At 41.7% G+C, this 130,106-nt stretch overlaps 4 protein-coding genes across 7 annotated transcripts; 2 read left to right on the top strand and 2 right to left on the bottom strand.

Moving 5' to 3' along the window:
- Nucleotides 1-12,316: 12,316 nt before the first annotated feature.
- Nucleotides 12,317-18,862, top strand: LOC139391763 (thioredoxin-interacting protein-like). Its single transcript, XM_071139297.1, has 6 exons — nucleotides 12,317-12,860; nucleotides 13,431-13,506; nucleotides 13,612-13,759; nucleotides 16,652-17,011; nucleotides 17,304-17,606; nucleotides 17,723-18,862. Exons 1-6 carry the CDS (start codon nucleotides 12,608-12,610, stop codon nucleotides 17,768-17,770), a joined length of 1,188 nt encoding a protein of 395 aa, XP_070995398.1. The 5' UTR covers nucleotides 12,317-12,607; the 3' UTR covers nucleotides 17,771-18,862.
- A 34,321-nt stretch (nucleotides 18,863-53,183) lies between these two features.
- On the bottom strand, nucleotides 53,184-64,140 carry LOC139391858 (DNA-directed RNA polymerase III subunit RPC7-like). 2 transcript variants are annotated; one of them, XM_071139456.1, is made up of 8 exons: nucleotides 64,048-64,140; nucleotides 63,123-63,265; nucleotides 62,629-62,758; nucleotides 61,915-61,983; nucleotides 61,475-61,531; nucleotides 57,994-58,064; nucleotides 57,731-57,850; nucleotides 53,184-56,868 (listed from the first exon to the last, which is right to left on the bottom strand). In XM_071139456.1, the coding sequence occupies exons 2-8, from the start codon at nucleotides 63,240-63,242 to the stop codon at nucleotides 56,782-56,784; spliced, it is 654 nt and encodes a 217-aa protein (XP_070995557.1). In that variant the 5' UTR covers nucleotides 63,243-63,265; nucleotides 64,048-64,140; the 3' UTR covers nucleotides 53,184-56,781. The 2 variants fall into 2 exon arrangements, with proteins under 2 accessions (XP_070995557.1, XP_070995558.1); XM_071139457.1 differs by lacking the exon at nucleotides 64,048-64,140 and adding an exon at nucleotides 63,443-63,539 and having other exon boundaries at nucleotides 56,105-56,868.
- Nucleotides 64,141-67,970: 3,830 nt separating this feature from the next.
- Nucleotides 67,971-113,013, bottom strand: LOC139391857 (transcriptional repressor p66-beta-like). Of its 3 annotated transcripts, XM_071139454.1 has the most exons (12): nucleotides 112,913-112,976; nucleotides 79,751-79,767; nucleotides 77,175-77,571; nucleotides 76,772-76,901; nucleotides 76,458-76,589; nucleotides 75,686-75,814; nucleotides 74,811-74,978; nucleotides 74,150-74,531; nucleotides 73,425-73,627; nucleotides 72,931-73,041; nucleotides 72,368-72,608; nucleotides 67,971-69,515 (listed from the first exon to the last, which is right to left on the bottom strand). In XM_071139454.1, exons 3-12 carry the CDS (start codon nucleotides 77,561-77,563, stop codon nucleotides 69,379-69,381), a joined length of 2,022 nt encoding a protein of 673 aa, XP_070995555.1. In that variant the 5' UTR covers nucleotides 77,564-77,571; nucleotides 79,751-79,767; nucleotides 112,913-112,976; the 3' UTR covers nucleotides 67,971-69,378. The 3 variants fall into 3 exon arrangements, with proteins under 3 accessions (XP_070995555.1, XP_070995554.1, XP_070995556.1); XM_071139453.1 differs by lacking the exon at nucleotides 79,751-79,767 and having other exon boundaries at nucleotides 112,913-113,007; XM_071139455.1 differs by lacking the exon at nucleotides 79,751-79,767 and having other exon boundaries at nucleotides 68,585-69,515; nucleotides 72,392-72,608; nucleotides 112,913-113,013.
- Nucleotides 95,945-99,290, top strand: LOC139391924 (piggyBac transposable element-derived protein 4-like). Its single transcript, XM_071139534.1, has 2 exons — nucleotides 95,945-96,078; nucleotides 97,646-99,290. Exons 1-2 carry the CDS (start codon nucleotides 95,945-95,947, stop codon nucleotides 99,288-99,290), a joined length of 1,779 nt encoding a protein of 592 aa, XP_070995635.1.
- Nucleotides 113,014-130,106: the final 17,093 nt, after the last annotated feature.

The following is a 130,106-nucleotide window of genomic DNA, read 5'->3' as shown; positions in this document are numbered from 1 at the left end:
TATGTTGGAGACGGTTTATAGTAGAGAAATTAACATTACATTCTCTGGGTAAACTCTGTTGAACATTTCTGCAGTCAGCATGACAATTGCACACTCCCTCAAAACTTAAGACATCTGTGGCATTGTATTGTATGACAAAACTGAACATTTTAGAGTGGCCTTTTATTGTCCCCAGAACAAGGTGCACCTGTGTAATGAGCATGCTGTTTAATCAGCTTCTTAATATGCCACACCTATCAAGTGGATTAATTATTGTGACAAAGGAGAAATGCTCACTAAAAGGGATGTAAACAAATGTGTGCACAATTTGAGAGAAATACAGTGCCTTGCGAAAGTATTCGGCCCCCTTGAACTTTGCGACCTTTTGCCACATTTCAGGCTTCAAACATAAAGATATAAAACTGTATTTTTTTGTGAAGAATCAACAACAAGTGGGACACAATCATGAAGTGGAACGACATTTATTGGATATTTCAAACTTTTTTAACAAATCAAAAACTGAAAAATTGGGCGTGCAAAATTATTCAGCCCCCTTAAGTTAATACTTTGTAGCGCCACCTTTTGCTGCGATTACAGCTGTAAGTCGCTTGGGGTATGTCTCTATCAGTTTTGCACATCGAGAGACTGAAATTTTTTCCCATTCCTCCTTGCAAAACAGCTCGCGCTCAGTGAGGTTGGATGGAGAGCATTTGTGAACAGCAGTTTTCAGTTCTTTCCACAGATTCTCGATTGGATTCAGGTCTGGACTTTGACTTGGCCATTCTAACACCTGGATATGTTTATTTTTGAACCATTCCATTGTAGATTTTGCTTTATGTTTTGGATCATTGTCTTGTTGGAAGACAAATCTCCGTCCCAGTCTCAGGTCTTTTGCAGACTCCATCAGGTTTTCTTCCAGAATGGTCCTGTATTTGGCTCCATCCATCTTCCCATCAATTTTAACCATCTTCCCTGTCCCTGCTGAAGAAAAGCAGGCCCAAACCATGATGCTGCCACCACCATGTTTGACAGTGGGGATGGTGTGTTCAGCTGTGTTGCTTTTACGCCAAACATAACGTTTTGCATTGTTGCCAAAAAGTTCCATTTTGGTTTCATCTGACCAGAGCACCTTCTTCCACATGTTTGGTGTGTCTCCCAGGTGGCTTGTGGCAAACTTTAAACGACACTTTTTATGGCTTTCTTCTTGCCACTCTTCCATAAAGGCCAGATTTGTGCAATATACGACTGATTGTTGTCCTATGGACAGAGTCTCCCACCTCAGCTGTAGATCTCTGCAGTTCATCCAGAGTGATCATGAGCCTCTTGGCTGCATCTCTGATCAGTCTTCTCCTTGTATGAGCTGAAAGTTTAGAGGGACGGCCAGGTCTTGGTAGATTTGCAGTGGTCTGATACTCCTTCCATTTCAATATTATCGCTTGCACAGTGCTCCTTGTGATGTTTAAAGCTTGGGAAATCTTTGTGTATCCAAATCCGGCTTTAATCTTCTTCACAACAGTATCTCGGACCTGCCTGGTGTGTTCCTTGTTCTTCATGATGCTCTCTGCGCTTTTAACGGACCTCTGAGACTATCACAGTGCAGGTGCATTTATACGGAGACTTGATTACACACAGGTGGATTGTATTTATCATCATTAGTCATTTAGGTCAACATTGGATCATTCAGAGATCCTCACTGAACTTCTGGAGAGAGTTTGCTGCACTGAAAGTAAAGGGGCTGAATAATTTTGCACGCCCAATTTTTCAGTTTTTGATTTGATAAAAAAGTTTGAAATATCCAATAAATGTCGTTCCACTTCATGATTGTGTCCCACTTGTTGTTGATTCTTCACAAAAAATACAGTTTTATATCTTTATGTTTGAAGCCTGTGTGGCAAAAGGTCGCAAAGTTCAAGGGGGCCGAATACTTTCGCAAGGCACTGTAAGCTTTTTGTGCATATGGAACATTTCTGGGATCTTTCTCATGAAACATGGGACCAACACTATACATTTACATTTTTGTTCAGTATACTTTTAAGAAATCAAGATTGTGAAATCCCAAGGTACAGGACGACACTGAGTGTACAAAACATTAGGAACACCTTCCTAATATTGAATCAGAAGAGCCTCAAGTCGTCAGGGAATGGACTCTACAAAGTATCGAAAGGCATGTGGCCCATGTTGACTCCAATGCTTCCCACAGTTGTGTCAAGTTGGCTGGATGCCCTTTGGGTGGTGGACCTTTCTTGATACACACGGAAACTGTTGAACGCGGAAAAACCCAGCAGCGTTGCATTTCTTGAATTGTTTGTCATGCCCACTCACCCTTTGAAGCGTTCTAATGTTCCTAATGTTTTGTACACTCAGTGTATGTGTAGAATGGAAAATTAAATGCATAGTTTTTTTTAGTAGTGAATATATGTTGGAAAAATTTAAAAGCCTAATCTTAGACTTAAACTGAGCATCATGAAGGTTTCAGACTCACACTTGTCATATTACACACCACTGAATCCACTGTTAAATTGTACAATATTTCTCATGATGAAGGGTTTAACACAAGGCTGAGTTTATAATGAATTCTATACTACTTCTTTCTATGAGGATCATCGAAAACAAAGGTGTGTGTGTGTGTTATTTTTGCGCAATAAGGAAATAATGCTATGCATAGCTATTACAGATATGGAAGTAATTCAAGAGAAGTACTGTATATCTCACTGACTTTTGTGAAGAATGAGATGAGACAGACCTATGTGGAAGCCTGCGAGAAACACATTTCACAGTAATAAACATCCAAATCTCCATCCACCATCTTTTTTTACTGAGTCTGTTTGTATGTAACCCATAATATTAGATCTCACCAACCCAACATATACATAAGATGAATTGGCTACATTTACACAGGCAGCCTAATTCTGAGCCTTTTTTTCACTAATTGGTATTTTGAGTGAATAAGCAAGCTGAGTTCGGTCCTCGGAAACAAGACACGCTGCTTCTTAACACACTGCTCGCTTAACCCAGAAGTCAGCCTTACCAATGTGTCGGAAAAAAACAGGTCATGGCTAGATGGCATCCAGCTTTGGTCAAATTAACGTCAGATTTGACTGTTTGTAGCAAGTTAGAAGAACTTATGCAACAGGTTAGGATAATTAAAGTAGAAGGTTAGGAGAATTAGGTTAAGGTTAGGAATAGGGTTAAGGTTCGCTAAAATGCCAACTTTTGAATGCCAGCTGGAATCCTTCAGCACATTGGTAAGGCTGACTTCCGGGGTTAAGCGAGCAGTGTGTTAAGAAGCAGCACGGCTTGGCAGGTCATGTTTCAGAGGATGCGTGTCTCAACCTTCGCCTCGTTGCAGGGATGAGATAAGGTTGTAACTACCATTTGGATATCATGAAAATGGGGGCAAAAAACTAAGATGCATTGTGATCTGAATGTGATCAGATCCTCTTGCCCATCTTCGGAGGTAGTCAGGCACGCATTGTGTCTGGATATCTTACAAGTGTAGACGGCTCTGGACAGTGAATCCATTTAAATTATTATTCTGCCCTCTAAAATAATTTACAACTGGCACCACTGACTTATGGCATCAGCAGGCTGTGCGTCTTGCAGGAGGGCCGGGAAATCTGGTCACAATGCACACACAGTGGATGGATAAAATACATTTTAACACCATGTGTAGACAAGTCTGAAAATGTGGGCACAAAAAGAATGAGGACAAGATCAGGACACGGGATTCATGTTATAACCAGGGGTGTATTCATTACGCAGACTCTGTTGCAAAACATTTCGTCTGTTGCAACTGAAACCATTTACTCCAAACAGAAAACATTTTGAGACGAAAACGTGAATTTCTATTGAAAAAAATCAGGTAGGTCCCCGAGCTGACAAGGTAAACATCTGTCGTTCTGCCCCTGAACAACGCAATTAACCCACTGTTCCTAGGCCGCCATTGTAAATAAGAATCTTAACTGACTTGCCTAGTAAAATAAAAAAGTCAGCGGTGTAAAATAGAAATAACACTTGTTATAATTCACAGTTGAATTACCTCCAAAAACAATGCAACTATCATTGATGTTGATGCTATCCATCTGGTCAGTCAGTCTGGCTGAAATCGCTCACTAAAAATCTATTTTAATGCAGCTTTATATTCACATTTGGGAAAATGCAAGGTATGGTTGGAAATGTTTTGTTTTGGTCTCTAGCGTTCTTCCTTATCCCAGGGAACAACCGTGGCCGTGGATAAAAAAAGACGCGGCAGGCGTTTACATGGAAAATAACTATAGCAGCACACGTTGACCTCTAGATGGAGCAATGTGATCACAGTTTTAGTGGTGACAGGTGAAACATGAACTTTCTCTGCACTTCTGATTCACGCTCCAGACATTCAAATTCAAACACCAGTCAAATGTGGGTGAAGCAGATTATTTGATGAAATTTGACCAATTTCGACCGTTGACTACCCAGCTAGCACACTACCCAGATAGTCTCACCACGTCTTGCCAGTTAGCAAACATTCTCCATACATTTTCCCGATGTATCATGTGTACAACATCGGCGAGATGTATGTGTGCTATCTGGGTATAATATATGTCATGACATCCAATCGTAACAATCTAATGTCTCAGGAAAAAAGGGTAACACTTGAAGTCTTGATAACTTTGCAGCATTTAAATAAAGTCACAGAAAAAAGTAAGGAATGTAGGTAAACGCCCAGGTATACGTTTTATAACTTAATAATCTATAACTATTTGGAACTCTGTAACGTGGCTCATATTCAGTCATAGGTCAAACTTACAGTATGAGTATTACCTATGAAGCCAGCGTTTAAACATTGACATTGCTTGAGTCAGTTGTTTTCCTGCTTCCAAGAAAGCACCTGGCATACTCATAAACATCCGCCGCAAAAGCAACAGCAGTCGACCTCTCTTCAAACTTTATTCATACATGTTGTAATTGGCACAAAGCCAGCTGTCGTTGTGTAATGGATATTACAAGCAATTTCAGAAATGAGCTATGTGTGTGACCCATTATTCTGAGATTGTTTACCAAATTTGTCTTCAACCCCAAATTAGTTTGTCTCATGTTTGGTGTTTTACGGAATATTTTATTCATGCTATGGTTTCTCACTAGAGGGCGCTTTTCTCATTGCAAAACAGCAATATCACCCACGCGAAGCTACAGAGTAACAGTTTTGATTAGAATTCCATTACACTTCCGTTTCCATATCCTGGTGCATGTCTCATACTGTATGAATTGATGAAGGACTAGGGTATATTAGTAACACTTTTCTTAAAGCCGAATGGTATAATGCTTTATTAAATCAAATTGTATTTGTCACATGAGCCGAATCCAACAGGTGTAGTAGACCTTACAGTGAAATACTTACTTACAAGCCCTTAACCATCAATGCAGTTTTAAGAAAAATAAGGGCTAAGTAAAAAAATAGATAAGAACATTTTTAAATAACAAATAGTTAAAGACCAGCAGTAAAATAACAGAGTCAATGTAGCGGCAGGGTGGCCTAGAGGTTAGAGCGTTGGACTAGCAACTGGAAGATTGCAAGTTCAAAAACCCGAGCTGACAAAGTACAAATATGTCGTTCTGTCCCTGAACAGGTAGTTAACCCACTGTTCCTAGGCTGTCATTGAAAATAAGAATTTGGGGCCTCCCGGGTGGGGCAGATGTATTTTCCTTTCCATGGTAGCAAGATCTTATCTATTTTTGCTAACTTTCTATAAAAATGTATTGGAGTGAGATTATTTCTTTCTTTTGGGATTTGTATTCTGAGTATGTCCACATCCCCGTCAGACCATTTTATTGGTAAACTACACGGTAATGTACAATTAGCATTTTTTTTACGTAATATAAGGTTAGCAAAAGTATCTAGATCCTCTATGAGGCTGTGGAGGGATTCTAATTGTGGTTTTAAAAGAAAACATGATTCATCAGCGTACAATGACACCTTTGTTCTTTCTAATCCCTTAATATTATTGTTGGATCTAATCTTAACAGCTAACATTTCGATGGCAATAATAAATAGATATGCCGATAGTGGACAACCTTGTTTTACTCCTCGAGACAGTTTAAAACGTTCTAAGATGTGGCCAATATTTACTATTTTACACCTGGTATAATACATAACTTTAACCTATTTTATAAGAGATTCCCCAAAATTGAAATATTCTAGGCATTTTTATATAAACTCCAAATGTACTTTATCAAAAGCCTTTTCAAAATCAGCTATGAAAACCAGGCCTGATGTTCCCGATATTTCATAGTATTCTATTGTTTCCAGTACTTGTCTTTTATTATCTCCAATGTATCGTCCATGTAAAAAAAAACTGTCTGATTAGGATGAATAATATCTGACAATACTTTTTAAATTCTATGCGCCAAGCATTTTGCTAGGATTTTTGCATCACAACACTGAAGTGTAAGAGGCCTCCATTTTTTTAAATGGACTGGATCTTTATATATACCACTTGGGTCCTGTTTCAGTAATAATGATATCAGAACTTCTTGTTGCGTGTCCGATAATCTACCATTTATATAGAAGTGCTTAAAACATGCTAATAATGGTCCTCTGAGTATATCAAAAAAAAGTTTGGTATACTTCCACTGGTATGCCATCCAGCCCTAGAGTGTTCCCCAACCTTAAAGGCTTTAATTGCATCAAGAAGTTCCTCCTCTGTAATATGGCCTTCACATGAGTCTTTCTGTTCAGATGTTAATTTTACATTGTTACTAGGACAAAAATCCATACAATTAGCTTTGGTTAGTGGAGATGGAGGAGACTGAAACGAAAATATCATTCGGTGAATCATGCGTGACTCCATCATTTGTAACAAGTTTCAATACATTCTTTTTGGTAGCATTTTTATATTGAAGATTGAAAAAGAAGTTGGTGTATTTTTCCCCAAATTCCATCCAGTTTGCTTTATTTCTTTAATATATTACACTGGATCTTTCTTGATTAAGTTCATCCATTTCTTTTTGATTTTCCTATAACTTATTCTCTGCCTCTATGGTACACTTTTTATTGCTATCTGACTGCACTGTTAGCCCTTCAATTTCCTTTGTTAATATGGACTCTTTTGATCTAAATTGCGTTTGTTTTATAGATGAGTACTGAATTGCATGGCCTCTAAAGGCACATTTAAAAGTGTCCCATACAATAAGGGGATCTGCAGTACCTATGTTATGTCTGAAAAAGTCTGTTATAAATTCTTCTGTCCTAGTTATAAACAATTTATCATCTAGTAGGCTTTGATTAAATTTCCAATATCCTTGCCCACGTGGACATTCTGTAAGAGTAATATATATGCCAATTATGTGATGATCCGACCACATTCTGTCCCCTATCAACACTTTTTTGGTGCCAGAGAGAATGACATAAGAAAGTAATCAAGACGACTAGCTTGATTAAGCTTCCGCCATGTATATCTCACTAGGTCAGGGTATTTAAGCCTCCATATATCCACTAATTCCAATATATCCATGACATTTATGATTTCCTTAAGTGCCTGAGGGTGATAGTTTGTAGTGCGATTTCCTTTGCGGTCCATAGAGGTATTTAAGACCGTATTAAAATCTCCCTCCATAATAATAGAGTCTAGTGTTGCTTATAGAGTTGATCAATTCTTATATATATTTTCAAAGAAGCTTGGATCATCATTATTGGACCGTATAGGTTAATAAGCCATATCTGTTTATTGTCCAATAACATATTTAAAATAATCCATCTACCTTGATGATCTGTTTGGACAATTTGCACAATTGGATCAAAATGACTGTTAATTAATTACAATTTCTTTGAATTTCTTTGCCCATGGGAGAAATATATTTCGTCCCCCCATTCCTTTTTCCACAAAACTTCATCTAAAATTGTTGAATGAGTTTCCTGTAAACAATATAAATTATATCCCTTCTCTTTTAGCCAGGTAAATGATAATATTTTGTTATTATCTGATAAGCCATTACAATCATTTCCATAATGAGACACAACTTTCAATTATATTTATCAAAATATATGTTTGTAAACATACCATTCAAAAGTAACATAATTATTGACTGTCTATATAGCTGTACCATGATATTTGCATTGCTACTAAGTAAACCTCCAATTGGTCCCCACTATTCCACCCACTAAAAGCCCTGCTCATCCCGAGTTGGGTTGTTATCCCAATGCCCGGCAGAACACCCCCAACCCCCCGGATCCCATAGCCCTGAAGAGACTGGGATCCATCCTTCGAAAAGATATATATATATATAATAAAATCCTGTTTATCTTATTTTCCATAATTAGCTATTAATATTTGTAATAATGTAGGCAATTTATGCAAAGCATTTTACCTCTCACCAGTCTCGCCATTACCAAAATGACATTATTGCAAGCCATTATTATATTAGCAAACAATTATTGTGCATCATCCTGTATTGTTCCTAACATCTTTTACTCCCTCGCAACAGTTGTGGCATACACACATACACCCACACACTCATACACACTCAACCCCTTTCCCTCACACAACCATAGGCTCACATTTTCAACAGTTGCACCATCCCAGAGCCCAACTCAAGAAAGGTCTTGATTTACGAATGCATATACAGTTGCAGCTGTATGAGAAGGCCTGCAAGACTGCAAAAAAATGGACAGAAATGGGGAGATTTTATTAACCATTATCACGTCCTTGATGTACCCCTTTCCCCTGAAACACCCACAACACGGTCCCCCGTATTGACCATATTCCCAAGCATCTCCATGCAGTCAGACTATTGATTTTGTGCCACCAGGGCCACAATAATATACCCCCTCATGATAGTTTGTTGGTGATGTGGACACCAAGGAACTTGAAACTCTCAACCTGCTCCACTACAGTCCCGTCATTAAGAATGGGGGCGTGCTCGTTCCGCCCACAATCATCTCCTTTGTCTTTATCACGTTGAGGGAGAGGTTGTTATATATAACTTTTTATAAGCATGTATGAGCCTTCATGATGTGTTATTATAAGGGTTATATAATATGTCTCTCTATGTATAATTTTTTGAACTGACTCAAAATGGCTGATATTTAGTTAGGATCATTACTTATGGGATAATGATAAGACATGATAAGACATAGGATCTACATGCTACTGTATATACAGTATATATTATATATGTAGTATATATTTTGTATTTTTATTTTAATGCAACCACCAATCACAGGAGGATTCAAGAGCCTGCTCGCAATGAGAGTAGACTGCTTTCTGCTGCCACTCTGCTAATCATCATATGGAGGGTGGAGAGAAGGTAGGAGACCCACATGGGTGACTGGCATAATAAATAAATGTGACTGGTCAATTGTGTGAGTCAGGGGCTGGGCCCAAGAGGCAAAAGAATAAACAAATAAATAAAAAATGAGGTTATTTTGTTTTATTGTGATATTTTTTTTATCCAACCACAGGAGCCTGCTCTCAATGTTCAAAATACACCAGAGAGCATAATTTAGCTACAGGGGATCAATAGTTCCTTAAATAATAATAATGTGGATTAAGTTTATCACAAGCACATACAGGCATCTGACAAAAATAAAGGAAACTCCAACACGAAGAGTCTTAAAAGGGTGTTGGGCCACCACGAGCTGCCAGAACAGCCTCAATGCGCCTTGGCAATAAATTCTACAAGTGGACCTTAACCATGCCAGGAAAATGTATCCTTTATTTTGGCAGTTACCAGAATGCCTACCTTTGGGAAGGCCACAGTTTGGGCAGCGTGCACCAAATATGCAGTGGTGTAAAGTACTTAAGTAAAAATACTTTAAAGTACTACTTAAGTTGTTTTTTGGGGTATCTGTACTTTACTATTTATATTTTGACAGCTTTTACTTCACTACATTGTTAAATAAAATGATGTACTTTTTACTCCATACATTTTCCCTGACACCCAAAAGTACTCGTTGTAGCAATATTGATGTATTATTGAAACACTCGTTACATTTTGAATGCTTAGCAGGACTGAATGATGTCTGACTGTTTGAGTGTGCCCCTGGCTATCCGTAAACAATTGTGCAGTCTGGTTTGCTTAATAAAAGGAATTTTAAATAATTTATACTTTTACTTTTGATGCTTAAGTACATTTTTTGCAATTACATTTACTTTTGATACTTAAAAATATTTAAACCCAAATACTTTTACTATAGTAGAATTTTACTGGGTGACTTTCACTTTTAATTGAGTCATTTTCTATTAAGGTATCTTTACAAGTATAACCTTGGGTACTTTTCCCACCACTGCAAATATGCCTTGTGGTCATAGACATATACCCCATAGAAGGGATTTGTAACCTCTTACTCTGGCAATTCGATTGTTAAACTCATGGGCCTAGCAATGTATGCCAGTCCTGATTTGAATGGGAACAGCCATGTATGGATTATATTTAGGGCTGGTTTCAGAAACCGAAGGAAAAATTTAGTTTGGAAAGAAAATGCATACAGCTGAAAAGAGAAAACTTATCTGTCTGTAGAACAATTAGAAACAATTTTTTTGCTAACAGCATCTTGAGATAGGTAACAACAGTACGCTACTGCCACTACGAGCGCATTGGCTACCAACGGTCCATGAGTAGCCTAGCTATGGCTAACACCTTCATCATTAGGTGAGTCAGTGTGCCACTCAATTGTATTTAGTAGCCTACTGTAGCCTATGATATACACTGAGTATACAAAACATTAAGAACATATGTTCTTTCCATGACATAAGACTGAACAGGTGAAAGCCATAGACCCTTTTCCAGATGCACGCGACTCTAGGAGGCGGTAAGAAAGCCATCGCCAACTGCCCTCCTTTCAACATAGCATAGATGTACGTTTTTATTACTTCTAAATAAAATGACTGTTGGGTTATCATACGCTTATAATTATGTTTTGATTATTGCTTGAACAGTCGCTAAGATTATATTTGCTTGTGATCTTTGCATAAATAACTATTTTGGATGCAGCAGTTGTTAGCTAAAATGCTAACGTCATTGATATAGGATAGGCTGTCACGTTAACTAATTTAATACCAAAAGCTAGCCAAAAAGCCATTTTACTGGTTGAAGTTTAAGTGTTTTTTTTTAAAGAATAATGCAGTTGATTTGCGATGATGACACAAAAAGTATATTAAGAACGAATTTCATCCCAGTTTTACAGTTAAATTATAATCCAAAAGTAGTGTGAAATGCACTCATATGCAACATGTAAATAGAGGCACCCGCTATCAATTTGCATACCGGCTTTTGTTAAGAACTGCAAAGGCGCAGTGTTTTCCACGCTAAAGTTTCCTGTGTGTATCATGAATGATCCACCACCCAAAGAACATCTAGCAAATTTTATACATGTGTGGGAAGCATTGGAATCAACATGGGCAGAAATCTCGGTGGAGTGCTTCGATATCTTTTAGAGTCCATGCCCTGACGAATTCAATACCAATTGATCTCAGTTTGTCAGTCAAGAGTTGCCACTCATTTATGTAATTTGTCTGTTATTAAAAAATATTCAGCTATTCTCTTCTGTCATGTAAATTACGTAGAATTGCATGAAAAAAAACAAAGCCATGGGGCCAATGATTTCTTAATTACAAGGTCTACAGCCAATGCTGGGAACTTTAGAGTCCATATGTTAGTTATCAATATGTCGTTTTGGATGTTGATTTGATAATAGCAGTAGATGTACACTGAACATCACCCTTCATAAATCTCGTTAAAATGCAGATCTGGCTACTTTTTCTAAATTGGTTTCATGGAATAACAAACCTGAGGAAAATGTATGTAGTTCATTTCGATAATTTTTGGGGATGGTTGTAAGTTTTATGTTGTGTGCAGTGACATGTCTGACTGTGAACCTAATCACGGTGTGCTTCCTTGAAAGCCTACTGAAGGCATGGCCAAGCCTATGTAGAAATATGACCAAAAGGTTTTACAAAAATATTCCAAAGCAAGCTTGTCCTCAAACAACTCTGTCAAATTGTTTCCCCAACAGACTGACACTAGTTAGGGCCATAACACTCATTTATCCACTACCAGGATGGAAAATGTAAATCGATGGGGCTGTAAAATACTAAATCACGTTATAGATTTTAGGGCAAATTCATTATCTTCTTCCTGTCCCGGGCTTGTGAAGTTAATTTCTTTCTCCAGACAAGTGTCTAGTCTAGCCACTCCTCCGCATCCGTTACAACTGCTGAGCACTCGCGCTCTCTTCTCAGCCACGAGGTGTCCACGCGCAGTTCCCGGGTGGTGATTGGTTAAAGACAACACAAGCATATTTTTCAACCAATGACAGTGATGTGCATGCGCTGAGCCATGTTGTGCATTCTGCTTCCACATGCTCAGCTGAGGCGATCGACAAACCTGGTGAATCACTGGCTGGTCTCCACATATAAAAGCTGCGCCTTCTTGGTTTATAGCTCACACTGTTAACATGAGAGAAGGTAACATATGAGTTTAGTCGTACGCTATAAAGCAAGCATTTTGCGCTGCATCCCAATCGTAGACCTATGAACCTCGCCCAATCATATTGACAGTCTAATTGAACAACAAAACTTCGAATTGGAATAGCTCTGAACTTCTTGCAGTTCAAATCTTCTTCGACTTGGATATCGATTAAATAGCGAACATGGTTGTTATGTCAAAGAGAGTGAAGACCTTCGAGGTTATTTTCAGCGATCCTAGCAAGACTTTTTACTGCAGTGGAGACAAAGTAGCCGGGAAGATCCTGGTGGAAGTAGCTGAGGTGACGAGAGTCTCGGCTATGAAAGTGCTCGTTGGATGCGCAAAAGTGGAATATGCCAAAGGAAAGCAGAAATGCCGAGAGGAGAATGAGTACTTGAGATACGAAGAGGTTGTTCAACTTGATGACCAGCCAGCTGGTAAGATCCTCATATACATTTTCCAAGCAATCAACATGATAACTTGTTTTTAAGTGTAGCCATGTGGCTGCCCGTTTAGCTGGTGCTGCTGTCGATGATGATTAACTTGTTAGCTAAGGTTAGTGACTCTCAAATCATTTTCGTGATTATGACATGCATTTCAAATGTCACTGTAAGGGTTGAATTACATATTAATGTGAAATAACGTTATTAGATTAGTTTACCGAGCTGTTATTTAGACTGAAAGTGTCCCCTACTTATGAGGAGTCATTGATTTAGAGTTGAATTTCATGGAATGAACAATGCAAAAGATTTTGGCAGCATTAACTGAGCAGTGCATGGTCAGTCGATACAGGGAATCCCCTTATGAGGTGTCAAGCATTTAGTATCTATGTTTCACTGTACTTGGCAGAGTGGCATGGTGTCCTTGGCAAACCCCCCAACACAAGGCTTGGCAGGAAGTTAACATAGCTGATAGTCTAAAGTAAAAAATAAACCAACCTTTTGCCTGATTAGTGGAATTGGCAAGATAAATCACCTTTATTAAATGGCTTTCTTTTTCATTTTCAGATCATGATGGATCAGTTATCCTTAGACCTGGCAACAAGTATGAGTACATGTTTGGATTTGAGCTCCCCCAGCAAGGGTATGTCTCTGCATTGGCCTGTATTCTTTTATTGTCAATACAACAAATGCTCCTCTCTGGGTCTGTGGCTATGTCTTATCTTTTTACCTTTTTGTTTCCCCAAAGGCAGATTGTGTCTTCCTACAAGGGCAAGTTTGGCTATGTCCAATACTATGTCAAGGCCTTTATGGAGAGACCTGCTCAGCCTGCCCTGGAGTGCAAGAAACACTTTGAGGTGGAGGAGCCCCTGGATGTGAACACACCAGATCTGTTGGTGAGTTCATCTCTCACTTACCGCAGCCTGAACTGCAAAAGTATAACTAGCTGAGTTGCACGCTAACTTGCCACTTGGAAGTCTGAAAAGAAACTCCTCTTTTAATAGTATTTCTGATACACAACATATGACATTTTGAAAGCATTAACCTGTCTAGGTTAACCCCCCCCCCCCCAACATTCAGCTGAAAAGGCAGCGCGGGATATTCAAAAATATTTGTAGAAATATTTAACTTTCACACATTAACAAGTCCAATACAGCAAATGAAAGATAATCATCTTGTTAATCTAACCATCGTGTCCGATTTTTAAAAATGTTTCACAGCGAAAACACAACATATATTTATGTTAGATCACCACCAAATCCAAAAAAAACACATTTTTTCCAGCCAAAGATAATCACAAAACCAGAAATATAGATAAAATGAATCACTAACCTTTGATCATCTTCATCAGATGACACTCATAGGACATCATGTTACACAATACATTCCTGTTTTGTTCGATAATGTGCATATTTATATCCACAAATCTCGGTTTACATTGGCGCCATGTTCAGAAATGCCTCCAAAATATCCGGAGTAATTACAGAGCCACGTCATATAACAGAAATACTCATCATAAACTTTGATGAAAGATACATGTTTTACATATGATTAAAGATACACTTGTTCTTAATGCAAACGCTGCGTCAGATTTTTTAAAACTTTATGGAAAAAGCATACCATGCAATAATCTGAGACGGCGCTCAGAGGTACACAATATTTCTCTGCCATGTTGGAGTCAACAGAAATACGAAATTACATCATAAATATTCCCTTACCTTTGATCTTTCATCAGAATGCAGTGCCAGGAATCCTAGTTGTTTTGTTCGATAATGTCCATTACTAGTGTCCAATTAGCTACTGTTGCTAGCATGTTTAGTTCACATGTCCAAAAGCTGGCACCAGTCCAGGCGAACTTGGGACGAAAACTTCAAAGTTATATTCCAGGTCGAATAAACTGGTCAAATTAAGTAGAGAATCAATCTTCAGGATGTTGTTATCATATATATCCAATAACGTTCCAACCGGAGCATTCGTTTTTGTTTACAGAGTAATGGAACGCATGGCTATATCATGAGAAATGCGCCTAACCAGGACCTGGCATTCTGCCAGACCACTGACTCAAATAGCTGCCATCCGGTCCCACATCACACTAGAGGCTTCAGTCAACAGTCAGTAGAACGTGGAAGGCGTAGGAAGTGCGAACATATCTATATCTTACTGGGATGTGAATAGGCGATGAGTTGAAAATCAACCAGCCCCAGAATTTCCACTTCCTGTTTGGAAGTTTGCCTGCCATATGAGTTCTGTTATACTCAGACATAATTCAAACAGTTTTAGAAACTTCAGTGTTTTCTATCCAATAGTAATAATAATATGTATATATTAGCATCTGGGACAGGGTAGGAGGCAGTTCACTATGGGCACGCAATTCAACCAAAGTGGAAATGCTGCCCCCTATCCCTAAAAAGTTAACCTGTTGCGACGACCAAACCCGGATCCGGGATTCTATTTATAGACCTAAGCTCATTACCATAACGCAACGTTAACTATTCATGAAAATCGCAAATGAAATGAAATAAATATGCTAGCTCTCAAGCTTAGCCTTTTGTTAACAACACTGTCATCTCAGATTTTCAAAATATGCTTTTCAACCATAGGAAAACAATCATTTGTGTAACAGTAGCTAGCTAGCGTAGCATTTAGCGTTAGCATTAGCGTTAGCATTAGCGTTAGCATTTAGCAGGCAACTATCACAAAAACAAGTAAAGCCTTCAAATAAAATAACTTACCTTTGAAGAACTTCTGATGTTTTCAATGAGGAGACTCTCAGTTAGATAGCAGATGCTCCGTTTTTCCAAAAAGATTCTTTGTGTATTAGAAATAGCTCCGTTTTGTACATCACATTTGGCTACCAAAAAAAAAAAAAAAAAAAAAAAAAAGAAAATTCAGCCCTCAAAACGCGAACTTTTTTCCAAATTAACTCCATAATATCGACTGAAACATGGCAAACGTGGTTTAGAATCAATCCTCAAGGTGTTTTTCCACATATCTCTTCAATGATATATCCTTCGTGGAAGCCTGGTTTCTCCTTGCTCTCAAATGGAAAAATAATTGCACCTGGCTTTACGCTCCAATTTCGACGCAGGGACAGCAGGCGGACACTTGGAAAATGTAGTCTCTTATGGTCAATCTTCCAATGATATGCCTACAAATACGTCACAATGCTGCTAACACTTTGGGGGAAGGACAGAAAGTGTAGGCTCATTCCTTGCGCAATCACAGCCATATAAGGAGACAATGGAAAACAGAGCTTCAGAAATTCTGCTCATTTCCTGGTTGATGCATCATCTTGGTTTCGCCTGTAGAATGAGTTCTGGGGCACTTACAGACAATATCTTTGCAGATTCTGAAACTTCAGAGTGTTTTCTTTCAAAAACTGTCAAGAATATGCATAGTCGAGCATCTTTTCGTGACAAAATATCGCGCTTAAAACGGGAACGTTTTTTATCCAAAAATGAAATAGCGCCCCTAGAGATCAAAGAGGTTAAGAGTGAGCAGTCTGTATCGCAGACTTTTCCCTTGCACTATAATTTCAAATGTGGGATTAGTCGGGTCCTGATGTAAAGCTTCAGGTCGGCAGCTCTGTCATATGCTGCGCATCTGCCTTGTAAAGCCTTAAAGCATGGACAGATTTGTCCCTAGAATTCTTCAAATTATTAAGTTAACTTGGCATTTATGTTGACATGAAGGAAGAGCGATACTGAATTGGAGCTCTAAAAAACATGGTTAAACATCTGTTCAAGTGAGCCCCTGTGAAACCACTATTTTTCTTGCCCTCTCTACAGTCTCCTACAGGTGGCATGAAGGAGAAGAAGGTCACCTGCATGTTCATTCCTGACGGCCAGGTGTCCCTGAATGCCAAGATTGACCGCAAGGGGTTCTGTGAGGGTGAAGACATCTGCATCTGCGCCAAGTTTGAGAACACCTGCTCACGGATTGTGGTCCCCAAGGCGGCCATCATCTCCAAGCACACCTACCAGGCCAATGGCAGGACCAAGGTCTTCCGCCAGAAGCTCTCCTCTGTGCGCGGCAACCACATCATCTCCGGCATGTGCGACGCCTGGCAGGGAAAGACCATCCGGGTGCCCAAGATCAAGCCCTCTATGCTGGGCTGCAACATCATCCGTGTAGAGTACGCCCTCATGGTGAGCATCTTGATCCCCTCCAACTAGCAAAATAGCAGAGTGCTAATGGCTTTGGTGTTAAGCAGCCGTTTCGAGTAGCAAAGAACTTCCATTGGGGAAATTAAGTGTATTGATCAACCTTCAAACTAACGCATCATAGACATGCTTGTAATACTATGGTCATTACTGTAAATCCGCCAGATCCCTTCAGTTGGATAAGGGGATTAGCCAAGTGACCGCACTAGTTTAGACATGCAGCCTTTTGAAATGGCCACTCGGCAAGTCTGGTTTCTAATGTTATCCCGACCTCCAGATCTACATGCACATCCCAGGCAGCGAAAAGCTGATCCTGGAGCTGCCGCTGGTCATTGGCACAGCCGGCCTGGGAAGCCGCACCAACAGCATGAGCAGCACAGATGGCTCGGTCAGCAACGCCTCAGCCAGCTGGGTGTCCCTTCGCATGCCTTCTGCTCCCCCCAGCTACTGTGACGTCACACGTGACTGCCGCCTGGACCAGCCCCTCACGCCCCTTCTGAATGACTACGATGGTGACGACAGCCCCATCTTCATGCACGCCTCTGCGTTCCAGTTCCCAAACCTGCCTGCCTACTCTGAGGTGAGTGTCTCGAAAATAAATGCAGAGTGATTAAGTGATATCTCCATGATGGCACTAGTTGAAGGGTGATTGAATTGATGAGCAGGTGGTCTAACAAAGCGTTTCGTATGTTTCAGGTTGATGAGGAGTTCAGTGGCAACGCTCACATGCTGCAGGTCTGCTGAACTACCTTGTAGCTTCCAGAACTCTGGTCCACTGCACAAGGGCCACTTTCGGCACTTAGCTCACTTGAGTAGAAGAGCCAAACTACTTATGGAGAAGTGTTGGACGGACTTTTGAGAAGTGATGTGGCGGATATCGGAGCTGGCCCTGCATCGAGAAAGGAAGAGGATGTGAAAAGCAAGAAGCTGAAGAGTTCTTGTGCCTGCGCTGTCGACAATCTTTGCTGCGCCATCTAAGCTGATCTGGTTCTGTTGCTGTTCCGGTTTCTGGACGTGCCACTGCAGACCTTGTGGTTTGCGATGTCTTGTCCATTAGTTTCCCACCGGGGCCAAGCACACGTTGACAAGTCCCCAACTGATTATGAATAAGCTCTTTGCTTGTTGGGTGTCCGTCCTTCATAGTGTGTAGTCAATTCTTATAATTCCTGTATTTCATGAAAATTGGGATTTCATCTGAGCAACCATATTTTGTTTATTTCTAAAATGAAAGTAAGCAATTTTATTATGGAGTTTGTTTGACAGACTGATGTTAAGAGGATATTTGTTGCTTTTGATAATTACGACATGTTGAGAGATATATATTCTCCCAAGACAATCGTGCCGAGTCCATATATTTTTCTGTACCAGTGTTTTTGAAAATGTTAATTCTATGGTATTGCACTTTCTTATGGATGCATATTGCTCTGTAACTGCCTACAGGAGATCTCCTGATTTAGATTTGTTTCTGTTGAGAGAAAAAAATGTTATGTTTCTGAGTGTCCAAAACAAAATTCAATATATTATGGCAAGGGCTCAAATTGTTTCTTATTCCAAATGAGGGCTGAATCACTAAGCCAAACAGGTGTATTTAGGCTTAACTCCTCGCACATGCTATCAGACGTTGATATGTGAATATTATTGTCAACATATTTGGTTTCTCCTAGACAGTGTTGCACTGTGGGATGCCTAAGCAGGCCCTCAACTGAATGACTAAGACTGATCTGTGAGAACACATATGCAATGCATCTTTTATATTTTGTGCAGATCATAAATTCAAAGTTTTTGTTTTTGTGAGACCCTATGGGTTAGTATCTATTAATAAAAAGTTTGAATTAATTTGTCTTGTGGTACAAATCTAATGTGCATGACGACAACCTACAATCATTACGGTTTAGCCAAGTGTTAATGGTACCAGGCCACAATTGCTTATAGAGCGAGATGATCCCTTCGCTGAAAGGAAATTTTAATTAAAAGCCTAGGGTGGGATTCAATCTGTATTGCAGAAAAATCCTCGTTTATAGCTCAATTTTAATGGCAATGTTCCAGCATTCGCGGTAAACTCATGTCGGCGCAATGGGATTTTGTTTTTATGCAGATCTGCGATATGTATTGAGTTCTGCGCCTAGTATTTACACAATGGTTCTGAAACCTTCGGTTTCACCAAATTCCATTTTATAACCAGTCATACTATTTTTATTGAACTTGTGTAACTACAGCTTCACGACTATTGGAGGTAGCACCTTTTCAGAACTAAAATCGGGCACAATTTTTCAAGAGACCCACAATAACGAGAGCAAATATACTTGAACCGGGATTCAATCCGATTGCGCTTTGCAATGCATGTTTTAAAGGCAACGTTACCCCATTCACAGTAAATGCTGCATGTGGCGCCTCAATCGGAAATGGCCAAAAAATGACACATTGTGCAAATCCACAATTGATTTCAATCCCTGTCCTTGCCCATAACTTCCCCTACCAACTGAACAAGGATAAACACAATTCTTAGGAAACATTCCCTTCATTTACCTAGCTAGAAAAGATACTTGAAAGGCATTTCAAATGAGAGTGGAGCAAATGCAGGCTTAGTTTAGTTGTGCTATGCATGGTGTATACACTATTGGGTTTGTGACCTCTTATCGTCTTTGGGAAGCTTGTACTTTTATCCTTTCAAGTTACCTCCATGTCTAGTGATCCCAATTATGTTTTGTAAATAGAGGGAGATTAAAAGAACACCTGTTCCCAGGTTTTTACCACTTCACCTCACTTATAATACTGAACTCAGCAAAAAAAGAAATGTCCTCTCACTGTCAACTGCATTTATTTTCAGCAAACTTAACGTGTAAATATTTGTATGAACATAAGATTCAACAACAGACATAAACTGAACAAGTTCCGCAGACATGTGACTAACAGAAATTGAAAAATGTGTCCCTGAACAAAGGGGGGGTCAAAATCAAAAGTAACAGTCAGTATCTGGTGTGGCCACCAGTTGCATTAAGTACTGCAGTGCATCTCCTCCTCATGGACCGCCAGATTTGCCAGTTCTTGCTGTGAGATTGTTACCCCGCTCTTTTACCAAGGCACCTGCAAGTTCCCGGACATTTCCGGGGGGAATGTCCCTAGCCCTCACCCTCCGATCCAATAGGTCCCAGACGTGCTCAATGGGATTGAGATCTGGGCTCTTCGCTGGCCATGGCAGAACACTGACATTCCTGTCTTGCAGGAAATAACGCACAGAACGAGCAGTATGGCTGGTGGCATTGTCATGCTGGAGAGTCATCTCAGGATGAGCCTGCAGGAAGGGTACCACATGAGGGAGGAGGATGTCTTCTCTGTAACCATGACGGACCCTCCACCTCCAAATCGACCCCGCTCCAGAGTACGGGCCTCGGTGTAACACTCATTCCTTCTACAATAAACACGAATCTGACCATCACCCGTGGTGAGACAAAACCGCAACTCTTCAGAGGAGAGCACTTTTTGCCAGTCCTGTCTGGTCCAGCTACCGTGGGTTTGTGCCCATAGGCGACGTTGTTGCCAGTGATGTCTGGTGAGGACCTTACAACAGGCCTACAAGCCCTCAGTCCAGCCTCTCTCATACTATTGCGGGCAGTCTGAGCACTGATGGAACTCAGGCTGTTGTTGTTGCCATCATGTACCTGTCCCGCAGGTGTGATGTTCGGATGTACAGATCCTGTGCAGGTGTTGTTACATGTGGTCTGCCACTGCGCAGGACGATCAGCTGTCCGTCCTGTCTCCCTGTCTTAGGTGTCTCACAGTACGGACATTGCAATTTATTGCCCTGGCCACATCTTGAGTCCTCATGTCTCCTTGCAGCATGCCTGTAGCACGTTCACACAGATGAACAGGGACCCTGGGCCTCTTTCTTTTGGTGTTTTTCAGGGTCAGTAGAAAGGTCTCTTTAGTGTCCTAAGTTTTCATAACTGTGACCTTAATTGCCTACCGTCTGTAAGCTGTTAGTGTCTTAACGGCCATTCCACAGGTGCATGTTCATTCATTGTTTATGGTTTATTGAACAAGCATGGGAAACAGTGTTTAAACCCTTTACAATGAAGATCTGTGAAGTTATTTGGATTTCTACAAATTATCTTTGAAAGACAGGGTCCTGAAAAAGGGGCATTTATTTTTTTGCTAAGTTTATGTCCCAAATTAGATGGTTTTCTCCTTTACGTCTGTCTAGCGTGGGAATCCAAAGTCGTGTCATTTTGCTTATATTACCTGAATGCGATGGTTATACTACAAGCCTGTGGCCAGAATATTTTGGTAATTTGGCCTTTTAACGCTTGATTGACGGAGACAGGCAGATATGGAGTTTGGAGAGGACTCCTTTATTGTTTGTGCCCTTGTCTAGTCAGTGATGGATTCAGTCATGAACAGGGGTAATTTTTCCTAAGCATATTCTCTTTTCTTTCGGTGCTGACGTGCTTGAGTGCTCCTGTGGGTAGAGCGATAAGGGCCGTCGCTAATCTTCTGTCCAGCAGCTCCACCTCCTCTCTTCTCTGACTTAACCTCTGAAGCCTATGCTTCAATTTCACTTTCTGTCTGAACATATAGGGTTGATCCTAAGTTGAGATCCGCAAGGCCTGACTCTTCAGACGTCATAGGGTCACCGGTCACATGACCTGGGGAAACCTTAACAAATTTGTTTCCTGGGCCCACCCCTCGTATCCATTCAGGATCCCCTTACGTTTGTGGACACATGGCCTCACACAGCTCTGTGAGGTCACACCGACTAGCTACGTTAGTAGTAGAAGTGCCCATCCTTATGTCATGCCATGCTTTTCCGTTGCCATTTTGCCAACATCTGCACTAATGTACATGGGCAAACTGTTTGGTTTGGCCATATGTCATGGGTGGGTTGTTGCATGTACAGGTGTACACAACTTCCCTGTGGTCAAAGGATCAGGGTGGCATAGGACAGATTTGAAAAAATAACTGTAATGTCCACCTTCTTCTGGAAACATTCCCAAAGTTAATGGTTGACCAAAGGAGTAGCAGATGGTGAACTGAAATGGTTGAAACCCACCCACGCATATTGGTTAATGGCTGTTTCCCTTGAGATTGTTCCACTCCATTGAGTCACCATTACTTGCCCATTCTGAACTTAATGAGTGGGAATGGCTAATGCGTTGGCTGTGGAAGAAATATCAACAGCAGATAACAGAGCTACCCAAATACTATAGGAAATGTTATAAATAATATATTATTCACTGTAGTATTATACATATATATATATATATATATATATATATATATATATATATATATATATATATATTATACACTAGTGTTTTTGCGGACTAATATTGTAGTATTTACAGTTAAAGCTGCAATATGTAACTTTTTGGGCGACCTGACCAAATTCACATAGAAATATGAGTTACAGATCTGTCATTATAATTGCAAGCAAGTTTAAGAAGTGGTGGATCTGTTCTGTGTGTTTTTGTGAACTGTAGTGTTTTTGCGGACATTACTGTAGTACTTACTACAGAGCTTTTGGGGGATAATACTGTAGTATTTACTATCATATTCTACAGTATAGTACAACATTATATAGTAAGTACTACACATGATCGAGGGACACTACAGTGTGTAGTATAGTGTTCTACAGTATACTACAGTTTACTGTAGAATTCTATATTAAACTATAGTATTTTTTAATGTGGGGATGATGTGCAGAGGGCATGGCTCCCTAAAGATGAGATGTGGTGAGGGGCTGCATAGATAACTCTGTCAGCTGACCAGAATGGACACAGATAACAAACATTAAAAGACGTAACATCAGCATTTCATTTAAATTACCTGGCAACAGCTCTCGTGGACATTCTTGCAGTCAGCATGCCAATTGCAAGCTCTCTCAAAACTTGAGACATCTGTGGAATTGTGTTGTGACAAAAAACTGCACGTTTTAGAGTATCCTTTTATTGTCCCAACAATGATAATGATGTTTAATCATCTTCTTGATATGCCACACCTCTCAGGTGGATGGGTTATCTTGGCAAAGGAGAAATGCTCACTAACAGGGATGTAATCAAATTTGTGCACAAAATGTGAGAGAAATACGCTTTTTGTCCATATGTAACATTTCTGGGATCTTTTATTTCAGCTCATGAAACATGGGACAAACACTTTACATGTTGCATTTACAGTATATATTTTTTCCAGTGTAGATTACTCGATTATATTCTCAAAATGAAAACGGTTGTGTATAACACCAATGCTGTATGCTCAAACAGGTTATAGCACACAGCTGTTAATAATATGTACTGTACAAGGGATACTGGTACAGAGTCAATGTGCAGGGGCACCAGTTAGTCAAGGTAATATGTACATGTAGGTAGAGTTATAAAAGTGACTATGCATAGATCATAACAGAGAGTAGCAGCAGCGTAAAAGAGGAGGGGGGGTGCAATGTTAATAGTCTGGGTAGCCATTTGATTAGATGTACAGGAGTCTTATGGCTTGGGGTAGAAGCTTTTTAGAAGCCTCTTGGACCTAGACTTGGTGCTCCGGTACTGCTTGCCATGCAGTAGCAGAGAGAACAGTCTATGACTAGGGTGGCTGGAGTCTTTGGACATTTTTAGGGCCATCTTCTGACACCGCCTGGTATAGAGGTCTTGGATGGTAGGAAGCTTGGCCCCAGTGATGTACTGGGCCGTACACACTACCCTCTGTAATGCCTTGCAGTTGGAGACCGTGCAGTTGCCATAACAGGCAGTGATGCAACCCGTCAGGATGCTCTCGATGGTGCAGCTGTAGAACCTTTTGAGGATCTGAGGACCCATGGCAAATCTTTTCAGTCTCCTGAGGGGGAATAGGTTTTGTCGTGCCCTCTTCATGACTGTCTTGGTGTGCTTGTTAGTTTGTTGGTGATATGGACGCCAAGGAACTTGAAGCTCTCAACCTGCTCCACTACAGCTCTGTCGATGAGAATGGGGGCATGCTCGGCCCTCCTTTTCCTGTAGTCCACAATCATCTCCTTTGTCTTGATCACGTTGAGGGAGAGGTTGTTGTCCTTGCACCACACGGTCAGTCTCTTACCTCCTCCCTATAGTCTGTCTCGTCGTTGTCGGTGGTCAGGCCTACCACTGTTGTGTCATCGGCAAACTTAATGATGGTGTTGGATTCGTGCCTGGCCGTGCAGTCATGAGTGAACAGGGATTACAGGAGGGGACTGAGCACGCACCCCTGAGGCGCTCCCGTGTTGAGGATCAGCGTGGCGGATGTGTTGTTACCTACCCTTACCACCTTGGGGTGGCCCATCAACAAGTCCATGATCCAGTTGCAGAGGGAGGTGTTTAGTCTCATGGTCCTTAGCTTAGTGATGCGCTTTGAGGGCACTATGGTGTTGAACGCTGAGCTGTAGTCAATGAATAGCATTCTAACATATGTGTTCCTTTTGTCCAGGTGTGAAAGGGCAGTGTGGAGTGCAATAGAGATTGCATCATCTGTTGATCTGTTGGGGCGGTATGCAAATTAGAGTGGGTCTAGTGTTTCTGGGATGATGGTGTTGATGTGAGCCATGGCCAGCCTTTCAAAGCACTTCATGGCTACAGACGTGAGCGCTACGGGTCGGTAGTCATTTAGGCAGGTTACCTCAGTGTTCTTGGACACAGGGACTATGGTGGTCTGCTTGAAACATGTTGGTTATACAGTCTTGGTCAGGGAGAGGTTGAGAATATCAGTGAAGCCACTTGGTCAGCACATGCTCACAGTACACAGAGCGTGATCACACAGTTGTCCGGAACAGCTGGTGCTCTCATGCATGTTTCAGTGTTATTTGCCTCAAAGCGAGCATAGAAGTAGTTTAGCTCGTCTGGTAGCTCTCGGCTGTGCTTCCCTTTGTAGTCTGTAATGATTTGCAAGCCCTGTCACATCCGACGAGCATTAGAGCCAGTGTAGTATGATTCGATCTTAGTCCGGAATTGACGCTTTGCCTGTTTGGTGGTTCATCGGAGGGCATAGCATGATTTCTTATAAGCTTCCGGGTTAGAGTCCAGCTCCTTGAAAGCGGCATCTCTAGCCTTTCGGTCAGTGCGGATGTTGCCTGTAATCCATGGCTTCTGGTTGGGGTATGTATGTACTGTGTCACTGTGGGGACGACGTCATTGATGCACTTATTGATAAAGCCAATGACTGATGTGGTGTTCTCCTCAATGACATCAGAGGAATCCCAGAACATATTCCAGTCTGTGCTAGCAAAACAGTCCTGTAGCTTAGCATCTGCTTCATCTGAACACTTTTTTTTATTGATCTAGTCACTGGTGCTTCCTAATTTAATTTTTACTTGTAAGCAGGAATCAGGAGGATAGAATTATGATCAGATTTTCCAAATGGAGGGCGAGTGAGAGATTTGTAAGCGTCTCTGTGTTTGGAGTAAAGGTGGTCCAGAGATTTTTTTCCTCTGGTTGCATATTTAACATGCTGATAGACATTTGGTAAAAGGGATTTAAGTTTCCCTGCATTTAAGTCCCCGTCTAATAGGAGCGCTGCCTCTGGGTGAGCGTTTTCTTGTTTGCTTATGGCAGAATGCAGCTCATTCAATGCTGTCTTAGTGCCAGCCTCTGACTGTTGTGGTATGTAAACAGCTACGAAAAATCCAGATGAAAACTCTCTAGGTAGATAGTGTGGTCAGCTTATCATTAAATACTCTACCTCAGGTGAGCAATAGCTCGAGACTTCCTTAGATATCGTGCACCAACTGTTATTTACAAAAATACACAATCCGTCGCCCCTTGTCTTACCAGACGCCGCTGTTCTATCCTGCCAGTGCAGCTTATAACCAGTCAGCTGAATGTTAATTGTGTCGTCATTCAGCCACGACTCCGTGAAGCATAAAATATTACAGTTTTGAATGTCCCGTTGTAGTTTAATCTTCTGTGTAGGTCATCTATTTTATTGTTCAAAGATTGCACGTTTGCTAGCAAACTTCAAGGGAAGCCAGTCTGGATTTTGCTTCACACCAATCACATCACATCTATAAGCCAAACGTCATTGACAGAAAAAAACAATTGCAACTCAATATAAAGAAGGTGTTCCTAATGTTTTGTATACTCAGTGTATATGTAAGCAATTAAATAAGAACACACAAAATAGACTTCAGAGTCCCTGGACTTAATGCAATGAATCCCTTTGAAAATGGCGTACTGTATGTGGCATCGATATGAGTCAGAAACAGTTAATCTAGAGTCAAAATTGACTATAAAGTGTAAATATTATAATTTTGGTCATAAAGTCAATATTGTCTAAAACAGAGTTTTGAACATCCGTGCGTCACAATGGGTAAATGAAGGTTGGATTTTGATTTCACGATGTCTATTTTCCCACTAACATGGGGTGAACAGCTGTGGTGATTGCTCTCTATCCAATAGCATAGATGGGTTGGTTGTCTAGCAACAAAACCGACGCGTGCACAACTATGGGGCAAAACATACGGGGTTGGCTTAGATTGTTGACAACATCTAAACTATATTTCGTCTCCAAAGTTTATTGAAAACATAAATACACTTGCACAATGAGCACTTGCTGTCTCTCAAATACATCGTTACAGTTGTTGGTTAGCTAGCTAGCGAATTTCAGCCATCTTAGCGTTTACATGAAATCAGTAAAAATACCTCAAAACAAGACATGCTATCAAGAACAAGATGAAACGAGCCAATTAAGATTCCCCACATGGCAGTTTCTTGTCATTGTTGCTAGCTATCTGGCCATCCAAAATCAAAACAACACATGGACTTCTGTCCAATTGAAGCGTGCACATTGTTTTCGTGACGTTGTCAGCAACCCATCTATAGACATTGAGACAGACCTGCCCAGTAGTTCCGATTTTGTTTACATAAGACCACACATCACAATGCTTGCGAAACACTGCACCAAACATGATAGTTAGATGTAAAATTGCGCAACTAAAATATTTTTTGTAGTTTGGGTACAACAGAAAGCAATTTAAACACAGCCTGATTCTGAGTATTTTATAATTGCAGTGTAGAAGAGAGATTGGTCTGTAACTCAACTATTCAACTACTACCCCCCCACAACCCACCCCCAGAGCCAGCGTTATGAAAAACAACTACCATCTTTTGACAGCTATATACTGTATATCTCTGTAGCTGACTGACCATTTCAACTTTATTTAACCAGGTAGGCTAGTTGAGAACAAGTTCTCATTTGCAACTGCAACCTGGCCAAGATAAAGCGTAGCAATTCGACACATACAACATCACAGAGTTACACATGGAATAAACAAAACATACAGTCAATAATACAGTAGAACAAAAGAAAACTAAAAGTCTATATACAGTGAGTGCAAATGAGGTAAGTTAAGGAAATAAATAGGCCATGGTGGCGAAGCAATTACAACACAGCAACTAAACACCGGAATGGCAGATCGGCAGAAGATGAATGTGCAGGTAGAGACACTGGGGTGCAAAGGAACAAATACCAGTATGGGGATGAGGTAGGTAGATAGCCTATCTGTAAACAGCCCATCTAAGTACAGGTGCAGTGATCTGTAAAATGCTCTGACAGCTGGTGCTTAAAGCTAGTGAGGGAGATGTTAGTCTCCAGCTTCAGAGATTTTTGCAATTTGTCAGCTCATGGTCAACAGAGAACTGGAAGGAAAGACGACCAAAGGAGGAATTGGCTTTGGGGGTGACCAGTGAGATATACCTGATGGAGCATGTGCTACGAGTGGGTGCTGCTATGGTGACCAGTGGGCTGAGATAAGGCGGGGCTTTACCTAGCAGAGACTTGTAGATAACTTGTAGCCAGTGGGTTTGGCGACGAGTATGAAGCGAGGGCCAACCAACGAGAGCGTACAGGTCGCAATGGTGGGTAGCGTATGGGGCTTTGGTGACAAAACGGATGGCACTGTGATAGATTGCATCCAGTTTGTTGAGTAGAGTGTTGGAGGCTATTTTATAGATGACATCACCGAAGTTGAGGATCGGTAGGATGGTCAGTTTTACGAGGGTATGTTTGGCAGCATGAGTGAAGGATGCTTTGGTGCGATATAGGAAGCCGATTCTAGATTGAATTGGCTGACCAGTGATCCAGTGTTATGTAATGGGGGATACCACCCACATGTACAGTGCATTCGGAAAGTATTCAGGCCCCTTGACTTTTTCCACATTTTGTTACGTTACAGCCTTATTCTAAAATGTATTCAATTGTTTGTTTCCCTCATCAACCTTCAATCTACACACAATACCCCATAAATACAAAGACAAAACAGGTTTTAGAAACGTTTGCAAATTTATTCAAAATAAAACCTGAAATATCACATTTACATATGTATTCAGACCCTTTACTCAGTACTTTGTTGAAGCACCTTTGTCAGATATATGGGTATGACACTACAAGCTTGGCACACCTGTATTTAGGGAATTTCTCCCATTTTTCTCTGCAGATCCTCTCAGGCTCTGTCAGGTTGGATGGGGAGGGTCGCTGCATGGCTATTTTCAGGTCTCTCCAGAGATGTTCGATAGGGTTCAAGTCCGGGCTCTGGCTGGGCCACTCAAGGACATTCAGAGATTCCTGCGTTGTCTTGGCTGTGTGCTTAGGGTCGTTGTCCTGTTGAAAGGTGAAATTTCACCCCAGTCTGAGGTCCTGAGCGTTCTGGTGCAGGTTTTCATCTCTGTACCTTGCTCTGTTCATCTTTCCCTCGATCTTGACTAGTCTTCTTGTCCCTGCTGTTGAAAAACATCCCCACAGCATGATGCCTCCACCACGTTTCACTGTAGGGATGGTGCCAGGTTTCCTCCAGACGTGACGTTTGGCATTCAGACCAAAGAGTTCATTCTTGGTTTCATCAGACCAGAGAATCTTGTTTCTCATGGCCTGAGAGTCTTCAGGTGCCTTTTGGCAAACTCCAAGCGGGCTGTCATGTGGCTCTTATTGAGGAGTGGCTTCCATCTGGCCACTCTACCATAAAGGCCCGTGTAACGAGTGCGCTGAGAGTCGGGAAGCAAATACAGGGAGTGAGTGTTTTAATAAATAAACAAAACAATAAACACGAAACACAAACAACACACCAACATGAAACATAGTCAATAACACCTGAGGAAAGAACCAAGGGGAGTGACAGATATAGGGAAATTAATCAAGGAGGTGATGGAGTCCAGGTGAGTGTCATGAGGCGCTGGTGTACTTGACGATGGTGACAGGTGTGCGGGATAATCAGCAGCCTGATGACCTAGAGGCCGGAGAGGCAGTATACGTGACCGCCTGATTGGTGGAGTGCTGTAGAGATGATTGTCCTTCTGAAAGGTTCCCCCATCTCCACAAAGGAACTCTAGAGCTCTGTCAGAGTGACCATCATGTTCTTGGTCACCTCCCTGACCAAGGCCCTTCTCCCCCGATTGCTCAGTTTAGCCGGGTGGCCAGTTCTAGGAAGAGTCTTGGTGGTTCCGAACTTCTTCCATTTAAGAATGATGGAGGCCACTGTGTTCTTGGTGACCTTCAATGCTGCAGACTTTTTTTGGTACCCTTCCGCAGATCTGTGCCTGAACACAATCTTCTCTCAAAGCGCTATGGACAATTCCTTCGACCTCATGGCTTGGTTATTGCTCTGTCATGCACTATCAACTGTTGGAAGTTATATAGACAGATGTGTGCCTTGAATTTACCACAGGTGGACTCCAATAAATTTGTAGAAACATCTCAAGGATGATCAATGAAAACAGGATGCTCCTAAGGTCAATTTTGAGTCTTATAGCAAAGGGTCTGAATACTTATGTAAATAGGGTATCTTTTTTTATTTGTATAAAAATTGGCTAAAATTTCGACATACCTGTTTTCGCTTTGTCATTATGAGGTATTGTATGTAGATTGCCGAGGGTTTTTATTATTTAATCAATTTTAGAATAAGGCTGTAACGTAACAAAATGTGGAAAAAGTCAAGGGGTCTGAATGCTTTCCAAAGGCACTGTATTTCAGACATGTATGCAAATGATCAAGGCCCCCTAAAAACAATTGAACACTAGAGCCAGTTCTTAAAAACACTACTGGAAGTCTCGCTATGTTCCATTGGCATATGACAGAAACTATTTCTCAGCCGAGTGTGGAAAGATATCTCCGGTGTTACATTGTGGTCATCTTTCACATAGTCATACCAGGTTATGAAGAGGACAACTCGATGTCCAAAATCGACATGCTATTGCTATGTTTCACCATTTCTCTCATTAGAAAACTGTAATTGCATATACATACATAGCGTGTGCTGTAAACAGTGTTACTCAATTGGAAATATAGGGCACTGGGAGTAACCAGTACTTTGCAAAGTACAAAGGCAGAAACCTTATCTGTGTGGACTGCTTATCTGCTAATATAAACAGTTTAGTTTGTGAGCAGCTCTTTACTTTCTTCCACTCAGATTTCTGTGCACAAGTTCTGAGGTCATTTAAGGTTGGTGAAATATATAGAAGAGGCTTTTCATTCTAAACTCAAACTTTTTCCATGGCATTGCATTTGTGCACTCAGATAGACAAGCAGGTTATAAATAAAGAGTGTGAGAGCGTTGTAATCCTCGATCCCTCGCTCCCTTTGTCCATTGCATGACCTAGCCAGGGCATACCTCTAATCTTAGGCCCTAAACCTAGCGGAGACAGGAAACGGTTAGCATTAGCGTAATCTCGGTTAACCCAGAACTAAAACCTCATGTAATTTGGTCAGATGCTCTGGGGAGAGACATGTTAGAAAATGTGATAACAGGATTTGCGAAGTCTCCAGCCTTGTAAATGGAAACTCTCTGCCAAAGCCCCCTCCCTTCCTTTCACCTGTGTTTATCACCCATGCAGTGTCAACCTGAAAGTGTGCGAGCATGTTTTCGACACTGCTATTTCGAATCTTAGCCATGTCCATTCCATCCCTTTGTTTAAAGTCACTCCAACAGATGTGTTTTAAAAGGTTGACTGGCAAAAGAGACCTTGTACTGTGGCATGCTTGCCAACTGGCTATGGTAAAAGTTGAATATATCAAGCGTGGCAAGGTTTGTGCAGTTTGCTGTCGGAGGTAGCCTCTTCACTCGGGAGACTCATCGCTGAAAGCTTCATGACTTACCCCGCAGGCCCTGCACACCACAAGGCACCATTATCATTTGAAGTGGTAAGGTTCAAACGGCTGGTATTGAAAATAAATGTGATTGGAATTGAAAGGAATAATGGTGACAATATATGTTCATAGAAATGCATACTCCACACACTATATGACGCAAAAAAATATGCAATTTGTTCTTTATTAATTAATTTTCTTACAAAATGCAATTACACAGTGGACATGAAAATTCTGAAATCAAATGCACTGTATACTATGATAACAATCATGTCAGCAATGTAAAAACACATTGGTTAATGCATTGGCCATTTACATTTAACTGTTGGCTCCTCTGTCCACCAACATAGCCCAGCAGTCCCATTGGTCCGTGTCCTAGTGAGCCCCTACAGACACCCCATTAGCAACCCAACACTGTTGTTTACTCCACCTGCAACTATTCTTAGAATAGAGCAAGACTCCCCTTTGGACTTGACTCCACTACCTCTCACCTCCTTACCCTCACCCCTTGGCCAATCAAACCCCTAGCTGTCAAAATAGCAGTCCAGGTAACTACAGACTGGGGAAACCAGACACGAGGGAGCGTCAAGTGAGGCCAGGTTAAACCCTGCCCACCTCTTTTCCATCACCCCTTCCCCATTATGTGTGAGCATTTACTATCCTCTCATCACCAACTTATGACAATTGGCTTTGTTTTAATGATAGTACCAACATTGTCAACATGTCCCCACCTCACCAGGCTCACCATGACTTGCCTAGTTAAATAAAGGTTAAATATTATATACATATTTTTTAAATCCATGGACCTATGATCCAGGTTCATGCTATTTCCATGGATTAAAAAAAATATATATATAATATTTAACCTTTATTTAACTAGGCAAGTCATGGATACTTTGTTGTGTTTGTGAGAGAAGGTAGTGTCGATGTAATTTGGAAATGTGACAGTTAAATGTTCTGTTAGACGTCATTGACCCCACCAATCTTTTGGTACAACCCACCTGAGGTAAATAAAGGATAAATAAAAAAGCTTAGGATTGCTCTATTTACATCTAAGCTGTTTTTGCACTGACCCCAAACTATGCCCTACATCCCATAAACCCTTTGTAACCGAGAACTCTATTTTGAAGGTTTTTCTTGAGATCCTTTGGATCTTTGTGGAACTATTAGTTGAATTATTTTATTTTTATTGAACCTTTATTTAACTAGGCAACTCCGTTAAAGAACAAATTCTTATTTGCAATGACGACCTACCAAAAGGCAAAATGCCTCCTGCAGCGGCTGGGATAAAAAATAAAAAAATAGAACTATTACTATAGCATTATAGACTATGGAAATAACTAAATTCATATTAAAGTGGCAATCTGCAGATGCTACATACATTTCTGGACCTATACATTTATGATATATAGCCAATGATTCTTGAAGAATATAACAGAACTCAGAATATAAGCTTGTTTGACTCCAATGTTTTGTAAACATAGCAAATGTAAACAAACCCTGTATAGCCTCAGAAAATTGTTAAAACTATATATTTTTTAATCATGGATGGTCAGTCCTTGCATCCACAGCGCAGTCTATGAATTTGAGAGTAGTTACATTTTCTCCAGCCCCATCCCTCAGCTTTTGATCAAAACAGAGGCGTGGTGTCCACTTTGTTAATGTTTCAACTGCGGATTGGCCCTTAAATGCTACAAAAACAAACAACTTTGAATCAAGCAGTATTATAATCTCTGCATTCTGAAGAGGCATAACTTTAGCATCACAAATGGAACTAAATGCACTGTGGAGCAGCATGAGCTGGGAGTACAGTATGTGTACAGTGTGAGTGGGAAAATTGGCCTGATGAGCCTTTTACGTTACATTACGCCATGTGGAGCAAAGGTGAGAGGATAAACCTGTTCTCCAGTTTCCATCACCTGCTGGGGAGCCAGCGACATCAACATTTCTCTTAAATATGTTTTTATCCAGGCACTCTGGGAGACATGCAACGTGGTGTAAATGTGTTTGTTTTGGAATGTTCAATGCCAAGCGAAGCCAAGAGGTGGAACAAACAAGGTCATGTCCTGCGACAAGAGGATGTAATATGAGACCTGTTCTGGGATCTTTCTGAGAGAATTATATCAAAACAAGGCTTACTGAGTAGCCCGATCTAGACTCATCTCATTACCATCTTCCCTTTCACCCAGTTGGCAAGATAAGGATCCTCAAGAACAAAATGGATTATATTTCTGAGACAGTTGTGAAAATGATTCTGTCCGTAATCAATGAAAAATATGTGTATTGAGATATACGCAGAAACTGCGTGGTTATATATGTATGAAAATCCACTTCAGTTTATAGGTCCAGTAAAGAAGCCTATCTCAGGATCTTAGAAGAAACACGGTTCTTTTTTCCCTAAAGCTCAGTCGTTATAGAGTAATAAGTATAACATACATTTGACAGTCAATCCTCTGTCTATGAGCAAACCAAATTCATCAAATAAAGCAGTTCTGTGAGTGGTGTGCTTTTGGGTCGTCAAAAGAAATAAAGGACCCCTGAGTGTATAAAACATTAGGAACACCTTCCTAATATCGAGTTACACCCCCCTTTGCCCTCAGAACAGCCTCAGTTCATCGCCCAGGTTGACTCCAATGCTTCCAACAGTTGAGTCAAGTTAGCTGGATGTCATTTGAGAGGTGGACCATTCTTGTTACACGGGAAACTGTTGAGTGTGAAAAACCCACCGTTGCAGTTCTTCACACACTCAAACCGGTGCGCCTGGCACCTACTACCATACCTCGCTCAAATTCACTTAAATCTTTTGTCTTGCCCATTCACCCTCTGAATGGCACACATACACAATCAATGTCTCAATTGTCTCAAGGCTTAAATATCCTTATTTATTAACGTGTCTCCTCAATAAGGGATCATAGATATCGCCTGGATTCCCCTGGTTAGTTTATGTCATGGAAAGAACAGGTGTTCCTAATGTTTTATACACTGTGCCTTTCAGGAAACTCATCTGAGAATTGTGTCACAGAGAAGACACTCCACTCCATTGAACCCCAGGGCAATACGTGTAAAGCTAGCTAGTGCTTCCCGCACCACCAGACAATATTAATGATATAATTTAATATATATAATATAGATAATTCTATTTTAAATGTGCATCTGTTAATGCAAGCATTGCAAATTATTGCTGAGCCATCCATTCCATACTTAAAGGTGCTGGAATGTCTTTACAGGGACAGGGCAAGTGTGCACACTGTCAGATAGCAGCCTGTTGATTAAGCCATTGAAATCCTTAGATTAGTGGGGGCTAATTTTATACAGTGCTCATTAGTGCTCTGAGTCCCTGGCATACTGTAGGATAAAGTATTTTTACACCTGCAATCACTGTCACAGTGCCAAGTTCACGAGCAGTCAAATGGGATTAAAAACAGAGGGTCAATTCACATCTTGGAATACAATTCAGAGTTCTAGATTTGACTTTTAGAAAGATATATGACAACTCTACAAACAACATCACTATCCTTATAAAAATGTTTACGATGTTAGAAAGCCTATTTACAGTTGAAGTTGGAAGTTTATATACACTTAGGTTTGGGTCATTAAAACTCATTTTTCAACCACTCAATACATTTCTTGTTGACAAACTATAGTTTTGGCAAGTCGGTTAGGACATCTACTTTGAGCATGAGACAAGTAATTTTTCCAACAATTGTTTACAGACAGATTATTTAACTTATAATTCACTGTCACAATTCCAGTGAGTCAGATGTTTACATGCACTAAGGTGACTGTGCCTTTAAACAGCTTGGAAAATGGCTTTAGAAGCTTCTGATAGGCTAATTGACATCATTTGAGTCATTTGGATGTGTACCTTTGGATGTATTTGAAGGCCTACCTTCAAACTCAGTGCATATTTGCTTGACATCATGGGAAAATCAAAAGAAATCAGCCGAGCAATTTCCAAATGCCTAAAGGTACCACGTTCATCTGTACAAACAATAGTACGCAAGTATAAACACCATGGGACCATGCAGCTGTCATACCGCTCAGGATGGAGACGTGTTCTGTCTCCTAGAGACGAACATACTTTGGTGCGCAAAGTGCAAATCAATCCCAGAACAACAGCAAAGGACCTTGTGAAGATGCTGGAGGAAACAGGTACAAAAGTATCTATATCCACAGTAAAATGAGTCCTATATCAACATAACCTGAAAGGCCGTTCAGCAAGGAAGAAGCCGCTGCTCCAAAACCGCCATAAAAAAGCCAGACTACGGTTTGCAACTGCACATGGGGACAAAGATCATACTTTTTGGAGAAATGTCCTCTGGTCTGATGAAACAAAAATAGAACTGTTTGGCTATAATGACCATCGTTATGTTTGGAGGAAAAAGGGGGAGGCTTGCAAGCCGAAGAACACCATCCCAACCGGAAGCACGGGGGTGGCAGAATTATGTTGTGGGGGTGCTTTGCTGCAGGAGGGACTGGTGCACTTTACAAAATAGATGGCATCATGAGGGAGGAATATTATGTGGATATATTGGATATATATATCTCATGACATCAGTTATGAGTTAAAGATTGGTCGCAAATGGGTTTCCAAATGGACAATGACCCCAAGCATACTTCCAAAGTTGTGGCAAAATGGCTTAAGGACAACAAAGTCAAGATATTGGAGTGGCCATCACAAAGCCCTGACCTCAATCCTATAGAAAATTTGTGGGCAGAACTGAAAAAGCATGTGTGAGCAAGCAGGCCTACAAACCTAGCTTAGTTACAACAGCTCTGTCAGGATGAATGGGCCAAAATTCACCCAACTTATTGTAGGAAGCTTGTGGAAAGCTACTCAAAATATTTGACCCAAGTTAAACAAGTTAAAAGCAATGCTACCAAATACTAACTGAGTGTATGTAAACTTATGACTCACTGGGAATGTGATACAAAAAATAAAAGCTGAAATAAATAATTCTCTCTACTATTATTCTGACATTTCACATTCTTAAAATAAAGTGGTGATCCTAACTGACCTAAGAGGGAATTTTTACTAGGGTTAAATGTCAGGAATTATGAAAAACTGAGTTTAAATGTATTTGGATAAGGTATATGTAAACTTCCGAATTCAACTGTATATGATTGCTGAGTCTTGTGAGGTAATTGGAGGAAAAACAGCATGGGAAGTTTGATCCTTATCTCAGGTAGCTAAAGGCATTGCAGATGCTCTTTATTAGAGCTCTGATTGGTTAAGGGGAGTTGTTCATCCAGTCTCCCATTGGCTGCCATGTCCCAGACACTTGCTTCGCTCCTGACAGTTTGGAGCATGTCTCGAGTTTCATAGATTTCTTTGGCCGCAGGCAAAAGAGATTGAGACACGAAGTAAACACACTAATGGTTTTACTGTATGAGCCTTGGTTGTCTTCGCAGATTGCAGAATCACCTTGAGGTGTGAATGGCCTTGACTACAGAGGTGTGCATGGCCTAGACTACAGAGGTGTACATGGCCTAGACTACAGAGGTGTGCATGGCCTAGACTACAGAGGTGTGCATGGCCTAGACTACAGAGGTGTGCATGGCCTAGACTACAGAGGTGTGCATGGCCTAGACTACAGAGGTGAACAGGATGGCATCTGGTATGGGTGTGGGCTTCGTAGAGAGAGTTCTCTTGGACACCAAAACAAAAAAAAACGCTTTAGGTCAGCTAACGGAGAACACTCAAGAAGCCACTACCTCTCAGTGACACATGTTGGAGTTTAACTGTTGTTTTGTCTGGTTGGCTTGGAGTTTTCACTCTTGGGGAATTTCAAAGAACTCTGTTTCTGTGACAGAGTAGTGGTGAAGGGGGATTTTGGTTCTCATTTTGCCTTTCCTTTCTGTTCCACTAATTACTTTCTTATTTTGCAATATAACTTGCCTCGGGCTCTAGTAGTCACCACCTCTCCCATTCATGTTTTTGGTGTGTCACAGCAAGTCAATCTCACAAAACATTATATCACTTTGTAAGAAAAACAGAATTCAAAACCTAGATAAGTCTTATAAGTCTTGAACTTGTATTTTTAAGAGAAAGGACAACGGAACAATTGAGGATGTTTATGACAAAGCTGAAGATGTTGCATTTTGTATGTGTTTGCTTAATGAAAATTCCTGAAGGGTGAAATCATTGTGATGATTATAAATCCAGCATAACCCAGAGCTCTGGGAAGTGCTGTGCAAGCAGAGTGCATGTGGCAGCCCATGTGAAACTGCTCTCAGCCAATTGCATTGCAAGTGATTTAGCTCTCTGGCCAATCAGAAACGAGTTGAGTCAGCATGTGAAATAGGAAGTCCTTAGTGATGGCAAATATCAGAAACCAATGTACTTTAGGAGAGACTCTTTCCCTCTGGCTGTTATCTTAGAACATCTGTACGTGGAATATACTAGTCACCTTACCATCCACCATCCAGGCATATCCAATAGGAGCACTCAATTGTTTAACAATGAACAATGGATGAATTGACAGACCTAACTTGTAACAAACACAAAGTCCTCACTACTGTGTTATGCACAATGCCCTTCAAGTTTTGGTTTGCTCTTCAGAGGGTAAAATGAATAATAGAAAGTGATGACCGAAAAGAGCTTCTGGACATCAGAACAGCTATCACTAACCTTGATTTGGATGAGAACTTCTACTTCAATGAGTCAGAGGCGAAGGACATATTGATTATCCCGAGCAGGGCCCATATCCAGGCTCTGAAGCTCGTTGGATGTGACAGGGCTTGCAAACTATCACAGATTACAAATGGAAACCTAGCCGCGAGCTGTCCAATGACGCAAGCCTACCAGATGAGCAAAATACCTTCAATGCTGGCTTCGAGGCCAGTAACACTTAACCATGCATGAGAGCACCAGCTTTTCCAGATGACTGTGTGATCACGCTCTCGGTAGCCAATGTGAGTAAGACCTTTAAACAGGTTAACATTCACAAGGCCACAGGGCTAGACAGATTACCAGGACGCGTACTCAGAGCATGCACTGACCAGCTGGCAAGTGTCTTCACTGACATTTCCAACCTCTCCCTGACTCTATTTTCAGCTGGAGTTAAGGCAGTGCTAGTGTCAAACGCGCATTCGTTTGGAATTTTCTCATGTACAAACTGGCACACTGGTATTTTCCAGCCCTAATGCCAGGTTCGGCAATTTACCTGTCTAACATCAGCTTGCTTGCACTCAGATGGGAGGGATGGAAATATTTGAGATGTGACCTTAAAAACATGATCCAAAATGCAAATTTCAGGCAGCACTGGTTGGGATATTTAAGTGATTTTAGTGGCAACACAGTTGGTTATGGCATGAATTTTGACAGCGTAAATGCAGCCTAACCAATCACTGCCCATATGCGCATGTAACAAGATGTGCTTTTGGTACTTGTATAGGCTACTTTGTATTTACAAACATAAAACTTTTGTTTTGTTTGATTCAAAACCAAGAATAGCCTCTCCTCCTCTCAATGAAGGCTGTTTTATTTTTGTCCTGCCCAATGTAATCAAGTAGGCTAGTCAAGTCCAACCACTTGGAAATAAATCTTAATCAACAAAGCTTTAATAAAAGATAACGTTTGAGAGGGGAAAAACAGTGAGAGGACAGTCCTTTTTTTTATCTATGTATTGTAGGCAGGCTGACATTATTTTAACCATGTTTAGACATGCGTAAAAACCCCTCCATGATGTAGGCTACATGTGTCCATGTCCATCATGAAACAAGAGATGAGGATCTCGGTAAATACTGCTGAACCTCGTATTTATAAGTTATTTTCCTGTAACAAAGGTTTGTTTTCCGTTTCATATTTGTTAAACCCAAGCCCTCTGTAGGTTACCATTCGCCTAAGCCTACTTTAACGAAGGCTGGTTCAACAGCAATGGATTGTCTTTTTTATCCTGCCGATTTTATGATATCATTACATTTTACATTTATTTATTGTTGTTGAAAAACCTCAAAAACACAACAGATTGCTGGTTTTTCGTAGAATTTGACTAAAACCCAGTGAAATGATTCACTGTCCTGATTCTTATGGGGAGAACGTCCATGGTGCGCATGCAATGCAACTTCTGGAGAACTGGGAATGCGATCTGTATGTTGGTTCCAGTATATACAGTGTCCTCCTGAGGATGGCACCCTAGGTAGATATGAACAAAAAAATGCTGTGAAAAAATGTCATTGTTGTTTATCAGCTTGATCTTACACTCAAAATATCATATGAATCTAACCTTCAATTTAGTTAAAATTGTTCAAAGAAGTTTTTGTTGTATACTGTAGTTTAATTTCTTTGCTCTCTGTATGTGTCCTAGTGTAAAGAGAACTCGCCCCGTAGCACTCACATCTGTAGCCATGAAATGCTTTGAAAGGCTGGTCATGGCTCACATCACACCATCATATCCCAGACACCCTGGTGGGCCGCCCCCAGGTGGTGAGGGTAGGCAACAACACATCCGCCACACTGACCCTCAAAACGGGGGCCCCTCAGGGGTGCATGTTTAGTCCCCTCCTGTACTCCCTGTTCACCCATGACTGCTTGGCCGTGCACGTCTTCAACACCATCATCACGTTTTCCGACAACACGACGGTGATAGGCCTGATCACCGATGACGATAAGACAGCCTACAGGCAGGAGGTCAGAGACCTGGCAATGTGGTGCCAGGACAACAACCTCTCCCTCAAAGTCAGCAAAGGAGCTGATCATAGACTACAGGAAATGGAGGGCATGGGCATCCCCCATTCACTTTGACAGGGCTGTAGTGAAGCTAGTCGAGAGCTTCAAGTTCCTCAGTGTCCCCATCACTAAGGACCTATCATAGTCCAAACACACCAACACAGTCGTGAAGAGGGCACGACAATGCCTATTTCCCCACAGGAAGCTGAAAAGATTTGGCATGGACCCTCAGATCCTCAAAAAGTTTTACAGCTGCACCATTGAGAGCATCTTGACTGGCTGCATCACCGCTTTGTATGGCAACTGCTTGGCATTCGACAACAAGGCGCTACAGAGGGTATTGCATACCGCCAAGTAGATCACTGGGGCCGAGCTCCCTGCCATTAAGGACCTGTATCCCAGGCGGTGTGAGAGGAAGGCCCTAAAAATTGTCAAAGACTAAATAAAAGACATAGAATGCCCACCCAAATCACACACTGACCAAACCAAAAAGAGACATCAAAAAGACTCTCTAATCTAAGGTCAGTGCGTGACAGTACCCCTATCTACGGTGGCGGCTCTGGTGCGGGGACGTAGCCTCTGGCTCACCCCGCATTGGTGGCGCCTCTGGCCACCGACCCCGGACTGGGGACCCTGGTTGCGGGCCCCGGACTGGGCACCCTGGTTGCGGGCCCCAGGCTCTCTAAGGTCAGGGCGTGACATCTTTGATAATCTTTTCATACTTTTTAACTCTGCATTGTTGGAAAGGGCTTGTAAGTAAGAATTTCACAGTTAAGTCTACACCGGTTGTATTCGGCGCAGGTGACAAATACAACTTTGTTTAGTTTTGATTATTTGTGTTCCCTATAGCTTTTCTGTAACAGAAGTGGTCAGTCATTTGACAAACTGTTGGAAAGGATAAAATGCATTCTTCATGTTACAGTGATATTGAAGGGAGACGATGGTTTAAATTGAACTACTTCACATAAACCTGACAGACACGAGGCTTTATAACTTGTTATGACATTCATGAGCCTTTATAATGTGTTATTATTTTAAGGATTCCTGTATTATACAGTATGTTATGTCTCTCTATGTAGCAAATTGTTGTTATTTAGTCAGGAAGTCATACGTGCTGATAACAAGTCTTACAGTGCATTATAAATGGATCATAATATGTTATACCTGTCGGTGTTAAGTATTGTGTTGTGACAGCTTGGCCAGCATTGTAAAGCTGAGAGAAGTACCCAATGTTCTCTTAGCCGTTCTCTCTGACCAAACAAGGTTACTCTGTCTTGCTGCAATGCTCTCCTTCCCTGCTCAGTGCTGCTCTGGTATGCCTTGACTACTATGGCATGTGCTTCAAGATTTCCTGACCCACGTACACTTACACTGGTCTCTTGCCAAGATATGTGCAGCCGGTCTTCTAGGAAAAAAGGAAATACACCCCATCCAGTTTCCACACTTGACCAGGCTAGTAAACTGCAGTGGTGTAAATTACTTCAGTAAAAATACACTAAAGTATTACTTAAGTATTTTTGGGGGGTGTCTGTACTTTTACTTTACACGTTATATTTTTGGCAACTTTTACTTCACTACATTCCGAAGGAAAATAAGGTACTTTTTACTCCATACATTTTCCCTGACACCCAAAAGTACTTGTTACATTTGGACAGGAAAATTGTCTAATTTACACACTTATCAAGGGAACATCACCGATCATCCCTACTGCATCTGATCTAGCAGACTCACTAAACACAAATGTGCTGTTTGTAAATTATGTCTGAGGTTAACCCTGGCTATCCATCGATTAAAAATGTTTTTAAAAATTGTGCCGTCTGGTTTGCTTAATACAAAGAATTTGAAATGATTTACACTTTTACTTTTGATACTTAAGTATTTTTAAGTCTTTTTAAAACCAAATACTTTTAGACTTTTACTCAAGTAGTGTTTTACTGGGTGATTTTAACTTGAGTCAATTTCAATTAAGGTATCTTTACTTTTACAAAAGTATGACAATTTAATACTTTTCCCACCAATGGTAAACAGTGGACGCTGAAGCTACTGTAGTAATAGTTAATTTTGCAGCTAACTTTCAGTCACTGACACACAGACACAAGAATTGTGCCCATTGTGTGGTTACTGTATGTTGGTCACTCTTGAATCAGAGTTTGGAGTCCTTGGTGTATGTGGTTCTCTTCAGTAATCATTCCATATTCTGAAACAAGCAAGTATGATACAGTTAATAGAATATTACATTTTGTGGGAAGATTTGCCAGGATGACACCCAGTTAACACAAATTACAATAATGATTCTCTGTAATTCTATTCACTTTCTGAATAGCTTTGGAAATAAGCCTCATGTCAACTTTTGTTCATCATCAAAAAGGAAAAACAAGATCATGTTACCATCCCATGGATTGGAAGATGTGTTCTAACTTTCCTTTCCGCAAATATGCACAACATTGCAACAGACTATCCTGCCCTTGTTCTAAATTTGAGTATTGTCTCATCACAGAAAACCCTCTGATGGTATGAAACCATTATACTCAACTCAGTATTCACACTCTCTGGTTTCTTTTTTTGGGCTTCTCATTGGCTCAGCCACTTGATCACTCACATTGTGATTGGTCATATCGGTTGTTCACGAGGGCTACCATTCAGTCAGCGCGTGTTCACCACACCCTACATCAGACACCCCTGCCCTCCCACTTGTGGATTTCCTGTTTCTGTTCTAGAGGCCTGAGTCAAGCAAGCCTGAGTCTCTTCTCTCGTCCTCCTCCTCCTCTCTGTTCTACTTTTACTACAGCTGGTTGAGAGAATCCAGGCCACCATGTGTTAGCTAGCTGCTATAGGAAACAAAAAGCATCTCTGATCAGTTATAGACCTGCTTTTACAACTATTAGGCTTAGGCACCACTAAAAGACTTCCGTAAAACCAGGGCACACAATATATTTTAATATAAAATGGTTTACAATAGATTAATGTAAAAGACTGATATATTTGTACAAATATTTAACATATTTATTGTAAAAAGAGGGGTTGAGCGTGTGTGAGTAAAAATGATGTGTAAGATAACAATGAAGCCTGGTCTGTGAAAGAAAGCCATAAGCCATCACACTGGCCGGGCAAACAATTTCTGTCTCTAAAATCTCTCATCAAACTTTGCAGTCTTCCTTTCTGTGCCTTTCTCTTTCATTTTCCCAAGGGAGAGCATGTCCGGATAAATGCAAAGGGTTACTTGGCGTGCTGGCTTTACATTACATCACAGTCCTTTTCGACAAGTTTGACTAAATACAGACCTGAGACTACCCCTCACACCTTTTTCACCTACAACAATTTGCCTGACAAATGAGTGAGGTAGTCCCACTGTATGTAGACTACATGACACACAAGATATTTGATGGATAGGTGAATGTTAACTTGACCAACATTTTGTCAATCCAGTTTCGTTAACTAAGTTGACACAGGCATTAGATAACTAGAGTCACAGAAGCGCCAGAAGCGCCTGTCTTTCTCTTATGCAAGCATGGATCCTTTCATTCCCAGTATAGCCCAGTCTGACTCTGAAATAGGAAACTGATTAGGTCATTGTGTAAATGCTTAGAAAGAAGAGCTGATCTGATAGCACTATAGGATCTCACGGCAGGGATGATCAAAGTCAAAGCAGATGTGTGTACAAACTACACTGATTAAATGGGGAATTACTAATTGAAATGTATACGGAATTGATGGTGATAAATGGGCTAAAACGTGAATATATCACAGGTTAAAAGTGGATTTAAACATGTGAAGGTTATATTGTTTTAGAAGAATCTAATAGCCTGTATCAAATAAACTCATCACATACTCTATGAGGTGAGATAATGTTTATGACCTTCAGAACATTTGCTATGGTACAACAGGCCCTCGCTTGAGGTGAACTCAGTCTTTTCCTCTCTGCTTATCCTCAACAAAAATGAGAACCCCCATTGGCCGACAGGCGCTATCACTCGCTCTTTGATTGGCTGAAGGGCATGTGCATGCGGCTGCCATGCGAGGAGTGCATGTAAGCATCCCCTGCTGGCAGTTCAGTTCAGGCTCTGGTCTTGAGACAGTACTTTTTTTTAGAAGAGAGGCTTTCTCAAGGGCCTCCCTCATACCACTAATGACTGACTAACTTTGTTTTAAGAGTGAGCTCCCGATTCCTACGTTGGAGCCCAACTTCAAATGGACTGGACCTGAAGAACAAGGTGTGCTAGAAATGTCTCTTCCCCCTCCACTCAATGTGCACTACTAAAAGGTTACTAAATATTTCTTCCCATTTCTTTCATTCTTATGAAACACTGGTTTATCTGGTTCCCATTGAATTTTGCTACAGTACATGTGAAACACTGGTTTATCTGGTTCCCAGTGAATTTTGCTACATCAATCCCTGTTCCCACACTCCTATGGCACTACACCCCTGGGCCCCACTCCAATCTCCCTATCTCCCCTGGGTAGAAGGTACATTGGTGGCTTCCACATAACTCAGTCACTGACCTACATCTTCCATGATTGAGTGGGCACACGTGTCAGTTAAAGCCTATGCTCTTCCTAGACAGGTTAGCTGACAACGTCATGAAAACAATGTGCGCTTTTTAATGGGGCAGAAGGCCATGTGTTGTTGTGATTCTGGATGGGAAAATAGCTAGCAATAATGACAAGAAGCTGCCATGTGGGGAATCATAGGTGGCTCGTTTCAGCTAGACTATCTTGTTGTTGATACCATGTCTTGACTGAGGTGTTTTGACTGATGTCAGATATATGGCGAAAATTCGCTAGCTAGCTAGCTAACCAACAACTGTAACAATGTATTTGAGAGACAAGTGCTCATCGTGCAAACGTATTTATGTTTTCAGTAATATATGTTGTAAACAATCTAAGCCAACCCTGTCTGTTTTTAGATATCTTTTAGACATATCTATGGCATAACACGGAACTCGTCTGAAACCCAAACTATGCCATTGCCCATTTATTTGACTGTACCCACTGTAGTCAATTCTGAAGCATAAAATGTTAAATAATTACTCCAAACACGTCAGTTAAGATTTGACTCCTCCTTAGGCCTGGATTCAAAAGTGCACTTCAAGGTATTTTACGCTTGAGCCGATATCCACAGCGTTCTCTCAATGTGAATCCGATCTCTGTGAACATCAAGGAAGTGATCTTTGATTGAATCCCGGCCTAGACTGTTTTGCTATGAGTCTTCTGTTTAAACAGGAGAGAGCTTAACCTAGAAGGGAACACATGAAAAACAAATTATCAGACTGTTAGGTTGAATTTAGACGGTCAAGTTTTTTTTCCTATTCTGTGTGACCTTCCATGGCAAAATGGGGTTTAATGAAGAGGGAGACAAGATGTTCACTCAAGTCATGAGGGTGAGGAATCCCTAGACCACATGTCTCTTTTCGCTCTGAAGGGGTGTGGAAATCATACAGTTAAATAGTTACATAAACAAGTCTGCATATGCTACTAAAGTTAACATAGCATATTGTTTCAACAAATCTAGTGACATCTCTTTCACGTCATTCACTTTTAGCTTACATTTGCACGTTTTGAACCACTACTTCCCGGAGCACTAAACGAATGTCTTCTTTGACGTCTTCTTTGTTTACCGCAGATAGAAGGCACTTTCATGGTCAAGGACTGTACTGACTTACACATAGACATGAGACACAGGCTGCCTAAAATCAATTTGATCAGCTAACACAGAAAAACTGTAAAATACAAAACACAACACAAGGACTGGTGAAAGATATACGCAGGATGTGGGCTGGTGGAATTTGAGATACTGCGGTCACATGTCTCAAATGGGGTCATGTACATGCTCTCTGCTGAAAGAAGAGAAAGTACCTGCTATTCCACCCACAACACACAGACATAATCTGTAGCTACATGCCAGGTTAAACTCTTTAGGGACAGTTTCGCACGGACACAGATTAAGCCTAGTCCTGGAATAAAAAGTTAATTGGAGAATTTCTAGATATGTTTTTTAGTTGAGGACTAAACTAGACTAGGCTTAATCCAAGTCTGGGATTAACCGGCTATTATCACCCATTTTCTGGATCATAGTAATGAAAGTGTCACGGCTCTCATCGTAATGAGGATCGGACCAAAGCGCAGCGTGGTTAGTGTTCATGATTTTATTTGGTCACAAAACACTTGAACAAAATAAACAAGAGGGAAAACCGAAACAGTTCTGTAAGGTGCATAAACTATACAGAAAACAACTACCCACAAAACACAAGTGGGAAAAGGCTGCCTAAGTATGATTCCCAATCAGAGACAACGATAGACAGCTGTCCTTGATTGAGAACCATACCCGGCCAAAACATAGAAATAAAGAAACTAGAATGCAGACACTAGTCACACCCTGGCCTAACCAAAATAGAGAATAAAAGCCTCTCAATGGCCAGGGCATGACAGAAAGAGTCCACTGCTCTGCACAGTAAAATACAGTATACATACAGAGATACAGTAAGCTTATCAATGAACTGAATACTCTGTATTCAGACTGTGCAAATGTGTGAAAAACACTTGATTCTCCTTTAAGACAATTAGAAGATAGAATCAAAACGTCATGGTTAAGATCGTTAACGAATGTACACAGAAAGGGAAAGAGTGTGTGTGTGTGTGCGTTGTGCGCGCATGTGGTGTATGGGTGCACATGTGTGTTTGTGGACATGCAGAGGCACGCAGAGTGAGACTGAGCAAGCAGTGAGGCTGAGCAAACACATCCATCCCACACTCTGCAAGGGATCGGAATGTGCTGTTTACCTGAAGCTTCAGCATACCAGGCGAAAGAGAACAAAACAAGAGACACCACGAGGTTAACTCCCCTCGCAAAGTGCTGCTCCACACTAGGTATCTGATAATGACTCACTGTATTGCTTGATTGTTGATAGGGTTGCAAAACACGCCAGTCAACTGTAACGCAACTGCATTTCAATGGCCTTTTCCATTCATTTGGGATTGAGCCACATACCGGTAGCTGGATCTCCATAATAGAGGACTTAGAAAATAGAGATATCCTGGAAATACACCACATTAGAAGATCTCTAGATGTCTGACAAACTTTGATTTTGGAGTAAACTACCCCTTTAAAGTCATACTCCAGTCTCCTTTTCAGCTCATTTATACCTGAACCTTGCATGGTTCACCAACTACTTCTCTGATAGAGTTCAGTGTGTCAAATCGGAGGGTCTGTTGTCCAGACCTCTGGCAGTCTCTATGGGGGTGCCACAGGGTTCAATTCTTGGACCCACTCTCTTCTCTGTATACATCAATGATGTCGCTCTTGCTGCTGGTGAGTCTCTGATCCACCTCTACGCAGACGACACCATTCTGTATACTTCTGGCCCTTCTTTGGACACTGTGTTAACAACCCTCCAGGCAAGCTTCAATGCCATACAACTCTCCTTCCGTGGCCTCCAATTGCTCTTAAATACAAGTAAAACTAAATGCATGCTCTTCAACCGATCGCTGCCTGCACCTGCCCAACATCACTACTCTGGACGGCTCTGACTTAGAATACGTGGACAACCACAAATACCTAGGTGTCTGGTTAGACTGTAAACTCTCCTTCCAGACCCACATCAAACATCTCCAATCCAAAGTTAAATCTAGAATTGGCTTCCTATTTCGCAACAAAGCATCCTTCACTCATGCTGCCAAACATACCCGTGTAAAACTGACCATCCTACCAATCCTCGACTTCGGCGATATCATTTACAAAATAGCCTCCAATACCCTACTCAACAAATTGGATGCAGTCTATCACAGTGCCATCCATTTTGTCACCAAAGCCCCATATACTACCCACCATTGCGACCTGTACGCTCTCGTTGGCTAGCCCTCGCTTCATACTCGTCGCCAAACCCACTGGCTCCATGTCATCTTCAAGACCCTGCTAGGTAAAGTTCCCCCTTATCTCAGTTCGCTGGTCACCATAGCATCACCCACCTGTAGCACGCGCTCCAGCAGGTATATGTCTCTGGTCACCCCCAAAACCAATTATTTCTTTGGCCGCCTCTCCTTCCAGTTCTCTGCTGCCAATGACTGGAACGAATTACAAAAACCTCTGAAACTGGAAACACTTATCTCTCTCACTAGCTTTAAGCACCAACTGTCAGAGCAGCTCACAGATTACTGCACCTGAACATAGCCCATCTATAATTTAGCCCAAACAACTACTTCTTTCTCTACTGTATTTATTTAGCTTATTTGCACCCCATTATTTTTATTTCTACTTTGCAAATTCTTCCACTGCAAATCTACCATTCCAGTGTTTTACTTGCTATATTGTATTTACTTTGCCACTATGGTCTTTTTTTTGCCTTTACCTCCCTTGTCTCACCTCATTTGCTCACATCGTATATAGACTTGTTTCTACTGTATTATTGACTGTATGTTTGTTTTACTCCATGTGTAACTCTGTGTTGTTGTATGTGTCGAACTGCTTTGCTTTATCTTGGCCAGGTCGCAATTGTAAATGAGAACTTGCTCTCAACTTGCCTACCTGGTTAAATAAAGGTGAAATATTTTATTTTAATAAAACCTGATTTACTTAACAAAAGGCCCATCTCAATAGGTGGTCCAGGTATCCTCATGACATAGCAAAAAGTGGAAGACATCACGAATACCCAATGAGATCAACTCCATGAAGTTTGCAGCTGTGTCTAAAAAAAACTATTTTGCTCAAAAACATTTTCCTTAACCTTTAATGTGCGTACTTGACTGTATTTATACATGGGATATTGCTTTTCAACAGTAAAACTTCAATGGACATCTTTAAGCTCTAAACAGCATTGCATGTACCAGAGAGTTCCATTACCACTAAACGTGCACTGTAACGATGCAGCTGCAATGCTTTGCAGGGAAATGCCCTTCTCACTATACCATAACACGGTCCCTCTACCCTAGGCTAATAATAGCATCAATCACGGCCTGTTGAGCTCTGCTGGTTGTGGCAATACGGAGCATGGATGTCCCCACCGTCTCACCATGGGTTCGTTCGGGTTGCGCTGTCTCAGTGTCAACTTGTTGACATGGGCTTGGCAAAGGAACCGAATGACGATATATCACAGCCCTCTTAGAGAGAAGCTTTAATGAAAGGAATAAAGAGGATACAGAGCATGGAGGGTTTTGGCTGGACGCCAGAGAAACAGACCAGGGAGTCCCATGCCTCTGTTCTGCACAAGTGTAATTGAAGGAGGTATAGGTCTTGAAGGAGCCATTTGAGGAAACAAGTAGACAGAAAAGGGGTAGACTATACTTCAATTTGTTTGAATGATTGCATTACATTACAGGTGTTTCAGAACGCAGAAGGATACAGATTTGTCCAGGTGGATGCTGCTAACATGCAGCTGCTGAGTCTTTGTTCTGTATGGAAGGACATCAGAAGAAAAACTGGAATCCTCCCAAAGGATGGAAGAAAACCAATCATTTTAGCCACACACTAGTGACCTTGGCTTGTTCCGAGTATCGTACTGTGTTATGGCTAAATACTAGATTTCAGCATATTGTTGTTTTGTTTCTCTATGTTCTCATCCAAAATAATTTAAATGGCTATGGCCTGCTTTGTTGTCATGGATATTGCATAGGCTCTCTGATACCAATGGCTGTAAACTGCTTTTGAGTTTGGTTGGATAAGATGGAGTGTGCTTCACTTTGCAATGCAACAACCCTTCAAAAGACAATGGCACCTCAATCTTCAGAGGTCTGCCCTTCAAAGTACAGTTACGATTCTGTCGATATCATTGTACTTCCAGTCATTTCCTATTAAAGATGACATGTAATGTTCCTTTAGCTTAGTCCTACATCCATTACATAACATTCATTACCCTACAGCAATGTGAAATGCCCAGACCCACCACAAAAGGTACAGTACGTACAATATGCCAATGAGTTCAAATGACTACGCAATACACAGCACTATAGATTATATATAATGTAGTGCCCTGATAGGTCTATGCCTTATAGGTAGCGATAACGTCAGCATTAACTTCCTCATTCATAAGCATGAGAGTTCAGTGATCTGCTGCTCTTGTGGAAGTACACTGCCATCAAGTCCTATCGAGGGCCCACATGCACCCACATAGGAAGTGTTGACAGCTGGTAGGGCTTCAACAAAGTGTCTTTTGCGTTAGCTGCCCCAGGCCACAGGCTGTTCCCATGGCAGACTGTTTAGAGCATACAGTAATTGGTTGAATCCAGGAAGTTTAAAGGTCATCATGAGAACTGGGGGACTTCATCGGATCAGTGATTCCTCCATAAAGAACCTTACCTTTGATGTTGAAAATATAGTAAGTAAGATACGGGATCAGTACAACATAGTAATATAATAAGCGAGAAAGAAAATACATTTGTTATTACATATCCAGAACAGAGGAAACATGAGAAACAGAGAAAAGGGAAAGTGTGAAACCGGTTTTACGTCATATGCCCAGTTTATTAGAACGAGGTATTTGATTAGAAATATATTTCATATTTACTGACACCTTTGTAAGAGTGAAACACTAATATCCTCTTTGTTTGTTGAAATAATAAGAGCATGCAGTCTCAGGGTAGCAAACCCATGCCAGAGGAAGTTGTGAGGAAGCGATAGCTGTAAAACGAACAAACAGAGGAAGTCTAATGCAGACCCTCCCACAGTCAGGGTCCATCCGGACTGGAAACACTGTCGAATAGCTTGTTCTGTTCTGTGGGTGAAACAGGAAGTGCTTTGTAGGCTGGAAGTCTTGTGGGAGTCAGGAGACACGCCACACCGAATTAGCTGAGGAAAAAAGGGTCAGCCTCAGCAAGAAAAGACCACATATGCTCCCTTATCAGCATAAACTGATTACAGGACATAAACATTATAATCCAACTGTGGCTTGATGGCTTTCGCGAGAACCTGATAAATCCTAGATTTAGATGAGTTTATTACACTTGGATTAGTTTATCTCACAGAGTAAGAGAGGTAAAGTAGGAGGGAACCTGTGTTAATCACCAGTGGCTATGTTCATAAAACAGCAAGAGGTCACGGTTTTCTGTTTTGTTTTAAACCAATTACAAGACTGAAAAGACATTGGCTGAGCCAAATATACCAAACAAGAGATACTTTTTTGTCAGCCACCCAAAACTTCACTTCAGATTGATCTTTTTTGAAGCTATGACATAAGAGACAGCAAAACTTGAAGTTGATAAGGAAATGAGACTGATGCCTCTTGACAAGCAAGTAGCTCTCTGTAAACACTTAGATTTTATTCACCATATAAAAAAGACAATACCCACCAGTTTCTCTCCTCACAGTTAGACAGAGGATCAAACAATTAATGGCACAAAATTGACTGGTGTCATTTGGAGCTGTTGCTCCGGGGCCATATGGTGATAACATTGATGTGGCCAAAGTAGAAGACCTCATATTTCAAGCGCCGTGCTAGAGATTCGAGTCAGCCTGTGGCCTGAGATGTGGGATGTAGGGCTCATAACTAAGAGGTCAGGAGTTCTAGCACAGAGTAATGGCTCTCGGTTACCCTGTAATACTCCCTTCCTATAGGAATGTCTGAAAGCTGAATTCATAGTTCACAGCCACAGAACTGCAATAGTATGTCAGTCCGTTAGGACATAAATAAGAGCCTCATTAAATTGATTCTTACGAGGCTCGGAAAAGGGTAGTAATGGTCCGGCGGACAATCACGGCTGTTTTAACCTGTTTTCCCTATTCCTGCCGCTAGATTAGGGAAGAACAGATTCATCAACAGACCAGAGAAGCATGAATCTACACTATGGCGTCAGAAAACGTAGGTTTGGGCACAATTCATAGGGATCACCTTGCTGTAATACTCCTGTTGTCCTCTTCCTCTCTCCTTCTGATCAGCTCTCCCCCAGTCTGGTGTGACACCATGGGAAGTTGTGACATGTGCACCGTCTTCGTTCTCATTGGTCAAATCCTCTTTTTTACTTACTGCGTTCTAATCTTTCCGACTCTGGATTAAAGCAAAGTCTAGCACTGGTCCTATAAGTACCTCCTCTTCCATCCTCTACTTTCACCTGGCTCGATTTGGCAGTGGGGCGGTAACCTGCGCCAGGCGGTGTCACCTGAAGGACGGGGTCAGAACTTGGTGACCTGGGGGTGATGACGTAGAATGAGAAGGATAAAATCGGATAAGCCCATCCGGTTATCCCGCATGCTACCAGGACCGGCTTACCCTTCAATGGTGAAAAAAGCATCCAATTGGATCAGTGCCAGCGCTTGGATAATTGCGGGGCCCTGATTGGATGACCAGCGGTGGCTCAAAGAGGGTGGTTTTATTGGATGGCCACCTGTGAAAAGAGCCTCTGAGGCAGAGAATGACCTGCGAGACTAGCTGCGGCACGTGTGAGTCTGTGCACTTGACCTGACTGAGAAATCTTGGAAAGTACAGGCACTAGGGAGCAAAGGTGCTAATGTTACACTAACACGCCATCCTTGGACATATCAAAACTCTACTATGGACCTTATGGTTGAGAATATGGGCAAACATACATACATCTCCACTGTTTTTACCATGGTAACAAACCGCACCTACCTTGGTCAAAGCTAGTCTCTCAACACAGTGGATATAGATGAGGGTATTCAAGGCAACAATCTTATTGATTAGTGATGAGCTCCTCCAAGCGTGACAGGTGCTTGGGAACCTAACCCGCTTGTGTTACTCAGCAGAACTCAGCTGGGTCAGCCAGGCAGAAAGCTAAACCCCTGACAGGCAAACATTGCAGAACTAGCCTAGAACCAAAAGGTTACTTTGGAAACCAAGATCCACACCGGATTTAACCTTATTCAGGGCTGAGTCAATTTCCATTTCAAATAAGTCATGCAAAAGTAAAGATATTCTGTTACTGGAAATGCCTAACTTTATTTCCCTCGTAATTACGTTTAGTTTTTTTGTGTGTCATTGTAAACACAATGAGGTATCGTCTACTACCAGGACCAAACAATTGTGTTGAAATAGTTGAAGTAGCTAATTACACTAAAGTACTGTAGGCCTAATGATCGGGGTTTGATATATAAACACATATGATACCATACATTCAAACAACTCTTGCTCTGGCATGGTGTAGTCTCAGTTTCTGTCACTACTACAATGTGTTGCCTTAGGAGGTACACAAACAGCGTGTCTTTTCACGTTGTCCAAGATTTCATGTAGGTCTTTCATATGGCTTTAGCTTCAAACAAACTAGCAAGCAAAAAATGAATAAACACAAACACATTGGATTGCCCTTGACAGTCTGTGCCCACTGTTTAACTCTATACCATAGAGACAGTCACTCTAACCACCATAAAGTTGAAGGTAGCTTATGTACAAATGCACACACTGCCATGCACACACAAACATATGGTAGAAGGCCCTGCTGAATGAAGGGCCTGGAAGAAACATGAAGGAGAAAAAAGGACACAATAACAAACGTCTTTTAATGTAACAATATGCACCATTCAAGTGAACCTCACAACTACCGTTAGAGTTGGATGCCCCTTCGTCCTTGTACAGCCATATCTACAGGCATTGTAGTGAATGCAATGCATTTCTTTTGATGATGACATATGATGGTTATTACTTCAAATAAAGAAAGAGCAACGTGTGTTGCGTAACCCCACCGTTTCAATGGTTGGCAGGTGAGAGAGAAACAACAAGCTCCTCTCCTATGAACTGTTTTGAACATAGTTCAGAAGAGTATACTGCCGCTGTGAGGATGGTGGGGCCATATCCTCGGGAAACCACAATGACAAAATAATTAACTTTGCACTATCACACTCCAGCTTGTGCCACTTTCCAGTGCTTGTCCCTACACACAACTCTGATGTGAGAGTCTATTTTTCTAAAAGTTCATTTTCTCTGTAGAGACCCATCCACCCAAAAAGTTTCAGTAGAGGACACTGCACATCATCTTCTGGTTATGTTCTCTCCCACCATTAACAGAAGGCTAACCGCAATACCACTTTCACACTTACAGTAAACGTGATCCTGCTGACAAAATGACCAGCATGGTAGGGGACATAAGAGGTCAACAGGGACTAACCTATACACTGTTCAAACACAAGGTCGTAGACAAAGAAATAAGTGTGCCGCATTGTAAAAACTGTCTTGTGTCGGTGCCAGTACTATGGCCACAGGCCACTCTATAAGGCTGATATTCTTGCGAGCAGTTAAAATGTAGGGGCTGTCAAGAGCTGTAAATTGTCGCCTGCTTGGCCGGCCCTGACCAGACAGTAGAATCCTCTCTGGTTACGTCCCATGGTCTTGATTCATGGGGAGCAACATGGCTCGATTCCAGTGGGATACCCATGGAAGGTGTGTGGTGAACAAGTCCAGGGTTATGTTCATTGGGGACATGCAACAGTAAATATTTTGCAACTGAAAACTAAAATGCCTTGTCCTCGACCAAGGCATTCTCTCCCTATTTCAGGATGTTTTCTTCTGTATGGTATCAAATGAACACAACCTTGTTTTGAAGGAGTATTCTGTGATTTTGTTGACCAACTCTTCAGAATCAGTCAAGAAGCTGTTTGTTTACATGTCCTCGTCTATGTAGGTTAAATCTTTTAACTGACTTGCCTAGTTAAATAAAATACATATTTGTACTTGGTATTTTACCAAATAGGGCTATGTTCTGTATACCACCCCTACCTTGTCACAACACCACTGGTTGGCTCAAACGCATTAAGGAAAGAAATTCCACAAATTAACTTTTAACAAGGCACATCTGTTAAATGAAATGCATTCCGGGTGAAGTTGGTTGAGAGAATGCCAATGAGTGTGCAAAGCTGTCATCAAGGCAGTCGCTAGTTTGAAATATAAAATATATTTGGATTTGTTAAACACTTTTTTGTTTACTATATGATTCAATGTGTGTTATTTCATAATTTTGATATCTTCACTATTATTCTAAAATGTAGAAAATAGTAAAAATTAAGAAAAACCCTTGAATGAGGTGGTGTCCAAACTTTCGCCTGGTACTGTACATGAGTCCAAAATGAGAACTGTTCAATCCCCAGCAGAATTATAATTGCACTACCAACTCAGTGGAGATGATAGGAGGGGTTTTACGTAAGAATAACATTTTCACCATTGCATGTTGTTTTAGAAATACCCATGCCGCATAGTGTACAGAACAAAACTGTGTGTGGGCCACGCATGTACAGTATACCGTCTTCCCTCAGGAAGAAAAACACGATGTAGGAGTCATTCGGCAAGAAGAGCAAGTGAGGTATGCAGGTCTGTAAACAGAACTCATGGTGGTGTGACCGACCGACAGAGGAGCACTGTGGCCTCCACTCCTTCTGTATATGTGACAGTTGGCGGGGCTGCCACCATGTATAGAAAGGCCCACTGAGCTTTGACTTTGTTTACCAATGGCTGTGGCTCAGATACTGAACTCATGAATGACAAGAACACTCAAGCTCTATGAGTTGAGTTGACAACAACAGGAGGGGACATCTTTGCCAGGGGTTAGATCTGTGTATGCAAAGGAGAACATTTGCTACATTCTGTTGTGAAACTCATCCTACACTAAACAAAAATATAAACTCAATATGCAACAATTTCAAAGATTTAACTTTAAAAAAGATTTTTACTTTGTTTTCCCCTAAGCAACTGATACCCCTCCCCTAATTGGAGTTTACTCCAAAGATTTTACACAAGTGTGTTATTTGCATATCCCAACTCCCCCCTGAGTCACCCGCAGGGAGTGGGTCACTATTTTCTAGTGCCCCTAGAGCAATTAGGGTCAAGTGCCTTGCTCAAGGGCAATGAGACAGATTTTTCGCCTCGTCAGCCTTGAGATTCAAACCAGTGACCTTTCAGTTACTGGCCCAACGCTTTAACCTTGAGGCTACCCACCTCGTTTGAGTGTGATTGATGTTGTTTAGATATAGAATTTCTTAAAATCAAATGGTTAAAAAGCAGAAGACTTACAGGGCTGATATTCTGAGTTAAAAAAAAGCATGTTTTTCAAAGCTAGTCACGCAATGTAAACTTTCTGCCCTAGACTAGGCTTACATTTTAAGGGTTGTCTTTTCACCTTGGACGGCAGGATGTTAAACGCTGTCCAAGGAAATGGAGGATCACTCCCTTTAACGGGTAGAATAAAAAAAAAACATTCTGGGAGCTCACCACTATAAATTACCAGGAAGTTGGCTGAAAAAAACACTTTTAACGTGTCATGAGTTTACACACGTTCACACCCAATTCCATCCCTGTTCCTTTTAAATTGGCAATGGTGAATAACTTTTTTTTGTCAACTGCATAACCTACCAACTACACACAGTGAAAATACACCACACCTGATTTACCAGGGAGTAATATGCCATCTGCTGGTTGGTTGATACAAATATTTACTCTGGAGCTATAAAATGTATTTAGACTCAAATGAAACACTTTCAAATTGTCAACCGGCATAACATAATTTGACATTACAGGAAAAACATATTTAAAAAGAATACACACCATTTTTTTTGGATTGCAACTATTGTTTTCAACATTTGATTGTCATATACACTTAAAAGAGACTTACACCAAGGAATTACAAAAACTAAAATACCTCTCTAAAACACGTCTTTACTTTAAAAACCATAGACTGCTGCAATTGTACGTGTTAATTAAAACCATCAAATCCGTTAAAGTTATAAAAGGCATCAATATCCTGTAAATACTTCAGCTCCCATTACTACCTCAACATAGCTGAAGAAAGGGGAACAGTCAGCATGACTAGTTAGGATCTTTGGCACTTTAAATCACCACACACAATAAGAAAATGTCTGACTATTCTCTCTAGATGTCTACATTGAGCCACTGTTTTCACCAGCTGTCACCATCTTCCATGTCTTGGATCTAGGTTATTGTTCTTTCCATGTTTTAGACTATACCGGTCAATGTCTGTTCCCATGGCCAATGACTCCACAAGTAATTAGAATACTGTAACTATGTCCGCAGGGAGGATAACGCAAAGCCGTCTCTTTTTGTCTATTCAGTGTTATCAACACTCTTACGGTCTCTCAGTAAGTGGCTTCGTCCATGTTGTCATCACTGTCCCCTCCAAACTCCTCTCCATTGTCAAAGTAAGACATGATGTAGTCGGTATCCTGGAACACAGATGATGATGATTATTGAGCTATGCAAGGAGGAATGATAGCCTACCAAGTGAACAATGGCTCCCCGGTCCACTGGCTTGTCAACATCTTTTTCATATTTTTACTTGTCTGTGGCTCCTTAGTATAGTAGCTAGCAAGTTTGATTTGCGCTGTTTTTAGCATGTTTGTCATAGCTATTCAACCATACATTAGAGGAAGAAGGCATCTTACTTCATCTAAATATTCCTCCTTTGTGAACTTGTATAACATTTCTGTCAGTATTCTTTTGGGGAGATTAATCTAGCAAAACACCGTAGAAAACTTATGGCCTGCATAAATACAGATGTGTCTGTCACAAACTCAATGGCACGGGAAACTTTGAAGGCTGGACCCAGTTGACAGAATGTGGCAAGTTCGCTAGCTAGAGCGCTAGTTCAAGACAGACAGGAAGAGCGGACAGAAGACTAAAAAGGACAACCTGAACCATGCATAGCCATGGTGACTTACAGAAGATATGCATTTCATCAGGGTATTAGCTGTTGGCCAATGTGCCCGGCAATATCTTTATTTTCATCTTTTATTGACCAAAATATGGCTGTTACCAGCTAACAAACTTGTGATTAGAAGGTGAGGATTTTACGGAGCCTAAACACACCTTAGACACCATTTATGCACCTTTTTTATTTTGTAAATAGCTTTTGAGTAGCTATTACGATAAATTAGCGTTGTTAGCATTAGCTTTACTCACCAACCATTATCTTCACTGGCATTTCACACATTTTTTTACGACTAAATATCTGACCATAACAATCAGATTCAAAGCGGAACAAGGTATAAAATGTGACGGACCTCATCAGTCGCCATTACCCCTTACCTCTTCAAAGTCTTCCTCATAGTCCTCTTCATCTGCCTGTTCTTCTTCCTCGTTCGTCTTCTTTTTCTCCTCGTCCTGCTCTTCCTCAGAGTTCACCGCCTCTTCTTTCTTTTCAAGAGTCTGAAGAGTGTGTTTCCAAGAAACATCAAAACCAGGGCAGGGTACATGCATATTAGCCCCTAATTAGGAGTAACTAAAAGGTTTGTATTTCTGATCTCTAGTCTCCTTTTGAAGAAAGGTTAGTCGTTTCTGTAATATCCTACCTCTAGCTTGGTGAGAATCTCCTCTTTTCCTACAAGAGGCACCTTTGTCCGTTTAACCTGAGGTGTGGGTCCTAGAAGACAAGAATGGAACATGAAGGTTAGCTTAAAAGTAAGTAAATAAAAAAATCAGAACTGACGTGGCAACAAATGGAGCAGGACAGAAGCATGGCCGTAACTAAACTCAGCAAAAAAAGAAATGTCCCTTTCTCAGGACCCTGTCATTCAAAGATAATTCGTAAAAATCTAAATAACTTCACAGATCTTCATTGTGACGGGTTTAAACACTGTGTCCCATGCTTGTTCAATGAACCATAAACAATTAATGAACATGCACCTGTGGAACGGTCGTAAAAACACTAACAGCTTACAGACGGTAGGCAATTAAGGTCACAGTTATGAAAACTTAGGATACCAAAGAGGCCTTTCTACTGACTCTGAAAAACACCAAAAGAAAGATGCCCAGGGTCCCTGCTTATCTGCGTGAATGTGCTATAGGCATGCTGCAAGGAGGCATGAGGACTGCAAATGTGGCCAGGACAATAAATTGCATTGTCCGTGCTGTGAGACGCCCAAGACAGCGCTACAAGGAGACAGGATGGACAGTTGATCGTCCTTGCAGTGGCAGACCAAGTGTAACAACACCTGCACAGGATCGGTACATCCAAATTTGAGACCTTTGGTTCCAACCTCCGTTTCTTGTGAGATGCAGAGTAGGTAAACGAATAATCTCTGCATCGGTGGTTCCCAACATGAAGCATGGAGGTGGTGGTGTGATGGTGCATTGCTGGTTACACTGTTGGTGATTTCTTTAGAATTCAAGGCAGACTTAACTAGCATGGCTACCACAGCATTCTGCAGCGATACGCCATCCCATCTGGTTTGCGCTTAGTGGGACTATAATTTGCTGTACAATGACCCAAAACACACCTCCAGGCTATGTAAGGGCTATTTGACCAAGAATGAGAGTGATGGAGTGATGCATCCGATGACCTGGCCTCCACAATCACCTGACCACAACCCAATTGAGATGGTTTGGGACGAGTTGGACCGCAGAGTGAAGGAAAAGGAGCCAACAAGTGCTCAGCATATGTGGGAACTCCTTCAAGACTGCTGGAAAAGCATTCCTCATGAAGCTGGTTGAGAGAATGCCAAGAGTGTGCAAAGCTGTCATCAAGGCAAAGGGTGGCTACTTTGAAGAATCTCAAATATATTTTGATTTGTTTAACACTTTTTTGGTTACTACATGATTCCATGTGTTATTCTACAATGTAGAAAAGAGCAAAAATAAAGAAAACCCCTTGAATGAGCAGGTGTGTCCAAACTTTTGACTGGTACTGTATGTTTTCGTGTATAGAGTGTGGCAAAAAAGTATTTATCTCAATACTTTGTTATATACCCTTTGTTGGCAATGACAGAGGTCAAACGTTTTCTGTAAGTCTTTACAAGGTTTTCACACACTGTTGCTGGTATTTGGCCCATTCCTCCATGCAGATCTCCTCTAGAGCAGTGATGTTTTAGGGCTGTTGCTGGGCAACATGGACTTTCAACTCATTCCAAAGATTTTCTATGGGGTTGAGATCTGGAGACTGGCTAGGCCACTCCAGGACCTTGAAATGCTTCTTACAAAGCCACTCCTTTGTTGCCCGGGCGGTGTGTTTGGGATCATTTTCATGCTGAAAGACCCAGCCAAGTTTCATCTTCAATCTTCACTCAAAATCTCACGATTACATGGCCCCATTCATTCTTTCCTTTACACGGGTCAGTCGTCCTTGTTCCTTTGCAGAAAAACAGCCCCAAAGCATGATGTTTCCACCCCCATGCTTCACAGTAGGTATGGTGTTCTTTGGATGCAACTCAGCAATCTTTGTCCTCCAAACACGACGAGTTGAGTTTTTACCAAAAAGTTATATTTTGGTTTCATCTGACCATATGACATTCTCCCAATCTTCTTCTGGATCATCCAAATGCTCTAGCAAACTTCAGACGGGCCTGGACATGTACTGGCTTAAACAGGGCAACACGTCTGGCACTGCAGGATTTGAGTCCCTGGCGGCGTAGTGTGTTACTGATGGTAGGCTTTGTTACTTTGGTCCCAGCTCTCTGCAGGTCATTCACTAGGTCCCCCCGTGTGGTTCTGGGATTTTTGCTCACCGTTCTTGTGATCATTTTGACCCCATGGGGTGAGATCTTGCGTGGAGCCCCAGATCGAGGGAGATTATCAGTGGTCTTGTATGTCTTCCATTTCCTAATAATTGCTTCCACAGTTGATTTCTTCAAACCAAGCTGCTTACCTATTGCAGATTCAGTCTTCCCAGCCTGGTGCAGGTCTACAATTTTGTTTCTGGTGTCCTTTGACAGCTCTTTGGTCTTGGCCATAGTGGAGTTTGGAGTGTGACTGTTTGAGGTTGTGGACAGGTGTCTTTTATACTGATAACAAGTTCAAACAGGTGCCATTAATACAGATAATTAGTGGAGGACAGAGGAGCCTCTTAAAGAAGGTCTGTGAGAGCCAGGTCTGTGAGAGCCAGAAATCTTGCTTGTTTGTAGGTGACCAAATACTTATTTTCCACCATAATTTGCAAATAAATTCATAAAAAATCCTACAATGTGATTTTCTGGATTTTTTAAAAACATTTTGTCTGTCATAGTTGAAGTGTACCTATGATGAGAATTACAGGCCTCTCTCATCTTTTTAAGTGGGAGAACTTGCACAATTGGTGGCTGACTAAATACCTTTTTTGCCCCACTGTGTGTGTGTGTGTGTGTGTGTGTGTATATATCTTTTTTTTTTTGGTACACAAAGAAAATCAATTACGGGTCAACATCTAAATATTGCTCCCAGCGTTGATCAAAGCACAGAACAGTCATATTTTTGATCTGACAGAGTTCTAATTGCGCCTGCCTCTTTGCGAATGAGTGGAATCAAGAACAGTTGTTTGTTGGTTATGTTAGCCTGCGTTCCCCAGATTTGCCTTTTTAGCAGCATTTTCACCACTCTCTCAAAAGGCTAACTCCACCCTCTCGCACCACAGGCCGGCTCAAGTAGGCAACAAGAGCTGCTGCTGACAGTGTGTTTGCGCGATACCAGACAAAAAGCTATTTTAAAAACGTCCCGCGACTCCTGCCGTGTCTACAGACATCCCCCAAACAAACAAAAACGGACTCACAACTGGTAAATAGTCGCTTATGTCAGTCAGGTGACTAGAAATGTATAGAAATGCAATAAATTAGTTTCAACTTAAAAACAAAATTCTTACAGACGTCACTTAAACTCAAAACCTGTTTAGGGACTTGACAGGAGGTTGGAATCAGTTCAATCGTGGCATATGTCTCACAAGGAATTAAAAAACCAAAGTAAGTAGCTAAGCAAATAAGTAAATTAAATTTCACTGAGTATCTGAGAAGAAAATCTCAATTGAAAACAATACATGGCTTACAAAGTTTGAATTCCACACACAAGTCCTTGAGATAAAGCACTCACTTTTACCCCGAGGTTCTCTCACTTTAACACAAAGCTCTTTAGGCAATCTGCTCCAGTCTGAAACAGAACCATAAAAAAAGAGAAACACGTTACCATAGAAAATATGCATTGCATAAAACACACCAGAAATGCATCACATTCAAAGTATGAGGAATAATGACACCACAGCACAAGATTATAAATCAGATTAGTTCAGACAAGAAATTGACTGTCTGGCACCATCAGCTGGACATATACCAAAACTGCATCAAAAGAAAATACCAGAAATAGGACTGACCCAGTCTGGCTAGGCTAGGGGTGCCACTGAAGAATACTAGCAGTAGGAAAGTGGTACAGGGAACAAAAGAGTTCATAAAAGAGACAAATGTTCTGTGATCAGTTGAGCGCAGATTCTTACAGCCTGTAATTCCACAAACCAGCCCCAGCCAATCATCACTCACCTGGGCTCCACTCGATGGTGCTGTCCTTGGGTTCTCCGCTCTGGTACTTATCAGAGTAGCGATCGACATCTACATGGGAAACAGCAGCAAGATTATAACTAACAATTTCCTATTCATATAATACCAACCAGGGAAAATTGTAGAACACAACTACAAAACCTTCTATACCATTTGTCTGACATAACAGCCGCCATAACTGGGTACTTTTTTACAAGCATTCAACATTACGATTATTGTGAATGCTCTAATAGAACAGTTTGATTTAAATATTTACATGCCTTGCCCTTACAATCTGGTTTACATGTTAATCAGGCTACTAATTACAGCAATTATATAATCTTTGGGAAGCCTATTTAATTATGACAAAAAAAACTATTTCACTTCATTCACACCAATGACGTAACAAATGCTTGCAACATTCTTTAAAAGTTTACCAATAATATTAACCACACAACTTTGGAAGCTAGCTCAATCATGGTTAATAACATTCTATGATTTCTCCACCCCTTAAACTGAGACTCTGCGATATGACGTTGCCACGAGCAGCACCGCAGTTGAGCGCAATATAAGACGATGTACTCACCGAATATCATAGAGTATCTGTGCATGTGCACTTCAATTGCTACAACATGATAACTATCGGACCAAAACGGCAGAACAGTTTAGCCTCACAGTTGTTGCTGAAATCATCCTGATATTGCCATTTTACTCTACCTCTTTTGGGAGCAGCCCGTCTGATGTAGAAAGGCAGGGTCTTGGTGGCGGCCCTCAGCTCCTGTTTCAGAGCAAGCATGTACTCCACCTCCTCTCCTGTCTGCAGGGGCACAGGCTGGACTGGCATGGGCTGAGGTTAAGGAGAGGGAACAGATCAGGAGACTGGGTTGCTATCGCACCACAACACTAGCACTAAGCAAACATGTTACTAGATTTAAATTACTATACAGTATTTAATAATACTGCAAACTGTTTAAAGGATGGTAGGCTATATAATGTGTCTAAACCAGACAGTGTCCATACAAATCATACTGTACATGTACCTCAGAGAGAAAATTGCCTTGAAGAGAAAAAGAAAACATTTACGCATTACATTACTAGCAATATTAGATAAGTCATTATTTTAATTTTGTGATGCTCAAGAGCACTATAAGCAATTGTGGCAAGGTGAGTCCAGACTGTGTTACAAGCCCTGACTCCATGTGCACACTCACAGGGAAGAGGGGTGAGGGCTTAAAGGTGGTGGGGGGCAGGCTGTCCCCCCTTCCTATGCCCACATCCTCCAGGTTGAAGGTCATCTGTCCCCTTCCACGACCCCTGCCTCTTCCAGTCATGGGGATGGGTATGTTGCTAAATGCTGAAAGAATCGTGGGAAGAAAAAAAATCAGATAGAGGTAGCCAAACAAATACACATAGCAACCAGTATTGTGGATATCTAACTCGCATTTGGGAGTATTCTCCCAACACTAGGCTCCCAATTTACCTTTGTTTACAGATAACTAGTAACATTAACTAGCTAACTTTGGGTAGATACCGTTCGTTAGGTAGCTAGCACTCAATTACAGCATGGAAGTCCATACTGACTCTTCTGTATCGTTTTGGAATCTGGAAAGTTAATATCACACATGATTAAACCAAATCCTTAGCAAGCAAAATATATAGCTACAGTAGTTTGCTATGATATTTGAACTGCCGGCCAGTGACCTCTCCAGTGCAGCATTGTGCTTGTTTGCATAGCCTGCTAGCTATTATTGTCTGGCATTCAAGCAAGCTATGTTTCGCAGCTGTTCTATGACATTATACTTTTTCACGTACCTACAATGTGTCAGTTGAGATCGTAAAATATAGAGCCAAGCCCTGAAACGCACAGTATAAAAAACCAAGCCCAACAGAATCCAACCCAAATGTCTTATTTTTTTCCCCCAAAACCAAATATCTTGAATGGCTAGCTAACTTAGTAGTAACGTTAGAAATGCTGCAGTCTACAGAGCCCAAAACAGATCCACTGGCTTGATAGCGATGTAGCCAACGTTTGCTAGCTGACGATTACGCTTGCAGGCTGAGCGTTCTAATAAACTACAGTGCAGGTTATAATACGTATGTTGTTTTTCCTCTTGACACATACATAGTTTATTATACCTTAGAATATGAAAATTGATTTCCGAGTATGCCCACACGTGCACAGACAGCCGGATGTTTTCAACTGGAGTCCACGTGTGTTCCGTCGGCATTGAATGTCTCAGGAAACACATTCTGTGCGCAATAGTTCCACCCTACTGTCTGTACTAAAATAATAAATTGTTACTTTAATCTAGCATAATAGTTTCCCCACAAAAAAAAATGTGGTAGCGTTTTGTAGCAGTTGTTCATTTATTAATTATTCTGTCTGAGCTATAAGGAAAAACGTCTCACAACATATTCGTGCTCCCCACTGCCACCATGCAGCACTATTATACCTTACGTTTTAAGATTTGGGATTGTTTGAGTAAGAAACTGACGGAAAGGGGGAAGGATGGAAATCTAGTCAGTGGCACAACTAAATGCATTCAACCGAAATCCTCTTCCGCATTTAACCCAACTCCTCTTAATCAGGTGTGTTGAGTTTAGTTTGGAGTGAATTTTATATTTGCAGGTAAGCTTTGTGCTTGTGTTGCTGAAAAGGTTAGCCTCTTAAATGGCATGTAAATGCCAAATTATTACTTTACACATCTACCCCTATAGACTTCACAGGAAAACAAATGTTTTTGTAGAAAACAAGTCATAAAATCCAGAAGTAAATCGTTCCATCCTTTATTAAACATAGCTTGCAAGAGATAAATATTACAAAGTTATTTCCTCCAAAATTAGCTTATTTTTTCAGTCAATGCATAATCGTTATTAATCAACTGGCAGTATTCAAACAGCATTAATATTTTTTATTTTAATTTTTCTTTGAAGACAGTTAAATATCAAGTATGTGCAAAAGGTCAGGATTTATATTTGAAATAAAAAACAAAGGATAAAATGAATTCTCTTTTCACCCATTCCCCAGATGTCCATTCAATTGATACAGATTGATAATGACTCCATGACATTTTTTCTCACAAATGTAATTTACAACATCAACATTATGCAATGTTTAAACTGAGGAATTGCAGTTCATTTTACATGTATAAAAGAAAAACTTCAGCATATTCACTTGAAAATGTAGAAAATTATTTGCAATGAATACACCCCCCCCCCTTCAAAAGTTCCCTGTATTTCCAACAATAACTAAAATGCCAAGTGTACATTAAAGGATACCAATAAAATAACATAATACATTTGTTTAGCCAGGAAATGTGATCAATCCTCCATAAGAATAACATCCCAATTAGTACACCCCATAACTACGACACTGTCTTGATGGGCAGCTTTATCTGCCTTAGAATGTTTTAGACATAACCCTATCCTTGAACTCACTTATATGGGAGTCAGTTTGAATATTGTCAGTTTGAAACTACATGATAATTCCCCCAAAACAAATGTTGACCAGAACAAAGGTGATAAGGGCAAGATTTATCTCATCTCCAACAGCAGTACATTACATTTTAAAAAGGTAAAAACATTCTTTTTTTTAAACTTTAATTCAATGTATATTTTCCAATGGAAAACATTAGCATATTTTCATATTCATATGGAAGAAAGAAAAGGAAATGTAATTTTTATATCTGTCATTTCAGACATGGTTAGCCCTGTAGTTCAATACAGAAATTGAAATCAACAAAACACAGAGAGCTGTTTCGGAGTGAGATCTGTTTCGGAGTGAGATCTGTGGATTTGATTACTCCTCTGGGGTAATACTGTCTGTCAGTGGTTTGATCATGCCACGTCCTCACAAATTAAGTCTGCATGGGTTCATCCAAAGTAAGAAATACACTGAACAGTGTTGAGTTTCTAATAGAACATACATACAAACATACGTGAACCTGACATTCTTCAAGCTCAAAGCCTGTGGAATGGATTCAAACTATCAGAACAATGATCACTTTTCCGGCAAACACTACAACATTATATATATATATATATATATATATATATATATATATATATATATATATATATATATATAAAAAAAAAAAACATACATTCAGGGATAAAATGTGTCTAAAAGAAAGAATAATAATAATAATCCCATACATTTTGCACATTTGTTACACAATAATACACAGTGATCACAAAACAAAATGACAACTTTCACTATATTCATGGCTTTTTGTTTGCTTTTCTACACAATATACCATTTATTTTTTTATCGAAGTGAGAAAAAAAAGCTTATGTACATTAAGTCATTATTAGTTCTGACATAGCAAATATCATGTAATTTTTATTTCAGTCAATAAAATGTTTGATTAAATTTGATTTTTTTCTTGAAAACGTAAAACATAACAAAACAAAAATACTTAATTGAGACATCAGAAATAGGACATTTAAAAACCCTAAAACAGTTGACATTTCAAAAAAAGATTGTGGTTGAAATTACAAAAGGTGTGTGGATGTGTCTATTAGTCTGCAAGAGAGAACAAGAGAGAAAGGAGCTTCAATATACAAGTCCAGCTTCATAGCAAAAGGATATAGAAAAATGAGACAGCCGAATCAAACATATGAGGGGATGGGAAAGAAAATGTACCCCGATATATAAAAAAAAAAGTCATGACATCCTATTCTAACCAACCACAAAAGAGGGAATTGATTGACAATTCTATAAGCAACAAAAACAAATCTCTTCTGAATGTATAAACTTCCATTCACATCTATATATTGCACCTGCCAATCAAACCAAAAGGTAGTTTCATAAATGACTTGGTGTGTGTTCAGTATAAATAACTTATGAGAACTAGGAAAGGGGACTTGAGATTTCATAGGCCACTGCATGAGTGCACTTCACTTGATACACAAAATCTGTATCTAGTGTGAAGAGCTTGCACCCAATTTAATGTAAACCTGTCATGGTCAGGCCTGCTAAACTGTGCACACCTAATGATTGTAGAGTGTTACCTATCATGAGATTGATCTAATCAGTTGATTGCTCCATTTCAAAGAATCCATCTTGATTGGTTCAGCTCCTCAAAGCTTCCACTCAAACAGTGTTTGTAATGCCATAATCTCTCAGCCAAACCTTACAGGTTGTCAGTGTGTAAGAGGATGACAAACCCCAAATTCCACAACTCTTTGAGGCCAGTGAACAATACAGGTGAGATATTTTTAAGTGCCAATATTATTGCAGTGTTGCCATGGATCTTTCCATGGTCCTTTGGCTTTACTTAAGTCTTTCTATGGCCATCAGGATGGTGATGTGCCCTAACCCCTGATTCTACAACCTACTTGACCAGATACTGACATAATACGCTGTTGAGCCATTGGCCTACAGATGCACATTTTCTATGTCATTCAACAGTTGACCTAAATTCCTGATACAGTGAGAGGTAAAATTGAAAATATGGTTAATAGCAGTTACAGCAGTAAATAATTCAACAATCCTTTAAACGCCTGAAATAAAGACTGAAACCTGTGACCTTGAACCTAGCACAAACTAAAAGTCCTGTCTGATCTTCCCAACACTAGCCATAAACCTCTCATAGCTTCTACATGTAAATACTTAGTTCCTATGCCAGCCAGACAAACCCCAAATGAATTGAAGATCCGCTTGGTCTACCTCTGAGAAATACTGCACATTGACTGAACACTGCTTTAAAATGTATTTTATGACCTGTAGCAAACTTGGCTTAGCGAGTCTACGGGACTACAAAACCAAACCGAAAAACAAACACAGAAAGTGCTGCTGGTGAAATGTACGTGGCAAGTGTTGACAGGCGTGTGAGACCGTGCTCATATGACCGACGTCCCAAAGTCACTGCCAGTGTTAACAAACTTGTTCAAATCATTGAAAAGAGTAAGAGGGTTAACCAATTGAAAGTCATCTGATAAAGTCCACATGAACACTTTGGACAATGGTCTCTCCCGACTCTCTTGTAGACAATCAGATGACATCCGCACCTTGGGGGACCTGTGAATTGTAACATTCTTATTCTCTTTTTCAAACGTTTTTTTTATTTCTTTATTTTATTCATAATAAGAAAAGTGCTCCTTGAGAATGAGGCATCTCGTGTGCATTGCCTGAACACGATGATTGATCCACGTCTCTCCCATTTTAAAGATAAATCCATATCAGTCTCCTTTCTCTCAAGCTTGTCATCGATACATAATCCATATAGATATTTGAATAGTTTCAATCTGTTCACAATTTTTTGATAATTATCGTCTCCTGGGGCAAGTACCTCTGAGATACGCAGCCTTTTCTAGAGACGCCGCAAAAAACGAAAAACGACAATCAAGAAACCCTACAACAACAAGAAGAAAACTAAAAACGTGCCACCGCCAGCTCGAGTCCTCACCATTTCCCTCACGGTACCACAAGGAAGTTGGGTTTAGAAAGGATTGAAGTCTCTGGACTTGAGGCATTGAGGGGCAATGAGGGATGTTGGGTGCAGCTTTCATGACCCCATTTTCAGGCCAGTGCCGAGCACCGAGATGGGACGATACGCCAGACTCCAAAATGGCTGCCACGCTCCTCCTCTCTGCAGGCCATGGCCTCAACTGGTGACACGGCATGTATTTTTTTTCTCTCCGCAAACACCGGTGTACTTTCCTGTGCTTATTTAATTGATTTGTTTATCTATATATCCACACTTTAGTGCGCACTTTGTGGATCCTGTCCTTGCTCCCATTAATACTGTGTCAAACAAAAATATGAATAGTGCTTCCTGGATATGATCCATTATCTTTGCTGGTCCACTCAAAGCAGGGCAGTCAGTCATTGGACCAGTGTCCAGGTGGATCCGGTTCATTCCGCATGATCTCTCTCTTACATAGCGGTATGCCCATCTCTTTTGATGCTTTAAAAATCTTAAATTAAAGAACCGCACATATGGAGTGTAGCAGGGGAGGAACTAAAATACAATTATATGTGAAAAGAAAAACAAAGATATCCTAAAGCAACCCTGCAACAGTACCCCCCACCTCCCCCCAAAATAAGTCAAAGTAAGGGTATGAATTGAAAGTGAGGCGCTCTACGTAGAATAACAATAGAAAAGCTTAATAAGTAACTGAAGCTGTAACAATAATAATAATAACAATAATAATAGTAACAACAGTAATAATAGTAGTACAAATTATTTGAGTCTTCGCATTAATTTTTGCTATAGTAAGAAAGTCGAGAAGATGCACTGACAGTTTGGTTGTCTTTTGTCTGGCTGATTGTGTCGTTTCTCAGGCTGATTGTGTCGTTTCTCATGGGTTAGTTTAGGTAGGCACACGGACAGGCACTGCATGCAATGGGGTGGGGGAGGTGGTCAAGTTTTTTTTGTGAGGGCATGGTGGCGGGGGGGGGGGGGTGTTGAAGGTGGCCCTTGGGGTGGGGATTGGGAGGGTGGGGACAAGGGGGGGGGGGGTTCATTTCTGTCCGTTGATGGACTGTGATATGGAGCGTGGCGGGATCATGTCCAACAGGTACTCCCTCTGGCGGTCCGCTAAGCTGGAGCCTTTGTTGGCCCCGACCCCTCCTTGGTTCAGGTAGGCAATGTTCAACCCTGGGAGAGAAGGAGGAAGCGAGAGAGAGAGAGAGAGAGAGAGAGAGAGATCAAGAATAATAGAGAAGGAGAGAAAGGACACCGAGAGAGTTCAAACAAGAGGTTGAGAGAATGAACAAGGAAAGGGAAGTTAAAAGGACAGGAAGAAATACAGAGGAAAAAGAGAGAGAGGAAGAAAGAGGAACACATTTAATAATAAAACATATTTAAAAATTAACAAAATGTTCCAGAGTCTGCTGTGTCTGTTGTCCACCAGGGATCGGGTAAATTCCAATTTAATTTGAAACGCCAATGTAATTAACAAAACGTTCCAGAGTCTGCTGTGTCTGTTTTGTCCACCAGGGATCGGGTAAATTCCAATTTAATTTGAATCGCCAATGTAAAACTTCAATTAATTTACGTTGAATTCAATTACAATTTTAACAATCTTCAAATTATGGAATTTGACTGTACACATTTTTTAATTCAATTGAAATTGTAAAACAAATATTTGGAATTGAATTTAATATATTTGTACATTTCACAGTTAATGCACTCAATACAAAAAAATGTACTGCAGGATTTGTTCACAAATGATTTCAACTTGGATTTCTATATGTCCAGTATAGCTAGGCTGTCTGAACAGTGACATGATCAGCCTGAGGGAATTTAATTGGAATTTGTGGAATTATTGTTTTTTGAATAACCTAACATTGGAATTGAGAGGGTTTGAATTCCCTCTGAATTCAAAGACTGACCTGGAATTTTAATTGAATAAAATCAAATTTTCAGAGAGAGGGAATTTAATTATATAGAATGTAAATTGTTTAATTAACCCCAACCCTGCTGTCCACCTGACCTGAGATTAGATGTTTGTTAGACAATCATAGGTATGACAATTTTTATTACAATAATACTTTTTTTTTTTATGTATGCTCTCTGTATGGCTATCTTTGCAAAAATGTGTAAAGCCCATCGTGTCTCACTCTTACTTTGAATGCTAACCATTTGGACAACACCTTCAAGTAAAATGCATTATAATGATTTTATAATACATTTTAAGACTTGTCATAAGCACATATTACCCCCATATTATCATAATTATCTCATCCTGATCGTGACTAAATTAAAAAGCCATTTGGGAATTTGCTACATAGAGAAACATAACTTATTATAATAACACATTATAACACATGCGTATTACATTTGAGTCATTTAGCAGACTCTCTTCTCCACAGAGACTTACAGAATTGAGTGCAAACATTTTTGTACTTTTTCATACTGGTCCCCCGTGGGAATCAAACCCACAACACTGACATTTGCAAGCACCAAGCCACACGGGACCAATTATATACAGACCATTCGGAAAGATTTCAGACTTTCTCCACATTTCTTTTAACGTTACAGTCTTATTTTAAAATGGATGGATTCAATAAAAACATTTCCTCATTAATCTACACACAATACACCTTAATGACAAAGCGAAATTCAGACCATTTGTTAGGAGACTCGAAGTTGAGCACAGGTGCATCCGGTTTCCATTGATGATCCTTGAGATGTTTCTACAACTTGGAGTCCATCTGTGGTAAATTCAATGCATTGGACATGATTTGGAAAAGCACACACCTGTCTATATAAGGTCCCACAGTTGACAGTGCATGTCAGAGCAAAAACCAAGCCATGAGGTTGAAGGAATTGTCCGTAGAGCTCAGAGACAGGATTGTGTCGAGGCGCAGATCTGAGGAAGAGTACCAAAACAGTTCTGCAGCATTGAAGGTCCCCAAGAAGACAGTGGCCTACATCATTCTAAAATATAAGAAGTTTAGAACCCCCAAGACTGTTCTTAGAGCTGGCCTCCCAGCCAAACTGAGCAATCGGGGGAGAAGGGCCTTGGTCAGTGTGATGACCAAGAACCCAGTGGCCCCTGACAAAGCTCCAGAGTTCCTCTGTGGTGATGAGATAACCTTGCAGAAGGACAACGGAAGCCACTCTTCCGTAAAAGGCACATGACAGCCCGCTTGGAGAACCTAAAGGACTCTCAGACCATAAGAAACAAGATTCTCTGGTCTGATGAAAACAAGATTGAACTCTTTGGCCTGAATACCAAGCGTCACATCTGGAGGAAACCTGGCACCACCCCTAAGGTAAAGCATGGTGGTGGCAGCATCATGCTGTAGGGATGTTTTTCAGCGGCAGGGACTCGGAGACTAGTCAGGATCGAGGGAATGATGAACGGAGCAAAGTACAGAAAAACTGCTCCAGAGTGTTCAGGACCTCAGTCGTGGCGAAGGTTCACCTTCCAACAGGACAACGACCCTAAGCACAGCCAAGACAATGCAGGAGTGGCTTCAGGACAAGTCTCGGAATGTCCTTGAGTGGTCCAGCCAGAGCCCGGACTTGAACCCGATCTATCTCCTCTGGAAAGACCTGAAAATAGCTGTGCAGCGACGCTCCCCATCCAACCTGACAGAGCTTAAGATGATCTGCAGAGAAGAACAGGAGAAACTCTCCAAAAAAGGTGTGCCAAGCTTGTAGCATTAAAATTCAAGAAGACTGGAGGCTGTAATCGATGCCAAAGATGCTTCAACAAAGTACAGAGTAAAGGGTCTGAATACTTATTTAAAATGTGATATTTTTTTGTTCAATGTAAATGAGCAAAAATGTCTAAAAACCTGTCATTATGGGGCATTGTGTGTAGATTGACAGACACATTTTTTAAATTAATTTTAGAATAAGGCTGTAATGTAACAAAACTTGGAAAAAGTCAAGGGGTCTGAATACTTTCCAAATGTATTGTATATACAGAAGGGACCAGACTTCTAACATGTAATGGCATTATATCTGCAGGCTTTTAGGCCTAAGTGAAGTGTTACCATAAGGGGTTCTCAAAAACCCACCGGGGATGTTGTAGATCTGGCGGCGGCCATCATGCTGGATCCGACTGCTGCCACCGCTGCCACTAGTTCCGCCACCACCACCTCCACAGCGCTGCTTCCCCGTCATCCCCAGCAGGCCGCTGGCCACGGAGAGCTGGGAGGCCTGGGCGAAGTTGGAGAGGACGCCCCTCGCCGAGCTGGAGAGACCCCGCTGCATGGAGGCCTGAGGCTGGGGAGCCTGAGGGAGCAGAGGGTGAGAAAATCAGTGACCTCCAGATATGTCGGTCCAACCAAAATGGTTTTGGTAACATAACGATTTAAAATATAATATGATATTGTGCCAAGAGTACAGTCTACAAACGCTGCAAGCTACAGACACACCCCAGATTTAAATGGGGCCTATAGATGGTTGATTGAAGCATATAGCTGGATCAACGCAACAGATTGGGGTGGGCCAAGGACTCATTTCAATATAAAAAAAAAATGGACAACTTTTGAGGTCTGACAACAACCAACAAATAAAGGTTTGTCACTAAGGTTTCTTAGTGTAGGCCCGTTACCTGACGCAGGGCGTGATGTCGGATCATGGTCTCAGCCTTGCCGACGTTGGGAACACTCGGAGCCGTGCTGGGGGAGAGGGCCGCCTGCTGCTGGAGCCTTTGCTCAATCTCCTGTTAAACATGCGGAGAGCGAGAGATAAGGGTTGAGACAATGAACAACAGATGGGAAGAAAATGTTGGGACAGGGAGAGAAACAGACAAGAAATTCAAGTACAAAAGGACAGCCGCACACACTACTGTAGAAAGATTTCAACAGTCAGAGCATGTCAGTGGTCAAGTGAAAAAAGTCAATTGGTCCACGCCGACAGCTCAGGGTACTAGAACATAATAAGGTCACACCCTCTGACAGCTGTCAAAAGAGGTCAGCCACAAAACGTACTTATCATTAAAACACATGTAGTTTGTAACATTCCTGCATACTAGTATATTTGACCTAACCCTGCTGTAAAGCCTGTTGTGTATCTCTTTAATCCATGCTTTATTAAACAGCTGACCTGCTCCTGCTGCAGGGCCTTGACGAATGCGTTCTTCAGCCTATTGGTGTGCTCCGCCTTCAGGGCCTTCTTCTGATTGGACGTCATGCACTGCTCGCAGAGGATACGCCCGCCTTTCTCCTGCTTCCAGTGTGGGGTGAAGTCGATCCTGCACTGGGCGCAGAAGAAGGGCTCCATGCGTGACAGCGCCCCCCGCAGCTTACCTGATGAAAGGCAGGAAAGAGGCAATTATTACAGGTTTTGGTTCTTAAATGAACTTTTGAGGGGGTTAGTTTAAAAAGTCACTGTCAAGGTTTTCCAGATTTCTATGAAATATTATCTATAATTAATTACAATATGAGCAAAATAGTTTCCTTCCAAATTTAATTAAGAATGGTGTGGGCGTATACCGGTCATTACAAATATGCATGCGAGTAGACCAGTGATTAACGAGCTCATCCTCAGGAGAAAAAACCCAAAACATTTTTAAACAGTCTATTTGAGATACAAGTTTGAGTTGGGGTTTAAGTGTTTTTTTCCCCCACCAATTTATGCTTTTGCCACAAATATGAGTATAGGATGAGTTAACATTATTTGGGAATAAATTAACAGAATATTAAAAGTTAGATTTTCACTGGACAGTTACTTTAAGCACATTGAGGCGCAGAATCAATAATCTTGATCATATAATGAGTAGTTATTTGGGATGCAGTGAGATTTGGAGCGGTGCCTGTGCAGTGGCTCACCCTGGCTGTCGATGACGCTCTGCACCACCTCCTCCAGGCCCACCATGTAGATGAACTCGCTGTTGGCCGCCGACGGCAGGAAGTGCAGGAGTGGGGCTGGTGGCTTGGGCGGCGGGATCTCCAGCAGGGTCTTCTCCAGCTGTTTGCGCAAGGCCAGCTTGGCTGCCGCCTGGCTGCTGGCCTGGTCCGCCAGGGAACTAACGCCGGAGCTGCCGCCGCCACCTGTGCCGCTCGACATGGTGGAAGGGCTAACAGCGCCCATCCCGCCGCTGCCCATCCCCACACCGGCCACGCCACCAGCCGCCGCCTGCATGTGGGCCAAGTTCATGTAGATTGCAGAGGAGCCCGAACGCTGGGACGCCGTCACCTGCTGGCTAGTGGCCTGTGGTGCGTTCAACACACAGGGGAAAAGACCGTGAGACAAGTTGAAGTGATTGCTATTATTCACACAGAATGGTCCTCTGGGTGGTCTTCATGACTTTTACACATTCTCAATGAATGTAGTGGTACAAGGAATATGGTGGAAACTTCCTCCAGCCATGCTTGCACTGATCCAATGCTTTTAAATGCAGGAGGTGGAGTGACTGAGTGGATACTAATGGGTGAAGAATACAGAGTCGAAATGCAACCGGAGTTCGCTGAAACGTAGAGAGCACCATACCTGCTGGTAGCTGACGTTGCTCATGCTGCCCGTGCTAGAGCGGCTCATGCCAGACTTGGAGGGCATTCTCTGGCCCTGCAGATGGGACGGGTTGGGGGCGATGACCCTCTGGGACATCATCATCGGGGGCAGGGAGGCGTTGGCCCCCGACCTGATGACTGTGTGACCCTGTGGAGAGAGGAAAGGAAAGGTTAGAGGAAATTAAGAGAAGGAATGTCCAACAGGGATGGAGGAAGAGGGACAGAAAAAGGTGAGAAAGTGATAGAGAGAAGAGATGGTTAATAAAATGGGGAGAACCATGACAGGGTAACAATTAAATGTGGATACGTTTGAATTAATTCCACAAATTAATTGACCAGGAATCCACATTTGCTACACTGAGTGTGCCATTGAAATACAGGGAGCCAGTCAGCCACCAACATAATGGGTATATGTTGTACCGTTTGTTGTCACTAGAGGGCAATAGATAGTTACGTGGCCTTATCACAGTTCAGACAGTCAATGAACTGCTTACATAAACAGCTGACCTGACCAACCCAGTCCAATTCAAGGGATCATGGCTCAAAGCACTGTCTTCCATATATAGATGTAAGATATCACCCTAACCAGGAACCATATGCTTTTCAAAACACAAACATGATCCAAAGAGTAGTGAAATAGTTTTGCCGAAGCATGTACACAGAAATTAGCATACAGTATTGATCCTACAGCGATGGTATGTAATGCATTACAAGACGTTCCAACTGAAGGAGCAATAATGCTTTTGGAGCTGTGGATAGCAGGTTTGACTCAGACCAGGGGTGCAGGTTGTGTTCCAGTCAGGCTACTGCCAAAATCACTGCAATAAACAAAGACACACGCACACACACACACACCTGTGCAGTGCGGAGGTTCTGGGGCTCCGGGGTGTGCATGCCAGGGCGCACCGGCAGCTTTCCCATCCCCTGTGAACTGTGGATGGGGGACGGCTGCACCGAAGAGGGGCTATTCTGGACCACAGGTACCTGGATTGGTTGGAATAGAATAGCTTGAATTTAAAAACAACAATAAAATACAATAGAGAACAATATAAAGATGATAAATCAATTGCTGCAATATATTATAAGTTATGATACAACATATAAATATTAAGGTCAGGTCTGGCAGAAGAATGTGGCACACACACCCTCTTTCAAACAGAGACACAAACCACACACAATAACGTCACTGATACCCTATAACAGATCTATGCTATGTTTACTCCTGCTCTGACATTGAGATGTTTAGTCTGTGTATCAGCACAGTTTCACTATTACCTCAAATAGGGGCCTTGGGTAACACTGCTACCTGCGGGGCCGTTCACATTTACACCGAGAGTAGAGGTTGTACTAGTATCAGGCTGTTTAGGTGGCTATACACTCAAGCAAGAGTGGCATTAGCCTGTATTTTGTGAGATACAGTCGCCATTAGAATATTTGACGCCCTTTTTGATTTGTTACCTGTTGATTATCCAACGTAAAGTGACGTAGTTGGCTAAGGAATTCAAACACCAGTATATTGTCACATACTAGGGTGCTGGGTCTCATTTGACATTTTCTATAACGATATATCAATCTACTTTCTGAATTGAAAATGAAATATGGAATCGGTGTCAATGCTGATACTAACCTTCTGCACAACGTTCTCCTTCTGGATCTGGCTCTGCCGAAGCTTCTTGAGCAGCACCAGACGGGCCTCCTCCAGACGCAGCTCTTCCCTCAGAGCCTTGATCATCTGCTGTCGCTCGTCGCCATTCTTCCCCTAGAACACATATGGTACACACTCACTTGTTTATGCATAAGACAGTGAAGGGCTGACAGGACTGACAGGAAAGGTTGGAGGAGTGTGACTATGTGGGCAGTGGGTCAGATTTGAACCCACACAGACTCTGGGGTCAGTGGCTCTAACCGCTAGACCACACAGGCTAAGTGGTGACAACGTACCTTGAAGATCTCCAGGTTGGCCTGGTGCAGCCTCTCTCCGGGGTGGGGCGTTCCTCTGGGACTGGAAGCCTCGTTGTCCGACAGGATGATCACGTCCGGGGACGGAGTGTGTCGCTCGCGGTCCACGTCGCTGGAGGTGGGAAAGAGCACGATCAGCGACCAATGATGACTAACAGAGGATGAATGGTGTACTCTGTTTAGCATTACATAGAGCTAGCTACACAATACTAAACAGGTTACAACAATATGCATTGTACATGTATAAGGTGTTTTGGTTTGTAAAAATCGGCCTTACGTGCCAACTAAATACACTTCCAAAGTCTACATCTTCTGAACAACTAATTTCAATCTGCAATTACCCACAAATCACCTGTCCTACGTCCATTTTAATCATGCTTCTTACCCTCTTCTGGCGCTGAAGTCCACTGGTTCGTCCACCATGTTCTCCTTGCCATTCTTGCTGGGGCCTCCGTGGCCCCCCAGCCTCCCGTTCATCTTCTCCTCATAGGCCGCCGCCGCGCCTGCCAGCATACTTTGGTGGTGGTGGTGGTGGTGGCGGCTCCCCCCCGGCCCCCCTTTGCTGCCGTCCAGGGATCCGGCAGCCACCGCTGCCGCCCCTTCCAACGCGGCCAGGTCCTTGCGCTTGAGCAAGGCTAGCATCTTGAGGCGCTCCATAGCCTCGTGGCCCTCCATCTTGAGGCGCTTGGCCAGGGCCTCTTCACGCTCCTCGGACGTCTCCAGGCCCCGCTTGAGCAGGTTCAGCCTCAGCGCCTCCTCAGACATCCGCTCCATCCTGAAAACTAAGGAAGGGAGGGAGGAACATGATGTTCAATTCAATGCAATTTAAATCAATTCAACCAGATATTTTAAAGCATTTCACAGATACTTATGAACCATGGTTGAGAGTGAGCCTATGTGAAGATAACACATCAAAACGAACAGTCTCACCCTGCAGCTATGTATTTTATAGTGAAAATAGAGGCTTAGTTGTTCTTTCTGTGTGCGTGCGTGCGTGTAAAATTGAGAGTGTGGGATTGCTAGTTTCCTGACCGCCCACTGATTAACTACTCAATCAGGCAACTCCCTGACAGCATCGAATTAACTAATTACACAAGCATTACATTTAGATGATACCAGTCATATTCACTGCTTGATAGCACTAATATTCACCCCTTAAAGTCAACATGTTTGATTCTTTCAAAGGAGGGATTTATTTTATTTTATATATATCTGAAAGCCTACAGAGTTCTCATCCTCTTCGGTGAATCTGTGAGTCTGAAAGTGAACTCTTTCACCTTGAGTGAATGGGGGTATTCTTATTTCACAACATCACGAGATGACATCAGGTGCATTGACCTGTGACTTAAGTGACAATTACGTTAATAAGTGGATGACGGTTATTCATGTCGTCATATTAAAACAAGTTCCTATTCACCAAATTAATGCATGAGAAGGAACACACAAATAAAACAAAAGTGTGTTAAACATTGATCTGGCATTTTAAAGTAACCTACATTGTTGTTCAAGACTTTATGGCAGGGATCATCAACTAGATTCAGCCGCGGGCTGATTTTTAATTGAGGGGATGGTCATGGGGTCAGAAAATAATTACAAATCATTTGTAGACTGCAAATTGGCCGCAAGAAGCCAAACAGATAGAATATTTGACTAAAACATAATTTCCAACCTTGCTTAGATTTGTATAAGATCACATCTCTCTTTATTATGAGTGGGAATATTTTGGGGCAGATTCCCAAAATTAAAATCACATGGAGCAGATTTGCTGGTGTTTTTAAGAGTCTTTTAGGTCCAACAATAACAAATAAAATGTTTTTGCTCAGAAAACTTGGGGGCCCAAATAAAATCACCCTTGAGCCAAATTCAGCCCACGGGCTGCTAGTTGGGGAACCCTGCTTTAGGGGATGCTTGATGAATTCCATTGTGTGGGGTTTAGGCCAGTAACCGAAAGGTTGCTGGATCAAATTCACGAGCTGACATGGTAAAAATCTGTCGTTCTGCCCCTGAGCAAAGCAGTTAGACGTGGATGTCGATTAAGGCACCTCGCTGATTCAAAGGGGTTGGGATAAATGCGGAAGACATATTTCAGTTCTAGGCATTCAGTTGTACAACTGACTAGGTATCCCCCTTTCCCTACTATGTGGATCACACCAGTGAGGAAGACTTTGGTTGGGTGGCAACCAATGACCTCTCACAAACACGGCTTTGTCATGTGACTGATTGCTATAAGTAGGCTGACTGAGCATTTGGTCCAATCAAAAGCCTGCGTCAGGAATGCAAGCTGGAAGTGCAAAAAGCCTCAAAACACAGACACAGTAATTGCACGTTCACTGAATAAGGCAACAATATCAGATTTTACGTTTTGCACATTCATCTTTAAAAATCACGCGAAAGGAGCCCTAGGTCTGTACCGTTACAGTACAGCCGTACAATCTAGATTCCAAAGAAAGGTCCTATAATATCCACATAGGAAGAAACATTTATCAGAGGCCAGTTTCAATCCAGATCATACTAGATAGTGGATGTTCAATGTGGGGTGGAGAACATATGAGCATGACGTCATACGCGTTCAAGTGCCCCTGAGTTAAATTGTGTGCACACATACAGAGTCTGCTCGGGTTTGACCATGTCACGTACAAGTGATCTAAATGATCATGTGTGTGCGCGTGCTAGTCACACTAGGTTACGCTTGCCTGGGTGGGCTATGGGAAGGCCCGAGGACAGACGCACTAGACAGTGTGCGTCGGCTTTTGTCTGCTGACAACTCCCTATCCGCCCAATACATTTGTATTCCAGTCAGCATAGACAGCAAGCCTGAGATGAAGTGCATTACTATCAGGTGTTGCACTGCACAGTGCTCTGACGTCTGCATTGGTTCCTAGAAATCTTGCTCTGCATAGAGAGGACTTTCTGGAGGTAAAAAAAAAGAACAATAAGCACACAATTCAGAAATGAACTTACAAAAACCTCTCCGCTGTCTGCAAGTAGACAAAACACAAGATTGACGTTAAAAAGCAGCAAAAGACATGCAGAAAATAAACACCTGCAGATCAAAAGCACAAGATGTTGGTGACACCCTGCGGAGTACATTTAAATCTATGGATGTATGGCTGGCTAAGTTAGAAATCTTCAGGTATTTCCCGGATTTTCTACAACAACAAAAAAAAATCTAGGTTTTCCCTGGCAGCATATCTGTATGGATTTCCATTGCAGATAGACAGCATCTGATGAAAAACCATCCCAATTAAGAAACTATCTAGATTCGTATTCAGACAATGCGCGCGGAGAGCCGAGCTCATTCTTAATAACAGAGGAGGCCTTCAGTGATGCATATATGAGTGCACTGCACCAACAGTCAAACAGTGCTGTAGTAGTAGCACCATGGGTGATGCCTCGTCTGTAGTCACACATACCACCTCAATGCAGGTGTTCCGTCATATGACGCTTCCCCATCACAACAGGAGTCCATGTGTGTCGTAACTGTTACCCTTCCAGTTCTGTTATGTAAATAAAAAATAATACCTTTTCACAGGGGAATGCTTCAGGGCCTATAAGTTATACAGTAGCATTATTATGGTACAGTGTTACCACTGACGCTCTGACCTTATTCCCCTTGGTGACAGGCACGGAGGCTGCTAGACTAACTGCTCTGTGTTCAGCCATGTTGACTGATGGGGTCTGATTCGCATCTGACCTCACAGAGATGGAGGCGTTTGACGAGGTACGGTACGAAAAACAGTCTCCAGATACACCAAAGGACCTCTGACCGAAAGTCAACAGCGAGCAGACTTCCACCAAAGACTGGTGGCTGTGTTCCAATGAATCCTTGGTCCTCACAATGCATTCCAACAGTCTACTTTCTTGTGAAGTATTCCGTTTTTTGCCTATTGCTTTAGCACCAAGGTGTCAATCCTGGTTCAAATGAGTCTCACAAAACTCGAAAGCGAAGAAAGACTCCACCACTAGTAAAGTCATGTCCAGATGTTAAATGGTCTCAAAGACAAATGGATCCCAACTGCCAAAATAGAATAACTTTATCACAAAGAACCTTCCAAAGCATAGATGAGAGTCTCATCTATGCATGGGGCTGTTTCCAAATCACATTTACCTACAAACATGGAGTCAGACATCGAACTGTGTTACAAAAAGGATCTGGATCTGAGCTCCTGAACACACAACACTCGGACCACACTCGTCAAGTGAAGGGCAATGTAGAGGACAAGCGCCTCAAGGGAAAGTCTGTTTATCTGGCTTCTCAAAACAGTCCCATTCTGTTTTAAACTATTAGAGACAATCAGATACGCGGACAAAGGTCTTTGTAAGACCAAAAGCTTGGCACATTAAATGACTGAAATGTGCGTTGTTCGAAGAGCGCAGAGACTCTTTTCTACAAGTTAGAGTCCAAAATGTTCTCAACTTCAACACTGAATCTCGTTAGATTTATTTGTCCCTCAAAAGGGTCACAGTACGCAAACACCTGCTTTGAACTGACCTTTGTAAGACCGAGCCATCAGCAATAGTAGTTCACTTGCAGCATTGTACAGGAACCATCACTAATTAATCCCAAGGGCACAACATCTAACTCTACAAAAATGTCATGTAACGAGAGCCTCCTCAATTGGAATTCAAATAGAGATTTAATTGGCCCCTTTTAATCACTTTATCACTTCCCTGATAGCGGATTATTCCTTGTGGTGTCGTTTTATCATTTCCCCTCATCTATAGCATTATCTTATTCTTCTGTCTGGCACCATTAAATCCATTCAGCCTGTCATTCTGTTACATCTCAATATTATCATCTCCAGATCTGAAGCAGTTCCTTAAAAAAAAGTGGAATCTTTAATGATAACCTACTATCCCCTCCTCAATAATAGGGACTCAGGGAATGCCGGGGCAATGCAAGTGCACATTCACCTGGTTTCATTTTGGATGCCTCAAAGGCATGATGCGAATCACAGTCTCCATTTCGCGTAAAAAAATAAATAAACACCCTTGCAACCTCCATGCCAAGCCACCCACCTCTAATAAGAGACAGAGGAAGAAGAAGGGAAAAAAGAAAGCACAAGCACGTGCATGGCCAACAATGGCACTGGCCCGAGCCAATCAGAGTGGCTACTGTGGTGCACGTCAGTCTCTCCCCCCCCCCCTCCCCCCCCCACAGTGCCCCCGTCCGCCTTTACATAATATAATGACTGTTTCAGTCAGCTGCTACACAAACCAGACTCTTTCTACCCAACAACCCTCTCCCCCTTATCCTTCCGCCTAAAACGAACACCCCTGCGCTCAACCTCTGCCACGCCCCCCCCCCAGCTCCCCCCTCCCTCCTGCACACGCGCACTCCATGCCAGACTCAAAGCTTTGGGCACTTTGCCAGCCAATGCAGCAGCAGCTAAGGGAATTGAAAAGAAAGAAAGAGACTGTACGAGAGGGAGAGCGAGAGAGGGAGGAGAGACAATTTGAGAAAAGAACATCATCCCCTTTACCCCAAATCACAATTTTTCCTTTAACCCCCACCCTTCTCTCTGTATAGAGTTCCTCACCTCACGTCGCCAATGATCCAGAGGGATTCCACAGCAATGCGCACACACACACACACACTGGTTGTTACAAGTAGCATAGTCGGACCACAGTGACAGTGAGGAGACGGAGGGCTAGAGGGGCCTCCTACCCCAAAAATTCAGCACACAGGGAATTAACAGGCCATGCCAACATAAGGCACTCTTTTGTAACCCCCCTCATCCACCCTCCCCCTCCTCTTCGGCATTCTACTACAGCTGTGCCACACCACAAAGAAGTGTGCATAAGCGACCCCTCCCTTCTCCTGCACCCTTCCCCCCCCAAAAAAGTACACATTTTTTCCCTCTCCCCGTAGTTGTAAAAATAAACACACATACTTACTTTCTGGGGGCCCCTCGAAGGTACTGACCCACACAACTGGCTTTTTTTCTTTTTTTCTTGGAATGCATTTTCATTACACTACCCTTATCTAAAAAAAAGTGTGTGTGTGTGTGTGTGTGTATGTGTGGGGAAGAGAGGTAGGGGATGGGTAGGCAGATAGAGGAAGATTGAGCAGAAAAAAGATGAGCGCTCTGACACGCTACCCTGACATAATGCCAACCCTTAATTCCCCCCACCGCCCATCCCCCCACCGACACACACCATTTTCTTTATGCGCACGCCACTGCTGCCTGTCGATCAGATCAGAGCACACACGCCAAAATGTCCGCCTCTTTTTTTGGGGCGGGGGCACCCCAAAAATCCACCACATCGAGACACCTTAACGTCAATATGTCTGCACAATCGGTCTACCAATGCTGCTTGGCATAACTGGTTTGGAGAGTTGACCAAACAGGACAAATGCCAGATGGTGGGGTACAATAGTAATAAGACCATTTGCAACCACACGGTGGAATCTGCAGCTCATTTCACGCATGATCTGCATCATGACAATTAATTTGGCTGATGCAACTCCTGCACCTCACCGTCCCCAACACGCTGGTGGCACCACATCTTTTATCCAGGGTGAGAGAGAGAGAGAGCGAGAAAGAGAGAGACTTTGAGGGAGAAGACAGGGAAATTCTTCACCTCCTTCTGACTCAACTTCACACAAGACTATGAGATCTTCCTCTTTTTCGAATTTCATTTTTTTGAAACAATTCGTTTCGTCTGATGGTGGGGGCGCTTATCGCAGAGGCGCAGGGGGGGGGGGTGTTTGCCATCACCACCCCGCCCCCTCATCTCCATCCTGTGATCCTGGCCAAACTCCCAAAAATCTCTGGCTCTACCCATCCAGCTCGTCTGATCACCCACCAGCTCAATTGGCTCAATTAATCATTTTCCTCTTCACCGCATCGGATGCCAAGCGAGCGTTACGGGCATACAAAATGGCCGCCGTCACCATAACCCAAGTGGACACTTACCCTTGTGAAATGCATATATTTGTCATTATCATAACAGTTATCCTCATGACCGTATAAAAGTTACGGTTACGTCTTTAAGTAATGTATAGAATCACAAGGCTTTGGGCTGTGACCCAGTTAGGAGTTATTAAAGCCTTGTCACAGGGTCAGACAGGGTGAGCATTGCAAGTGTCTGGGGATGCGGGTGGCTGCTGGGCTCGGGGATCTTTCTGGAAACGCATGATCCAGTCCTGCTATACCCACATGGCCTTTTATGTGGTTTGGAGGCACTACTATGTACATATGCTGAAATCAGAGGAGTCTAATTTATTAACTAGCTTGCATAATCCACAGACTTCAAATCAAAGTTGTATTACAGCGTTTCATGGCATTTCTCCAAAGACTAAGTCCATGCGGTTGAGGTATAGGTGCCTATTTGTAATGTTCTGTGAAGTAATGCTGAGTGATTAACCAACATTTCGGTTATTTTTATAAAATTAACTTGACCTAAATTGGTTAAATTATTTGAACTCCATTTTGTTTGTTTATTTTATGAGATTTCAATGCTCACAATGTTATTTTTTGTTGATACATTAGATCCAGACTGAACTGTGCAATGTAGTAGGGAGATGTGGCCAATATTCTACATAGTTTAGCGCACAAAACATGGTAATTAACTGCAATTACCATAATCCATTGTGCATCTATTTGTCTGGTCTGTGTTTCTTTTATGCCTGCTACTGAAGAGACAGAAGAACGTGTGATTGTGAGGGGATATAGAGAGCAGCTGTTGCTTCACATGATCTAAGTGATTGATAGTTGGTATAGAGCATTCATGAAAGTATTCAGACCTTGACTTTTTCTACATTTCGTTAAAATTATTCTCACATTGATTGAATTGTTTTTTTCTCTCTTCAATCTACACACATTACCCCATAATGACAAAGAAAACAGGTTTTTGGTCCTTTTTTTTTTTTTTTTAATAACAGGAAATATCACATTTACATAAGTATTCAGGTCCTTTACTCAGTACTTTGTTGATGCACTTTTCGCAGTGATTACATCCTAGAGTCTTCTTGGGTGACACTACATGCTTGGCACATGCTTGTATTTGGGGAGTTTCTCCCATTCTTTTTTGCAGATCCTCTCAAGCTCTGTCAGGTTGGATGGGGAGCGTTGCTGCACAGCTATTTTCAGGTGTCTCCGGAGATGTTAGATCGGGTTCAAGTCTGGGCTCTGGCTGGGCCACTATAAGGACATTCCGAGACTTGTCCCATAGCCACTCCTGCGTTGTCTTTGTTGCGTGCTCATGGTCGTAGTCCTGTTGGAAGGTGAACCTTCGCCCCAGTCTGAGGTCCTGAGCGCTCTGGAGCAGGTTTTCATCAAGGATCTCTCTATACTTTGCTCCGTTCATCATTCCCTCGATCTTGACTAGTCTCCCAGTTCCTGCCGCTGAAAAACACTCTCACAGTATGATGCTGCCACCACCATGCTTCACTGTAGGGATGGTGCCATGTTTCCTTCAGATGTGACACTTGGTATTCAGGCCAAAGAGTTCCATCTTGATTTCATCAGACCAGAGAATCTTGTTTCTCATGGTCTGGGAGGCCTTTAGGTGCCTTTTGGCAAACTCCAAGCAGGCTGTCATGTGCCATTTACTGAGTAGTGGCTTCCATCTGGCCACTCTACCCTAAATGCCTGATTGGAGATGTGAGAACCTTCCAGAAGGACAACCATCTCTGCAGCACTCCACCAGAGGAACTCTGGAGCTCACCCAAAGTGACCATTGAGTTCTTGGTCGCCTTTCTGACCAAGGCCCTTCTCCCCCGATTACTCAGTTTGGCCAGGCAGCCAGCACTAGGAAGAGTCTAGGTGGTTCCAAACTTCTTCCATTTAAGAATGATAGAGACCACTGTGTTCTTGGAGAACTTCCAATGCTGCAGTATTTTTTTGGTACCCTTCTCCAGATCTGTGCCTCGACACAATCCTGTCTCGGGGCTCTACTGAAAATTTATTCGACCTCATGGCTTGGTTTTGCGCTGTAAACTGTGGGACCTTATATAGACAGGTGTGTGCCTTTCCAAATCAATTGAATTTGCCACAGGTGGACTCCAATCAAGTTGTAGAAACATCTCAAGGATGGTCAGTGGACACAGGATGCAACTGAGCTCACTTTTGAGGAAAGGAAAAACAATTTAATCAACTTTAGAATAAAGGCTGTAACGTAACAAAATTGGGAAAAAGTGAAGGGGTCTGAATACTTTACGAAGGTACTGTACTTAAAAGAACTACAAAACAGTGATTGTCAGACAGCATAGGCAGCAACTCTATAGAAATGATGATGACTTGGAATCAAATAAGTCATCAAATAAAACGAAAAAACACAACTGAAATATTTTATTAAGGTAATGTGAATAAATGATGGTTAATAAGTGATAAGCAGCAATGGGCCGTCACTACAATCATGCACATGTATTAATTGTTTTATTTTGTGTTACAGCATTCAACCCAAATAATCAAAAGTGAAAAGCGTGATTCTTTTTTAATAATCGAATGGAAACCGAACTGACTTCAAACAGCACTAATCACTCAGCACTACTGTGAAGTGAAAAGAAAAGTGTTGAGTCAGTTTCTCTGAGGCTATAGGGCAGAAATCTTTCAAATTTGAGCTCAGTGCCCATGGCCATTGATGGCTGACCAATCTCCAGTTTCACATTCCTAGTTCCAAAGCAGGGTAGCCATAGACATAGGTTGTTGTGCTTGTGCCACAGATAAATATAAAACTGTATGAGGGATAACAAGGAACGTAGAAATACTGGCTCTCCATTGTGATTAATGGATTTCTGAAAGACATCCAATGAAGCTTTCTCAAACTGGTGAACATTTACTAACCAGCTGAACATTGCAATAATGCTATTGGAATAATGACACCTGACATCATGTGTAGGTCATATCACTTGACAGATTTCCGTTGCTGAAAAATGCTTCCTACACGTGACTGGTGTTTTTAAAATTGGCCGTGACCCACGAGTATCCCTCACGTATCCTCAGATTTTGAGTACCTCTGAATTCCACAGGCTGTTTACGACCCTAGTATCAAGGGATCAGATAAGGGCCTATTTTCATTAGTGTAGCTGTATGCTCCGAACTTCTGAGTGATATTTATGATTTTCAAATTCGGCGGCAGACCTGCATTTCTGCACAATGGAGACAAAGTCCAGATTTAAAAATGGTTTAGCTGCCCTGCTCAGGGTTGAAGGTCAGTACGACAAACAGCCAATCCTTTGTGATTAGGATAGCAGTCCTATGGGGTTCCGCAGAGCCGAGACACAGTGAGCTCGCTTTCACAGGCGACAACGCACTAGATGAGAGTGCAACATCCCCAAGGGCACATAAAGCAGAAATATTACTTCAGCAGCAGACACTGGCTTCATGATCTCATACTGCAGCCATTCCTGTGCCTCATAACTCCACAGGAGACGATCACAGGTGACAAAACACCATAAAGGGTCAGAAACGCTGGGGTTGCAAAAGTCCTATTTCTGCCTTTCCCTCCATTTCACTCAAAATCTCTTTGGTTTAATAGCATTTGCAGATGATCCATCCACCCTTCTTGCTTTTATAGTGCTTATAGTTCAGGGAAATGCATTATTGGGGAACTTGAGCTTACGGTTCGCAGCGCCAAAATGCCAGAGATGTAGAGTTCCAGTGCTTCATTTGAGGCCAAAGCTTGGTTTCTACAGAGCTTTCCTACAAGAGCCCGAAACCCATTCCTTGTTAGTAATTATCTAACCTTGTATTGGTTTCCAGGATTGGTGACCCAAAAATCAACATTGATTGATGAGTTCATAAAACAAAACGGTAATCTAGTTTATAGAAATCAATACTATGATTGGCATTGGTCTTCTGATTGGAATGAATCTCTTGATGCAGTTGTATGCAAAGAGAAAAGATTACACTACGGAATCGGCAAATGTTGTAGGCAGAAAGACAGTGGTGGAAGCATACAGAGAGAGCGTCTAAATCCCATACTTCGAGCAAATGTAGAAGAGATGTAGACAACCCCATTTTATCAGTCACCAACTCTGTTTAAAAATGATTATTAATACATTCACTGGAACACTAAGGCAAGGCAGGGACTTGGAACAATGCACCGATTAGCTTTAAGAGTTGCTGGGAGGCATACTGTTAGCTTGGCTTTTTGCGCTAATCGTTGTGCAACTACAAAGAAAAACAAAACTGGTGATGGTAGTGGATGAACTGATTCTGAGCTACAAGCTACAATTTCAATAAGGCGACATTACATGGTATCAATAGCAGCTAATGCCGACTTATGTGAAACCATTTACAAATAAATAATACAATCCATCAACACAAAATCTACACATTTAAAATACATATTTTCTGGAAGAACTGTCAGTGCTGTGGTTATGGTACATACAAATCACAGGTAAAGGTCATATTAGTTGGACAAGAAGTGGCAGTCCATAGATCACATTTATTATGCTCTTTTAGCATACATTAAGATAACGAACGTTAATACAGCCTCGGACAGAGCAGTGACATGAGCCCATTTAACTCCAATCCAGGTTCGCATCACTGGTAGATAGTTTTGTGTCACATTATTGGGTGATTTAGTTGCCATGAAATCAACAAAATGCTAGCAAACTACTAAAATACGTATTGGTATTCTACAACGACAATGTTTGTTGTTGGAAGGGAATTTGAGGCCAACCGTATCACAATTGTTGTGCTGATGAAGATATGTCTGGGAACATGAAAAAAAAACTAAAAAAACTGCACAGCAGCTTTGAAAAGCCAATGGAAGGTCTGGGCAGGAGCGCCGTGGTTAAGCTCATTGGTTAATGTATTAATTGGACCTACATCCTGATCAACCCACACACTGGCAGCCCTGCCATATATTACTCAGATCTGGGGGCTGCTGGGAATATGACCAGAATTTGCATACGGTTAGTTTCTGACACTAATGAGGCCAATTAGGCGGATGGCGCCCATGGCCACAGAGTTGTAATTGGTTGGCTTGAACTGCTCAGGAGTTATGGATAACAAGATGTGGGATTGAAGCCAATAGTAAGCACTGCAACTGTGAGATGTTGACAGACTTACAGCATCTTATTTCATATTGGTGGTTCTTGTTTATATACCCTCAGGTTGAGTAAGCCTATCAAGAGCTTGACTGACAGAGAAAAATCAGTCTCACATCTCAGAAGCAACAACATCCACATAAAAATGGCATGGAGAGGTGGGCTTCCAAATAAATATAAACACACACACACACACATACACGCATATATATATATATATATATATAAATAAATAAACACATATGAGCACACCTGCACACCAACATAAAATACGAGCCATCTACAGAACACCAAACATCAAAGATACTCAACACCAAATGTACACGTCTTGCCTCCCGCATCGATACACACCTCCCGTTCCCACCACCCCTGCTCAGGCACAACACTTAAACACACCTCTGGTCTTCATTAAACAAGACAACCGCTCATTGTGGTAGTTGCCACGACAACCGACCCCCTTCTATTTTCAAGCCATGCCACTAATCAATTCCTGTTATACTGTCGCCCGAGGGAGGGAGAGAGGGAGGGGTGGCTAGGGAGGAGGAGGGTGGTAGTGGTGGTGAAGAGGGTGGGGAGGTGGGGCTGGGCAGCGGCAGGGGGCAAAGGGGAGGAAGTGTGTGGGGGTGTGAAGTTGGGAGACAAAGAGCTAAACGTGAGCCCCGAGGTAGCTGACTGACATGGCGGAGCTCCACAGTGGCCTTGATGGACCATCCATGGTAAGCAGCAAGTGGCAACACTATCTGGAAGAGGAATGAATCCTCAACCATGGCTGTGTTCATCAGTTTTAAAATATAGGTTGGAAATATTTTTTGCAACGTAAAACAAAAACATCCATGTAGTCCCTCCTTTCAGTTAAGTCAGTGTTCTTCCAGTTGGTGCCAAATGAACACAACACAGGATTTCCTTCAAATAAGTCTGCCTCACAGTCTGGGTTTTTGGAGACTACTATACGGACGGTAACGGATGAGAACCCAATGGGTCATGGTTACCAATCACAGACTAAATGGGTCCAGGACCCAATGAGTTTAGGTTACCTAGCAGAGAACAAATGGGTCCAGATCTCAACGGGTCATGGTTCCCACAGAACCAGTTATCCACTGCTGGAGCACACGTTATAAAGAAGGCAATGCAGGTCAGGCCAAAATACAGACAGACAATCTGTACGCCTATTGAAAGGACACCAAACAATGTGTTTTTTCCCCTTCCATAAGATGACCTTGAATATGTGGACATCTATAAGTACCTAGGTGTCTGGCTAGACTGTAAACTCTCCTTCCAGACTCATATCAAACATCTCCAATCGAAAATCAAATCTAGAGTCGGCTTTCTATTCCGCAACAAAGCCTCCTTCACTCACGCCGCCAAACTTACCCTAGTAAAACTGACTATCCTACCGATCCTCGACTTCGGCGATGTCATCTACAAAATTGCTTCCAACACGCTACTCAGCAAACTGGATGCAGTTTATCACAGTGCCATCCGTTTTGTCACTAAAGCACCTTATACCACCCACCACTGCGACCTGTATGCTCTAGTCGGCTGGCCCTCGCTACATATTCGTCGCCAGACCCACTGGCTCCAGGTCATCTACAAGTCCATGCTAGGTAAAGCTCCGCCTTATCTCAGTTCACTGGTCACGATGGCAACACCCACCCGTAGCACGCGCTCCAGCAGGTGTATCTCACTGATCATCCCTAAAGCCAACACCTCATTTGGCCGCCTTTCGTTCCAGTTCTCTGCTGCCTGTGACTGGAACGAATTGCAAAAATCACTGAAGTTGGAGACTTTTATCTCCCTCACCAACTTCAAACATCTGCTATCTGAGCAGCTAACCGATCGCTGCAGCTGTATATAGTCTATCGGTAAATAGCCCACCCATTTTTACCTACCTCATCCCCATACTGTTTTTATTTATTTACTTTTCTGCTCTTTTGCACACCGATATCTCTACCTGTACATGACCATCTGATCATTTATCACTCCAGTGTTAATCTGCAAAATTGTAATTATCCGCCTACCTCCTCATGCCTTTTGCACACAATGTATGTAGACTCCCTTTTTTTTCTACTGTGTTATTGACTTGTTAATTGTTTACGCCATGTGTAACTCTGTGTTGTCTGTTCACACTGCTATGCTTTATCTTGGCCAGGTCGCAGTTGCAAATGAGAACTTGTTCTCAACTAGTCTACCTGGTTAAATAAAGGTGAAATAAATCAAATAAAAATAAAATGAGCATACACTAGCTCATCTGAGGCCCTATTAAATAGGCTAGTTTCCATTATTAAATTTTGGAAAAGCATAAATGACCATGGCCACAATGATCAGATGGGAAGAATGCCCATTAACTAAATGTGTCGTCTCAAAGACAGGTGTGGGATATTCATAGTGTTACCCTAAACACCATATTCCACAGTACAACCAACATGTTGGACAAATGTTTAGTATATACTGGGATCGTGATGACATTGGTTACTCTACCTTCAGCTCCAGTAACTTCTCTACATTGAACCTGAATGGGAAATCACTACATTCATTTCAATAGAACATATATTTTATTCAGCCCTTCCAGGAAAACCAGGAAAAAAATGACTGGGTACCGAGGAGTGAATATTAAACTGACAATTTTCAAATTGTTAAACTATTTTATCCAAAATGATTTAATGTCAAATTCGTTTTTTTTTAAGAATAATTTTAAAACAAAAACTCCATTGCGGTCTCCACTGAAACATCACGCTGTTTTCCGGCCAACAGTGCCTTCAGAAATAAGTCAAGGGGTATGAATGCTTCCACCTTTTGTTGTGTTACAGCCTCAATTCAAAATAGATTAAATAGATGTTCTCCCCTCACCCATCTACACACAATACCCCGTAATGATAAAGTGAAAACATGTTTTTAGAAATGGTTGCAAATCTATTGAAAATACAGAAATATCTCATTTAAAAAAGTATTTACACCCTAGTCAATACTTTGTAGAAGCATCTTTGGCAGTGATTATAGCCGTGAGTCTTTCTGGGTAAGTCTCAAAGCTTTCCACACCTGGATTGTGCAACATTTGCCCATTATTTTTGGAAAAATTCTTGAAGCTCTGACAAATTGGTTGTTGATCATTGCTAGACAACCATTTTTCAGGTCTCACCATAGATTTTCAAGTAGATTTAATTCAAAACTGCATCTCGGCCACTCAGAACATTCACTGTCTTCTTGGTAAGGAACTCCAGTGTAGGTTTGGCCTTGTATTTTAGGTTATCGTCTTGCTGAAAAGGTCTGGTGTCTGGTGGAAACCAGACTGAATCAGGCTTTCCTCTAGGATTTTGCCTGTGCTTAGCTCCATTCCGTTTATTTTTTTATCCTGAAAAACTCGCCAGTTCTTAACGATTACAAGCATACCCATAACATGATGCAGCAACCAATTTGCTTGAAAATATGGGAGAGCGGTACTCCGTAATGTGATGTATTTGATTTGCCCCAAACATAACACAATCTATTCAGGACAAAGTGAATTGCTTTGCCACATTTTTTGTAAGATTACTTTAGTGCCTTGTTGCAAACAGGTACATGTTTTGTAATATTTGTATTCTGTACAGGTTTCCTTCTTTTCACTCTGTCAATTAGGTTAGTATTGTGGAGTAACTACAATGGTGTTGATCCATCTTCAGTTATCACAGCCATTAAACTCTGTAATGGTTTTAAAGTCACTATTGGCCTCCTAATTAAATCCCTGAGCAGTTTCCTTCCTCTCTGGCATTGGTTAGGAAGGATGCCTGTCTCTTTGTAGTGACTGGGTGTAATGATACACCATCCAAAGTGTAATTAACAACTTCACCATGCTCCATGATATTCAATGTCTGTTTTTTTAATACATTTACTCATCTACCAATAGGTGCACTTCTTTGCAATGCATTGCTTAAAACCAAGTCCTAAAGCAATGGGACTCCGTAAATCTTCCTCAGATTATTACCAATCCCACAAGGTATGACTCGAAACACCCAGGAAAGGCTACTCTTCTTGATGTTATCCTCACAAATAATCCTGATAGGTCATTACAGAAAACACCAGACTGATACCTTAGTGATCCCTGTTTTACAGCCTGTGTTTGTAATGGCTGCTCAGCGAAACAACCTGTCCTGATTTGTCATAGACGATTGCTAAAAAACTTTAATGAGTAAGCCTTCCTTCATGAACTGGCCTCTGTAAAATGGTATAGAATCAGCTTGATCCCCTCTGTCGAAAACACTTGGACCTTCTTTTTTGATATTTTCAGCGATATTGTTAACAAACAAGCCCCCATAAAGAAAACGAGAAAAAAATAAAAATAGGTTCGGCCCCTGGTTTGACCGTGATTTTGCAGTTACTCCACCTCAAGAATTTCATTTGGCGAAAAGCTTGGCACACGCAAACTCAGTCCGACTGGCTTTCTTTCAGGTAAATGAGAAATAAGTGCACTCAGGCTATCCGGAAGACCAGAGTTAGTTACTTTAAGGAGCAGTTCTCTCTCTGTGGGTCTAATCCCAAGAGAGAGAACTTTAACCGTTCTGGAAAATGGTTAAAGACCTGGAGAATAAACCCTCCTGTTCACAGCTGCTCATGTCCCTTAAAGTTGATCTGGTTGTTACTGACAAGAAGCACATGGCTGAGCTCTAAATCACCACTTCATGAAGTCAGGATTCCTATTTGACTCAGCCATGCCTCCTTGCCCGTCCAACATTACCTCATCTCCCACTCATTCTAATGCGACTATCCCAGATGCTTCTCCCCTCTTTCTCCCCTGCCCCGCTACAAAGTTTCTCCCTGCAGGCAGTCACTGAGTCCGAGGTGCTAAATGAGCTCCTGAAACTTGACACCCCAAAAAACAGTGCAGTGTATATAGTCAGAAAATCTGCTGTCTCGGCCACTGAGAAAAAAAATATGCTGTCTCAGCCACTGCCAAGGCTCAATCCTTGACCCCACTCTCTTCAACAACATAGCTCAATCAACAACATAGCTCAGGCAGTAGGAAGCTCTCACATCCATTTATATGCAGATGATACAGTCTTTTACTCATTCTGGGGAGGGGCCAGCTGTGTTAAATGCTCCACAACAAAGCTTTCTTAGTGTTCAACAAGCTCTCTCTACCCTTTACCTTTGTTTTGGAGGTGTTCAGAACAAGGTTGTGGGGTTTGGTAAGAAAAAAAATGCCCCTCTCCCCACAGGTGTGATTACTACCTCTGAGGGTTTAGAGCTTGAGGTTGTCACCTCATACAAGTACTTGGGAGTATGGCTGGACGGTACACTGTCCTTCTCTCAGCACATATCAAAGCTACAGGCTAAAGTTAAATCTAGACTTGGTTTCCTATATTGTAACCGCTCCTCTTTCACCCCAGCTGCCAAACTAACCCTGATTCAGATGACGATCCTACCCATGCTAGATTACGGAGACATCATTTATAGATCGGCAGGTAAGGATGCTCTCGAGCGGCTAGATGTTCATTACCATTCGGCCATCAGATTTGCCACCAATGCTCCTTATAGGACACATCACTGCACTCTATACTCCTCTGTAAACTGGTCATCGCTGTATACCCGAAACAAGACCCACTGGTTGATGCTTATTTATAAAACCTTCTTAGGCCTCACTCCCCCCTATCTGAGATATCTATTGCAGTCCTCATTCAACACCCGTTCTGCCAGTCACATTCTGTTAAAGGTCCCCAAAGCACACACATCCCTGGGTCGCTCGTCGTCTCAGTTCGCTGCAGTTAGCGACTGGAACGAGCTGCAACAAACACTCAAACTGGACAGTTTTATCTCAAGCTCTTCATTCAAAGACTCAACCATGGACACTCTTACTGACAGTTGTGGCTGCTTCGCGCTGTTGTCTGTGCCCAATCTTGTTTGGACCATGTTGTGTTGCTACCATATTGTTGTCATGTTGCTGCCATGCTGTGTTGTCGTCTTAGGTCTCAATGTCGTGTTCTTTTGTCGTGATGTGTGTTTTGTCCAATATTTATATTTTATTATTTTTTGTATTTTTAATCCCAGCAGGAGGCCTTTTGGTAAGCCGTCATTGTAAATAAGAATTTGTTCTTAACCGACTTGCCTAGTTAAATAAAAAGGTTAAATACAAATAAATAGGAAATCTTTCCTGGGTCTTTGTGGTTGAAATGTACCGCTCGACTCAGGGACCTTACAGATAATTGCATGTGTAGGGTACAGAGATGAGTTAGTCAATCATAAATCTGGTTAACCTCTCTGATCTACCGATCCCGGATACGGGTTTGAATTCAACAACATACGGTGTTCGCCACAAATAGTCATATTAAACATTCATGAAAATACAAGTGTCTCACATGCTTCAAAAGCCTAGAATCTTGCTAATCCAACTGCGTTGTCATATTTAAAAAATAATTTATTGCGAAATAATAAGCTGCGTTTATCTGAGCATAGACCCCCATATCAAACTACTTATTCAACCAGCACTTGCGTAACAAAGTCACAGATTGCATTGAAATAAATCGTTTACCTTTGAAGATCTTGCTCTGGTTGCAATCCCAAGGCTCATTGTTACACAATGAATGGTCGTTTGTTCGGTTAAATCCATTTTTTATAGCCTAACACGAAACATTTTGTGAACGCTTATCTCGTTGAATTTCCTGTCATACAATTTTCAAAGTAACGTCCAACGTAAAGAGACTCTCTTTTCCTCGTCTTTTCCCTCTCTTTCCAGTCATGTTTGGTTTACTTGCAATCAACTCTTTGTTTGGAACACAATCAACCCTGATGGGCCATTTTGCGGGCTCTATTGATATGGTAATACCGATTGGAAGACAACACGTGAGGAGCCCATTGCGCAGCAATTATATGACCACTGTCTTGTTGATTGACTCTATTTTAACCCAATGACCACTGATCTTCTTGAAATCTAGCTGGGTAGATAGCCAATGAGCAGATGTAACTGGAAATATCCCATGATTCATTGTTGTAAGACAAACCTATTCACTGGACGCTGGCGTAAAGACCGTTCTTTCGCCATTGCCAATTGAACCGTGAAGGAGTGAATCTAATTACGCACAGACGTTTTTCAGTAATTTGCTACTTCAACTGTTTATTTCGCGAATAAAATGGCAAATAAGTCTAAGAAAGCTACCTCTAAGACTAGATACACGAATGTAGAAATGATTTTGGAAGAGATTGACCGGGAAAGTGAGACAGATTTGGCAGAGATTGAAGAGGACTCCATTAGCTCCCATAGTTTCGATTCTGAAACTGAGGCATATTTTTTGAACGGAGAGGACATCGTTTTGGACTGGTAAGTTGCTCTCATGCTAATGCCGTTGTTTGACTTTAATATAAAATATTATTAGTGATTGTTTTTACATTTTATTTGCAAAAATGGCTAAAGTACACGTTAGCTAGCCATTGTGAGTGAGGGCCTGTTTCTTTGAGAACGCATGGTCTACCCCAAATAGCCTATTTTGAGGCTGGCCCATTTCACTTTGGCAATTGATGTGGAACAGCACTTTATATACATGTTTATTATAGCTGTTTTTACATTTTATTAGCAATATATAGCGATGTAATGAAATGGCTAAAGTGCACGTTAGCTTGTCATTGTGAGTGAGGGCCTGTTTCTTTGAGAACGCATGGTCTACCTAAATAGCCTATTTTGGGGCTGGCCCATTTCACTTTGTCAGTTGATGTGGAACAGCACTTTATATACATGTTTATTATAGCTGTTTTTACATTTTATTAGCAATATATAGCGATGTAATGAAATGGCTAAAGTGCACGTTAGCTTGTCATTGTGAGTGAGTGCCTGTTTCTTTGAGAACGCATGGTCTACCCAAATAGCCTATTTTGGGGCTGGCCCATTTCACTTTGTCAGTTGATGTGGAACAGCACTTTATATACATGTTTATTATAGCTGTTTTTACATTTTATTAGCAATATATAGCGATGTAATGAAATGGCTAAAGTGCACGTTAGCTTGTCATTGTGAGTGAGTGCCTGTTTCTTTGAGAACGCATGGTCTACCCAAATAGCCTATTTTGGGGCTGGCCCATTTCACTTTGTCAGTTGATGTGGAACAGCACTTTATATACATGTTTATTATAGCTGTTTTTACATTTTATTAGCAATATATAGCGATGTAATGAAATGGCTAAAGTGCACGTTAGCTTGTCATTGTGAGTGAGTGCCTGTTTCTTTGAGAACGCATGGTCTACCCAAATAGCCTATTTTGGGGCTGGCCCATTTCACTTTGTCAGTTGATGTGGAACAGCACTTTATATACATGTTTATTATAGCTGTTTTTACATTTTATTAGCAATATATAGCGATGTAATGAAATGGCTAAAGTGCACGTTAGCTTGTCATTGTGAGTGAGTGCCTGTTTCTTTGAGAACGCATGGTCTACCCAAATAGCCTATTTTGGGGCTGGCCCATTTCACTTTGTCAGTTGATGTGGAACAGCACTTTATATACATGTTTATTATAGCTGTTTTTACATTTTATTAGCAATATATAGCGATGTAATGAAATGGCTAAAGTGCACGTTAGCTTGTCATTGTGAGTGAGTGCCTGTTTCTTTGAGAACGCATGGTCTACCCAAATAGCCTATTTTGAGGCAGGCCCACATCAATTGCCAAAGTGATATGGAACAGCACTTTATGTTCCCTGTCCTCAATATGCATGTTTATTATAGCTGTTGATACAGGGCTACTCCCTGTACTCTATGTATGTTTATTATAGCTGTTGATACAGGGCTCATATGTGAAACTATTCTAACTGAACATTTTCTTTCACAGTGGCACTGACTCCGACTGGGAGCCCCCAGTGCCAAGGTGTCCATCCCCCTCTGAAGCTGGTTCATCCAGCTGTACCCCTGCTGTCTCTGGCTCCACACCTCCCGGGCCATCTAGAGGTGTGAAGAGGAAGAGGGGAAGTGTGCCACCCACTAACAGAGGGACAGAAGGGCGTTGGCACACCATCCTAGAAGATGATGTGGAGCCACCACAACCAACTTTCAGGCCGAAAAGGAAGCCAGGACCTCAGGTGAACCCGACCTCCACTTACACCCCCCTTCAGCTTTTTCAACTGTTTTTTACACCATCTGTTGTAGGTTCGCTCGTGTCCAACACAAATAAGAATGGGAAGAAGAAACAAGCAGGCAAAAAGGTAGCATGGAAGCCCATATCCATGTCAGATCTTTTCTGCTACCTTTCACTTGTTATCTACATGGGGCTGGTGAAGCTGAAAAGCCTGAAGGACTACTGGAAAACGTCATCTCTGTACCAACTGCCTTTCCCCATGACTGTTATGTCCTGCAAAAGGTTTCTGATTATTTCACAGGCGCTTCACATCAGTGACCCAAAGGTTGATGAAGAGAATGAGAAGAAGAGAGGCACAGCAGCGTTTGATAGACTGTGCAAGATCAAACCGCTCTACCACAGCATTGTTGAGGCCTGCAAGACATACTTTCAGCCTGCCCAGAACGTGTCAATCGATGAGAGGATGGTAGCCTCAAAGGCAAGAATTGGCCTCAAACAATACATGAGAAACAAACCAACCAAGTGGGGTTACAAGCTGTTTGTTTTGGCTGATTCTGTATGTGCCTACACGTGCAATTTCTTTGTCTACGAGGGGAAGAACAGTTTTGCTACCGGTAAGGGACTCAGCTATGACTCTGTAATGGAGTTATTGGATTTTCAACTGCTAGGGAAGGGCTACAAACTGTTTGTGGATAACTTCTACACAAGCCCTACCCTGTTTGCAGACCTAAGGAAGCTGGATGTATGGGCTTGTGGCACCATTCGTACCAACAGGGTGGGCTTTCCGAAGACTAAGGTGAACGACATGCCTAAGCGGGCTGAGCGGGGGAGCATGCGATGGATCCGCGAAGATGGCCTGCTTTTTGTAAAGTGGATGGATACCAGAGAGGTGGTGATGTGCTCCACAATCCACAAGTCCTTCAGTGGGGATCATGTTGTCAGGCGTGTGAAGGATGGTGCCGGGGCATGGAAAACCAAAAATGTCCCCATTCCAACTGCAGTGAAGGACTACAACAAGAGCATGGGAGGAGTCGACCTTTCGGACGCGCTAATCGGCTACTACAACGTTCTCCACAAGACAATGAAATGGTACAAGACCTTCTTCTATCATTTCATCGACATCGCCGTGGTGAATGCATTCATCCTACACAAGGAAATGGCGACGAGCTGTGGAAAGCCCTTCCTCTCACAGAAAGCCTTCAGAGAGCAGCTCATCAAGGAGCTTGCTGGCTACAGCACCACTGCACCAAGCCCTGTCCCTTCTGCTCCTGCCACAGGTGTTCATCTGCCCAAATATATTTGTGCAGGCATGGATGTGCCTAAGGGCCAAAAGGGCACAGCATGGAGGCGTTGCTGTGTTGTCTGCAAGATGAAGTCTCCCATCACATGCAGCACATGCTCAGTGACCCTCTGCTTTACATCGGAGCGAGACTGCTATGGCATCTGGCATCAGCAGCAGAACATTGTCTAGAGTTTTGGCAATGTTGGTGGGGTTATATGGCAAAGTGGTTCTGCGGTCTAGCTGAGAACACCAGTCTGCAGTCTAGCTGAGCTATATCTTATCTGGAGTATTTTTTCCTGTCTTATCCGGTGTCTTGTGTGAATTTAAGTCTGCTCTCTTTCTCTCCTTTCTCTCAGTGGACTTGAACCCCTGGGACCATGCTTCAGGACTACCTGACATGATGACTCCTTGCTGTCCCCCAGTCCACCTGGCCTTGCCGCTGTTCCAGTTTCAACTGTTGTGCCTGCGGCTATGGAGCCCTAAACTGTACATATTTTTCTCTTGGGGTGCTGTCCTGTTGCACACTCTACAAACACTGATCTCCACCCGGCACAGCCAGAAGAGGACTGGCCACCCCTCATTGCCTTGTTTCTTCCTAGGTTTTTGCCTTTCTAGGTTGTTTTTCCTGTTTTTCCTATTTGTTAGAGGACTGAGGATGTGTAAAAGTGTGTAAATAGTTACCCATGTTACTTTGTAAATGTATATATATATATATTTTTTTTCATAACATTTTTTTCAAAAAAAAATGTTTACAAAAAAATTTCAAATTTTTTTTTGAAATTTTTTTTTTTTGAATTTTTTTTTTTTTTCATAAATTTTTGAAATTTCATAATTTTTTTTAATTTTTGTAGGGGGGTGTGTTAGAATACCATTTTGGTATTTTGTATATAGTTATTGGTTTCAAAATGTGTACTTCACCAATTTGGCCACTTGGGTACATTTGGTCTACTTGTGTGGGACACCTGGGTGACTTCATAATAAATGTTATGTAGCACACTCATTTTGGAAGTTATCATTCTGAAATTTTGCACAAGTACTGTTGCCCTCTTAATTTTTTCAAGAAAATTGTCCCCATCATCTTATCTGAATTTTTGTTTTATCTTGTTCATTTGAAAGATGATGATACAAAAATAAATAGAAAAAACGCATGTTTTTTTCCATAGTTTTATCTAAACCAGATCTAGTGTGTGTTATTCTCCTACATTCAATTCACATTTACACAAACTTCAGAGTGTTTTCTTTCAAATGGTACCAAGAATATGCATATACTTGGTTCTGTGCCTGAGCTACAGGCTGTTAGATTTGGGTATGTCTTCAGGCGGAAATTGCACAAAGTAGGGGGGTAGTTCTAAGAGGTTAAACACTATTATTACACACAGAGTAAGTCCATGCAACTTATGTTTACTCCTGAAATTATTTAGACTACCATAACAAAAAGGGGTTGAATACCTAGACTCAATACATTTTTGCGTTACATTTTTTATTAATTTGTAACAAATTTTAAAAACATAACTTCACTTTGACATTATGGGGTATTGTGTGTAGACCAATGACAGAAAAAATATATATTGAATACATTTTAAAATTCAGGCTGTAACACAACATAATGTGGAAAAATTCAAGGGGTGTGAACACTTTTTGAAGACCCTGTATTCAGACAAATAGGTTCCATTTCGGAGTGTGGGTCATATGGACATGACGTTGTGCTTTCATAGATGCTGATTTTGGTGTGCATATGCCAACCATGGAACCCTTTCACTTTAAGTGAGCCATACACATGCATGCCGACATGCAGTACTGTGGCGTATACATTAGGCAGCATACAGATGAACTAATTATGATTTTCACTGACACCGGATTCTCATTGACCTACGTTACAGTAACGTAACTGCATAACATTGACTAGTGACACTGCTATTCGAGGTACTCTGCCTCTTCACGGAGGAATTGGAGAGGCAAGGGTAGAACAAAGGGCATTGAGTCAGAACCCATCCCAAGTCATTGGTTTAGCATGAAAACAAGTCTACTCTAATGAATAGAGTTTCGTTCATTGAGAATGTGTGGTTACCCCCACGATTACCAAACTGCGTTGAACCTCTGTAGCCTACTAAATCCACCATATGTATTTCTGGATGTGGCTGCGCGTTTCTCAGACCCAACACCCAAACTTTGTCACTGTTTGCATAAATTAGTGTCCTGTTCCTTTAAACAGCAGAGTTACAATTCTGTTAACTTTTATTTTTGTATTACCCAGAGTACTCAGCGCAGTCAAAATGCGAGCGAGCCAGTCTAAGCCGGTTTGTAACCTCAGGGTATGGAATTATCTCTTAATATGTAGCCGTTAGTGGTCAGGACGTCACACGAAGACAGGGAGAGAGAAAGAGTCAGAGTGAGGTTGGGAGGGAGAGAGGAGTGGGGAGGGGGGGCAATGAAGCCCCTGTGCTTTCAGGGCAGAAAGAGGAAAAGCTACTTCTTGCAAGACGCTGATTCTAAACCTGGCATCTTGACAAAAAGGGATCATTGCGGAACTTCAGACCACAGGGTGGGGCATACGTTGTTTAAACAAAAAAAAAATTCAATAGGAAAAAATGCTGGAACATAGGCCATCTGGAGAGACGGAGGTAGCAGTGAGATTTATAAAATGGGGCAGTGAGGGTATCGATGTCTTCAGTGAAGACATCAACACATGCCTATAGACGCACACAAAAGGCACAAGAAACACATCACACCAAACAGACATACAGGCAGGTTTTCTACATTAAACCCTGTGAACCCTGACCCCTTGAATCACATAACTGATACTCTTATGCCGGATGCACACTACACAACTTTCAAAATCCTAACGTCGTTGAGCCTCTCACATTAAGTGACCGTATTTCCTGTATGTTTTTGTCTTGCCAACATAGTGGTGCGCACGCTCAACGATCTGGCACAGACGGGGTGTCACACACTACAAGACTCTTCACTTGGTCATGAGGATTCTCCATACCACCATGCTGTCTTGCGAAAAAAACAATGATGTGATTAGATTGATTAGACGCTTTGGTTAAAGGCAAGTATAAACACATACTAATAGTCATGGCTCCTGCTCGAGAGTCTACAAATTCTGGGTGACGCGAAACAACCTCTCACAGGCTTCTTTGACGAGTTCTCATTGGCTATTGCTGATCGCCATTCTCAAAAAACTTGTCATTGCACATCTTACACTACAAGAGCATTGCAGATTTTGTTCCGATAAAATCAAACATGTTTGAAAATATTGGGATCTCTGGGACTGCTCAAAGACAGGATCGCTCACATTAAATGAGTGTCGGTGACGGGCCACGCACCCCGAGTAGGGAACTGGACAGACAGTGACATTCAATAATGCCTTGCACTCTCTTGCCTGCATCTAGCTGATATAGGGTGTAATCATTAGTTGCAAACGAGAGTTTCTATTGGACAAATTCAGGTATATTTATCCCCGTTTTGTGCGGTTGACTTCCATTTAAGAAACGTTTTCAACAGAATTAGTGGAAAGAATACACCCCTGATCACACAGTTCACTTTCATAGCAGCCACATTGTATTCCGTCTCACATCTCTCCTCTCAAATTTCCCTTCGCTTGAGTACTTCAATGCACAACAAATCAGCTGTATTTGACCAGACGAAAATACCTTTCCAAGCCAAACCGCAACACACAGCCTACATCGTTTCCACCATATTAGCTAAAGTAACGTAATAGAACTAACGCGTTAGTAAACCCTTTACAATCCTGCAGTAAAGTTAGTGTACAGTAAGCCGTTACAACAGCGGCCCCGGTGGCAATTCTTTAGTAATACCAAAAGCTTACCTCGACTTGGAAGAGTTCCAGTATTGTGTTGGAAAGTTATAGCGAGCTAGCTAACATTGCATCCCTCTGTTTGAATAGGGTGTTTCAGCTGCATTTGCTAGCTAAGTGAGTAAAACTGAGTGTCAAACAAAAGAAAAAAAATCTCTAGCTTCTTTATTTTGGAAGAAAATAATTTGTTCAAAACTGTTCACCTAGTCTTTCTCCGAGTCAACTACCTCACCACAATTTATACCGTGCAGTGCTAGCTAGCTGTATCTATGCTTTCAGTACTAGATTAATTCTCTGATCCTTTGATTGGGAGGACAACATGTCAGTTCATGCTGCAAGAGCTCTAATAGGCTGAAGGACGTCCTCTGGAAGTTGTCAAAATTACTGTGCAAGTCTATGGATGGGGATGAGACCCATATTCCTCCTAGGTTTTGTGTTGAAGTCAATGTACTTAGAGGAGGGAAGCTTGCAGTCCTCCGGTTACACCATGGTGCTACCCTAGAGTGCTGTTGAGGCTACTGTACACCTTCATTGCAAATTATGTGTTTTAATCAATTATTTGTTGACATGTAATTATATTTAGTATAGTTATCTAAAAATGTTAACTTTAAATGTTTTACCATTTAAATGTGTATTAAATTCACTGAGGAGGCTGTTCCTCCCCTTCCTCCTCTGATCCTTCACTGGTATACACTCACACACAAAAGGACAACACAAGATTCCACTATACAGGGCCAGGTGAAAATAGGTTACAGGAAGAGGGAAGGGAGCTACAAAGACGGAACGTCTGAAAACATCTTGCTCGTTTCCGATGCCTTCTGTGGGCTGACACCACAAACAGAAAATATTTGAGGTCTGGCCACCACCACACAAAGGTGCCCTACCGCAGAAGGCAAACTGTAGTTCTCATCATGGTCAGCTGATGCTTCCACAAAGGACAATGATGAGGAAATATCTCAAGGGGCAGAATAGCAATCTGTTCCAGTGCATAAACATGCTCATATGAGAGGGAGAGGGCTGTGGTTAAAGACAACGAGGACATAGCCCTGTATTATCATTAGCATTAGTGAGTAGCACAGGTGAAGGACATATAGTCACATGAAGACAGTGTTTCCAGACCTGGTCCTCAGGGACCCCCAAACATTGCACATATTTGTTCCATTCCACCACTCATCAGCACACCCGATTCAATGAAACAACGGCTGAATTGACTAGTTGAATCAGATGGGCTAGTGCTGGAATCAAACACATATAGTGCATTTGGAAAGTATTCAGACTCCTTGACTTCCATATTTTGTTAAGTTACAGCCTTATTCTAAAATTGATTCAATTGTTTTTTCCCCCTCAGTCTACACACAACAACCCATATTGACAAAGCAAAAACAGGTTTATGCTAGTTTATAAAGAATACAAAAAACTGAAATATTACACTTACATAAGTATTCAGACCCTTTACTCAGTGCTTTGCTGAAGCACCTTTGACAGCGATTACAGCCTGGAGTCTTCTTGGGTGTGACACTACAAGCTTGGAACACCTGTATTTGGGGAGTTTCTCCCATTCTCTGCAGATCCTCTCAAGCTCTGTCAGGTTGAATGGGGAGTGTCGCTGCAAAGCTATTTTCAGTCTCTCCAGAGATGTTTGATCAGGTTCAAGTCCGGGCTCTGGCTGGGCCACTCAAGGACATTGAGACTTGTCCCGAAGCCACTCCTGAGTTGTCTTGGCTGTGTGCTTAGTGTCGTTGTCCTGTTGGAAGGTGAATCTTCTCCAGAGCGCTCAAGACCTCAAACTGGGGCACAGGTTTTCATCAAGGATCGCTCTGTACTTTGCTCTGTTCATCTTTGCCTCGATCCTGACAAGTGTCCCAGTCCCTGCCGCTGAAAAACATTCCCACAGCATGCTGCTGCTGCCACCACCATGCTTCACCATAGGGATGGTGCCAGGTTTCCTACAGACGTGACGCTTGGCATTCAGGCCAAAGACTTTAATCTTGGTTTCATCAGACCTGAGAATCTCGTTTCTCATGGTCTGACAGTCCTTTAGTTGCCTTTAGGAAACTCCAAGTGGGCTTTGATGTCACTTCTCAGTAAAAGGCACTTCTGTCTGGCCACTCAAATCATATTTTATTGGTCACATACATGCGTTTAGCAGATGTTATTGCTGGTGTAGTGGTGGAGTGCTGCAGAGATGGGAGAACCTTCCAGAAGGATAACCATCTCCACAGAGGACCGCTAGAGCTCTGTCAGAGTGACCATCCGGTTCTTGGTCACCTCCCTGACCCTTCTCCCCCGATTGCTCAGTTTGGCCGGGCAGCCAGCACTATGAAGAGTCTTGGTGGTTCCAATCTTCTTCCATTTAAGAATGATGGAGGCCACTGTGTTCTTGGGGACCTTAAATGCTGCAGACATTTTTGGGTACCCTTCCCCAGATCTGTGTCGACACAATCCTGTCTTGGAGCTCTACGGACAATTCCTTCGACCACATGGCTTGGTTTTTGCATGCACTGTCAACTGTGGGACCTTAAATTAGACAGGTGTGTGCCTTTCCAATCAATTGAATTTACCACAGGTGGACACCAATCGAACAGGATGCACCGGAGCTCAATTTCGAGTCTCATAGCAAAGGGTCTGAATATTAATCTAAATAAGGTATTTCTGCTTTTAATAAATTTGCAAAAATCACTTTGTCATTATGGGGTATTGTGTGTAGATTGATGAGGATTTTGTTTAAATTTTAGAAATATGTCTAACATAAAAAAACTGTAGAAAAAGTCAAGGGATCTGAATACTTTATGAATGCACTGTATATTGAGAAACGCTGTCCTGAAGGAGAATCTGAGATGGACGCCATAGAGTCTCCTTCACCTACTGGCCTTAGTTCTCTTTACACTAGGACACAGAGAGCAAAGAAATGAAAACTACAGTATAAGTTTACTGGACTGGTGTTCACTGTTAACAATTCTGTTACTACTACTTTACTTTCCTGGCTGACTCATAACAGCACAGACATCCCTACAAATCAGTGAAGGGGACAGTGTTTGGATGACAGGGAATGATACACATGACAACCAGGACACGTCCTGACTGTCAACATTGGAAAAGTTCAACATTGGGGGAAAAAAGGTCAAAAGAGCAGGAAAAGGCCAAAGCCGTGGCAGGATACGCGTTCCACAAAAGGTCACAGCGTCAAAGTGGTATGTGTGTGAAAGGTATATTTTGGTGGACAAAAAAAACATTGTAGAAAGTGACAATTAAATTCACTTCATTTAACAAGACGTGGCACACCATAACATTGAAATTATTTTTGTAGGGCATAACTACGTCTAAGTCATTTTCAAATTACTTTTTTTTTTTTTGTTGAAAGATGTGAAACGTACACAGTGCAACAAAAGGAGAGCTACAGTAGTGTAGCACACCAGCCACATAATCTACCGCAAGAAAATGTGTGATTCTACTGCCTGCCGGATCTGGGAAGTGTTAAAAGAAGGGAAACACCTTCTCATTGACAGGGGGGAAGAGTTACTTATGTCAATATATAGTGTCACTTCAGACTCTTGAGACCAATATAGAAATTCCTACATACAAAACCTGCCTACACATCACCCCCTCTCTTCATCAACCCAAGTCTGAGGGGGTACTGTTGCATAATTGTCTCCTCATCTACATGGAGATGCTACAAGTCTATAAAGCAGTATTTTACACATGGTCATGTAAAAAGTAAAAATGTAATGTAACCTTGTTGTTATCCCTCCATGTTCCTCCCACTGTCAATCCATCTTAATTTGAGTGTCATGCAAATGATAACCGGAACGCGCATAGACACCACTTCTTCTTCAGTCCATCAGCCTTTCATTTTCCCAGCTCATCCCCTTCATGCACACCTCCCAGCCTACCTTTGCAGTGAATTCATTTTCATTTTAAGCTCTTAACAAACAAAAAACACAATTACTCAAAAGGGAATACCCAGAAATGGAGATGTTGTGAAAGCCTACTGGGAGGCAAAACTACTCATCCAGAACAACGGTGCCAATTAGCCACCATGGTGCCATACGCATTTAACCTTTATGGTCACTGACACAATGGCAGAGGTTCAACACAAGAGAACACAGTGGCATTAGGACCCCTGTGGACCTAAAATGTTCTTATGAAAGGAGTCATTCAAAAAGGTCTCACTTTGTCTGATCGAACCAATTATAGGCTACTCTGTTCACACTATTGAGCTGAACGGTACTGGGCTGAACGGTACTGGGCTGAACGGGTTACACATCCATCATCTTTGCTGGAACTATGCTGGAAAGGACAATGTGAAAACAAAAGACATATTCCAGCACAGCAAGGTTTGGGTATTTTACCAGATAAGATGACTAAGAAAAAATGATTATTAGTTACATGGGGAGAGGAGGGGGGGATGAATGAGCCAATTGGAAGTTGGGGATAATTAGGTGACGATAATGGTATGAATTTAGCCAGGACGCCAGGGTTAACACCCCTACTCTTACTAGAAGTGACATGGAATCTTTAGTGACCACAGAGAGTTAAGACACCCATTTAATGTCCCATCCGAAAGACCGCACCCTACACAGGGTAATGTCCCCAATAACTGCCCTGGGGCATTGGGAGATAATTTTTTTGGACCAGAGGAAAGACTGCCTCCTACTGGCCCTACAACACCACTTCCAGCAGCATCTGGTGTCCCATTCAGGGGCCGACCAGCACCAATCCTGCTTACTTTTGGAGGCAAGCCATCAGTGAGATGCAGGGTGGTATGCAGTTGTCTGAAAGGGTACGAGTCATCTGGGACCTGGTGTGATGCTTGGCGACCACGTGTTCCACATGAGTTCCACAGCTGCGTTTTGCTTATCGAGCAAAAACGTTGGGGAGGTCTGCTAATTAAGCGTCGCAGGGAGCCATTCATCTGGGCTGATTGTTTCTGCACAGGGTTTAATCAGCCTCGCGTGAAGCCCACTGAACAACACAGCCACCCCCATTCAGGTGTTAACAAGGCCGTGACGCCAAACATACACACTTAACATGCAAAACGGAGCATTCTTGAGACCCATTCGCAAACCAATTACATCCCATGCTGCTATTGAATTAAATTGATACTCTTCTTCTGGGTTTGCTGGCTAAGGCCCCGTTAAAAGAAGGGGCATTCCAAGGTGAGTAGTAAAGGTACCTTTTTCTTTGACTGACAACAAATAGGCCAATGCAATACCTGTGTAATATCTGTGGGAAAGTCTAGCCAATTACTTTCCCATCTCACTTCCATATTCAAACAATGGTTTTCGGTAAACCAATGGCTATGTGTGAGTATGTATAGCCTGCAGCTGTTGGGGATTTCATATAACCTACACATTTTTGGTTCACGACTTGCACTGAACAGAAAGCACATTACAAGCAAGGTTATCCCACAATGCATGCCTCGGCACTCCTCTTTGGGAATGCCCTGGCTCTCACTAAAGCTGAAGTATTTTTCATTGATACTCACCAACTTGAACAGGGACTGGTTTCAATTATAATTATTTCAAGGAACAGCATAGGTTAAAGGTTAAACCATAAACTATATATGCAAATAAGGGGACATCACTTGCTGTGCTGACCTTTCATGACCTGTGGACAGCGAGAAAATTGCTAAAACCAACACGGCATTACAGTGATTTTCTCAATACTAAGTTACCGTACAGGTTGCAATGTGCACAATCGCATTGTGAATCAACTGCAATATTGTTTGAAAAACATTGTTACTGGACATGTCAGAAGAAAAATAGTAAGCCTGTGAGGACACATTTTTCTGCACTCTCCTTTCGTTTTACACACGTTGCTATGCAAGATGGTTCCCTTGTTTATTGCTACACTTCACATACATTCATTAACATTGCACATATCAATCAATAATCTACTGTCGACAAGGCTTCTCCCCCTCAAAGGATTTTCACTTGGGCGGATTCTTAAATAAACTTCATTTTCCTGATTAAGATGTAATTATACAGATTTCTCTCCCCTCAAACGGAGAGCGTTTATATCTTAATTTCAAGTAAGTATGGACCCCTTAATGAGCATAGATTTTAAATGGGGTCCCTCTTCCACGACTGAAAACACAAGGACGGCGTTTCATTGGACAAAGCAGCTTTCAGAAGATATCACAGGCTGTGTACTGGGTATGACAATCCTTTTGCACTGCAAATGTATTTGAGCTTAAATAACATAGGCCTACTTGAATGCTGGACAATAACATAGCAAAGCTAGTGGTACCAAAGCCGACTGACAACTGCAAATTTGACCTCCTTTAAATAAAAAATTACAGCTCCCGTCCTAATTTACCCTACCTCCTCATAAAATCATCTCTGATAAAAACTTAAGTGGAAAAGCCGCTGAACCATAGCTTCTCCAGACCAATAAGTGGCACACTCTCTGTTGATATTTTGCAGAGAGCTTCCTGTACACTGTCGTAGGAAAGTCTGAGGTAATGGTGTTGTCATGACTCTGCTTTTGTATAGAATCAAATCACATTTTATGTCACCTGTGCTGAATACAACAGGTAGACCTTAACGTGAAATGCTTACTTGCAAACCCTTACCCAACAATGCAGATTGTTTTTTAAAGTAAGAAAATATTTGCTAAAAAAATAAATACATTAAATTAAATAAAAATAAGAAAAGTAACAAAATAACTAACGAGGTTATATACAATGGGGTACTGGTACCAAGTCAATGTGCAGGGGTACAGGAACCAACAGCTGGTGAATAGCTGGTGTCAAGGCACACAGGCTTTATCTGTGAGAGTTCCAGTCTCCTGCCAAACCCAGGGCCATTGAGTCAATCGGGACATGCCAACTCAGTGGTAGGGTCATCACACACACACCAAAAGCGAGGGTCTCTTGAAATAAGCACTGAGTGTCTGAGTCAAATGGGTGAGTGCAATCAACATTGTACTTTTTTATGAGAAAAATACCTTCCCTATAAAAAGGTAATGAGATCAATATTAGGATAGTCAATATGCGAGGGACTCCACCACAACATGCTCCTTTCATCAGGGGTCATTGTGGCTGGATCCTAAGTACATCAGTGGAGGGCACCTGGTCTATTGTTACCCAACCGCAGGTGCACTTGTCGCTTATTTAGAGCCTGTCACTTTGTTGTGTTTGAACAAAGGGGGTGTTTAAAGGGCAGCCTGTTTATTTTCTAACCTTTTTTCTTTTGACCAAGGTCAATGATCCTGAAGCACAGCCAAGGCCACTTACATTGAGTTCTGTTGTGATATTTCCCTCCAAAAATGATAAAGCCTACATAAACTGTCCAGTTTGTCTGATATAGGCCTACAATCTTCTTATAAGCCATGTTTGTTTGGAACATATTTGTTCCCAGGAGAGGAAGCAGTTGCTTATCCTTAAATGAGATGCAGAGGCTGATAGTTTTAACGGATTATAAAAATGGCATCTGTAGGTTCTATTGAGCCAAGGGACTGGCTTAGCCATGATTTGTGATAGATCTGAAATACTGCATTCATGATACACATCTACAGAAACCAAACCGTGTAACGTTTAACAAGGCATTAGCTCGACCTTTCTTTGTGGAACTGAATCTGTACCATGGGAATTTGTAAGAGTTGAATCTTGGCACAACGTCACATCAAAAATGCAGGAGGACGAGTGACGGAGGCCTGATGGGCATTGCTACACCAGGCAGTCAGTTGTGATAAGGCACCGTGGAAATTAAAAGTGTGCACACTGTGAAATCCCTTCATGGGCAGCTCCAGTCTGCTGGAGCACATCAATTGTGTTAAAGAACTGCAAATAAATAAAACAAATAAATAACATTGTATGTCACATACTACCTAAACTGAGCAAACACTCCTTGATTATGAACTATCGATGCTCTATATCAGGGACAGCATTCACAAATATGCTAAAGCCACCCCCCAAAAATTACAAGACATTTGTAATGGATTCCTCTTCTACCCCATGTAGTTGAGTGTGATCAGGGCCATAGGTCTCTCCATACAAATACAGTGTGGGAAGGAGCAGATGGATAGTAGAGTGATACACATTGGGAGGCCATGGCGATGGCTGTTCCATCATTGACAAAGCAGTGCCGTAACCGTCCATTCATACTGCTCGACAGTGTTCAACACCAGGGACTACCATTCATAGACTGCAGACTTTCATTCATAGAGAAAGGGAGAGAGAAAGGTAGACAGAAGTGAGCACTGGATTTTCCAGGGCTCAGAAAGTACTGTACTTCTATATTTTTTTCTGGTAGAATTGAGTGTCTGGTGGGTGACAAAGCACAGGTGAAATACATCTCAAAAATGTATTGTAGGCTTATAAAGACAAAGGGAAAAGTAAATAAACAAATAAAATCTTCAGACAACAAGACCCGCGATGCAGGATCCATGTTTAGATGTGTTTATCCTTCATTCTTGCATATCTTGGATTGGTAAAGATACAGCTGGTTATGCATCTCTTTTCCATATATGACTGAAAGGAAATACTTCCTCTTGGCTGAAGTTTTAACTCAAAAATAACTTGACATTGCACCTGAATACCCCGGTGTAATTCTGAAGTTGAGACCTCAAAATAGAGCAGACACAGGGTATATTTGAAACGTTTAGGAATGGGTCCTCCTGCGTTCAGAATGGGCCCACCTGTGTTCCAACTAACAGCAGTCTTCATCAATTCCGCTGAGACTTTTCCTTACATTGTTCCGTAAACTGTGGCATATAATTAGACCTATATAGACACTTAGAGCTCCCACGGTCAGATTAATTCTTAGAAAGTAATTCAATGAGTGAAGAGTAGAATAATTGAAATTTAATTCAATCTCAGTCTTTTGGCAATCTGTTAACCATCGATAGGCTAATATAATGGGTTAGGACTATTCTCATTGGGAACAAATGTATATTGCAATTTAGTCTCTTCCAACAGCTGCCTGGCAAGTGAGTCTACATATGGGCCACGAAATGTTGCCAAAGCCGCATGAGTATCAGACAGTTCAGCTTGTCCCGGTTCAGTAGCCTTGGCTCTACCCAAACCACCTATATAAATAAATTAGGCACTCTCTCACTATTGACTTTTCTGCTGCACCGAAAATAATAGCCAGCACATATTAGCTAATTTGCGTTTCTTTCCTAACGTCATCTAGGCATCTACTGCCGTTTATCAGTGGCTGCCCGTTGGTTACAAACAATACATACATTCGCGTGAATTAAATTTCAAGTCTTACATGTCAAGCGTCAGGCAGCCATTTGCGTGCATATGGAACCAGTTGAGAGCACGTCCTCACTTACATACATGGCTGATGCATTTTCGGATTTTTTCCCCCTAATTGTACAGCCATCAACTACAATGCACACTAGCTTTGGCTACTCACTGCGCTCTCCACACAGCTCTGTGAAAGTACCGCTTGGTCTTGTGTCTACAAGTACCACTACATTGGTAGTACACATGGATAATCTTAATACAAGGGGTTTTAAAGCGAAAAATGTGGGTATATTTGGAGGATTTTACCGTGTGCACATGCACTGCTTGTGTAGCCTGCCGGGCACACACAGCGCATTCTCCACCAATATGAGTTAACCCCTAGAGACTCGAGATGAAACAATGAAACGGATTTGAGACATTCACTACAATGTTGCTATTACCCGCATCTTTGACATTTCTCTAAAAACGTTCGTTTCTTTAACATGCGTTCTTTATGACAATGCGCGACATCTATAAAAAAATGCCTATCAAATTATCCCAGACCTTGATTAGTCACTTTCAACCGTTGGTTGTTGATGGCTTGCAAATAAACTTGCATCAATATACGAACCATGCTATGGTATTGTTTGTCTTTGCGCCACATTTAACCCCGAGTCACCCCTATAACATTGGATGTGATTATTACTACCCCAAGTAGAGTTCACTCTACCACCCGTAAGAATCCAAATCCTGCCGCCGCAATTTCAAAAATGATATTCCATTTTAGCTAGGCCTCATCCATATCCTCGGACTCACCTGACTCGCCTTTACCCCTCAGGTTCCACAAGCTCAGGGTTCTCTTTCCGATCCTGAAGCGCTGCAGTAGCTCCTCACGACCAGGCACCGGCAGGCAACACAAAAGCTCTGATTGGGCCTCAACGAGCGCTCATCCCCTTGGTCTCAGCCCAGACAGGCGGGTTATTGGTCGGCGGCTGTGTCGGAGGCGCGCCCCTATTATTATAAGGTGTGTGTTTTTGTCTATGTCTAGAGGGGAGGGGACAAAAAGCACTGAAATGATGGGAACTAAATGGCTTGTTATGGGCGCCGTGTCCGCAGTACAAGGCAAGAGTACTACATTGACAGATAAAGAGTGGACAACAGTATTAAGTCCCTCTTCATTCAGCGATGGCCATCGACTGAATCTCCGAGGAACAATGCCCTTTCTACGACTCATCTTGAACCTAGTATTTTCGTGACTTGTAGAATCGCTTTTCTACCAAGAAGAACACCCGATTAAACGCTTGATAGTCTGCCTATACGGCAGTAAATCATATGCGTAAAAGCGGAAATTAAATAAATCAATTTGGTATTATATAATTTATCTTTTTCAAATTGTAACTTGTTTAACACAATTTAGGAATTGTCAAAATAATATATAGTCTATATACAAGGCCTACGTATAATGCATATTCATAGACAAGATCATGTCACATCTGTATCCTCTCCTTTAGGCTACAATAGAAATGAGATCGATTATTGTGATAGCGAATGGATGAACGATGACACGATCAATAATGTATAGCCTCTGCGTTGAGGCACGAACAATAAGATGCCTGACCTACGTAACAAACTATAGCCTAATCGAAAGTAAATGTTGCATCTACTAAAATATGCATCTTTGGAACAAAAATAGGATTGTTAGAGCATGGATTTGACTCGAAGTATTGATGAACTCCACTTTAGGCCGTGCGTAAAAGGCAAGCAATATTGTTCTTTACAAAAAAAGTGAGTGTATATTACTGGAAACTTTCGAAGTTTAACAGTAAACTACCAGAATGTTGGTATCTTTCAAGGATTTTATGTAATCTAGCACATGAAATGTAGTGTCCCTTTTGGGTACTTCAGATTATTACAGGTGTCTGTAATTATCTCGGGCCCTCTCTCTGGTCATATCACATGTAAAATATATGAAATAAATAAACAAGATGATAATTAAAAATTATCAATGACAAAGCTGTTAAATATTATCCTAAATATAAACCATACATTTTGTAAATACCATTGATGTTTAATATGAGGCTTTCAGCATATCCTTTATATTTTTTACACACTTTAATTTATTTTACTATGTAAATATGTGTTTGTTGTCAATGTTTTGGAGGCAAAATAGTGGCAGTTGTGAAAAAGTCAATAGTTGGACAACTTGCAGAGGTAATTTAAAATAGTGCCGCTATTGAAACTCATAGACAATATGGACACATAAACATGAGTGCTATATGGAATACGTTTTATAAAAGTTATTCAAGTATAAATTACCAACGTTACGATAGATTTCCATAGATTTTCTGTTAATTACCAACATTACTGTAGATTCCAGTAACTTTGGTATATTACCGGTAGCTTTGCAACCCTATGCAGGCTTGCAGAGCTGCAGTTTACGCTATATTAATCGCGATTGTGTTGATATTCACTGTTAAAACAATTACAATGTTTTGCAACAGCAATAACTGAGCCCTCTAGCGGCATGCAAAGAAACTCTCGCTTGGCACTTGGCCAACACATGTAACCGTACAGTCAATATACTACATGTACTGTACAGTCCTATCAGGCGATTATATAAAATCACAAATACCATATGCTACTCATGTAAACCCCCAGTGATGTAATCTTGAGGTTTTACCATCTTTAAATAATGGCTTTGACATCAGTTTTTTGTTATTTATTTACCATAAATGTTATATTACACTATATAGAATTCATTATTCACAATTAAATATTAAACTGGGTCACATTAGTCTTATAACCTGAGCTGGCTTAGCCATGTCCTGTAAAATATAATTTCACATTATCAACCAATGATGTATTCATGATGGCAAGGCCAAAGGGTCACACATCTTCAAGTCATTTGTTTGGTCGAAAGTCATTAACCACAAAGAGTAGCCAAGGAAACCTGGTTAGGGAGCTTTGTTCACTAATTGACATTAATCAATGGGATGAGGTAATGCCTCAAAACCAAGCCGACTCTTGCTCAGGGTTCTTCAGTCTCTATGTTGTATAGTGAAAATAGAAGCTTCACCACTCTTTATGGACACAATATGATGACTGCAGTTACCTTTTCATTTTTAGAGTGTGTGTGTCTGTGTGCGTGTTCAGGGTGTGTTTGTGCATTTATTTAACCCCGGCTAAATATGAGAAATACATCTGCCAAACATCTGAGAGTTTTTTCTTACTGTATCTGTTGCCGATTACTTCTCTCTTTTTGGACTCTCTCATCATTTAAACATTAGAAAAATATTATTTAACCAGGTAAGAACAAATTCTTATTCACAATGACAGCCTAGGAACAGTCAGTGGGTTAACTGCCTTGTTCAGGGGCACAATGACAGATTTTTTACCTTGTCAGCTCGGGGATTCGATCCACCAACCTTTCGGTTACTGGCCCAATGCTCTAACCACTAGGCTACCTAATACAAGATTACAGGGAAAATCTTCACAGAATATAAACACATCCTCTATCTGCAGTTTGTCAGGGTCAAGTGAACCTTAATAGTGGTCAGTTCCTGGTTATGTCCCCTACTCTAAATAGAGACACTAAGCTTTCCTTATTTTTATGATCCAAATCATATCAAGTAAAATAAAAATATATTTGTCACATGTGCCGAATACATGTGCCACCCGGCACAGCCAGAAGAGGACTGTTCACCCCTCAGAGCCTGGTTCCTCTCCAGGTTTTTTCATATGTTCCTGCCTTTATAGGGAGTTTTTACTATGAGCCCTTCATGAACAATACTGAGTTTTTAAACACTAAGTAAGAAAATGTGCTAAATAAACAAAAGGAAAAATAGTAACACAATAAAACAACAATAACAAGGGGTACCGGTACCGAGTCAATGTGCAGGGGTACAGGTTAGTCCATAGCCACCCGGTCATCTCTCTAACTGTATTGTATTTTTTGAAACACATTCAGAGCCTTTCCCAGATGTGACCTATCACTGCTGCCCAAAAATACCCCACAAAGACAGGAAGTCAAGCCATTTTTGTGAGCCTGCTTTGTGTTCTAGAGTGGTAATTTCCCTCCACGACTACTTAATTACATTTTGTATTATACACGAGGCAGTGGGTTGTGCAATGGTATGTACAGTTGAAGTCGGAAGTTTATATACACCTTAGCCAAATAAATTTAAACTCAGTTTTTCACAATTGCTGATTTAATCCTAGTAAAAATTACCTGTCTTTGGTCAGTTAGGATCACCACTTTATTTGAAGAATGTGAAATGTCAGAAAAATAGTAGCGACAAATAATTTCTTTCAGCTTTTATTTCTTTCATCACATTCCCAGCGCGTTACGGGTATCCTTCCACAAGCTTCCCACAATAAATTGGGTGATTTTGGCCCATTCCTCCTGACAGAGTTGGTGTAACTGAGTCAGGTTTGTATGCCTCCTTGCCTGTATGTGCTTTTTCCGTTCTGCCTACAAATTTTCTATAGGATTGAGGTCAGGGCTCTGTGATGGCCACTCCAATACCTTGACTTTGTTGTGCTTAAGCCATTTTGCCACAACTTTGGAAGTATGCTTGGTGTCAATGTCCATATGGAAGACACATTTGTGACCAAGCTTTAACTTCCTGACTGATGTCTTGAGATGTTGCTTCAATATATCCACATAATTTTCCTGCCTTAAGATACCATATATTTTGTGAAGTGCACCAGTCCCTCCTGCAGCAAAGCAGCCCCACAACATGATGCTGCCACCCCCATGCTTAATGGTTGGGATGGTGTTCTTAGGCTTGCAAGCCTCCCCATTTTTCCTCCAAACATAACAATGGTCATTATGGCCAAACAGATCTAACAGAGGACATTTCTCCAAAAAGTACGATCTTTGTCCCCATGTGCAGTTGAAAACCGTAGTCTGGCTATTTTATGGCGGTTTTGGAGCAGTGGCTTCTTCCTTGCTGAGTGGCCTTTCAGGTTATGTCGATTAAGGACTTGTTTTACTGTGGCTATAGATACTTTTGTACCTGTTTCCTCCAACATCTTCACAAGGTCCTTTGCTATTGTTCAGGGATTGATTTGCACTTTTCACACCAAAGTACGTTTATCTCTAGGAGACAGAACGCGTCTCCTTCCTGAGCGGTATGACGGCTGCGTGGTCCCATGGTGTTTATACTTGCGTACTATTGTTTGTACAGATGAACGTGGGACCTTCAGGCGTTTGGAAATTGCTCCCAAGGATAAACCAGACTTGTGGAGGTCTACAATTTTTTTTCTGAGGTCTTGGCTGATTTCTTTTGATTTTCCCATGATGTCAAGCGAAGAGGCACTGAGTTTGAAGGTAGGCCTTGAAATACATCCACAGGTACACCTCCAATTGACTCAAATTATGTCAATTAGTCTATCAGAAGCTTCTAAAGCCATGACATTATTTTCTGGAATTTTCCAAGCTGTTTAAAGGCACAGTCAACTTAGTGTATGTACACTTCTGACCCACTGGAATTGTGATTAAGATAAATAATCTGTCTGTAACAAAATTGTTGTAAAATTTACTTGTCTCATGCTCAAAGTAAATGTCCTAACCGACTTGCCAAAACTATAGTTTGTTAACAAGACATTTCTGGAGTGGTTGAAAAACAAGTTTTAATGACTCCAACCTAAGTGTGTGTAAACTTCCGACTTCAACTGTATGTACAACATACCAGTAGGAACGGAATGCGACATAGTCCCCTGCACCGAATGTCTCCTTTAACATCCATGCAACCGCTGTACTGTCAGAGGACCATGCAGGGCACAAAGCGTGAGAGTCAGAGTGTTCTTCTCCGGGGCCTGCTCTCAATCATTCATGTGAATTTGGGCACTGCAACTGGACAAGAGATCAACAGAAACAGATAAATTATCTGGAGGGTTGCAACACTGCAGTAGTCCACCAACCGCATTATACTGCATATCCTATGATTCATTGTACCTTTGCTCTGAGAGAAGATGCTGTCTGATTTATATCATGCATTATTTAATCTGTGCCTTAATGCACATTGCTTAAGCCAACAGTGTCATTTAGATATGAATCTTGTAACCCCTTCCTTTTGAATATTGCATTTGTCAACTATTGGCCCAACAAATGCTGTTTGTAAAGCTCCACATTTCCCTGCAAATCCTTCTTGAAAAACACCAACACTTTACTTCCTCTGTGAAGCTGGCCTGATAATTCAGTTGTGATTTCCTACAATGCGGATCATTCACTGGATTTAGGTATTAAATAGATTAGAGATCAATTTCACACATGTCCACTGTGATTCAACAACATGTTCTCTAATGGTTGGCCATTTTGGTGTGACAAGGAAGAGAGGGGAAGTCTTATTTTACATGGCTGCACAGAACTTACACCTTCACAGTCATGTCAGATCAGTGACTCCTCAAATGAAGGGAGGAAAAACGCATATTCAAAGTATTTTCATCAGAGACACTGAGTGACTTCCTGATCCCATATGAAAGGACACGTGACCATTGACGCCAAAGCTCTCCATCACATGATGTTGGGATTACGGGTTATGAAATGGGGGTTCTTGAGTACATGACAGGAAATTACAGTTAAATGGGCGAGGGACCGCTCAAAACACTGCAGATACGGAGGGAGATACACAGTAGTGTAACCTAGGTCATGTTCAGTTGGGGAACATTTTATAAGCGATTGTTATTGGACAAGTACAGGAAGTCCCTCCCTATTTTAGTCAGTTTTCTTCTTCATTGGTCAGTTCGGTGTCTAATGAACACAACCCTTGCCCTTCCCAACAATTCGGAAGACGTAGGCCGCGATTCAGTCTAAGGGAACTATACAGCCAACAATCACCTTCTAAATGACCTTTTAACGTCAGTTATAGTGCAGCGCCTTGCATTGAATCCCAGCCACATTCATTGTTTACACCACTGGAGATTCTCCTGACATTCCAATAAAATAGTTTGGGTCATTAGCTAATAGGCGATTAGCATGCATGGAAAAGAACAACTGTGTGATCTCCAACCTTGATTGATTGCTGATGGGAATTGCAGTCAGTACAGGTACATTCTGCCACTCACATGGTTGTCAGGCAGTTGCTTTACCATGCAGGTACAAATCATGCTTACACTGGGTCACCAATACAGTTACACTGGGTCACCAATACAGTTACACTGGGCCACCAATACAGTTACACTGGGTCACCAATACAGTTACACTGGGCCACCAATACAGTTACACTGGGTCACCAATACAGTTACACTGGTCCACCAATACAGTTACACTGGGCCACCAATACAGTTACACTGGGCCACCAATACAGTTACACTGGGCCACCAATACAGTTACACTGGTCCACCAATACAGTTACACTGGGCCACCAATACAGTTACACTGGGTCAACAATACAGTTACACTGGGCCACCAATACAGTTACACTGGTCCACCAATACAGTTACACTGGGCCACCAATACAGTTACACTGGTCCACCAATACAGTTACACTGGGTCACCAATACAGTTACACTGGGTCACCAATACAGTTACACTGGGCCACCAATACAGTTACACTGGGCCACCAATACAGTTACACTGGGCCACCAATACAGTTACACTGGGTCACCAATACAGTTACACTGGGCCACCAATACAGTTACACTGGGCCACCAATACAGTTACACTGGGCCACCAATACAGTTACACTGGGTCACCAATACAGTTACACTGGGCCACCAATACAGTTACACTGGTCCACCAATACAGTTACACTGGGCCACCAATACAGTTACACTGGGTCACCAATACAGTTACACTGGGCCACCAATACAGTTACACTGGGTCACCAATACAGTTACACTGGGCCACCAATAACATCAGGTCGTTCTTCCCGCTGAATATTAGAGGGAGATGGGGAGTCTAAAAGAATGTGGTTAAAAATATCTGCTTTCTCATCCCTTCATAGGTATGTTTCACATCTAATTGACTGACAGATTTTCTTGGCAGAGGCTGCAGTGACTGTTTTAGCAAGGCCCTCTGTAGATCCAAGTTGGGTTTTGTCATCGCTCTTTAACACCCGTTTGACGAAATGTTTCGAACGGCTTTAAACCCTTGCATCACTCCAGCTGACACGGAGATATGTTTTTACACCACAATTAGATGTGATGTTTGGCCTAATCCGACATTAACCTCTCTTCAACCTACAGTAGGGTAGAAAGGGAAAAAAACTCACACAGAGGGAGATCTGAGTGCGGATGTAGTTTTCAACTGGCCTCGGTCCAGTCTTTGCAAAAAAAAACGCTTCATTATGGTTGCCCAAATTCAATCTATAATCCTGCCCCCTCTAAGTTGGGTGTGTCAACATGGAGCCCACATTAAATACTGACTCTAAGTAGATTACGAGGTTTAACTCCTGATTTAAAACCCATACTACAAAATACGGATACGGTAGCAAACACTTTGGTGAGACTGTCAGACGTTAGAGAGAGGAACAAGTGGTGTTCCAGACAGTAGATACAGTAGACAAACAGACGGACACAGATGCATAGACACACACACACACATGCACACATAGGAAATATAAAATAGTACATAAACTTTATACCTGAAGAGAAGATAGTATAACATTGACACAATAGTCCAATTGTCTTGCTGATTGACACTGAAAGCATTCTCCTCATACTGTAGGTCTGACAACAAAGACTGTTGACCTCTGGATTGCTGGCTTCCAAATCAACTCTTATCACCTTACCCCTAGGCACACTTGTAGACCTAAAATCATTGAATAAATGTACTGTATGCACTGTGCTGATAAGGTGATGCAATGATCATATTATCTCAAACCCATTTGATCCTTTCAGATTTACAGGAGTGGCTAGGGACCAGTGATATGTATCAACCCATTGCTAGGGACTAGGTGGTCGATTTGGGGATTCAAATACATGAACTCATATGAGAAGATTCCAAGTGAGTTCTCCATTTAGTAGCCATATTCTGGCATTGCATTCCTTTACATACATTCATTTAACCCTTGTGTAGTCTTAACATTCTCTATACTCCCCTTGTCCTAATGGTCAAAAATGACCCGCCTTCACTAAACCCCTAAAATAAAGCAGCTTAGTTGAATTTTAAACCTCAAATCTATTTTGCATGAAGAAACAAACTTTGTGAATATCTGGGGTTTCCCTGTTCACAATGCAGAAAGACTGCATTTAATCAGTGGACACCCCTCGTTTTTTATTACAACACACCTGTCATAATTGTTTTCTTTATTAAAGTAGAGGTTTATTATTATTATTATTATTATTATTATTGCTAAAGGTACTGCATAGGTGTAAACATACATTTTTTTGCAAGAGATAGCATTTGTATAGCCTAAGAAAGTAGCAGAAATGTGCAGAAAGTAGTTTTGAATGCATTTTATTTATGGGAAACAATAACAGTCATGAACATTTTTGGCAACATAGTGATACACTGCTCAAAAAAATAAAGGGAACACTAAAATAACACATCCTAGATCTGAATGAATGAAATATTCTTATTAAATACTTTTTTCTTTACATAGTTGAATGTGCTGACAACAAAATCACACAAAAATGATCAATGGAAATCAAATTTATCAACCCATGGAAGTCTGGATTTGGAGTCACACTCAAAATTAAAGTGGAAAATCACACTACAGGCTGATCCAACTTTGATGTAATATCCTTAAAACAAGTCAAAATGAGGCTCAGTAGTGTGTGTGGCCTCCACGTGCCTGTATGACCTCCCTACAACGCCTGGGCATGCTCCTGATGAGGTGGCGGATGGTCTCCTGAGGGATCTCCTCCCAGACCTGGACTAAAGCATCCGCCAACTCCTGGACAGTCTGTGGTGCAACGTGGCGTTGGTGGATGGAGCGAGACATGATGTCCCAGATGTGCTCAATTGGATTTAGGTCTGGGGAACGGTCCATAGCATCAATGCCTTCCTCTTGCAGGAACTGCTGACACACTCCAGCCACATGAGGTCTAGCATTGTCTTGCATTAAAAGGAACCCAGGGCCAACCGCACCAACATATGGTCTCACAAGGGGTCTGAGGATCTCATCTCGGTACCTAATGGCAGTCAGGCTACCTCTGGCGAGCACAAGGAGGGCTGTGCGGCCCCTCAAAGAAATGCCACCCCACCCCACACCATGACTGACCCACCGCCAAACCGGTCATGCTAGAGGATGTTGCAGGCAGCAGAACGTTCTCCACGGCGTCTCCAGACTCTGTCACGTCTGTCACATGTGCTCAGTGTGAACCTGCTTTCATCTGTGAAGAGCACAGGGCGCCAGTGGCGAATTTGCCAATCTTGGTGTTCTCTGGCAAATGCCAAACGTCCTGCACGGTGTTGGGCTGTAAGCACAACCCCCACCTGTAGACGTCGGGCCCTCATACCACCCTCATGGAGTCTGTTTCTGACCGTTTGAGCAGACACATGCACATTTGTGGCCTGCTGGAGGTCATTTTGCAGGGCTCTGGCAGTGCTCCTCCTGCTCCTCCTTGCACAAAGGCGTAGGTAGCGGTCCTGCTGCTGGGTTGTTGCCCTCCTACGGCCTCCTCCAAGTCTCCTGATGTACTGGCCTGTCTCCTGGTAGCGCCTCCATGCTCTGGACACTGCGCTGACAGACACGGCAAACCTTCTTGCCACAGCTCGCATTGATGTGCCATCCTGGATGAGCTGCACTACCCGAGCCACTTGTGTGGGTTGTAGACTCCGTCTCATGCTACCACTAGAGTGAAAGCACCGGCAGCATTCAAAAGTGACCAAAACATCAGCCAGGAAGCATAGGAACTGAGAAGTGGTCTGTGGTCACCACCTGCAGAACCACTCCTTTATTGGGTGTGTCTTGCTAATTGCCTATAATTTCCACCTGTTGTCTATTCCATTTGCACAACAGCATGTGAAATGTATTGTCAATCACAAAACAAAAATGTGAAGAACATAAATCAATCAACTCTAATTAGCACATGTATGACAGTATGCAAGTGTGTGTGTGGACTTTGCAGATGTATTTATCACATGTGCAGCACATAGTATTTGTTTTCCAGTCCTTCTTTGGGGGGCAGAATTGGCATCTTCTCCTCTTGTCTACCACCGCTGCAGCCTCAGGTGGATCAGGACAAGATTCAGCCCCCTGAACAGTTTTTCCAAGCGCTGCAGAGGCTGCTGTGCGGGGGAGGCGCTCCCTTCTTTGAATGTGTGGGGTTACAAGTGCCTTTCCCAGCTGCTCCAGGAACACCCTCCTCTTGTTCTGCTTATCAGGCCTCCAGGTAGTCTTGATCTTGTTCCATATCATGGAGGCATTGTATGAGGACACATCAATGATGTTATGGAAGATGACCAGGGGCCAGCGGGCAGTCATCCTCCTGCAACTGTAAATTCCAATCACCTTATCCAGGTTGTCCATGCCTCTTTGTTGTGGTTGTAGTCCAGGATGATGGCTGGCTTCCTGTCCTCACAATCACTGATTTCAGCCGTTTTGTGCAGTGTGCTCAGGAAAACAACATTCTTGTTCCTCTTTGGGAGGTAAGAAACTAGAGTGGTGGTGGGGGTGAAGGCAAACTTTGATGAGAAGGCCTCTCTCCCCCTTGTTGCGAGGAGTGCAGGGGAGAGCTCAGGCTTGTTCTTTCTAACTGTGCCAACCATGGTGATCTTCCTCTTCAGGAGCTGCTGGCTGAGTTCAATCAGTAGCACACATAATCTCAATTTCTCATTGTGTGTGTGTCTTTGTGGTTTTTGTGGTGTGTAAATTATTTTATAACTGCCGGGTCAAAAATGACCCTAAGACAATCTTTGTACCCTGGTGGTGTATAGTTTTCATGGAAATGGGTCACTCAAGGAAAAGTCATCAAATTTCAAGTTGAAAAAATCATATCGTTTAGGGGTTTTTCTCTGCTGTTAAACATAGTGGCGGGTCATTTTTGACGGGTTAATCAGGAGTGAGTTTGGGCTACTCAACCTGTATTCAGTAGGGGTGTGGATGGTCCTGTCCTTCATATTGTAGGTGTGTTTGTTCAAATGCTTCACAGGGAGATTTTCACGAGATGTCCTCTTCTAGAACACCATTCTTGGTTGAAGCTGTATCCACTACTGGTCCAGCCTGCTCCTCCTTACCAATGTGACCCACTAATTAAAGGTCTACTGTATGACGTTTGGACACGAATATGGAGGTCCTCAGACTGTTATACAACACACATTCATATCAAGAGCAAACAATGATACACACTTTATTCCACATATCAAGCAAGCGACCCTGTATTGTGTCAATGCATCTCAAAGAAACAGAAGTGTAGCCTACTCAGGCTATGACATTATTATGTTATCACTATTATTACAGATGCTTTCTAAGTAACTACCTGGTAAAAGCTGGGCTGTAAAATAAAGCATTACTTATAAATAGTACATACATACGTACCTACATATAAACGCATACTTATACAATAAGGCCACTTGCTTTTAGAATTTGATATACTATATATTCAGTTTTACATGATTAAAGGGGACACTCTGGGATATTTCCTGCTGTGCAATGCTTATTTAAATGAATGATATGACCATTGATTCTTGAAGAATGCAATAAGAATAATTAAAATGCTTTGTGAGCTTAGTACAACTGCCTTACCCTATCACAGCTCTCATGGACTCTCAGCTGCTGCACCCATTGCTCTGTGTATGCATGTACGAGTGGTTTCATTCATTCATTCACACCAAACCAGTGGTTAAATTGAGCCGGAGCTACTGTCCCTTTAATTGTATTTAGAGGTCAATTACAACTAACCCCTAAAGAAACACTGGGGATTATTGCACCCTCTTTATCTCCTTAAATATGAGTGGCATCTAACGATGTACTCCAAAATAATTGCATACTCTAACTGCTGTAATATCCTGGAGGATGATGTGGTTTGGGAAACATATTTCTACTATTATTTTCTATAACACAAAGAATGCCAAAGTATGAAATAATCTTTCAGTGCGAAACAGAGGATTACACACTATCAATAGCACAGGGCATGTGACCAAGGATCTACTTGTAGTCTGACACACAAGGCTGAAGTTATGTAAACAAACAGTGTGCATACATTATGAGCTTGTGAGGGTTACATAACCCTGTCTGCAGGGATGAACCGCAACACAAACTAAAGGAGTTGCTTGCGACCCTAAAGTTCTGGGACACTGTAAAGTTCATGGAGAATAAGAGCACCTCCTCCCAGCTGCCCACTGCACTGAGGCTAGGAAACACTGTCACCACCGATAAAACTGAGAATTTTAATAAGCATTTTTCTACGGCTGGCCATGCTTTCCACCTGGATACCCCAACCCCAGTCAACAGCCCTGCACCCCCCACAGCAACTTGCCCAACCCTCCCCCATTTCTCCTTCACCCATTTCAGATAGCTGATGTTCTGAAAAAGCTGCAACATCTGAACCCCTACAAATCAGCCGAGCTAGATAATCTGGACCCTCTCTTTCTAAAATGATCTGCCGAAATTGTTGCAACCCCTATTACTAGCCTGTTCAACCTCTCTTTCGTATCGTCTGAGATCCCCAAAGATTGGAAAGCTGTCGCAGTCATCCGCCTCTTCAAAGGGGCAGACACTCTAGACCCAAACTGCTGCTACAGACCTATATCTATCCTACCCTGCCTTTCTAAGGCCTTCGAAAGCCAAGTTAACAAACAGATTACCGACCATTTTGAATCCCACCGTACCTTCTCCGCATTGACTCTGTCAATCACAACATTCTTATTGGCAGACTCAACAGCCTTGGTTTCTCAAATGACTGCCTTGCCTGGTTCACCAACTACTTCTCAGAAAGAGTTCAGTGTGTAAAATCGGAGGGCCTGTGTCCGGACCTCTGGCAGTCTTTATGGGGGTGCCACAAGGTACAATCCTCGGGCCGACTCTTTTCTCTGTATACATCAATGATGTCGCTCTTGCTGCTGGTGACTCTCTGATCCACCTCTACGCAGACGACACCATTCTGTATACTTCTGGTCCTTTTTTGGACACTGTGTTAACTAAGGTCCAGACAAGCTTTAATGCCTTTACAACTCTCCTTCCGTGGCCTCCAACTGCTCTTAAATGCAAGTAAAACTAAACGCATGCTCTTCAACCGAAGCATCACTACTCTGGATGGTTCTGACTTAGAATATGTGGACAACTACAAATACCTAGGTGTCTGGTTAGACTGTAAACTCTCCTTCCAGACTCACATTAAGCATCTCCATTCCAAAATTAAATCTAGAATCAGCTTCCTATTTCACAAACAAAGCATCCTTTTACTCATGCTGCCAAACATACCCTCGTAAAACTGACCATCCTACTGATCCTTGACTTCGGCAATGTCATTTACAAAATAGCCTCCAACACTCTACTCAACGAATTGGATGCAGTCTATCACAGTGCCATCCGTTTGGTCACCAAAGCCCCATATACTACCCACCATTGCAACCTGTATGCTCTCGTTGGCTGGCCCTCGCTTCATATTCGTCGCCAAACCCACTGGCACAAGGTCATCTTAAAGTCTTTGCTAGGTAAAGCCCCGCCTTATGTCAGCTCACTGGTCACCATAGCAGCACCCACTCGTAGCACGAGCTCCAGCAGGTATATTTCACTATGCAACCCCAAAGCCAATTCCTAATTCGGCCGCCTTTCCTTCCAGTTCTCTGCTGCCAATGACTGGAACGAACTGCAAAAATCACTGAAGCTGGAGACTCATATCTCCCGCACTAGCTTTAAGCACCAGCTGTCAGAGCAGCTCATAGTTCACTGCACCTGTACATAGCCCATCTGTAATTAGCCCATCCAACTACCTCATCCCCATTGCTCCTTTGCTCCTTTATTTATTTTGCTCCTTTGTACACTCATCTTCTGCACATCTATCACTCCAGTGTTTAATTTCTGTATTGTAATTATTTCGCCACTATGGCCTATTTATTGCCTTGCCTCCGTTATCCTACCTCATTTCCACACACTGTATATAGACTTTTCTATTGTTTTTTTGACTATATGTTTATTTATTCCACGTGTAACTCTGTGTTGCTGTTTGCGCTGCACTGCTTTATATATTTATAATATATCTATTTTTTAAATACCACTGTGAATAAAAAATAACTTACATGAATAAATACAAATGTCATGAATTTACAAATTTAAGGCAACTAAATGGGGAAACTGTGCAAGGGAGTGAGCACTGTCACAAGGCACTGTGTGTATGAAAATGGTCAAAACATATCTGAGGCCTGGTATGAATACGAAATGAAAGATAAATGAAACATTTGAACTTGGTGCCTACCTTTAACTAATAGCTGGGCTCTGTTTGATTAATAATGTAATAATGCACCCTTCTTTCCTCGATGTAATTGCTAATCTGACATATTAAAATAATTGTTTACCTATCCACTTACAGACCAGTGAAGGATACACTTTTAAGGAATTTGTGTACTGCTGCATCATGGGTTTGAATTCATTTACATTTTAGTCATCAGGTCCACTGCTATTGCAGCACAATCTCCTCTTTCCTCTCTACTTTTGTCTTATCCATTAAACAAAAAAATGTGTGAGGAATTGGACTTGCCCCTCAAAAAGAGAAAAAGGTATTTGAACTGGTGCCACGATGGTGCCACGATGTGACAGTTTTTTTAAAGAGCATTCACCCAGCTGCACCTTATACATCTGAACAGCAGAGGTCAGTACTGTCCTTTGGCTTTCTTCATTCCCTAGTCAACCCTAGTCAACCCTATGGGGTGAATCTCAATAGTCTCTTACTCTAGTCACAGTAAAGCAGTCTCTGTAGGCTTGCCCCATACTGCTTCACTTGTCCTGTCTTTTCAGATGAAAGAGCAGAGACATTAGGCCTGCATTACATTTAGATTTACAGCTGTGGCTCCTTCCAGCCTCTTGTTTCAGTGTAGGTTATATGTAGTGTCATGGGGATTGAAAAAAAGCATAAAACAGCATAAATAAATACAGCATAAATAAATACAAACGTCTATTTCGCAATGGACAAATAGAGTTAAGTGAATAAACGTTTCATTAATAAACTATTAATTAAACAACTATTAATGAAACAACTATTGCACTCATGAAATAAGACTTATACCCATCTATCAGATGGTAGAAAAAAAGGGGATACATTTTCCCAACTTCCAAAATCATTCACTAGGCCTACATATACCTCTGTAGGGTTACAAAATAATTTTGACTGTATTTTTCAAAAGCAGAGTCAAGTCCGATAAACCCTGAGAATAGCCCATAGAGGAGAGTAAGGTGCACATCATGGCAGCAGGAAGATGTTTAGGGGTGAGGGAGGTAAGTGCACACATTTTGTGAAGAAAAACAAAATTCTCTAAATGTTTTATTTATTTATTTTGTATTCTGATTTATCTGGGGGTGCAGCATCACACTCAGAACCCCTAATTCCCGCGTCTATGGTGCACATCCAAAGCTTCCCTTGAGAAAGGCCCAGCCGATAGTCACATCGACTGTTTTAATTGATACATCAGTAATGAAAAGCTAAAGAAGCATTTTAATTGCGTGTGCAGTGGACCCTACTCTTCTCTACTCTCAAGATGAATGTTGTTGGCATCAGTGATTGAAAAAGTACTTAATTGTCATACTTGAGTAAAAGATGCCTTAATGCCTTAATAGAAAGTTACTCAAGTAAAAGTGAAAGTCACCCAGTAAAATACTACTTGAGTAGAAGTAAAAAAGTGTTTGGTTCTAAAAAAATAAATAAAAATAAAATAAAAAGTAATTGTAATTGCTGGAATATACTTAAGTATCAAAAGTAAAAGTGTGAATCATTTCAAATTCCTTATATTAAGCAAAGCAGGTGGCAGCATTTCTTGTTTCTAAAATGGATAGCCAGGGGTACACTCCATCACTCAGACATAATTTACAAACTATGCATTTATATTTAGTGAGTCTGCCAGATCAGAAGCAGTATGGATGGCCACTTGTTCTCTTGAGAAGTGCGTGAATTGGACCGTTTTCCTGTCTTGCTAAGCATTTATCATGTAATGATTACTTTTGGGTGTCAGGGAAAATGTATGTAGTAGAAAGTACATTATTTGCTTTAGGAATGTTGTGAAGTAAAAGTAAAAGTAGTCAAAAATACTGTATAAATAAAAAAAAGTAAAGTACAGATACCCCAAAAACTACTTAAGTAGTACTTCAAAGTACTTTACACCTCTGGTTGTCATGACAAATCATCTTTATAGTTGACATCTACCCTGTTCTGGGGTGGCAGTGTAGCCTAGTGGTTAGAGCATTGGATTTGTAACCAGAAGGTTGCAAGATCAAATCCCTGAGCTGACAAGGTACAAGGTACGTGTCTGCCCCTGCCCCATTCTGCCCCTGAACAAGGCAGTTAACCCACTGTTCCTAGACCATAATTTAAAATAAGAATTTGCTCTTAACTGACTTGCCTGGTAAAATAAAACATTTTAAACAAACTGTGGATGTGTTTTTTCTGTGGGAACTTGGAGCCCTGGACATGACATAAAATGCCTTTATTAATCATCAACCTTTGAACTTAAATGACAGCAATTATTACTAATCAGGCTGTCTTGTCCACCTCACAGCAGTAGAACTCCTTTGACCTACAGGGCAAATGGAAAATGAAAGACTGCTCTTTATGGAAATCACTTTTAAATCAGGACAATGACATCTGTGCCACACGTTGCCAGTGCGCCTGGTGTGGGGTTGTTGCATCAAATATCTCCCCATCTATTTAAGTAACTTCTCTATGATTATACCATGAATGTATTTCCTTTCTGTTTCTAGTTAGCTCATGGGTGTGGCAAGTAGAATCAAACTCTCTGACATACTGTGAAGTTGTGCAGGCACACATGTGTGAATGCACACACACACAATAACATAAGTGGACAACAGCAATTGGACAATCATATATAGGCCCATACAGTGGGTATCATAAGCATTCACATCCTTGGATTTCTTCACATTTTATTATTGTATAATTTTTGGGGTCAACAATC

This window comes from Oncorhynchus clarkii, chromosome 32 (genome assembly GCF_045791955.1).
Source record: "Oncorhynchus clarkii lewisi isolate Uvic-CL-2024 chromosome 32, UVic_Ocla_1.0, whole genome shotgun sequence".
Taxonomy (NCBI): Eukaryota; Metazoa; Chordata; class Actinopteri; order Salmoniformes; family Salmonidae; genus Oncorhynchus; species Oncorhynchus clarkii.
Note: the sequence above shows the minus strand (reverse complement) of the source record. Positions and strands in the feature narration are given on the sequence as shown.

Bases quoted from the DNA above. Each gene is read 5' to 3' on its own strand.
- LOC139391763 (XM_071139297.1), top strand. From the start codon at position 12,608: ATGGTTGTTATGTCAAAGAGAGTGAAGACCTTCGAGGTTATTTTCAGC. The intron at 12,861-13,430 runs GTAAGATCCTCA...TTTCATTTTCAG, and splicing joins ACTTGATGACCAGCCAGCTG to ATCATGATGGATCAGTTATC. The intron at 13,760-16,651 runs GTGAGTTCATCT...CCCTCTCTACAG, and splicing joins TGAACACACCAGATCTGTTG to TCTCCTACAGGTGGCATGAA.
- LOC139391858 (XM_071139456.1), bottom strand. From the start codon at position 63,242: ATGACTGGAAGAGGCAGGGGTCGTGGAAGGGGACAGATGACCTTCAAC. The intron at 61,532-61,914 runs GTGAGTGATGAT...GTTCTGTTTCAG, and splicing joins CACCATCGAGTGGAGCCCAG to ACTGGAGCAGATTGCCTAAA. The intron at 57,851-57,993 runs GTAGGATATTAC...CACACTCTTCAG, and splicing joins AGATTCTCACCAAGCTAGAG to ACTCTTGAAAAGAAAGAAGA.
- LOC139391857 (XM_071139453.1), bottom strand. From the start codon at position 77,563: ATGGAGCGGATGTCTGAGGAGGCGCTGAGGCTGAACCTGCTCAAGCGG. The intron at 74,532-74,810 runs GTATGGTGCTCT...AACGCACCACAG, and splicing joins GCAACGTCAGCTACCAGCAG to GCCACTAGCCAGCAGGTGAC. The intron at 73,042-73,424 runs GTCAGCTGTTTA...CATGTTTAACAG, and splicing joins AGGCCCTGCAGCAGGAGCAG to GAGATTGAGCAAAGGCTCCA.
- LOC139391924 (XM_071139534.1), top strand. From the start codon at position 95,945: ATGATTTTGGAAGAGATTGACCGGGAAAGTGAGACAGATTTGGCAGAG. The intron at 96,079-97,645 runs GTAAGTTGCTCT...TGGTTCATCCAG, and splicing joins GAGGACATCGTTTTGGACTG to CTGTACCCCTGCTGTCTCTG.